This window comes from Sceloporus occidentalis, unplaced genomic scaffold (genome assembly GCF_023333645.1).
Source record: "Sceloporus occidentalis isolate IW3139 unplaced genomic scaffold, rSceOcc1.0.p SCAF_5, whole genome shotgun sequence".
NCBI lineage: Eukaryota > Metazoa > Chordata > Lepidosauria > Squamata > Phrynosomatidae > Sceloporus > Sceloporus occidentalis.
Genome location: NW_028316985.1, coordinates 72,653,215 through 72,797,393, shown reverse-complemented (window position 1 = coordinate 72,797,393; position 144,179 = coordinate 72,653,215). Strand labels below are relative to the sequence as shown.

The window sequence follows — 144,179 nt, the reverse complement described above, 5'->3', positions numbered from 1 at the left end:
AAACAACCTTGCTTTTTTAAAAAGACAAACTAAAAGTTTACAGAACTGTCCTAGGTAATTATATGACTATAAATTTCCTATTCAGCCTTGTCAGAAAAAGACTGAACTAAGTAATTAAGGACAGGTAGACTAACATTTTATCTCATCCACTTGTTTTGCAGCAGGGCAGATGTGATCTGCCTTATTTGGATCTTGGTGAGGTTTTTTTTTAACTGTAGTTAAGGAGAATATAATTACTTTTACATTGATTTAAAGGAAAGGTATTATCTCAGTCAGACTTTTAGTCCAGCTCTGATATCTCACAAGGCCCAACAGCTGTTAACATCTTTTCGCTTTCATGCCAGCTTTATAAAATATTAAAGCTTTACTATGGGGATTCTGCTTCTTAAATGATCAATACCTCTTCTTTATTGTTAATCTCTCTTTCCTTGAAGAATTTAATCATCCTAATTTATGCTTTCATTCAAGAGTGGTGGGGCTCCCCATCCTCACTTTCAGTAATGTATATCTATCTAGCGATATATACTGTCTGCATGAATCTCTCACCCACACACACCTTAAAAGATAACTCCAGTTTCATTCTGCCTCATCCATTGCAAACAGAAACCAGTTTCACTTTTTTAAAGTCAGCTACTGTTTTTAAAAGCTGCTGAGACATAGCTTTAAAAAATCTCCAGAATCTGGCATTTCTGGCAAGAGAAGGGGAAGAATAAACAATACTGTTTGGGTTAGAACTAAACCTTAAAGGACGTGAGGGGCAAGAACTTTTGCATGCAAAAGACTCTGTCTTTTGTCTTTCAGTCTTCAGCATCTCCAGCTAAAAGAGAAATTGCTGTGGTCAGAGGCCTGGAGTTCTCCAAAGCAAGAATATATATTCCTGAGATACTTAAAAGATTAAAGTTTTGTTGTTCTGTAATTCCTTACCTGTTCCAGGCCATAGGCCAAGTGCTCTAGCTTTCCCAAACACCCTGATAGAAAACCTGGAGTGGTGTCATTATACCAGGCATTGCTCACTTCATCACTGAAAGTCAATGTTGAATAGGAAACTGAACAGTACCAACATTAGGTATGTAGGGTCTGATATTATACAGCAGGCATACCGGTAATCTTTTTCATTACAATTCCAATTTTAAGCTATTATCATCATCATCATCATCATCATCATCATCATCATTAATTTCTCACCTGCATCTCCCCATGGATCAGGGCAGGGGACAACAACAATTAACAAACAAATATTTAGCATTTCCCTTCTATTTACTTGCATTCCAGGTCTTTTTGCAGGGAACTATATTGTTTCATGATCATGAAATTATATACTGTTCCAATTTGCATTAATGCAATAGGGATACATATATGCAAATCCTATTGTTATTCCTAACTAGAGTAGACTGCTGAATCTATTGGAATTACCTATGGGCTGCTGCCACACTGCAGAAATACAGCAGTTTGACACCACTTTGGAGCTTATATCTTACGAATTTGGCTCAAATTTGGAAGTTAGGCTGATTTTATCGCACTGATTTTTCTCTCAAAATGGCTTCCCATTGCCTCTAGTGCCGAAGTTGGACCCTGTAAGTTGCTTTGGCGGCCATTTTTTCCAAATTGGAAGCTTCCAATTTAGAAAAAATGGCCATCAAAGCAACCTACGGCACCTGAATTCAACATTGGAGGCAAGAGGAAGCCGTTTTGAGAGAAAAGTCCATGTGATAAAGTCAGCCTAACTTCTGAATTTGAGCCAAATTTGGAAGAAGTAAGTCGGGCACCTCAGGTGGTGCGATAAGCTCTTTTAACTGCCATAACTCAATGCTATGGAATTCTAGAATTTGTATTTTTGTGAGATATTTTGCCATCACTGTCAGAACACTCTGGTGCCTAATCAAACTGCAAATCCCAGAATTCCATAGCACTTAGTCAGATGTTAAAATTGTATCAAAGTGTTTTATTTCTGCAGTATGGCAGCACCTATGTATTAACTCCCCATTCACCAGTTGGTTCAAAGGATTTACATACTTGGGATTAACCCACAGGATTCTAAGATGTAAGATGTTCAGGTTGATGGCATATTTTTAATAGACACTCTCTCCCTTAAATTGCAGTAAGATTTTCACCACACAAAGATATAGAGTGACCCTTGATATCCACTGGGGTTTGGATTCCAGGACCTTTGTGGATACCAAAATCCATGGATGATCAACTCCCATTATATACAATGGCACAGTAAAATGGTGTCCCTTATGTCAAATGGCGAAATCAAGTAAGTTTAGAGCACAGCCCCCAGGGTCGTGATGGAGGCGTGATGAAAGGGAGTGGGATGAGAACTAGATGGGGCGAAGAATGCATTTTACTGCACTGGAGAACGCTACTGCCACCACCAGACATTCCCATTGCATTCCACATCCGTCCCAGAGGGGGCGATTTTCGAGAACTCTTCAAAAGCAATCTTGAAAATCGCTCCCTCTGGGACGGATGTGGAATGCAATGGGAACGTCCGGCGGCATCAGCAGCGTTCTCCTGTGCAGCAAAATGCGTTCTTCACCCCATCTGGTTCCCATCCCGCTCCCTTTCGTCATGCCCCCATCACTACCCTGGGGGCTGTTCAGTAAACTTAATGGTTTCCTTTATAGATTTCTTTTTGCAGGGGGGGAGGGGGGAATAATTTTCTAGTTGTGGATTGTTGACTTTGTGGATGCAGAATCTGTGGCTAGGGAGGGCCAATGTAGTTATGAGGGAGTCATCCTCTTGGTTTTTGTTTTGCCTGCTGTATAGCTCATAAGGTTAGAGAGCCCTTGCCCTAGGAAAAGGAGTCAGTTCTAATCACATCTCATCAACCTTAAGCAACACAACACACTTAGAAGCATGCAGAGTTCACACAGATGAAGCCACCAAGTCATCCGGAGTGGCCCAATGACCTGTTCTCCAAATGTACCTTTCAAGTTAATTCTGCTTTGAAGAACTCTACAACCTTTGCAGTTTCATCAGATTCCCAGCTGGCTGTTTTCAAGGACATAGCTAAAGTAAGAATGTTAAGGAATTTAGCTGAAAAGCATATTGGGTTTGACCCAGCATAGCTATTATATTTGCTGAGATAAATCTCACACCAGTGAGCACCCTTTGAGTAAGAGGACTACAGATATTTGACACTTTGGGGACAGAAAATCCATAGAGGCTGAGCCAACATATCCGATGCCAAGTTAAATCTCAGGCGAATAATCCTCTCTTACAAGAAAACACTATATATTTCTACAATAATGTGGTTCAAACCACTGCCAAAATTGAGGAAGACTGAAACATGCTAATATACTCATTTTGACTCCTTTGGGGGTTTACTGAAATGATATGACCTGCATTGGAAAGTAGGTGAAACATATTTATTCATATTGTTTTCACTCGCAAGATTATTCTTTCTTACTGACAACTTTCAGGAAACATATTTAGGGTAGCTGTGTTGGCCATATAGTAAAGTACAATAACAGTAATACTTTTATTGAAACAACCAAAATGCACAAAGTATATGTTGCACACTTTCAAAGCTACACTGTCTTCAAAAAAACAAGCCAGTGGAGTTTTAAAAGTTGGGACATATATTTTGTGTATTTTGGTTGGTCCAGTAAAGGTATCCCAGTTTTGTGGATTTTGGATGTTATTGTATTGATATTATTGCATCATGCAAGCTTTTGAAGCGCCACGGGCTTTTTCAACAGGCAAAGATGTTTAAAAAATCATACGGGAGAAGAAAGGTGATGATGTTAGAGCCTCAGGCTTACATTTTGCCTCAAATTTCACTTTGTTGTCAGTTACGTTAGTATTGAGAGATCTCTGCTTGCATTCAGATCCTTCCATACCATCTGATCTCAAGGCTGAACATCTAAAAACAATTTTACTGCATTCATTCAAAACAAACAAGTTTTCAGAAGGGTTACCTGTCAGGCATTAATTCTCAGCCCCACCCACATATGCACACTTTTCTCTCCTTGATGGAACATCATGACTGAAGAAGGGATCTGGAGGTCTTGAAAGTTTGGACAGATTTTTGTGACTTTCTGGTTTGTCCAAAAAAGGTAAACATAAAAGTGAAAATTAAAGGCAGTTCACTACAAGAACTCTCTTCCTCTCCAAAAAAGGGAAATCAATGCTACTGAGAACAATATTAGGTAGTGCTTTGTGTTCCATATGTAGATAATATGGAATAACTTAGAAAATATAATTGGATCCCCATGACCCATTTTTCAAAGTTCAGCTAAAACCATATTTCATTTCCATCTAACCCATTCTCAGTATGAAAATTAGCTTCTTTTGCTGAAGCTTCTAAAGGCACATGAATCATTCACAAGATGAGGTTGCATTCTATAAGGGCCTAGATAAATAAGACTAAAGAATGGATATCATCTACGGAAAAGTCAAATACAGCCACAGATATGTATTTTTTTAATCTAGAACCATCCACAGTAAATTCCCCATCACTTTATAATGTCTCTTATCTCATGTCAAGGAATAAAAAGATGTTAGGTCACCTAGCGGGTTAATGATGCTTCTATTGGTTGCATTGATGCATGCTCAAATTGTAAATGAGGTAGCAATAACAAGTATTGCTAGAATTATAACTGCCAAGGGCATGCACACATCACTTAGGGCTAGATCAAGACAAAGATTGCATCCACACCACATAAATAATCCAATTTAACACCACTTTAACTGCCATGACTCAATGCTATAGAATTCTGGGAAGTGTAGTTTTGTGAGACATTTAGTATTCTCCATTGGCGAGCTCTTGTGCCACAACAAACTACAGTTCCCAGAATTCTAAGCATTGAGCCACGACAGGTAAAGTGTGTCAACCTGGATTATTTCTGCAGCCCTAGTGATACCAAGCCATAAACACTAGCACTTCATTCATCATATAAATTCTAGTGCAGTAGTACCAGATTCTACACCTAGCTTCAACAACTAGATCCAGGCTTACAGAGAGCAGACTCACTATAAGTTCATGACCTGTGTGTGTGTGTGTGTGTGTGTTTGCCTTTAGGTCACCGGTTGATTCTGGTGACCCCATGAATTTCATAGGGTTTTCTTAGGCAAGGAAGACTCAGAAGTGGTTTTACCAGTTCCTTCCTGTGAAATATAGCCTACAGAATCCAGTATTTGTTAATTGTCTCCCATTTGAGTACTAAGTAGGGCTGACCCTGCTTAGCTTCCAATATAGCATCTAGTGCTTTGGATATTTAGACCCTGCAACTAATGAATACATCAGTGATTTTAATGGATCTGCTCCAGAACTGAGCAACTGCTGTGGGGCCATGATCCATTGTCAGGTGGCCCAAATACCTGGTAGCCACACTCCCCCTCCCTTTTTAAAGGTTTTTTTCCCAACTAAATGTCTAAGAACAATTTTACAATTGATTAAAAGTGTGTGTGTGTCGGGGAGAGTTATTGCTTGATCAATGGCAGCAGAAATATTAACTTCCAGCATTTAAAACTTTCATTGTGTTTTTGTGAACAAATAACAGTACTGCCAAATGCCCCACCACTCACACAATCAATTTATTTTTATTTCATGAAATATTATTCAGTTCATTACATTCATTATATCTCAGTATTAAAATATTAACTCTTCCATAAACGAATTCATATTTAATTATAATAATAAAATTTATTAGGCTTAAAAAAGTATAATCATCCTAATTATTTAAAACCTATTATCAATTAGACATAAATACCTACCTACCTACCATTTATTTATACCCACTTTTCCCCAAAGCTGAGACTCAAGACTGTTCATAATATTAAAAGAAATAGAAGTACTGTACAATGTAAATTTATTTAATTAATGTGACTTTAATTCATATGATATTCATATGACATTGACTAGGGAATATACAGTACTACTATAATGTTGAATATGCCATTGACTGCAATGCATTGTCTCACTGATTATAGTGTTGTTTATTAGTTTGGTGCCAAATTTTAGGGGCAAACCATGATATCAACTTAAACGGAGGACTTTGTGGCACAAAAGCAAACTTAGGGGATCATCATCATCATCATCCAATTTATTTGTATCTCACTCTTTTCCCAGAACTGGGACTCAGAGTGGTTTGACAATATTAAAAGAACAATGCAATTAAAAACACAGAAAAGAGGTGCATTAAAAAGGAATTAAATTATTACAGTATTAAAATAGATTGCTATTAAAATAATAAAATATATTTTCAAAAGATAAAACTGTTTAAAACACCCTAAGCTGGTCCTTTACAAACATTACGTTTTAAAAACCTGTCTGAATAGGTAGGTCTTAGCCTGCCGGCGGAAGGCCAACAAGGAGGAAGCCATTCTGGTCTCCCTAGAAAATGAGTTCCAGAATCTAGGGCAGCCACCAAGAAGACCCTTGCTTGCATTCCTACCAACTATGCTTGTGATGGGGTTGGCATCTGAGAGAATAGCCTCTCCTGAGGATCTCAGAGCTCAGGCCGGTTCATATAGGGAGATATGGTCTGCCTAATAATAATAATAATAATAATAATAATAATAATAGTTTTATTTGTATTTTCCGGCCTCTCCCAGGTGGATCGAGATGGGATTACAGTCCGTTAAAACACATACATCAATATAAAATATATTTAAAATACATCAATAAAATAATACAATTAATCTTAAAACTGGGTCCTCATTGAGTGGTAATGCAGTAAATTCATCCAATGGTCTGAAGGTGACACTTACACAAGGTCAAGTGGATAAGCTCGCTGGAAGAGATCCATCTTAAGTGCCTTCTTGAACGACTCCAAATAGCCTGGACCTGAGCCATATAGGGCTTTATAGGTCATAACCAGCACTTTGAATTGTGCCCAGAAACAAACTGGCAGCCAGTGGAGTTGTTTCAATGGGGGCATAGTGTGGTCTCTGTAACCTGCCCCACTCAGCAGCATGGCTGCAGCTCTTTGGCCCAGCTGAAGTTTCCAGACACTCTTCAAAGGCAGCCCCATGTAGTTTACAGTAAACAACTCTGGAAAAAGTGCAACTGCTAGCATAGTGCACCAGATGGTCTTTGGTCTTAGTCAATTTATAATAATATGTAACCCTAGCCTATGGTTATATTCTTTGCAGTAATGGGCTAGCATTATATATTAATATATCAGCTTCTTTCCCTTTCTTTTTCCCCCCTCCTGCTTCCTTCTCTTCTATTTGCAACTTAAAAATGAATACAAATTTAACGGGTCAGATCATGGCTTAAATCTGCTGTGGTGCCAGTGCGATGCAGCCTCCTTCGCTTCAGCTCACCCCAAGGCTCTCAGAACTGAATTAAAACAACTTCTGGAGGATTACCCCACTCTCACAGCTAGTTTCTGAAATATTCTGGGAACTGCAATGGAAAAAAGAGCCTTGCCCTGTTGCTCTGCTCATGGAAGTCTAGCATTGGATCTTACCACCAGTATCAACTTCAAGTTTAATTTGTCCTAATAATGGGATAGCAAAAACAAAACAAAACAAAACAAAACCTTCCTGAAAGCAAATGGCCAGACAGGAGACATGTTCATATTTGATCTTTCATTAAAATTCTTGTGCTACAGTTGCAAAAGTCAAATCCTAAAGTAGCTTGGCTGTCATAATTAACGGCTCTTATTTTTCTGTTCTGCTTTTCTGCACTAATTGTCAAGACACCCCTGAGGACTAACATCCTTGGAGTTAGTAAGGTTTGCATGCCTGTACTCACCTACTGCTAATTTGGATGCTTGCTCACTTCCCAGTTGTTTATCCAAACCACTGTCTTTCTGCATCACTTTAACCTGCAGCCATTTTCTCTTCCTTACTCTCCTTTATTAGACCATGCATTTGATTATGCATAAATATTATATTAGGAAAGCTACTTTTGTGTTTTACAAGGAAAATTAAGCTTGTTTCTTTCTCTGTTAGACCATATAGATGGGTGTGGGATGGTTATTATTCAGCTTCTGCTTTAACCATTTGATTACTCTGTTACATCAATGTTTCCCAAGCTATCTGAGGTGGGGGACCAGCATCCTTTTCCCTAAAGTGCCATTTGTGCCTATTGGCTACAACTATTTTCCCCCTTTCTTTGATGGAGTCTTTCTGTAGACCTACAGCTAATAGCTCCTGGACAAGCACTACTGGTCCATGGACCACCACTATGTACCATCTGCTAGAGAGATCCACTGCTATCTCCCGAGATTATCACACATGAAGCAGAACATTCTTCTCCCATCCTTAAACTCTGCTAATCGTGCGATTGGGGGCTGAAGATTATCATACCCCGTTAATGCCAAATGATAGCTCTATTACATTTTACCGACGGGAGCAGCGCGTGGGTATGGCTCCATTCCACTATACACACAGGAGAAGGATGGTAGAAGCGCATGGGGTGTGATAATCTTCATCCCTTGATTGTGCAATTAGCAGAGTTTAAGGACGGGAGAAGGATGCTATGCCTCCTATGTGATAATCTCCTACATTTCCTACAAAAGGTCCTATATAAAAGTATTTGTGGATAAATGAGGAACAAATATCACTATTCCCCCTCCCATGTCGATCACAGGTCAGACACTTTGAGGTTCCATTTATTAGAATTATAGAGCTAAGCACACATGTTTAAGATTATCCTGCTGAAATTCTTAAATATTTTTAACTTTGGCTGGATTATTTTGTCTTCCCATTTTAGACCTAACACCACTGTGAATCTGGCACTTGAAAAGAACCTTAGCTGAAAATAAAATATACAGATCTTCTCAGGCTTCACATTAGTACGTTTAGAGCAGTAATAGAACTTGTATTATGAGATATTTACATAACTCCCAATTGGAAAAAAAAGCCTGTTCTTATCCATAGGCACTTTATAAATTTGCTCATTATTCTCAAGGACTTTACTTTATGCCTCTTTAATATCTGAATGTACTTGCTAAATACCTTATGGCATAAAATCTAAAGTCTCTACTGTGGTGATACCTTTATTATGCTGACAAAAAAAAATCTTTGAACAACTTGTTCTTTGTGAAGTTCAACACTCAGCAATGGGATCCAACACTGGAGGATATGGAATTCATACAAATGTGAGATGGAACTTGATTTGGCAGGTGGGGGGAAGTTATTCCCTGCAACCAGTTAAGCTATTCAGTTTGTCTCTTGGCATGCTCTGCCTAATCCAAGATCTAAATTTTCCTCCAGCTCGAATAATAGAGAAACTTGCTGTGGTACTTGCTGATCTGGTCCTACAAAGGGGCTTGTGAGTTTCATAGTGGTTAGAGGAAGATTTGAGCGGTTAGAGAAGGTGGTTAGAAAAAGATTTCCATGTGTATAGGTATATTTAACTCATCCACAAAACAATTCAGATTTGTAAAGTCGAAGGCTTTCATGGCTGGCATCCATAGTTTTTTGTGGGTTTTTTGGGCTATGTGGCCATGTTAACATGGCCACATAGCCCAAAAAACCCACAAAAAACAATTCAGATTTAATTACAATAATGAAATTTATTAGGCTTTAAAAAGTAAAATATCTTAATTATTTAAAAATTATTAAAGATTACACATAAATATCTACTTGCCTACCTGCCATTTTATTTATACCCCACTTTCCCCCAAGACTCAAGACTGCTCATAAACTCGAAATAAATAGAGGTAAAATGTAAATTTATTTATTTAACATGATTTTAAATGGAAAACTAAATTTCATTCCTGTTCTTTTTTTCTTTTTCTTTGCCTTTGTTGTTTGCAATGAACTCACAGTTGTTTGAGATTAGGTGGATATGAATGGATGGTGGGTGGATATGCTCAGGCTACTTTGGTATTCTGAAAAGTCTTCCTTTGTGCTATCTAAAAACACATGCAGATTATGGGTGTAGATACTCCGTAGAAATAATGCAGTATGAAATCCTGGGATTTGTTCTTTTACAAGGTCTTTAGTCTTGCCTGCAAAATCATGCTGGTACCACACAAAATGACAAATCTCAGGATTCTGTAGGATAGAGCCATGATAAAGTGGTGTCAAACTGCATTATTTCTACAGTGTAGCTACACCATATATGACTCTAATACTGTCAACCCATTTTCACTGCATACTTTTCTACAATTTTTGATGTGTGTATCAAAGACTCCTGAAATGAGACTTTTCAGACCTTTGGGTTAATAAATATTGTCTTAAATGTTGGCATTTGTCTCACAGTCCAGATCTGCTATAAATGCACTATTCTTCTATACAGACATTTTAAATTTCAAATATGCTCTATAAATTGTAATTCATACATTAATAGCTTGTACATGCCAAATAGTGCTACATTTCTTCCTGAATCTGAAAGGAAAGACAGGATTTGGTATATCTAAAGTGTTTTTTCTTTCTTTCTGTTATTCTAATGAAGGGCGGGATATAAATACCTAAATAAATAAATAAATAAATAAATTATATTTGCTCAATGAGAATGGATCCAAAATGAAATGGCAGTTAGAGTTTCATTTGTGTTTGGTTTCAGTAAGAATAGACACTGCTTCATCAGTGAAGGAACCCAAACTTCTTGTCACTGTTGAAGCAGCTGAAGTTTTGCTACAAAGAGCTGTACAAAAATATCTTCAGAGCAAGAGAATATTACAACAGAATGCAGTGCAGTTATTATACTCAAAGACAGATGCAAACAAATACTAGGCTATTGTTCATTTTAGCAGAGGGCTATTGGGAGGACAAGATAAGATTAATTGAATCATTTGCAAGTTTGACAATAGGATGACACAGCTAAACTAATTAGGCAAGTACAGAGCGGCAACTAGAGGATAATTAGCAAGTGTATTAATTTAGCAAAGGAGATATCTCATTTTAAACAAAGACATTGATGCTGCTTTAGTGTACAATAAGAGAAGCATTTTCAGATTTTAAATTAATGTTTCCTAACCTTCCTGAAGGACTTGATCCCGAATCCATGGAGCTCAATAGAGAAAATGCCTCTTGATTTTGCATCCCAAAAGTTTTCAGCATAGTCCAAACCCCAAGTTAAGCAAACTCACATCCCATTGATTTCAGCAGAACACTTTGAAGCACATGATTAATATTCTGCCACTGAATTAAATGGGACTTGACTTTGCTTCAATGGTGGCCACTCTGAGCCAGTTGGTTAGAGCTACTTTGCATATGCTGCACATGTACTATAGTTAGCATATCTTGAAAATTGCTTTGGTGAACTGGGGAGATGCCAAGCTTTAATCAGGAATTATGAAGCATGTATCATATATCTTGTTTGTTTTTTTTACAGTATAGTGGATAATTGAAATACTCTGAGGAGGTATGCTACAGGACAATCTGACAGATCAAAAATGTATTTACTACCCACATCCAGTATTTACTTAACCATAACATTTTTGCAGGCAAATTGATAGTCACCCAAGTCAGTATGGATAATTGTTTGGAAGACAAAAGGCACCTTCAAATTTCGTTCAGCTACAACACACAATAGGTGGCCACAAGCAAAACATCATATTTTACTTTAACATGTCACAGACTGCTGCTGTGTCTCTTAAAAGCCTCCCTAAATGCCTGGAGCAAGAGCAAACCACAATCATAATGAACAACTTCAAATACAATGTCCTACTGCAGATGTCGCAAAGAACTCACTTGTTCCTTCAAGCAATCCTCAAACTGGAAGAAGAATTAGAGTTAAACCCAAGGCCAGCCCTGTCAATAGGTAGAATGAGGCATTGACCTCAGTACAGCTGGTAGGTGATGTGACAAGAATGTGAAGAGGAGACCCTGGTTGTGTTTTCTGTTGGAGGACAAGCTGTCCCACATGTCCTAAGGTAGTCTTACTTCCCTCAGGGGAGTGAGAAAAAGCTCTCCCATTGCAAATGTTGGACTAAGGTCCAAAACACACTGCAGAAATAATCCCATTTCAGATCACTTTAACTGCCCTGGCTCCCTACTAGGGAATCCTGAGAATTGTAGTTTATTGTGGTACCAGACCTCTCTGACAGAGAAGGCTAAATGTCTCACAAAACTAATACCCAGAATTCCCTAGCACTGAGCCAGGGCAGTTAAAACAGTCTCAGACTGGATGATTTCTGCAGTGTGTTTTGGTCCTAAGATTCAGCTCCCAGTCCATCCAATTGGTTTGCAAAGATAAAATGGGCAGAGAGGATGGTGTCTTGCAGCAAATTGTCTTGGGCTCCACTGACAAAGGACTTTATCACACGAGGACTAAAAAGTGAAATTAGAGCAGCTTAATAGCATCTGTGGCTGAACCTTATCACATGATGTTGTCTGTCCAGCAGCTGGTCTGTAGTCCATCCATTGCTGGAGTGCTCTTTCTCATTGATGGGCAAAACCTGTCAATGCCTTACAATCTCTCTGCTTTACCACTTTGGTTCATGTGTGATAAGTTCCTCCCGCCACAGTTCCAATATGCACATGTCACATGATATGGGTGGGCGTGATTATGCTCTTCTCCCCCTAAGTGTTGCTATACCCAAGCAGGCTGTTTTTCTTTTTAAATTTTTTTTTATTTTGAAAATTTTGCTTTTCTTTTCTTTTCTTACTTGATTTTTTACTTAATGGATAGACATGATTGCACAATTGAGCAAAAAATGAAAATGAAATATAAACCAAAAGGCATGCAGGGAAAATGTTAGGACAAGGAGGTGGGAGTATCGATGCTGGCATGCAAGAGACAGAGGGCAGGACAGAAGTAACACCATCACACTTTGGAATAGCTGTGTAATAATGAGTGTTCCCAACCCAGTCTGTGTTTCTTACACAAACACTATTTGGGTGCTTTACAAACATGGGGTGATAAAGTCCTGACTATTTTCCTGCAGTGGTGTAGAAATAGAAACGCTTGGCTGTTCTGTGGCCCTGGAAGTCTGTATGCCTTTGATGCAGCAAGCAGGGGAAATGGAGGTGAGATTAGCTTCTCTTTTAATTCCTGCTTGTGTGCCTGCAAACACAGGGCATCAATCAACACGTCCAACTGCAGCTTTGCAGACACACACACAAACTTTAATTTCTTTTGCTGCTGTTTACAATACAGAGGATACAATGTTTATTCTGACGGTTCAGAAGCATCCTATAATCACCAAAGCTGTCATTTATTAATTATGCATGCAGCATATTTATGGGCAACCTTATTTGTATGAGCGCATATCTGAAAAACATCTAGAAATGATTAAACACTTGCCTGCAATCATTTCCCTTTTTCTTTTGCTTATGTGAAGTGTGCTGAAGCAAATGAGCAACAGATCATATCCAATTTAGGTGAATTGATCTTCACCTTATCATAATGGGAGAAAATTGGAACACATACAGAAATTTGGAGAGCAAAATGCAGCCATGTGTAAGAGGAACTGTGTAGACAAGGTCTGGCTCTCTTTGTAAGTTGTTTGCAACTTCAACACCATTTCCCGCATTTGCTCTTGTTCTAGCCTCTCCTAATGGAATGAAATGTATTGTGTTCAAAACACAGAGTTATTTAATTATCTATTAGGAAGCATTTTAACATTTCAACCGACTTTCAAAGAAGGATTTACTCCTCATGAATGGCTCTGGGAGCCTATTTTACACAGAACCAATACAACTCTGAGAAGGTTAACAAAACTATTAGTGCTTCTGGGAGACTTCCCTGGGCTATCTCAGCTTTTATTGGAGCTACACTTGCACTTGCCTGTATGAGTGCAGCTTTGTTTTATTTTTTTTAAGAACTGGGAAAGAAAGAAAGAAAGAAAGAAAGAAAGAAAGAAAGAAAGAAAGAAAAGTTTTCGGTGAGGACCAGCAATAAAATAAAATAAAGTGGTAATAGAGTAGAGCAGAGTCATCATTTGAGGGCGGGCTACAAAGAATTCATTCTGTAAAATTTGAAAATATTTTCAAAAAATGATCAAAAATACCCCTCCAATTAATGCCAGGAATAATGAGTTATCCCCAAATTTGAAATAGGTCATCATCAATAACTTATGTCACTGTGGTGTAGTAGCTTGTTGGACTACAACTGTGGAGATCAGCATCCAATTCCAGCTTAGCCACAGAAACCCACTGGGTGACCTTGGGCAAGTCACACATTCCCAGCCCCAGAAAATCCATGAAAGATTTGCCTTAGGGTAAGTTAGAAATGACTTGAAGGCTCCTGACAATGACAATAACATTGTTAAAACCATAGTAAAGTTACTATGGGGCTGAACAGACCGCCTCAAGGGGTGGCCTGCAGCCGCCTCTTTCTTCACCAGATCGGGGCTGCAGCAACTACATGCTGTGGCCTCGATCTGGCCTTTCTGCAGCGCAAAAAAGAGCTGCAAAAAGTGGCTCCTTTCTATTTCACGGAAAGGGCACCATAGCCACTAGCGCTGTGATTTTTCAGTGCTCCTCGGGTGCTGCGTCATCTGGACGCAGAGCCAGAGGAACGCCGTGACGCCACATGCCATACAGTCGGGGGCATGGTGTGACAGCAGGGTCAGGGCAGCATCAGGGTGTGCGTTGTGTGGATGCCACATCCACACTCTGTCTTGAGGCCAGTGTTTCTCTCCAGTCTGTACAGGCTGTATGTTAGTCCAAGGAGTGTTTGGTGGATCCCCAGTTTTGGCCCCTCTGTTTCAGGCCTGGGCCTCTGCAATCCAAGAAATCAAAAGATGGCTAAGACTTGGGGAAAGAATGAAACAAGATCCTCAAGTGTAAAAAATATATAATTGAATAAAGTCAGGATTGTCCATGCTGTAGTATTTCCAAATTCTATATATGATTATGAAAACAGGACAGTGAAGAAAGGTGATATAGTAGACCCTTGTTATACGCTGGGGTTTGTTTCCAAGATCCCCTGTGGATAACAAAATCCATGTATGCTCAAGTCCCATTAAATATAATGACATAGCAAAATGGTGCCCCTTATAAAAAATGGGAAATCAAGGTTTGATATTTGAAATTTATACTTTTTTTTTAACATTTTCAAACCTTGTATGCTTGAATAAGTCTTCAGGTTTGCTATGAGGAATGCAAAAATGTTGCAACTGCTCCAAAGCTAATCAGGGATTCTAGCAAACATGGGGAAATGTCCTCTTTGGTCCTCTCCATCGAAGGCTGGGACCTTTTCATGTTACATAATTATAGTGCTATGATTTCCCTTTAACTGCCATGTCAACATCCTATGGAATCCTGGGATTTGTAGTTCAGGGGTAGAATTCCTTTAGAATTTTCTGCCAGAGTGTGTTAGTGTATTACCAAAGAACAAGCCTCAGGATTATATAGGATCCAGCCATGCCAGTTAAAGTGGAATCATTATACTGTAATTTTACTATAATGTAATATGGAACAGCCTGTTGATATGCATGACAGTTAATCCAGCCTTATAGCTGGTGAATCTGACAGAATTTTCTAATAGACTTTGGATTTGGAAGCAGAGTGTATGCATGTGTTTCTCAAACATGCCTAACCCTGTCCAGTTGTGGCTCTCTACTGGCTCTGAAAAATATGATGGAGGGCAAAATGAGTGTCGCTTCCACATAAAGGTTCCCCCATTCTCCTTCAGTCCCCAAATTTCTAGCATTGCAGTAACTTAAAACTTCAGTTGGTTATTTAGAAATACAGTTCAGCCATCCAAAGTAAAGATGCAAGCACAGTTACCAAGGGAATATGAACACAGCAAATGTAAGAGTTTTAAGTGTGAATGATTTTAGTGTCTCACTCTCTGCAGTGCAAGACATTTGGGGACTGAAGAGAAATTTCATTTTGAAAGACAGAATTCTTATTTGGAGGAATAATTCCCTAATTCCTCACACCCACCCATAGCTATATCCCTTATGTCTTGTTATGTTTAGCTGATGCCTACGTCCTAACACTTTTGGGCCTGTGTAATCAGATATCTTTTCATTAGAAGTTTTATTTATTTCCTTTGCTTGCTAAACTTTTGGAAAATAGCATAGTAGTAAGATAATGCCAATGTGGTGTAATGATTTGGGTGTTGGATTACGACTCTGGAGGCCAGAGTTCAAATCCTCTTCAGCATAAAAACTCACTAGGTAACCTTGGGCAAGTCACACTCTCTCGGTCTCAGAGGATGGCAATGGCAAACCTCCTCTGAAGAAACCTGCCAAGAAAACCCTATGATAAGTATAAGTAAAAAATGATTGGGAGGTACACAACAACAGGCAAGAGGTGCGTTTATCAGAAATGAGATCTCCTTTTCCTTCACACAGACAATTCAATGCTCCCCTGACCAATCAATTAAGAGAATGTTTAACTATAGCACTGATGGTGTCCCTGTGTGAAACATATGTATCACACATTCTAGCTACACTGGGACTCTCATAATTAAAAGGCAAAAATGTTAATATGTTGTACATTGTAACAGAAGGGTCACTGGACTGAGGGCTGGATGATCCAAAGTCCATAACCTGTGTGACACATTGTGGATGCCTCTGGATGCTTATTTCATATGTACATCATTAAGAATGACCCTAGTTTTGCCTAACCAATGGAATGTAGCAACAACATTTACCTAGGCTATGCCAGCTCAAAGTGCATTGATCAGAAATGAGATCTCCATTTCCTTCACACAGAAAATTCAATACTCACCTGACCAACTGATTAGAAATAGAACTGGTTTGGGAAGGCTGGGGTTGCCTTTTGCTCCATGAGTTCTCCAGATACAGGAGAAAGATCCAGGGAGGGCAAGCAAAACTCCTGGGACCTCTTGCACCCCCTCCCCTACTGAGGATATTGCATCCCTCCAGGTTTTCATGGACCAGAGGTTAAGAACCACTAATCTAAACAATTCCATAAGGATCCCAATAAATAAATCATTCAGAATCACCTATGACCTGCTAACAAAAATAATCTTAAGGAAAGGCAACCTATAAAAGAGACATGTTTAAGCCATTTTTTGAAAACTTCTACTACCAAACAGAATTAATTCAGAAGGGAGCTCCAGATGTGCCTCTGTCACAGAGAAAGCCCTGTCTCTTGCATCTGCCAACCCAATTGATCTACTGGGTGAACAAACAAGACCTCCTTCAGTATGAACATAAATATATGGATGATGGTGGTACTTTAGACTTATATGTTATGATATGTCTCTGCTGCCCCATTAACAAGGTTCTTTGAGTGGGAATATATAAACAGGGGTACATTGACACTACAGAATTATAGTGCTATTATTCCACTTTAACTGCTTGGGTTCCACCTTATGGAATCTTGGAGTTTGTAGTTTAGTGAATCACTCAAACCAGAACTATAAATGCTCCCCCTAAACTGAACATCCCAGGATTCCATAGGATAGAATTATGGGAGTTAAAGTCGAATATTTGTTGTTTTTCTTGTTGCTGCTGCTGTGTGCCTTTCAAGACCCTAAGGCAAACCTATCATGGAGTTTTCTTGGCAAGTTTCTTCAGAGAGGGTTTGCCATTGCCATCCTCTGAGGCTAAGAGAGTGTGACTTGCCCAAGGTCACCCAGTGGGTTTACTTAGGTGCGTTACAGACCACCCAAAATGGGCGGTCTGCCACCACTGCCATTTGCAGCACAGAGGATCCCCAGCGTCCAAACCGCGCGGCTCCTCCGTGCTGCAAAAAGAAGCCCCTAAATGGTGCTTCTTGTTGCGGTGCACTTATGACATCGCGAGGTGCCAATGGCGCACTCGCGGCATCATTTGCACCGTGCAACGTGCGCACGCAACACGTCCACTATGTCAAGATGGCGGTGCCCATGTGGAACGGGCGACATCATTTTTTGCGTGCTCCACACGTATTAGGGTTGGGGCGTCAGGAAGTGACGCCCTTTTCTAACCCTAGTACGCGCAGAGCGCGTACTATAGGCCCGTGCGGAACGGGCCCCAGTTGAGCTGGGAGGTCAAACCTTGGCCTCCAGAATCATAGTCCAATATTCAAATAGCAACTGGCTCTGTTAAAGTGGAATAACACCACTATAATTCTGTAGTATCAATGGGCCTCTAGTCCCAAATCAGGCTTTAAATTTGAAGTTCCAACAGCATTCCTTTAAATGCTAGTTATAAACATCTTGTAGGATTTGCTATAATGTTTACTGTGCTATTAGATTATTTGGATGCATCATTAAACCACAATTTAATCATTATAGGTGTGTGGAACAGGTATTCATTTAATGGCCATTTCTGCCAAGAAATAATAGCTGCAGTTCAAATTTAGATTATCTACATCAGATGCATTTATGCAACTCCCCTTTTCCCCTGCTCTCCACACGCAGATATATGCTAACTACTGGGCTTCTTTCCAGCCAACACCTTAATGAGAGACCTTGCAAGTTTTCCAGAATTTTGCAGTTTCCATCCAGGAAGCTGCTAGTAAGATAAAGATAAGATTTTTGTGCAAAAGCTTTTCATTTTCTATCAAAGCTGGAGAAGTATATCTCTCAGTTGGATAGTTTGCAGTGCAGGTGCAGCCATTTTCATATTCATATTTTGTGTGTGTTTCTCCATTGATTTTAGAGAGTTGGTGCACATTTTTGAAATATGCAGTTTTTAAAAATCATACACATTTTTGGAATGCATTTTTCGTCATGTACATTTTATCTGTGACCCACAACATGCCTTGCAATTGTATGGATTTTGTAAACAAGATGTGTTTTGTTTTGTTGTACATGGAGGTTCAAATGGACATTTCTGCATGAAAAGGTATATCTAATAGATTTGTTTTCTCTCTGTTGTTAGTTGTAACAAGAATTTTTCTCTTGAGTTTCCATCTTTCCGTCTCATAAATTGTTTTTAACACGTCTCTTTCTTTATGAACAGCACCATCTACTGTTATTTCAGAGCTGCACACTGAACATTCTGAAATGGTAAGATCCTTTATCAGCCTCATTATGACTTCTGAGTTCTGAACACAGTATATTATTTGGCATATTCTGTTTTCTTGCAAGTCTGGTTTGATAGAAAGGAGGGAAGATTTTGTTGCTTGCACTATGAGTGAAACACTGTATCATTTTGAATGCAATTTCTTTTTAGTAATGTAGTAGAGCCTGATCCTCCATTTCTATGCATGTCCACTTAATTTCCTTAGATTCAATGAAGAAATGTGTACATTACACTATAGCTTTACATAATAATCCTCTCCATGATTAAGGGCAAAGGAGTTCAGGTTTCTAGGCAGATCACCCATTAGTTGTATGTCTCCATTCGCTATGGATGAGCACAGCTCACAGCATGGAGTACAGGCTTTACGTGCCTTGTTTTCTCACAGTTACTGCTATCGTATATACTGTATATACTTATATATAAGTCTACAAATTTTACTCAAAAATTCATCCAATAAATCCGAGTCAACTTATCTATGGGTTAATGTAAGTAGGGGACAATTGGTGCTTTTTTGACAGTAAAAGAAGTGCTCCCTTACTCAGCTGTGAACACTGAAAAACATGGCAGGGGTCAGTGCTTCTTTTATGGTAAATTCTCCCTGGCCGGAGAATCTTCACTGCCCACCGCTTGCTTTCAGTTATCTGAAGCTGGCCCACTTGCCTCCCCATCCTTTTCTCCACCTTCTGTGAAGAAACAAGTAGGCCAGCTGCCGAGGGCAGGTAGGCAATGAAGAGTTCATCTGGCTTCCCTGTACTTTGGTGGGACTGAACAGTCAAAGGAAAGCCGACACCTGTTCAACCCCCACTCCGAGGAAAAATGACAGCAACATCATCTCTTCAGCATTTCCCTACCACAGCAGAGAAGTGATCTCTGCCCACTGGAGCAGGGAAACACCTTAGAGCAACCATGGATCTGAGGAGCCCCAACGTTTTACCCTTGACTTCTCCATCGGTTGTGCCAAAATCCCTAATTTGGGTCCCAAAACCTGCCCTCAACCTATATACGAGATTGATTTATATACAGTATATGCAGCATACACACACACACACACACACACATGTCCCTCCCCATTCACTGACTTGTGATCTGTAGTTTTGGTCCTTCACAGATGGCAAGTGGGGAGGAATAAAACAAGTGTGCGCTCAGCATCACACCCCATTATAACCATTGTATCTTGAATATCTGCAATATTTCCGATTCACGGGGGGGCGGAATGGATCCCCGTGAATCAGGAGGGACGTGTGTGTGTATGTGTGCGTGTATATATATATATATATATATGTAAGTAGGGAACAATTGGTGCTTCTTTGACAGTAAAAGAAGTGCTCCCTGACTCTCCCTGAGGTATATACTGTATGGTAATAGTGCAACAAATGTGTATTTTTAAAGTAATACTTGGAACAGATCTTGGAATAGTTGCTGCAAATTAACTTCCTGCATGGGTTTAGACATTCAGGCTATGGGATTCATGAAGTTACAGTTAAATAAAGTAACTTTTCCAAGTTCTGGGAAAAGTGTGCAAACACTGGACATATTGGTAGAATTCAAAGATATAGCCGTGTTAGTGTGTAGAATCGGTATGTAGAGATCTTGTAGCGTATGCATCTGAGGAAAGAGACTGAAGACTACGAAAGTTCATGCTGCAAACTTCTTTATTTCAGTTAGTCTCAAAGGTGCTACAAGATCTCTCCACATACTAGACATATTTGCCACTCTAAACAACTAGCTACAAAGACACACACACACCCCACAACAACTTGTCCAGATGGAAAGTGCTGAAATCATCAAAGATCGCCAAATGTTTGTGGATTTCCATTAATTCTTGACATTCCATAAATGGAACCCCCCCTCACAAACATACCATCTGATTCCTATTGTCAGTAGTGCCCACACACCTAAAGCCAGAAAGCATAAGGTGGAATAATATTAAAATAAAATCCTCAATTTTTTTTTGTATTGTCAAAGTCTTCCTGACCCAATGCAAATGAATTCCAATTCCCATATAAGGGGAACATTTTATGTTTCTCCAAAACAGGCCCAATCTTACCACCAGAACACAGCATTTCTGATTCATTTTATCATAGTAGCCAAAAAAACTGAAATGGGATTTTTTTGTCCCAATATGTTACAAAAAATCTGCTCAGTTACAAAAAAAAATAGGTTTGTTGGGACAAATGCATGTTCTAGCCATTTCATGTTTATAAGAAATAAGCAACATAGCACTGAAATCTGTGGGACATTATTTACAATCGTGCAGGTGACAAAATTTGGAGAACATCTACTTTGTAGATTTAGTTCCGTGTTGATTCTATATCAAAATGTGACCCTAGGGACTGAAATGCCCCATCCTGGTGAGATACAATATATGTGAACAGCACCAGTCAAAACTCTTGTCACTGCATTCTACACAAAGTAAAGCTTCCAAATTGTTTTCAGAAGCAGACCTACCTATAAGGAATTACAGCAAAAGCCAAGAAAATGAAGTAGACAAGCATCAGAAGAAAAACTGCTCTTTAAGTGTTTTGGCACGGAGCAAGATAAATTACCCTGTCTATGTGCTTAAAACTCTCCCTTCTCCAAAACTCATGAAATACAGGACTTACTAGGAGCTTATCCCATGGGTTACTAGATCGATTTACCTCTATCTGGCTTAAAATTTAATTCAGGCAGCATCCCGATGTTATCAGAAGGTTTTTGCCACTGAATTTGCCGCCCAAATACAGCCCGGGTGCAACCCCGCTTCCAGAAGCGCTCCAGCGGCCGTTTTCTTAACTGAGAAAACTCCCGGATCCTAAAAGAGCCATGAGGAAGGCAAAATCAAACGCCCCTCTGAACAAATTTTACCAAGAAAACCCCATGACAGATTCACCTTAGGTTTGTCATAAATTAGAAACGACTTGAAGGCACACAACAACAAAGCAGTGAACAGCTAATACGGATTTGTACAAATAAACATATTCTGTTCGACATTTTATAAAATAGAACAGAGGATAATGGTAATACAGTATAGCTAATGTGCCTTGCCTATAATAATCAGTTTCTGTCAGTTAGCTATAATAGTTTTGGAGCTGTTGACAAGAAAGTGTTGACATAATCATTGCCCAAAGGAAATCTAAAACTTGTGAGCTTATGCTTACTGTTTTGGAAACAGGTTCTACTGAACTCAGTTGGACTCATGGTCTGAGCATGCAAGGAGACTGCCAGATAGACTTATCACATAAAGGAGGAATGAATGAAAGAAAACCTGAAAGACAAAATGCCAAGCTGTAGGGACAGAAAAGGTAGTGAGCTCAAAAATTGTTCACACTTTGGGTTTGAATGTGTCCCAGTAGATTTTTCTCTATTAGAAACCATGCCCCATTCTAGGATTCAGGTTTTAATTTTACTCTCCCCATTGTATTTGACCTCCATGAGTTGCTTTACAAAATAACTATTTAAAACAAAACCTTGTGACAGCTCAATGAAATTGTATGATATATCCACAGCTTTCCAGAGCTAGATGTATTTACTGGTCTCTGGGGAAAGAAAATCAACCTTGATTTATTTTATAAAAAGCTTAGGTACTAAGCTCATTTGTTCAGCTATGCTCATGTCAGATTTGGCAATAATGATACACAATTGCTTTGCTGTAAAAGTTCATTGAAAAAGAATCACTTAATTTCTAACTACCAGCAATGGATAACGTGAAAATAGTGAGCTAAGGATGTGAAGAATATTGACAAATTTTGTAGCTTTGATGAAGAACATGTCTGAAAATGAACGCCTGTGAGATTTTTCACCTCTGCATGGAAATATAAAGGACCCAGCACTCTTTCCATCAAGGTCTCTGTAAGATGCATAAGAAGCTTCTGCACAAAATTATTCTCTTTAGCCCTTTGTTAAGTAAAGCACACACATGCATCAAGCACTGAAAGAGAAGATTATTGATTAAAGAAGGAACAAACCACCCAATGCTTCTACTTTTAAAAACAAATCAGGATCAATAGTATCTGGTGCAAAACCTACTTTCTATGCAGTGGTAGTTTACGTACACATTCCCTGAACATTGTCTGACCTCCAAATCCAACCTCAGCAACCTAGTGAAACTAGAAAACTGCTCCACTCCCCCCTCCAAAATCCAAGTTTTCAGGGGAAAACCACCCAGAAATTTGAGGATGAACATTAGACCCCAGCTGTGCCCTCTATATTCACTGGGGTGAAAAGTGCAGGACCCCCATGAAAGTGGGAAAACCATGAATAAAAGAACACTACTTTTTTACCTGAAACAACACCTTTTTAGGGATTTCTAGATTTTCCAGTGCAACTCTATGGTCCATATCTGCCAGACGATGATCATAGAATTGCATGACCTAAATTGCCTAGAGAAGTGTTTTCTTTAGGAATCGCTAGGTCAACTTGCAGAAGAGTCACACTGGAGAACCTAAAGATTCTAGAGAAAACTTATTAATCAAATCCACAAATAATCAAATCTGCAAGAGTGAAATCCTCAAATGTGAAGGGACGACTGTATTGGTGGCAGAAGACACTTGTTGGAGTAAGGAACGCTTTAATATGGTGGCAGGACGTTCAATATTGCTATTAAAGAAAGGTGACTACTGTAGTAGGAACAAGGAAGGCAGTGCTCCCCACTGCTCATTCAAGCAACTTGCACCAAAAATATTAATGGTTAAACTCAAGATTTTAAAATGGATTGGAAATGTCTGAGTAACCAGTGCCACTAGTGAAGTATTGGTATTGCATGGGCCAACTACTCACTCCCCACCAATATCCATGCAGCTTTATTCTTCTGGATCATTTTTACAGATAAACTCACAGGGAAAATAGTATGGTAGTCTAGCATAAATATCATTAGTACATAAACAACCAAGGCAAGATTGCTCCTCTCCAGTTTTGATTGGAATACAAACTGATAAATACTCCTGAGTCGCAAGTGATGCCACTGAAGCTCCCTTGGTTTGCATCATCCAGAAGTGTGCTCAAAAAGCATATTTGATCACTGGAGACCAAATGCATTCTTCTGTCCAAACTAGTTGATTACCCTCTTCATATGACTTTTGTCTTGTCTGGATTAATTCCCATCTACCTCAAAACTGTCTCCAAGCCTTAGTTCAAAGTTCCACCATGTTTTTAGGATCATTAGATGATAATAAGAGGTACTGCTGCTGAGTTTATATTCATCTTCAGACCTGGCTTAGATCCAAAATGGATCCAAAGAACGGTATCCTTCAACATTAGCTGGAGATGAACCATCAAAAGCTCTAATACTTTCCCCAGGAATTTGCAATAGTAAATTTACACATTTATAATGCATTTATTTAAAATAACTGTATATTGTTGCAACATAACTATTTCTGGGTCAATGTAAAAAAACAATAACAATGCCTCACTTTGGATATCTTTTTCTATTTTAATTTCTGTAAGTTTTATTGTATTCTAAAATCAACAACAACAACAACAACAACAGCAAATGGAAATACTTTACCAATTAACTGCTTACACAATTTCAGTATAGCTTCAGTGGGGCTTTCTTCCAAGTGGGTTTTTCCCCTTTGAATATGTTTAAGGTTTCCCCTTTGACTTCCACTATAAAACATGGGCTCCTGTCTGCACTGTAGAAGTAATGCAGTTTGACACCACTTTACTGCCAATGGTTCAGTGCTATGGGATTCTGGGATCTGTAGTTTTCTGAGCTATTTAGAGCTCTGCTGCCACAACAAACTACAGCTCCTAGGATCCCATAGCTTTGAACCATGGCAATTAACGTGATGTCAAAATGGATTATTTCCATAGGCAGATGGCAGCCAGAGACTCAGAACAGATCTGCACAGGAGAAATAATGCACTTCTTCTACACCTCTTTAATTACTATGGCTTCATCCTACAGAATCCTGGGATTTATAGTTTTGTGAGCAGGGTGATCAAATGCAAAAGAGGACAAGCCATCACAAAATGTGGAACATTATTATTATTATTATTAAGCTTTATTTATATAGCACTGTAAATTTACACAGTGCTGTGCATACACTATTTTTAACTGAAGAAAAATGTAGGGCAATACCAATAATAATAATGATAATAATGCCCTCAAACAGTAATATACTGCAATATAAATCCAGACTTCTTAGCCATGCTCAAAACGAAGGACATTTGGAATATCCTCCTTGACAGAAGGCTTAATGTAGGCCACGTCCTGGAAAAGGAGGACGTCTGATCATCCTCTCTCTGTGAGATACCAGCACTCTTTGGCAGAGAAGGCCAAAGGCCTTGTGAAACTACAAATCCCAGGATTCCACAGGATGGCACTACAGCACTTAAAAGAAATATTCCAGTTTGACACTATTTTAACTGCTATAGCTCAATGCTAGGGAATTCAGGGATTTGTAATTTTGTGAGACATTTAGCCATCTCAGTCATAAAGAGAGAGCTCAGGTGCCCCAACAAACTACATATCCCAGGATTCCGTAGCATGGAGCCATGGCAGTTAACATAGCCCAATGCTTGGAATTCTGAGATTTGTAGTTTTGTGAGACATTTAGCCTTCCCTGTCAGAGAGAGAGAGAGAGAGAGAGAGAGAGAGAGAGAGAGAAGGGTCTGGACGGTGCCCCAACAAACTACATATCCCAGGACTCCATAACATGGAGTGCCAAACTGCATCATTCCTACAGTACACAATGTCCAATGCACTTCCTTCCCAGTAAACATACACAGGAAAGGAATTAACTGCTACCCCAATTTCAATATAGCTTCAGTGGGGCTTTATTCAAAGTGGGTTATATCCCTTTAAATATGTTTCTGCACTGCAATTAAGCTGCTTCTTCTATTTTCAAGTTCTTTTGAAGCTGCCAAGAATAGCCCCGCCCCCTACGAGAAAGGGGCAAAAAGAACTGGCAAACAACAATCCTATAGAGCTTCACATTGGCAGACGCGCATGCGTAATGTGTCAGCGCCGCTTCCGGGTTGCGGAACCATAGAGATGGGGGAAAGGCTAGAGCGTCGCCGCCGGTGCTGAAAAGCAAATGGCGGCTCTGGCAAAAAGGAAGGAAGGGAAAAGGAGGTTTTCTCTCCGCGTTAGCCTCTCTTTGTGGGCGAATGTCCCCCAATAAGAGCTGCCTCATGAAAGAGGTTGCTCCCTTGCTGCTGATGGTGTTGTTCTTGCTTTCAGGGCTGTGGTTCTTCCAGGCATGATGGCTATGCAAGTGGTGAAGGGCTCCCTGCGGGTGCTGAAAAGGGCTCTGCCCAGGAACCTGAGGCGGGTGCAGCCCCAGGACTTGCAGCTGGGGCAGGACTACGCGGAGGCCTATTTCCAGGTAACAGATAGGAATAGCCTCAGCAACAACATCGTGGGAGTTCCTGCATGGCAGAATGGGGTTGGGCTGGGTGGCCCTTGTGGCCTCCTCCAACTCCCTGGTCCTATGAACAACAGCAGTAACAGCAGTGTTGGTTGACAGTGCCCTTTCCACCAAAGGGCCAGACAGCCAACCTGGTGGTTGTTGTTGTTATTGTTGTGTGCCTTCAAGTCATTCCGGACTTATGGCAACCCTGAGGATTTTCTTCATTGAGGCTGAGAGAGTGTGACTTCTTGTCCAAGGTGAGTTTCCATGTCTGAACAGGGATTTGAACCCTGGTCTCCAAAGTCATCCAACACACACAGTATATAATCAGAAACAGATTGTAAAACATCAACTGTAAAATGCTAAACACAACACTATAAAACAGCAGTCCCCAAACTGCGCTTAAAGGGATTTTGTACTTTGAATCCCAGACTATTGGCCAACATGGCTGAGGCTTCTGGGAGCTGAACTCCAAAATGTCTCAAAGGGCACAGCTAGGGGACCACTGTTATAAAATGCTAAAATAGTAAAATGACATGCTAAATTTTTTTTGACTTGCATGTTATAAACCAGCCAGGGAATGCTAGTTCACTTGTAAGTGGCATCAAAATATAGCTACCACACTGGTTCCCCAAACTGCCCTTTAAGCAATTTTTGACTTCAGCTCCTAGAAGCCTCAGCCATGCTGGCCAACAGTCTGGGGATCTGGGCGATGAAGTCCAAAATATTTCAAAGAGCACAGTTTAGGGATCACTGGGCTACTGCCTATAAAAAACACATCCCTCTCTCCCTTCAATTTTTGATTTAGGAAAAGTATTTGTTGTGTGCCTCCAAGTCATTTTTTAACTTACAGTGACCCTAAGGTGACTATCATATTTGGTTTTCTTGGCAAATTTCTTCAGAGGGGGTTTGCCATTGTCATTCTCTGAGGCTGAGAAAGTGTGGTTTGCCCAAGGTCACCCAGTAGGTTTTTATGCTCAAGCACAGAATCAAATCCTGATCTCTAGAGTCACTGTCCAATGCACAAAGCACTATACCACACTGGTGGTAGATTTCTACAGTCACAGTCCAATGCACAAAGCACTATACTACATAGGGGTAAAACAGATGGCCCCAAAGGAGCGGCTTGCTGCAGCCTCTGAGCACTGGATTGGGGCTGCAGCAACCGCACGATGCAGCCCCGAACTGGTGTTTTTCCGACCCAAAATGCCACTCATTTTGGAAGCAGAAAAAGGATGTCTTTGCTGCTCCTGTGGCACTTTTTAGCACTTCTTTTGCTGTGCAGCATCTGAGCACTGCATCAAAGGAGTGTTGAAATGCTGTCTGTTGTGCGGTCAAGCGGGTGGAGTGACAACGGCTTGGGGATGGAGTTGGTTGTGCGGCAGTCAGCTGCAATATCCCCACTTAACCACAACACCAGCCCTTTTGGTCAGTCTGTTTAGCCTCTTGGGGGCTGTGCAGACTGCCCCTTTTATAGCCAGATTTGAGTTGTGGCAACTGCACACCGCGGCCCTGATCTGGCATTTGCAGGCTGCAAAAAAGGAGCTGCAAAAGAGCTCCTTTTTTGTGCCTTGTAAAGGGTGCGATAGCTGCAGCCCTGTGGCTTTACAGGGCTTCTTCAGCACTACGTTGTGTGGATGCAGCGCCAGAGGAGCACCGTGACACTGCATGCTGAGTAATGCGGCGCACAGCGTCATGGCGCCTGGGGACAGCTGGGGCGTGTGTCATGTGGATGCTACACCCTGAGTGTCCCCAGGGCGCCCTTTCGTGGCAGTGTTCACAGCCCCTTAGTCTACAGAAGGGCACGCTACTAGTTTCTTTCTTTCAGTTCATCTCAAAGGTGCTACCGGATCCCTTTGTTTACTGATATTACAGACTAACACAGTGGCTAATCAATAAACATTTATACTGATATTACAGACTAACACAGCTAAGGCTTTGAATTCTAAACCAAAATACAATTCAGCACATTACAAACTAAAACGAAACAATGGAAAGCAACAAACTATACTACTGCAAAAGCTAACAAAGAATGACTTCCAATTATCCTTCGCGGTTTTATGATATTTCCTAAAATCTTACCTCACTCTTTGTAATGCAGCATCTGTCAGTTTAACTCCCTACTAATTTTCAAAACCAGTGGTTCCAGGTATACACATTTTAATTGCCTAAAATAAGCCCCCCCCCCTCCTTCAAGGTTTATCTCCTTTCCCATGCAAACATACAGGGACTAGGATATGAAAATGCCAAGCAGGCAAAGCAGCTACTCATTGTAGAATAGTCAGCCCTCATTGTTTTGCAGACATCATGCCTTTGGTATTTGCACCAATGAATTTCAAGGGTATTACTATTACTTCTGTATAGACTGCAACCTAACTGTGCATCTAACACTGTAGAAGTAATGCCGTTTGGCACCACTTTAAATGTGGCTTCATCCTGTGGAATCCTGGGATTTGTAGTTTTTACAAGGTCTTTAGCCTTCTCTGCCAAAGCATCCTGGTGTCTCACAAAACAACAAATCCCATGATTCTTTAGAATAAGTCATGATAAAGTGATGTCAAACTGCATTATTTCTACAGTGATGATGGATCCTGCTTTTGAGTTGACTATGGCTGCCACTGTTTGTATGTCTGTGACATTCAATTCATATCTCTATATATTGAGTTCAGTAGGACCTCAGTAAACAAAACCTCTCACACTGAAAATGTTTTACAGAGTCTTTTAGTGACTGTCCAGTCCCCTTTCTTCCTTGTCTTCTGACTATCTGGAGGTTTTATAGCAGTGGCTGCAGTATTGGGAGGAAGGTGAAGGAGGGCTGCAGAGACACAGACTTTAAGTCATGTTGCAACAGCATTTTTATAGAAAATAACACAATAGACCTTGAGCGGGGGAAGAATGAGATTTTGCTACAGCTGTGGGTGTCTGCCTATCACAAATGAGGTAAACAGCAGCTGCATTCAGGAAGGGGGAAAGAGATAAGCCTGCCTTACCAGCTATCCCCAGCATGTTAAAAAACAACATAAATGTAGTCGTTTGGTCACCAAAACAAAATTGTAAGATAAGTGGAGGCTTGTCAAAGAAAAAAGAAATCCCTACATTCGTTTTGGAAGAAATCTTCTAGTGTTTTATAAAGGGTGCAAAATACTTTTACATATTTATAGAAATCTCACTTGATATGTGTGAAGATTACTATACATCCATCCCTCCACATTTGTGGCTTTGACTTTTGCGGATTTGATTATTCATGGATTTTATTAGTGAGTTTTCTCTAGAACTATCTAGGTTCTCCAGTGCAACTCTATAGTCAACTTGAACCAAAAGTCACACTGAAGGACCTAGAGACTCCGAGAGAGAACACTCCATCAGGTATTTGTAGCTCCTCCGGCATAATTCTATGGTCAATGTCTGTCAGATGTTGACCACAGAGTTGCACTGGAGAATGTAGACATTCCTAGAGAGGTGTTCTCTCAGGGAAAAACATATTTTTTTTTGTTTGCAGTTTTCCACATTCACAGGGGTCCTGTGCCCCTAACCCCAGCGAAGGGACAAGTGCATATATTTGTGGCCACCTTTTCCTATGAACTCATGGAAGTCTCTTTTGCATACACTAAAGCACAAGCTGGATTTTTATTGACATAATACACCATGCCTAATTGTACACAATGTGTACAAATGTATATTACTGATAAATAAGAAAGGTTTTAATCTGTTTTCTTTATTTCTTTCCTGAAGACATAACAGCAGTTCAATCAAAACGTGATCCCAACGTGTACTTGAAAGTTAAAATCAGTTATCTTAATTAAAATAAGATCCTATTGGGTGTATCAGTCTTCTCTACGTCGGACTAGAGTGATACAATTTTTGAAGTTAAAAAACAACACAGTGTACTAGAAAACTTACTGATGGGTCCACAGCTTTTCATTTAGGTCATAAAACTTAATCAACATTGTGATAAAAGGTTCCAGTCTGGTGATTTAATAGATTTTTTTTCTTCATAAAGAATCGATTGGGTCTCCTAGATTTATGAACAGATAACTCTTTTAACTAGAGGGAACATATGATTTTCATTTTATTTCTTCAATAGACTGTTTCTAACCATAATTTTCTGTAGTCTAGTAGTGATTCCAGCACAAGGAATGCATGTTGTGTTGCTCCATCTGTGTTTAGAGTGTGTTCTCAGCTTGAGAGCTTAGTGTTAGTTACTACATTATATTAGGGGTGACATACAAACTTTCTTAATATACAGACTAGAACACAGGAGACCAATCTTTCTCAACATGTTTGCTTTATTTGATGTTGATGAACTTAATTTTGAAGTTTTTTAATCTCTACTGGCACTTGGGGATGTAAACTAAACTTTAATTTTGTTCACCGTGAAAGCAATCTCTAGAGAGCGAGCAAGCATGAAATTCAGTCTTCATTACTGTTTCTCTTATGTGTACACATGCACCATAGATTATGTATTTGTCTTCCTTGATGATCACTGAAGCAAGCATTACAAATTAAAAAATAGTTTATGTGAGCTGTAGAAAGTTTATAAGGGGAAAAAAATCTGTGTCAGCTTTGCAAAAGCTACAGAACATATTTAAATGGGCTCACAGAAAAATACTACATTGTCTAATCGACAGTAAGTCCCACTAAGGCTGCATCAGAAATAATGCAGTTTGTCACCACATTAACTACCATGGCTCAGTGCTATGGAATTCTGGGAACTATAGTTTTGTGAGATATATAGCCTTCTCTATCAGAGAACTGTGGTGCCACAGCAAACTGTTCAGTAGGGTTTCTGCCACCTCCTAGGTAACAGTATAGGATTCTACCCTAAACAGTCAACATACAGATGTACTACTCTCTGTGTTCTCCAAATTAAACAATACCATTCAGATACTAGAAAGGCATTGTTAACATGACTGGAGAAAAACACAGATGTCCAAAAAAATTGGGAGTCCCTGTTGGTTGGTTTAAATGGAGCCCAATAAGGATTGTGCATGCTCAGTTGGCAAAGACCTGACTGACTTGCAGGGCTGGGAATGAAATGACATTTCCTGAACAGGAAAAGTCCACACTGCAATGTTCTGTTGCTGCTTCTCCTTGTTCTGTCTGGTACATCACACTTTTAGGCCTATACTTGTTCTCTCTCCCCTGCCCCAAGTCATATGTTAGGCAGCAGCCCTGCCAGAGGAAGGGCCAGGTTTGTCATGAAAGTATACCTCAAACATTGAACTTTAACATGGGGTAGAATGAACATCACATTAGTGATGTCTGATGTGATACTGATCAGATTGCTTAGCTGAATTGTTTAATAAAGTTACTTGAATCTAAGAATTACTCTATTTTTCAAAGATATAGCCGTGTTAGAAAGATCTTGTAACTGTAGCACCTTTGAGCCTAACTGAAAGAAAGAAGTTGGCAGCATGATCTTTCGTAGACTTAAGTCTACTTCCACAGATGCATTTCTATTTTTCAAAACACCTTTGAATTCTGATATTTATTGTTGTTTCTCTTTTTTATTTATAAACACCCACACTTCTCCCAAAAAAGATAGTAAAAGAAAGCCAAAGGGAGAGACGAAAAAGCAAAGCCACTTTGCAGTAACATTTATAAAGAGATACTACTATAAACTAAACCTTTGCCTCATGCCTTTATTTCTGGTTTATGTTAACCCTTAGGCAAGCCTATCATACGGTTTTCTTGGCAAGATTTTTCAGAGAGGATTTGCCTTTGCTTTCCCCTGAGAGAGAGTGATGGATTTCCATCGCTGAGCAGGGATTTGAACCCTAGTCTCCTAGCATCTTAGTCCAGTGCTCAGACCACCTAAAGATTGCTATAAGCAGGCCATATGTACAAATAAGCGTTTAAGTAGAAATAATGATGATGTTAGGATACACATTCAAATATAGATAGAATGAGGTTTTGAGACCATGAATGGAAATGTTATTTATCTTGAAGCCTATGCTTCTTTACAGTTGTAAGGGTTCAGTTCTCATCTGCATTACAGAAATAATGCAGTATGACACCACCCTAATAGCTATGATTAAATGCTATGGAATTCTGGGATTTGTAGTTTTGTGAGATACTTAGCCTTTGTCAGCTCTGGTGCCACAACAAACTATAAATCCCAAGATTCCACAGGATGGAGCCATGACTGTTAAAGTGCTGTCAAACTGCATCATTTCTGCAATGCAAAGGAAGCCTCAGAGAATTCATTTCTGCTGCCTCTGAGAGGCTTAAACCCAATTGCTTGTCCTAACTAGAGTACATTCATTCAATCAATGAGATTTGTACAAAGTTTAATTAACATTCAGCACTTGAGTCTGTGGATTTGGCCAAGACTAGGAATTAGATGTAAATATTACATTACAGAATGTACTTTAGCAGTGTATGAAAACCAGCGACTACCAAAATCCTTTAAAGGCAAAATCATCTGAGATGATAATTTTTAATGAAAAGGAATTCACCAAAAGGCATAGTGACATGAACTAGCTAGCTTCTGCCAAAAATGGAGTTGTGGTGTCTGATGCCTGAAACACCCTCTTACAATCTTAATTTCCAATCTGTTTAAATGTACTGCATCTAAATTTAAGTTACAGATCCTAAGGGATCGTACAGAGAGGCCAAAATAAAGCTGCTTCGGGTCACTTTGGAGATATGCTTTATTTTGGCCTGTCTGTACAGGGCCCAAGACATCTTTCCATTGATAGTTGTGAAGGACATTATAGTTCCTTACCCCACTTAAGTCTCATCCCCAGAAAGTCAATTTTTCTGCATTTTGAAATATTTATAAATTACTGTCATGCTACTCTAGTCTTCCGCAACGAGTGTGGCAAGATATTACAAGCGATGCTTTATCCCAAGTAGTTCTCAGATTTCTTCTTAGCCCTTACTATCTAGCTGCAGTCATCAATTTGTCCTTTCCTTTGGCTCTTGTCAGCTTTAACTGTACTTCATCCTCTGTTCTGAATGTGAAAGTAAGCAGATGAAGACCTCCCTGGGGTTACAGCAACTCCAGGCAGCTAAGTGACTGTCTCTTTCGTATTCATTTCACCTTTTTTGGCATCTAAGTCCCCAAATGCAAATATGTTTCAGTAAATTGGAGAGCAATGCTAATATACATATCAGTTCCATTAAATTCAGTTAGATTATTTTGAAGTAAGTCTGAAGAGGACTATATGGTGGCAACCACCCTTGACTCCAAGTTTACAAAAAGAGACACTTTAATCCATCTTCCTCTATGTACTTGTACTGTTGAATCATCTCAGTATAAGAATTTAGTCTGCCACCAGTTAATACTAATGAATTAGATATGGCGACAGAAGGGGAAAATGTGTTTGAAGTTGGTAAAGATCACTTCCATAATCTATTCCCATACAAATAAGAGGGGTGCATGGGTTATTTATGGTGTCAGTATAAAATACACCTTCAATTTTTATTTTATTTTATTTAGAGTATTTATACCCAGCTCCTCAGCCACAAAGGCTTTCAGAGTGGTTTACAAATTGTTAATTTGACAATTGCCTGCCCTCAGGTTTACAATCTAAAAAAGACACGAGACAAAAGGAGAAGGCAATGGCAGTTGGGGAGGGGATCAGGTCCAGCAGATACTGCCGGTTCTTCTGTCCCTCCAAAGCCAAGAAGGTGGCTGTTGGAATGGAGGAAGAACCTTCTATCTGCTTCTGGGTCTATGCATATATACCTTAGGATTGTGATAGATAATTTCTTCAGGAGAAACTTGCCTCAGTGGGAGGAGAGAATTTAAAACAACCTTGAACCTGTTGCCTAAAGAAACCAACTGAGTAACTGTGGAAGTCTGGCCCAGAAGTGCTGTTAACAAGGAAACTAGCTCTTGTTAATTTGAAAGAAGCATTTACTGGGGCATCTGCTAACGTGTCAAGGATTGCTCTGGAGGATCTACATCTGTTTTCCACCTAGAAGTAGGTTTGAAATATGTTTCTATGATTGGTTGTGGTTGTGCTGTATCTTTATTGTTCTTGCGTTACTGCCGCCTCTCAGAACAGACAGAAGCCATAGCTTTTACCCTAAATATATGGCAGAAGAGAATATGTAAATTGTGTTTAGATATGGTTTAACACAAATACGTATTACTTCACCTGATATCTCCTGCTGTCCATAACATTTACATTTTTTGTACTTAAGAAATTCAGTGGGTTCAGTTTGAAAGAAGTGAACAGTATGCCAAGCACTAAACGGAGGAACAAGCATTATGTTCATATCTGGCCTTCTAAGTTCTTTATTTGTTTTCATTATTTTTCTGCTGCCTCTTAGGTCTGTTCACTCTTAGGGCTGCTCATATCTGCAATCTCATTACAGTTGCAACATTAAAAACAGCTGTCTAAAAACGTTATACAGGCCCAGAGCAGCAATTCAGATAAACTCCAATTAAAAACAAAACACGGCAGGTGAAAGTTTTAAAAACTCAGCTCAACACACAGTACATATGTATTAATTTGGATACAGGGTTGTGTTTCCTTTATTCAGAAATTTGAAATGCTCTAAAATAGTCCACATGGGTGCCTGGATAGTGACACCTTTGCTTTCTGATGGTTCAGTGTACACAAACTTAGTTTCATGCAAAAAAAAATATTTAAAATAATGTGTATAAAATTACCTTCAGGCTATGTGTATCAGATGTATATAAAATATAAGTGAATTTCTTGTTTAGACATGGGTCCCATCTCCATGGTATCTCATTATGTATATGCAAATATCCCAAAATCCAAAGAAATATGAAATCTAAAACACTCATGGTTCCAAGCATTTCGGATACAGCATACTCAAACTGTAGTTTATGTTTATATTTTGCTGCATGTTGATTATGTTTCTATGTTATACACCATTTTGATAAATGTTTAAAGTGCGATATAACTGTATTAGATACATATTTAATTGTACTCCATCTTGTATGAAAGTATTTAATGTGTTAAAATAATCAAATAAGTGAAAGAGCAGTGTCTTTTTTATGCAGAACCGAAATACATATAAGAACTGAATTAAGTGCAATTAATCATCAGAGGCCTAGCTCAATGTGTCTCTGGAGCACAAAAATGAATGCTCCAATTAATTTGGTAGTTCCTGAAAGCCATGGGGGGCTTTGTTTTCCTATAGCAAATGAATATTGTATTCTGTGGAATTCGTTACTATCTCAGAAAACAATATTGGATGTGAATGTAGGCTTCCAGAAAGTCAGCTCTTTCCTCAGTTTTTAAAAACAGGAATTGTCCACCCTTCGTGATAGCTGTCAGGCTGTCAGAAGAGAACAATAATAGATTTTCACCACTAGATTATATGCTTTTACAGTGTTTAGAAGTGCTTTCAGAATTGTTCTGCTACTAAGCTGCAAGAAATTGCAGGGCAACATAGACAATTAATGCTGGTACATTTATGCTGAGTTGACATTAAGGAAAATACATAACTGACAATTTCTGTTGTGAAGGTTTCCAATGTATTAATTAGATTTCCCTCCTCTCATTTTAGGGAACAGTGGTCATTATCTGCCAGTTAACTACACTAGGAAATGGGACACCTTTCTTCAAAATTGTACTCCAAGGTATCTAAACACAGTGTTCTTGGTTGTCTTCAGTGTACTGCACATGCATGGAGAGTCAAAGATGTGGGTGGAAATTCAAGAGATCAAAGATAGAGGAGAAAAAAGAGCTATTATATTATGTAAACCAGGAATAAGAAACTTTGAAGCTCCAAATGACTTGCACTTTGCATTCCCATAATTTCTTGTTGTACTACTTGGTTGGTCATCTCAAAGTCAAAATATCTGCAGGATCACATGGTCCCCACCCTATCATCTAAACCAGGGGTAGGCAACCTTTTTGGGCCGGGGGCCGGGTTGCTGTCCCTCAGGCGACTGGGGGGTTGACGCCGGGGGTGGAGCTTCCACCCTCCGGGGGCGGGGCCGCATGCTGGGGGTGGAGCTTTCACCCTCCGGGGCGGGGCCACGTGCCGGGGGTGGAGCTTTCACCCTCCAGGGGCCAGGCCTCCCCATCTTTGCAGGCCCCTGACAGGGCCCCAGGCCCTGTCAGAGGCCAGCAAAAAAGCCTCTAGGAGGACCCCAGTGACGGCACCGGGCCTCCTGGAGCCCTGTTGGAGGGCGCCACTGATGGCATTGGGCCTCCAGGAGGCCCGCTGCCACCGCCGGAGCCCTCAAATAGGGCTGCGACGGCGGCATTGGGCCTTCCAGAGGCCCGCTGCTGGAGCCCTGTTGGAGGGCGCCAGCAACGGCATCGGGCCTCCAGGAGGCCCGATGCCGTCGCCAGGGCCCTCGAATAGGGCTCCGACGGCCTCAGCGGGCCTTCCAGAGGCCCGATGCAGCCGTCGGAGCCCTGTTCGAGGGGGCCAGCGACTGCATTGGGCCTCCTGGAGGCCCGATGCCGTCGCCGGGGCCCTCGAATAGGGCTCCGACGGCTTCAGCGGGCCTTCCAGAGGCCCGATGTGGCCATCGTAGCCCTCTTCGAGGGCGCCAGCGATGGCATCGGACTCCAGGAGGCCCGATGCCGTCACCGGAGCCCTCTAACAGGGCTCCGCCGGCAGGATCGGGCCTCCTGGTGGCCGAAGTCTCTCGCAACCTTGTTTGAGGTCGCGCGAGACTTCGCCTCTGGGCGCCGCCATTTTGGGCGAAAAAATGGCGGCACCCAGCGCGGCTTTTTGACGCTCTGGGCGCCGTTATTTTTTCGCCCGGTGGCGGCGGCAACCGCCCCCAGGGGCTGCAACGAAGGCCTCCGGGGGCCGGATCCGGCCCACGGGCCGGAGGTTGCCAACCCCTGATCTAAACCAAGGGGCTGTGCAAACTCAGACTGCCCCTTTTTCAGCCAGCCTGCCACAGCCCCAATCTGGTCTTTCCAGGGCACGATAGCCATGGCTATATGGTGCTCCTTTGGCGCTGTATCATGTGGATGCAGCGCTGAAGGAGCATTGTGATGCCACATGCCGTGCCGTCTGCAGCGTCACAGCGCCCTGGGGGCAGAGCTGGGGCGTGCATCGTGTAGATGCATCACGTATGCCCCAACTCTGCCCCCAGGCTGACCAAAAGTGCTCGTCTGCACAGGGCCTAAATGTGATAATGGGAGAAATAATTTCTTAGATGAAATAGTATCTGACATTCTGAATTCTATCAAGTAAGCTGTCATTTCTTTGCAAAATTAATGTGCCATGTTAAATAAGAACCGCTGATGAAACTTGTCTTTCAGTTCCTTCCTCTGTGTGGGTGATGCAAACTTTCTAAATCCATTGTGCTCATGGAAACTTCATTTATAGCAAGATTGGAGACCATGGTCCAAAACACACCACAAAAATAATCCAGTTTGAGATGGCTTTAACTGTCCTGGCTCAGTGCTAGAGAACCCTGGAAACTAGCTTATTGTAGCACCAAAGAGCTCTCTCACAGAGGAAGCTAACTGTCTCACAAAACTACAGTTCCTAGAATTCTCTAGAACAGAGCCAGCACAATTAAAGCGCTCTCAAACTGGATTATTTCTATAGTTTGTTTTGGACTTATAAAGCCCTTCAGATAATCCAACTGCAGCTTCCATCAGTCCCTGCTGTACAGAAAGCTGTATAGATTTTTTTATCTGTCCAGTTAAACACAGTACTGTGTACAGTACATACATGGTTGGATCTTCATTGAAAGGTGGAAAAATAGCAGTCTGACATCTACAAAGCCACACATGTTCCATACCTATATAGCTTGCTGGCAGCAGCTTATTCCTTAGCCATTGCTATGGCCTTCTGAGAATGAAATGTATGCTTTGTAGCTGGACTGTTTGCTATCTTAAATGATATATGTGTGTGGGACAGTTTTTTTGTTTCATTGGCCATGTGCATGATTGAAATTTCTACACACTCTTATGGGAACTACTCCAGTGTCCCAGACCTCTCTGTAAGCATCACCTTTTCTTTGTTGTATTCAGTTAAATATCACAATGCAGATGTATTTAGGTGTACAAAATGGGTTAAATGAGACCATAAGGGAGGAATTGTGCTAGCCCTGCCCCCTCCACCATTGCTTTGATTTATGAAAAAATTGTGGTTCTGAAGAGGAATGGCTCTTCTGTGGTTGGGAGATCTCTGTGTGAGCCAGGAATCTGGAGGGTCCAAGTTCTGGTTCATGTGGAGACCCCACTTTAGGAAGAGTTCATTTTTCATATGATCAAAGCAGTGTCAAAGGAAGAAGAGGCCGATGTACTTCCTTCTGCTTCTGTTGATTTGCACACCTTTATTCTCTCCTGAATAGAACTTAACACTCACTAAATATGTATGACTTTTTCAGGATCAGAAGATTCATCATCCACAGCAGGTACCCTCATCAATACATTAGTGTTTGGCAAATTGGCAGAAGACTGTTCAAAACATGTACATAAAGGGGTAAATGTTTTGTTTATCTTATTTTTCAAAAAAATGTGAGTTTTTGCACTGCTCCAAAGATTTGGTATATTTGCAAAACTGTATATGGTTGTCCTTGACTAAATGATTGCTAAATAAATATCAGGTGCTATCTTGTGGGTGCTGTTCCTTCAGATGTCAGATCTGACCTTGGTGGTACATGCCCTGGTTACATCCCATTTGGACTGCTGTAATGGTATCTATGTGGGTCTGCCTTTAAAGAGTGTTTGAAACTTCAGCTGATCCAAAGAGCTTCAGCCAGGCTGTTAACTGGGGCAGGTTACAGAGACTACACTATGCCCTGTTAAAACAGTTCCATTGTCTGCCAGTTTGTTTCTGGGCACAATTCCAAGTATTGGTTATGACCTATAAAGCCCTATATGGCTCAGGTCCACGCTATTTGGCAGACCATATCTCCCAGTATGAACTGGCCCAGGCTCTGAGATCTTCTGGAGAGGTCCTTCTCTCTGTCCCATCACCATCGCAAGCACAGTTGGTGGGTACGCAAGAGAGGGCCTTCTCTCTGGCTGCTCCTAGACTCTGGAATTCTCTTTCCAGGAAGGTCAGAATGGCTCCCTCCTTGTTTGCCTTCTGTCAGCAGGCTAAGACTTACCTGTTCAGACATGCTTTTAAAACAGAATGTTTGTAAAGGACTGGCTTGGGCTGTTGTTTCATTTTAAAATGTTTTGTACAGTTTTATCTTTTAAAAATGTATTTTATTCTTTTAATAGCTATCTATTTTAACATTGTAATAATTTAATTCTGGTTTAATGCACTTCTTTTCTATGTTTTGAATTGTGTTGTTCTTTTATTCTTTTAATATTGTGAAGCCACTCTGAGTCCTAGTTCTGGGAAAAGCGCAGGATACAAATGATGATGATGATGATGTTGATGATGTTGATGAAGTTGATGTGTAATCTGTCTGGGTATCTGGGTCAATTTTACTGTGGTATTTTAATATTAAAGCTCTGTTTCAGTGTTTTAACCAGAATTTTATTATAATGCTTCTTGAGGAAAGAGTATTGTGGGAGCATCTTATAGAAAAAAGATACAGGCATACAAAGCCTTTTGACAGTGAAGCTCCTTTTTACAAAGTAAAAATGTTATCCTCCACCTCTTTTCATCATCTGTGTAACTGAAAGGGGTTTTTTTAGCAGCATTGATATTGGGAGGATAGTGAAGGATGGCTGGGAAGAATGCATGAGACCGCATATACCTGTTTAGTTAAAAGTTTTTCTGTAATTGTTTGTGTACGCATTCATTTCTGTATTATGCCATGATGCTAGTGTTCTCCATGAACCATTTACAAGCTTTCTGTTTTAATTGTGTTCCTTCTGTGTTCACATTTCATTAATGGATATCTGCTAGGTTATTTCCTTATGCTATCATGCAGTCCTGAGTGTCAGCATGTGTAGTGGCTTGAGCATTGAACTTTAGCACTGGGGATCAGGGTTCAGTTCCCCTCTCTGCCATGGAAACCCGCTGGGTAACGTTGGGTGAGTAATATAATCTCAGCCCCTGAAAACCCAGTGATAGTTTGATTTTAGGGTCTCTGTAAGGCAGAAATGACTTGAAGGCAAATAACAACAGTTATGTAGTCCAGCTGTGTAGTTGTTATGGGAGTTGGAATGGAATTAAATTTCTTTACATTTGTCAGAGTTTACCAGAGTTTTCATGGAACTATTTCAATCAGTCCACAATTGCAGCTAGCAAATGCTGCTTTTCTAGGAACATCACCAAATAGAGAGTGTCTTTGTTGGAGAAAACTCTTGAAGTAAGCTATTTATAAACATATGCTTGTAAATTAGCATAAACTTTCTCTATATGGACAATATCTTTTCTATGTCTTATAGCTTATGCAGACATGAGGCAAACTCTAATTTGTTGGGACAGTAAAACACTTGAGAAAGAATCCAGGATTTGTTTTAGTTCAGTTGACAACAATAAAGAAACCTGGAAGTGAAGCGCCTTAGTAGGAATTTTAATGTTTGACTATTTCATTCTTTCAAACTGGAGGACCAAGTTATACCGTTTTTGCCCCACTCTGGAAATAAATATTTCTGTGCATTTCTTGACCAGTATTCACACATGCTGAAGAGTTTCTTGAAATGGCTCTGCACAGAAATGCACATTTTTGGTATAGGAATTGTGAGGTTTTGCACAAAAAGCCACTGTTTCAAGACATTCACATATGTTTTTGTACAAGATTGCTATTTTCTATACATAATAGCAGTCTTGTACAAGAACAATACAGCATATCTTAGGTATCTGCTGGGGTTTGGTTCTAGGATCCCCCCCTCCCCCATGGATAGCAATATCTATGATGCTCAAGTCCCATTAAATACAATGACAGAGTAAAATGGTGTCCCTTATAAAATGGCAAAATAAGGTTTGCTTTTTGAAATTTATATGTTTTAAATACTTTGAAGCTGTTGATGGTTGAATCCATGGATGAGGCATCTGTGGCTACGGAGAGCCAACTGTATTGCCCAAAAAATCTTGCATAACAAAAATCTTGAACAGAAAACAGCACCCTTGCAGAACAAAACTGCATCCTTTTTGTGCAATATTTCTGTGTTTTCCACAAGATTTTTGCGTGCAAGATAGCTCTTATTGGTGTAAAATACTTGTGTAAAGTTTTATTGTACAAGATTGCTGTCTTTTATTTAAAAATCCTAAAATCTTGCATGAACAACCCATGTGGATCTCTGGAAGCAATGCTTTTTTTGCAGAAAACCCAATTTTCACCTATATTTCAGCATAGAATAATTTACCAAAATAATTTGGGTTGTTGTTGTTGTTGTTGTGTGCCTTCAAGTAATTTCTGACCTACAGCGACCCTAAGGCAAACTCATTACAAGGTTTTTTGTTTGTTTGTTCTTAAAATGTTTAGAGGAGGTTTGACACTGCCTTCCTTGGAGTCTGAAAGAGTGTGACATGCCTAACGTCACCAAGTGAATTTCCGTGGCTGAGCAGGGATATATACTGGGCCAAGCAAGCGACTAGACAAAAAGTGTGCAGAATTCTCTGCATTGTATTATTTTTCTTGATTGGTTTTCTCAAGTGTGGGGATGCTAAGGTTCCAGCTAGGATAATGGCTCAAATTTTTTCCATATCTATTAGTTGCTACTTTTGCAAGTGGAAATGATCAGGCAGTACACACTCAGTACACACTAACTTAATCAAGCTAAACTCAAAAGTTCCTAGGCTTAAAATGTTATGCCTGCAGGCTGTACAGTCTTAGCTCTTGGAATTTTCTTTTGCAACCCCCCCCCCCCCAAAAAAAAAAAAAACCTTTGAGTTGGTTTGCACATTCTGAATGTTCTCCACATAATGCTCCCCTCCTTTGGGGTTTGGTTGCTTATTATAGAATCAGCGTGAACCATTGTGTGTTTTAGTGTGTTTGGCAAATAGTTGATGAAAATCAGCTACAGTTTGATTTCCTGTAGATGCCAAGTTTCTATTAAAATAAATACGTTATGAAAATGTCAGTGATTATGTTGCTTTGTATGAGTAAATGTGGGCTAGACAAGACAACTGTTACATGGATTTGTAATTGGTTGACTGGCTGAACCCAAAGGGTGCTCAACAATGACTCCTTTTCATCCTGGAGAGAAGTGACTAGTGGGGTCCCACAGGGGTCTGTCCTGGGCCCAGTGCTATTCAACATCTTTATCAATGACTTGGAGGACAAAATTGGGGGCATACTTATCAAATTTGCAGATGACACAAAATTAGACGGAGTAGCAAATACCCCAGAGGACAGGATCAAAATTCAAAAAGTCCTGAATAGACTAGAAAGCTGGGCCAAAGCTAACAAAATGAAATTCAAAATGGAGAAATGTAAGGTACTGCACTTCGGGCAGAAAAATGAAATGCACAGATACAGGATGGGTGACACCTGGCTGAACGAGACCTCAGGAGGTGGCCACCCTACATTCTGTCAGCAGCTACAGAGCCACATCTAATCTGGCTGTCCCAACACTTCAGGATCAGTAGAGTATCACCTCTCAGCAACCCTATAACTCACTATTACCTATCACCTTTGCTTCATTAGTTCTTGTGTATATGTGTATTTTTGCATACTCCCTTGTTTTAATAAAACTACATTAATTTAGAAACTGTCTCTGGAGTTCTCTGGGTTCAGAGCTATTAAACATAGGTGAGGTCCCTGCTTCCTGTTACCAAAAGCCTTTTCATTACTCCCTATTGAGCTAAACTAATTTCCCCATTGAATACAATTAGTGGGTGCCTCTTCAGGACCCTCTTCAATTTCACTATCAGTTTGCACATGGTATACCACCTTCTGCATCCCATTCTGACTAGTAGGGGAGTTAAAAACTCTATCTGCTGTCACCATATGCCTCCTTAAATGGTGGTCTGCAGCTAAGTAAATTTATCAGGTGTCCTACTATAAATACTGTAGCTCTTTATGTTATTTCTATGAAGACTAATATAAAGTAAGTTTTTAAATGTTCTTGATCAATAAACATCTTGAGGTTACAGTTATCTGTGCAGTTTCAGCATATGGTAACTGCCTAATGTGTTGTCACTGTAAAAGCTTAATGCAAGTATCATTCTTTTGAGGCAGATCAAACCCACTTGTTGTCTTTGCCAGCACAACAGGAGGTGAGCAAAAAGCCACATGCTGTTCTGCATGCCAGCATTATAATATAGATTGAGCACTGGGAGGTTACTGGAGTTATTGAATCAGCTCTTCTGCCACCACTTCCTATAAAGTGGCTGAAATTTAATTAAGGGGCTATGCCTTTCTTGATAAAAGGGAAAATGTTAAAACAAGGCCCAAAGCACCAATTAGGAAATCACAGAGATCAGTACTGAGGAAACTGAGCTGCAGACCATAGCCCTTGAGCTGGAAACTTCAAACAATCAGATAAGTTAGCACTGAAGTGTTTGAATCTCCCTTGTAGTCTGGGTCTCTGTTATCCTTTCTGTGCTTCTGAAATGTGTAAGGTTTTTTTTTTAAAGCTATAAATATGAGAACTGGGGACAATCTCAACCACTATACTTCTGTGACTTTGCAATTTTAGGGAACAAAATTAGCAAACTGTTAGTGTTTTAAGTTAACAAAATTTGTCAATAGTGCACAGTGGTGTAAGGAGGAAAGGATTTGTGAAAAGAAGATGAAACAGTAACCAAAAAGGGGGGTATTTTCATACCATTGCAGCTTCCGCTCCATTATATTTCATATATTCATTATATACAGCACAAGATGGGCTTTACCATGTTAAACATAGGTGTAAGTGATACCTTTGTTATCTGTTTTATAATGTTTTTCTAAGAATATTAACTTTCTGCTTAAATTATAAACTCAGACTATAGGAGTCACATTGGCTTCATGAAAGGAGACAGATAGAATGGGAAATGTTATATTCTAGATCTAGCATATGGTGGTGGCAGTGGTGATGAGAATGATGACCAAAGTGCAATATAATACTAATGTAACTAAATGTCTTCCAGCATACATATGCTGGATCCTGGGCTTGTGGATGACTATGGAGGGATCTGGAAGTAGCCAGTGCAATAATGTGCTATTCTGGCACCCAAAGAGCTGAATGAGAGCTTTCAGGGTCCTCTCTGGGGAAAGCAGTGTTTGTGTTGTTTTGCAGGGAGTAGAGCTGTAAAACAGAGAACAGAGTTTTTGTGCAAGGAGGGATTGGATACCTCCTGAATTAACTTGGAGAAGTGTAACTGCTATTGCCATTGCTGAGTGAATATAATGACCCAGTTGAATGCTATTCTTTAATGTTATGTGTAAGAAAAGTAAACATTAATACAGTGTTGTTCAAAATAAAACTTAAAATTCCATCTTAGACTATTATTTTAACACTGTGATTCTACACAAGATTAAAAGTTCTTCTTGGACAGCTGGACGATTAGGATGTGTTTGAAAGTGTTAACCTGAGTCAGCAATGAAGTTCCAGAATCACTTCTGCATCCAATAAGATCTTAAAATGCTGAAGTAAGAATAAAATATTTTGATGCAGAGATAGCTCTTTGGTTTGTACCTGTTTTCATCATTTTTAAAAGGGAAAAAAAATTAATCTGCTGTTGGTAGGATCACTATTAAATGAAGACTTAATAGAGCAGTCTTTTCAGATTCGCTTGACTAGTCATTTAAGTTTGTTGTTATTTTAGGAACCAAATTGAAAACCGTTAACAAATTCTGGAATTCCCCTTTCCCTTGTGTTTCATGGGTAAGAAATACAACCTATCCCATTTTAGTTTTATTTTAAGTATACTTTTATTGAGAGAAATTTGATAGAACAGTAGCATAAATAGGATGTATATTTTTCCCCATTTATGGTGCAGAATGCAATTTTCTCTTCATTAAGCTTTATTTGTATTTGTTTTCACACTCTTTGAAAACAGTTCAATCTGTCTGTATCACTTAGGTTAGAAGTCTTTGCTATCAAACATTAAGGCTTAGGATTTTAAATCATTTACAGAAGTATTGTTGGAGAGTGCTGATGTAGCAAAAAGAACATTGATAGTGCAGTGTTGTTGTTTTTTTTTTTACTAAAACTGCCAGCTTTAATCCAAAAGCTCTTTCATTTATTTTAATCAAATAAACACATGAACAACAGCATGGACATGAAAAGCAAAGGGGAGTGCTGTTCTTACAAGAGTGATTGCAAAGAAATAAGCTCAGAGGCTGAGAATGCATCTCAGGATGAGTACATCCATCTCTTGATACTTAAAGTGGTTCGAATGAAATTGAGACTGCACCTTAAAACTAAGGCAATGCCAGAATGAACTAAAGTAAAGTAGCCTTTAAGTTACATTGCAATTCCCTGTACTCCATTTCATCTTCTCAGACATCTCACTTAGTTTTCCTGCCTATCATTAATGCAGTATGTCCAGAATTTTCTTGTTTTCTCCTCCCATGCCTTGATGGGAGTGAGTAGTGTAGTAAGGTTAAGGATACAAAGCAGTTTGCATAGATATGCTTTATACCTCTGTGACTGCTGCCAAACTGCATCATTAATGCAGTTTGACACCACTTTAACTGTCTTGGTTCCATGCTATGGAATCCTGGAATTTGTAGTCTGGGAGAGAAGGCTAAATGTGTCAAAAAAGTACAAAACCCAGAATATATTTATTGTTTTATGTACGGCGCTGTGCAAATCTACAGCACTATATAAATAAATAAATCCATGGCATGGAGCTATGATAGTTAAAGTGCTATCACACTGGATTATTTCTGCAGTGTGGATGCAGCCATACTCATATCCCAGTCACAAGCCACCAAGAAGTCTGAAAAAGAAAAGCTTTCGTGTAGTTTTCAAATCATTGACATTTAAAAATTGATTTTAGAAATCCTACAATGGAAACTGCCATTTCAAAAGCCAGTCTCCATAAAATGACATTCTTTCGTTTTATGCCAGCTTGGTTGCTGAGCAAAGGCTCTGTTGATATGGAAGCAAGAAACTTCTCTGGTATTTATTTTTTCCTTCCTCGACATTTTTATAACTTACCGTTTCAATCATCTCGTAACTTTCTTCCTGGTGGTGAACACTGATTTCTACACATTTAGAGTTCTAGTGGTCTTAGGTTTGTTTGGTCTTTCTTTTCTTTTTTAAAATTCAGTTCACCAATTTTCTTTGTTAGGATATTTTCTCCAGCCTAATTTTTACAGTACCAAAAAGGTTATTTTGTTCATCATAGCAGATTCTAGCAAATCTGTTTGAAAAAATAATATACAGTGCTACCTCGGGTTACGAAATTAATTCGTTCCGCGGCGCCGTTCGTAACCCGATACATTTCGCAACCCGAAAAGGCTTTCCGTTAGCGCTGGAAAGCCGCTAGCCGCGCTTCGGATTTGAATTTCGCGCCGAAATGAATTTCGTAACCCGAAAAATCTTTCGTAACCCGGAACAGTTTTTTTCAATCTAACTTTTTCGTACCCCGGAAATTTCGTAACGCGATCAATTCGTATCCCGGGGTACCACTGTACTTAATACAGTTACAATGTGCTTCATAGATTGGATATGGGTTTTTGATTTGTCTCAGCTAAAGTAATTAATTACTCTTTTATGTAAAGGTAAAGGGTATCATTAGGACTGATTTCTTTGTACTACTGCCTTGAAATACATTTTGTCGGTTGCCCCAGTGTAACATTTACTACTCATGTAGTATCTTCCACCAGCACTCAATCTGTTGCTGACCGGCATAGCTTTGGGTTAGAACTTGTGTACATTAAGATTTTGATAGCACTGAGAAGTATTATTAATCTTAAAATAATTAGTTGGTTTGACAGTGGAATTCATGATTTCAAGTATTTGTGACACAGCACTTATGGGGCTTTGCTCTTCCCAGGCATGATGCAGCCAAAGATCACTTTCAGTGAATTACTTGATTCGCTCTGATTTTATACCATTTATACATTATTCTGAAATTTGAGCTCCAATTTTTTGGGAAAGATGTGGTATAAATAGAGGGGGAAGAATAATAACACACCTGAAAAGATTCATAGAGTAGCTTATTTGTTCTTGTGTGTTTTCAAGTAGTTTCTGACTTATGGTGAACATATCACAGGTATTTCTTGGCAAGATTTAGAATCAGAATCATAGAGTTGAAAGAAACCACAAGGGCCATCTAGTCCAATCCCCTGCCACGCAGGAACTCAAAGCATCCAGCCTCTGTTTAAAAATCTCTAAAGAAGGAGACTCCACCACACTATGAGCTCGCATTGTCTGGAAGTTCTGCCTAAAGTTTAGGTGGAATCTCTTTTCCTGTAGCTTGCATCCATTGTTCCAGCTCCTATATTCTAGCAGCAGAAAACAAGCTAGTACCATCCTCAATATGACACCCCTGCAAATACTTGTACAGGGCTGTCATAGCACTTCTTAGCCAAGGCTAAATATACTCAGTTCCCTAAGTCTCTCCTCATAGGGCATGGTTTCCAGACCCTTCACAATTTTGGTTGCCTTCCTCAGGACATGCTCCAGTTTGTCAACATCGCTTTTGAATTGTGGTGCCCAAAACTGGACACAGTATTCTAGGTGAAGCCTGACCAAAGCAGAATACAGTAGCACTATTACCTCCCTTGATGTAGACATTATACTTCTATGGATGCAGCCTAGAATCATATTGGCCTTTTTAGCTGCCACATCACACTGCTCACTCATGTTCAATTTGTGGTCTACCAGGACTCATAGATCCCTTTCACATGTAGTCTTGTTAAGCCAGGTGTCACTCATCCTATATCTATGCATTTCATTTTTATTTTTTATTTTTTTGCCCTTACATTTCTCTGTGTTGAAATTAATTTTGTTAGCTTTGGCCCAGCTTTCTAACCTATTTAGGTCATTTTGAATTTTGATCTTGTCATCTGGGGTATTAGCTATTCCTGCTAATTTGGTGTCATCTGTAAATTTGATAACTATGCTCCCTATTCTTTCATCTAAGTCATTGATAAAGATGTTGAATAGGCCTGGGCCCAGGACAGAACCCTGTAGCCCCATTGATCACTTCTCTCCAGGATGAATAGGAGCCATTGCTGAGCACCCTTTGGGTTTGACTGGTCAGCCAATTACAAATCCACTTAACAAAAAACAAAACAAAACAAATCCACATAACAACTGCATTGTTTAACTCATATTTTATAGCTTGTTTGCAAGAATGTCATGGGGAACCTTGTCAAAGGCCTTACTGAAATCAAGATATACTATATCCACAGCATTCCTTTCATCTAACAAGCTGGTAATTTTATGAAAGAAAGAGATAACATTTGTCTGGCATGACTTCTTTGATTGTGCCATGCATCTTTTCCTTTTAAAACAAAACTTGGAATATACGTGAGAATTTCACATAGTTCCCTAGCACCTCAGGAAATATCCCCAGGTGAAATCATCCCCATTGGAGAAGTGAAATATATTTATTTTTTGAAAAATTATTGTGTTTTTCTCCTCACCAAGAAGGAAATAAAATTCTGCAAAGGAAAGTGAAAAAGTACTGACATGTGGATTGATAATGAATTTTTGTTTCCAACAGGACACTGTTGTGGTAGCTGGTTTTGGCTTGGCAAAATCCATCAATGATGATGGTAGACATGGCTGCCATCTAGAAGTATCTGATGAAGCTGGGTCAACTATTTATGTAAGTTTGTTTTTTCTTCTCCCCTTTCCCTGACCATCAATTTGGGATTTAAGCATACTCTTGTTAGATAATAGTAAGTCCAATACACAATATATTATAATAAATCCATTAAAGAGATGTAAAGATTGCAAACCTGCAAGGAATATTTAAATGACACAGCAGCTTGACTCTTTACATTAATAATTGTGTTTCAGCCAGGATCCAAAGGAACAATGCAATTGATGCTGCTTGATCAAGGAGAATTTGCAGGGACATGGGAATCAGAAAACAGCCGCTATTCCATTTTTTTCCAATCTTTGGTCCTACAGATGTTTTGAAGTTCAGCTCCCATAATTCTTGATGGTTGGCCAGGTTGGCTGGGGCTTCTGAGATCTGAAGTCCAAAACAAATGGAGGGCCAAAGGCTGGGAACCATTGCACTATGTCATTTTAAAAGTTATTTTTCTGTGGAGCAATTCTTCAGAGCAATTTAAAGCAGGTTTGGGCTACTGCTAGGAGGTGGGGGAAATCAGTATGGCAGGGACAAGATCTATACAATGCGCCCACGTTATATGTGGCTTTCAGCATACGCTGAAAGCCGTGCGGGGAGGAAGGGGCGGTGCATTCCATAGGGACGAATGGAGCGTGTGCGGTGGGTGGGGCGGCTGCCACGACGCCGCATGCACGAGCCCCATTCATTTAAATGGGGCCTGAGTGTAGACGTTTTTTGTTTTACGCGGGGGAGTCCAGAACTGTGCTGCTTACAGTCTTTTTTATTCTTCTCCCTAGATTTGTAATAGGCCATCAAGCACACGGAATGCTTCAGAAACAGTAGCCATGGTAAGGTTTTATTTTTCTGTTTGGAAAATAAGCGGGGCCTTCCAGAGTCAGCGTCTAAAATAACTGACAAAACATTCAGGAGGAGAAAAGAAATTACACGTGCATATCATCATACTCCATTTAACATCTCAGGCAGGGAACTCCCACTGTAAAAAAAAAAAAGAAGTAAGGCAAGGCAGAAATCAGGCATTCAGAAATTTTCAGCATGTGTAAACATGTTAGATTTTTTCACAAGAGGCCCAGAATTATTTTTAATAATAAGCATTCCATCTTTTTTTTTAAATATATCTTTTAATAGGAGAACCTTCACCCAGACAGCATCATGAAACAGATCTAAACCCAACATTGGAGGCTCAGAAACACTGGCAAATCCGCTAATTCCCCGATCTTGCTAAATTGTTAGGGATGCTCTGCAAGTATTACAGCTGTTACCAGGCTAGCCAGCAGAACAAGGTGATGACAGGAATAAATAGAATGCTTCTGGTACCTTCTGCTTATTGCTGGAAAAGGTACAAATGTTCATTTGTCTCTGCAGCCTTTCCAAAATGTTCTTGAAACAAATCTGCTGTATCAGGAAAGGGAAACTGTGCACCTTTCTTGATTGCCTTCAAGCAGTTGGCAGGATTCTCTCCCACTAAAGGTTCTGGACCAGACTAAAATCCCCATGTGCCAACAGCAACAATAGCAAAAAATAAAAAATAAAAAAATAAAAAAAAATCAAATGGTTCGGGGTTTCTTTCTCGTTGCATATGTTGGAACTATATCCCTTTTCTGCCCATGCAAGCAGCTTTAACCATAGCAGGTTCTGTGAAATCGTTTGTGTTCCCAGAGCAGTTGTATATTACCTAGCAATAACATTTGTAGCTAATGAACAAAATGAATTCATATTCTCCTTGTCAGGAAATAACAGCAGTTATTCTAATGAAAATAATGTTTTAGAGCCAAGGTTTCTTTTTTTTTCAAAAGAGAAGTTGGTCTTCTTAGGTGGAAGCAAATCTTTGTGTCAGTCTCAATTCTTACTCCGGAAAGAAAGAAAATCATTACTTGCAGTCTCATAATGGGTCAAATGGAGAAAGAGAGACCAATTTTATCAAAGAGAATTTTTAAAAAGTTAAATTTCCAAAGATGTTCCCCTTCATGTGTTCACTTCCTCTTATATCTTTGTAGCCTGTTGTCCCCAAGTATACATATACTCCTCTGAATAACCTGAAAGATGGCACTGTTGTCAACTTGTATGGTGCTGTGAAATTCTTCAAGCCTCCATATGCATGTAAAGGAACTGGTATGTACAAATGCAAATAGAGAATTCTGAGTTCTTGATCTTTTTTTCTGTTGATCTGTGTGGGAAGTAGGATGTGGGACATTTTGTAGCAATGTCTTTTAATGTTTCTTTTTATTGATACAATATAAACATTCATTAATAAAACCAAACATTAAATAACATTGCAAGCTTTGTTAGGCATCATTGTAAAACATATATTAAATATCTTCATATAAGTTATCTTGTCGTAATGTCATATATCTGCTTACTCTAAACAATAAACTTTTAAACTCATTCTCTCTCTCTCTCTGACATTCCATCTATATATATTTGAACTTCTTTGTGCTTTTTGTTCGATTTTTCTTTTTGTTCTCCTTGTTTCCCTGTTAACCATACTGTTATTTAAGTACTATTTCAATGGTTTATTCAGCCTGCATTTTGCAGCAATTTTAAGGTTTTTTAAACTGAGGGTCTTTTTAAAAACAAAAACTGGTAAGTCTGGTGTCTTGTGGGAGTGTCCTGTAAGGTGCCAAGGGCCACAAAGAGGTATTAAGATTGCATGTAGCCTGTGTGTCCATAAGATACATGAACCAAAGGTTTCATGATAGATGTCGGCTTCTTGTGTCATTTAGAGAACCTGAATATTCCTGTAGGGGTTCCTGGGATGCAAATGTAGTGGTGGAATAAAATATACAATATGGAATTTGCTTTTCTTCAAGCATGATACTAGAACCCAGTTCTAAATATGTTTACTTGGAAATGTCAAATTTATTTCAGTTGACAACAGTTCTGTGATGGCACAGTTAAGATTATAGCTTTAATGTATGACAATTAATAAAAATGATTTGTTCCAAACCACAGTTTATAGCTTTTATTTATTTTATTTGTTTTGGGGATTTATATCCTGACTTTCTTCCAAATGGGATTCAATTTCATTTTCAAAATAGATCATAGTTAGTCTTTGTGGTTTGTGTGTTGGACTTTGACTCTGGAGACAGAGGTCTATACAAGTGGCTTGTAAACTTTATCTTGGTTAATGAATTAGATCTGTAAATGTAAAGCTTGTTGTTTTTCTTGTGTGCTGTCAAATCGTTTCTGACTTATGGTGACCCTAAAAGAAACGTATCACAAGGTTTTCTGTTCAGAGGGGGCTTGCCTTTGCCTCCTTCTGGGGCTGAGAGAGTGTGACTTGTGCCAGATCATCTAATGGGTTTCCATAGCTGAGTGGGAATTTGAAACCTCATCTCCAGAGTCATAGTCCAGCATGTGAATCATGAAGACTAACTATGGTTAATTTTGAAGTTGAAAGAAATGGGTTGGTATGAAGCAAGGAAAATAGAAATAGCCTTAGGAAAAGGAATAGCATAGTGTCTTCATGCAGTTGTAAAGCAACAATTAAAAGGCACTTTCTGTGCGTACTGGTCAATGCATTAATGAGAGATTTGGGTTTTTTGGACTTATGGAGGGACACAGTGATAATTATCATGGTTCTACCTTAGACATAGGCCTAGATATAATTGATTATCCCAACTAGATTAGATCCATAGAATAAATTGCTAAATCATAAGTTCATACTTCTGTGAATACCACTGAATCAATAATTTCTATTTTAGTTGGAGCTAGCAATTGGATTTAGGTCTTAGTTATCCATAGTTCCATTGAAATCAGTTGGTCATGAAGAATTGCTCAAAGTATGATTGTCTGCATTTAAACTGTGGTTTTAAAATGTAACTGCATCCTTCAGGTTTAAAACTGCCAATGATTTTAGTTAAAATATGAATACCCACACTCAAGATTGTCTGTAGTAAACATAAAACTGTTGAGGTACTCAGTGATTAAAGTATTTACAAAATCTTATGATTAAAGCACCATGAGGTACAATAATTTATGTGTCAGATCTTTAAAAATGGATATTATAATTAAATTTGGTATCAAGTGCTAGTAATGGTCCATCTGTTTTTGCCAATATTATACCATATGCTTTGTCCTTTTTTCTGCAAAATGAAATTAAAATAAATAGCATTAGTTTCATCTTAGTTTCACTTTCAAACTCAAATTATTGTAGGCATGTAGTCTTTTTTGTAGTAAATCCTTTGTCAGTTTTCAATCCTGGATGAAGCAGGCTTGCTTTTTGGTTATCAGTTTTTGCAGAAATTTAGTGCTGGCTGATAGACCATTTATTAAAGATTTGCTCTCACGAGATTTCCTGCAATAGTCTATCTTTATTTGGTAATACCATAAAATGATTATCTCCTATCTAGACAGACAGACTGTAACAGTAATGAAAATTAATTTAATCTGCAATTTGCAAAAAGCATGAACATGGTTTTACTTTGTTTATAAACCGTTCTAGGGTAAAAATGTAGTGTGTGTCTGTACAGAAAAGTGGGCATCTGTGTCTGAATCCATGAGATAAAGCGACAGAAGAAAGAAAGATAAATAATATTTTACCCAAGGTCTGATAACATTGCTAGATTAAGAGTCTGATCTTGTACAGATTTTTGAAAATTAAAATATATACCTTGCTAGTTAGACTGTAAAGGGCATGTAGCCCCAAGAAATCTCTAGATAAAAGGCCCATTCCCAAAGCGTATGAACCCCCTAAATCACATTTGTGGAAATGGCATCCTCCTAGTATCCTATTCAAGAGATCCAAGGAGGGTAGGAAATATAAGAAAGAGACCTCTTGCCATATATTGCTAAAAGAAATGAATATTGTTCTATAAATGTTAATAGAACAGAAAACCCTGGGCTAGTACATATATTTAAGTAAATAGAGAAAGGGGCCATATAGAAAGGTAAAGTAAATCACTGACTGGGTTGCAAAAATAAAAAAGGTAAGTGGTCATGACACAATCAGCTGAGAAGAAATGTAGATTGTGAAGGTTTAGAAAGGATATGTTAATATATGGAACAGAGCTATGGCCCAGTTCCCAGGTCTGTGTATTCTTTGCAGCTTCTGCATGTATACAGTTCTATATGTGCAAGCTCCCATGCTATCGGAAGCCCAGAATGTTCTTAGTTTGAAGCCAATATGCAAAAGTTCCTTTCTGTAGGGGTGTGATGGTCAGTTGAGCCAGACATAGAATAGGGTGGTTAACTGTGGCCCTTCACATGTTTTTGGTCTATAGCTCCCATAATCCACCATCAGTCACCATGCTGAAGAGACTCCAAAGGTAGGATAAATTACTTTTAACCAAGCAATCCTATGCCTCTCATCACATTCAACTAAAACAGCTTTCAGAGCAAATGAGCACTGAAGAAAATGCATGGTTATTTCTGCTACCTTAAGTAATAGATAACATTACCATTATTCAGTAGCCTTCAGTAGAATATAACTGATTGTTACACTGTCATGAAGGCCACAGCCTTCTGACTGTTTGGAAGTCAGGCTCCTGTAGTCTTGTCAGAAGCCTCTGGTGGAATATGTAGATGTTGTAAAAGAATTTTGTGAATATATCTGAACACTATTACACATTGTGATATACCAATTCTACTCAGCTATCCATTATTCATTACAGTCTGGAACACAATGACATTGTAAGTCAAATGCTGTGCAGGCCTGGTGTAGATTTTCTTAATAGTTTTTCCCAGTAGAATATGATTGGTTAAACCAAGCAATTGGTAGAACTTGACCTGCTTTCTGTTCTTTGTCATTGATCACTCTTTTAAGCCGCTGGCCACTTACTGCAGATAAATCATATTCTTTTTATCAAGAGTGTATGTAACTGAACTGTTAAGATCAACAATAAAGTCTGAAGATCATAATGGACATAATGGACACCAGCATTTCGGCATTCTTCGGTTCATCTAATCAGACTCTTCTCCCATTTAGTCCCTTGCACTTGTTAACAGATATATCACCAAGCTGTCCAGAAAAGTTTTTGAGGATGTGGGGAGGCTGCAGGGGGAAACTCCATACTGTCAGTGGCACTGGCAGAATCCACCTGCAAATTAACCAAAGTCTGCCCAATATTTTTCACTATGGTACAGTGCGCCCGCGTCATACACGGGCGCGCTTTACACATCTTTCAACATATGCTGAAAGCCACGCAGAGAGAAGGGGTGTCACGTCCCATAGGGACTAATGGGGCGTGTGCCCCTGGTGCGTGTGCACCGCCGCACCACCCTTTGCACGAGCCCCATTCATTTAAATGGGGGTCAAGCATAGGCAGTATTTGCTTTACGCGGGGGAGTCCAGAATGGATCCCCCACATAAAGCAAGGGCGCACTGTACATGATGTTGAATTTTTAGAAATGGAGATATTTTAAAATTGAAGGGCTGGAAGGAACTGGTCCCCCTATATTTTGAGGTAATCCCCTTAGTATAGTTTAGGTTGGGATCCCCCCCCCCAAAAAAAAATGGTTGCAGGTAAAGTGATATGACTAAAACAGGTGACCTGTCTGAAATTTGAGGTGTGGATTTGATGAAAGTTATCATTCATTCTCTCCACAGTTTCAGTATTTATTAATCAAATGCCATAGCTGCTGTTACCTATGCCCTTTAAAAGACATTAACAGTGTGATCCTGAGACATTTTGCTTGCTAAAATGGGCATCAGGTTGCAATGTTGAGGACAAAAATAGATTGAAATGTTTGAATAATAGTTTTATTATTAGCAGACACAACATGTCTTACATAATTTCTCTGGTATTATCTACTTGCATGGATCACTAGACTTTACAGAATACTTAACAGGTGAAAAAATAAAACAATGCTGAAAGCTTCTGAATAGAAAATCAAAATATAAATTCATTTTCATATTGATTAATGTTTTCTAGTCCTGTGTGTGGTATGTACAGTTATCCACCCACAGCTATTGTGTGTCTTCAAGTCTTTACCCACTTACGGTGACTATGTCATGAGGTTTTCTTGGCAAAATTTGTTTAGAGGGTTTACCCCATTGCGTTTCTCTGAGGCTGAGAGAGTGTGACTTTTTCAAAGTCACCCAGCGGGCTTCCATGGCCAAGTGGGGATCCCCAGATTTCTAATCCAGCACTCAAGTCACTATACCATGCTGGCTCTCTACCCATAGCTAAGACAAAACTTATGATTCATTACAATGTTTACTGATTCTAATCTATGCTGGTTTTGTAAAAATTGAGACAACTGTTCACTGAGAATCTCAGCCCTTAATGTTAACAGGGAACTTCCCCTGCCCTTCCTTATGGAAAAGTGCAAAAAGTTGAAAATATGATTTTCTATTTTTTAGGATATTGAAGAAATGTTACCAATTTTTAAATTGTTGTTAGTTCTGGACAGGGTTATCTTCTTATTTCTCCTTTCATAGTACTTTCAGCCTTTTCTTTTCCATTGGTCAAATTTCAAAAGATCATGTAAACAATGAGGCATTTGGAAAAAGGGCCCATCTAATCTGAATATATGAAAGGAAAATTTAATGCTGGTAAACTCTTTTATAAGATAGCAGAAGACTCCACAGCTGTAACCCATCAAATGACAGTTGGGCCCAAGTTAGGTTTTCTAGCAGCAGTAGGACTCCGTCTTATCCTCCGTGCTCTTCAATATGTTTATATTCAAGTTCATTAGGAATTAAAGAGTTGGGTGCCACCAGTATACTGATGACACTCAGCTCTGTTTCTCATTATCATTGGATGTAGAAGCAAAGGAAAATGCCAAAGAACTTACAGAATTCCAGGAAGCACAACTGTTTTTGTTCACCCTAAAGGCTGTCTGGATGAGGCGATAACTACAGTAAATGGTGACTGTGCAATGTGTGGAGGAGGTGACCAGGCACAGATGGGTCTAAAGAAATGCATGTGTCAAAAAGGATGTAAAGGCAAAACAAACAAAGTGGTGACTGCATTAGTGATTATAGCCTTTAACTTGAATGTGATAACTTTGCCTGATTTAAACCCAGAAAAGCTGACAAACTTGCTTTAAATGTCTTATTCAAATCCTTCAAAGCCCAGTTCTTCTTGGCACTCCTTTGAGAAGAAGCACCAAAAAGCTGCCACACTACCCAGAATGGTCAGAAGTGGTGTTGCAGTGGAGAGTAGAGGGAGTTGGTGTTTCTTTTAGGTTCTCCCAGGACAGACTAAGCTCTCGCCTTTCTCCACTACTCAGAGAAAGGAATGATTCCCTTTTTGATAAGAGTTAAAGCACAATACTTCCATTAACTCATGGATAAGTCGGTTCAGGGTTTTTTAAGAAAAAATTCTAGACCAATACATGCGTAATATACAGTGAGTTATTAACAATATTAAAACAGTTTGAAGCATGCAGTCACAAATTTGAAGGGCAATTTATTTGTTTTTGGATTTGTGAGTTATACAGGTGTTTTATTCTTGAGTTTCTATTTGCAGTCCCATGGGATACATGTTTAATAGTGAGATTATTTGAGTGCAACAAAAAGTCATGTTGGAGATGCATGCTACTCAACATGTTATAAAAGAACATGGTACATCATTTCCCCCCCTAAGCATTAGTTGGATTTTTACGCCAGATTCTAGTATTTCTTGACAGTGTGTTAGCTTTGCACTACTGAACTGTCAAGAATTTCTATCCTCAAATCATGTGAGGTCCCTTTTTAGTGGAAATATTTTACACTGCATGTTCTGAATTACTTGGATGAACTGAGATAACCCCATGGTGATGCAGAGTTGTAAATTTAAGAAACCAGTGTGTTTGACTGTGTTTGAAAAGGAGATTAAATTTCAATTTAAGTTACCTTAGAACTTGTATATCTTACCAACATGATATATCTTGACCTTAGCCATTAAAGTTAGGTATGTAATACTGTATGTGGATTTAAAACTGGGTGTCAGTTTTTGATAATGCCGGTATAATTTATTTTCTTATCTATTCTCTATCCCTCTCCAAAGATACATACCTTGCATTGTGATGTCGCTTGTTGAAGATACTTTGCAAAGTTAAACTGTTGACTAATTCAGTTTTTTTCTTATTTGTTAGATAATGATTTCAGGACTATTCCTTTGAAAGCAATACTTTCAAAGTGATTTCAGTCAATGAAAAATAGGCTCTTTATGGTATTATCCTTACTTTAAATTTTTACCCTGTTCTGGTAGTTGCAGGCATGTTTTAATTCTTAGTGACTTCATTTTTTGTTTTTGTTTTTTAATTATTTTTCTTTCTTTTGATGTTTATGCAGAGATTTGAACTGATAAGGATAATGATAATGATAAACAATTTTATTTATTTTATTTATTTACATTAATGTTTTTTCCTCTAATGGGCAAAATAAATTATTTTATTAGCGAAACTACCTGCACTTCATTAGAAAAGTAATGTAGCTGTATTATATATGTAAATCTAGACACGTGAAATCACATGTTGAGTGAATGTGAGAATGCTGAGGATTAATGCAGTAAGGAAAAACTGACTGAAAGAAAGAAGTTGGCAGCATGAGCTTTTGTAGTCTTCAGTCTACATTCTCAGATGTATTTAATACATCTAAATGTATCTGAAGAAGTAGACTTAAGTCTATGAAAGTTCATGTTGCCAACTTCTTTCTTTGAATTTGTCTCAAAAGTGCTACAAGATTTCTCTACATACTGATTCTACAGACTAACATGGCTGTATCTTTAAAAAACTTGAACATTGTCCTTATCCCAGTGACCCTGCCAAAGAATACTGTAGTGGAAGTTTCCTCATATTCACAAGGGAACCTGCTGTGTCCCATGCCCAGTAGCCCCAGATCAGTGTGCTAGTATCTGTAGTGATGAAATAAGTGATTGTGTCTGAGTTAGGATTGCTATTTTATTTTGTTTAAGTATTGGTCAGAGGATTGGGAAGGGATTATTTGTATTTTATTGTATTTTCTGCATTGTATTTTCTTACTGCTGTTAGCTGCCTGGATTCCCTGTGATTGGGCGGGATACAAATAAATCTATATTATTATTATTATTTAAAGTGGATGTCTGTGGGCTGGTTGGTGGCGGCTCTCAAGTGATTGGCTTTTGAGCCACAGAGAGTTTCCAGGAAAGGAGGAAACACACGTAGCCAATTTTTTTTTTTTTGGGGGGGGGGGAGTATTGTAGCAGTCTCTGGCACATTTGTTAGTCCGTTATATCAGACTGAGAAGCACTGGTTTAAAAGTTAACTAATGTAAAGTCTACTCTAGAAGTGTGTTATGCAATACTGGCAGAGAATGTTACATAAGTCTGAATAATGGATCATATAGATTATTATATTTGTGGGGGGTTTGATTAAAGACTTGGCTTGGAAGTACCGTCCGGCCTTACGATAAAACTCCAAGGCAATTTGCACTTAATCATACAGAGGAAATTAGGTGAATTGCTCAAGATTGTTTTTAATACCTAACAGGGACTTTAATTTTTTATCTGCTGTACTTTAAGATCTGCACCAAAATTGCTCTATTTAATCTACAGTTGTAAATGATTTCTGCTTTGTAATATAACAAACTATATTGAAACATTATCACATTTTATATCAAGCAATAAGTTATTTCTTCCATTTACAAAATACAGTGGACCCTTGTTACTCATTGGGTTTGATTTCAGGACCTCTCATGGACTCCAAATTCCATGGCTGCTTAAGTCCCATTGTATACAATTGTGTAATAAAATGATGTCCCCCAGATAAAATGGCAAAATGTATTTTCAAGACATGAATGGCTGAATTTATGGATGCCGAACCTGTGGATACAAAGGACCAGCCCTGTCTATTTTATTTTTTTAGAAAAGTAGTGCCTATAGGAACAATAGACTCTGTTCTTTGCATTACCTTTGCATTAGTAATTTAGGGAAATCTAACCTGACACAGATTTTTTAATCAAAAAGAAATCACAGAAATTGGCATTTGACATTTCATTGTTTCCTCAGCCCCAAAATACTTTATTTTAAGAAAGTGGCTCTTTTCATACATTTGAAAATCACTTATAGAAATAATGTAATAAGAAATAATTATTCATGTGTTATTTGGAAAAGAAAGGACTGCATCAATCAAATTAATTATGTACATATAATGCATTCATTATAGCATTAGCCTGTGTTTTTTGAAAATGATTTTCTCCTAGAGCAAATCACCATGCTACTGGACATACGTGAAACTAAAAACGTATTTCTTGCTTGCAGGAGATGAATTAGAAGGTGGAAAACACAAAGAAAATGAGTTAAGGGGAGAGCTGGATGTAACTATTCATTTGACAATGGCCAAAACCAAGAAGTTAATTATAAACAGTCATTTTCAACCAGCTGAAGTTATGCTGTTCTTCCAGGTAGCTCACTACTCAAAGTACCAAAAGTAACTAAGTGGCAGCAGCCCCAGGAAGATTACCAAGGGCCTGCTCATTGGCCTACAAACAAGAAACTCTAGAGAAATTATCTCTCCCCATTCTGAAATGAAGTAATTTTCTTATCAGAACAGAGGCAAGAATCTGTCACTATAAGACTGCAGGCTATGGAATATTTGCACCACCTTTATACTGGCCAGTGAAAAGAACCTTGTTGATCTTCTTTGGGGTACAGCCAATTACTAGTGACCTTCCATAGAAAACAAGATGTTGAGCGGATGGAAGTCAGATTTGTCTGCTGCTCATTGCCTTGTTTAGTATTGAGAGATCTGTGTTGTTTCAAAAATGTTAACTGAATTCCAATTCTCATCAGATCTAGACTGCTTAGGCAGTGGTGAGGCAGAGCAGGAACAGCTTATAAATATCTGGAGAGGTGAAATTTTCCAAGCCCAACATAGGCGGGGTACAGACCGCCGCTTTGCGGCGGTCTGCCGCCGCCGCCAGTAGCTCCGCGGGGGAGCCAGAGCCTTCAGACGGCCCGACTCCCGCGCGGACCGAAAAAGAAGCTCCAAAATGGAGCTTCTTTTACCGTCGCGTTTGTGACGTAGCGAGGCGCCAGGGGCGCGCTCGCTACGTCACAAGCGGCGCGACGCGTACGGACGCTCAGCGTCCGATACGCAAAGATGGCGGCGCCCATGTGGAAGGGGCGCCGCCATCTTGTACGTATAGGATACGTACTAGGGTTAGGGGGGTGCGGAAGCACCGCCCCTTCCTAACCCTAGTATGTATTCTATATGTACTAAATGGCGGTATGTATCCCGCCATAGATTCTGCTACATATCATATGAAGATGGTAAAATATAATATGCCTTACTGTTGCATGATATAATCCCACTGTGTGAAGAAGATGGTGAAATGCTAACAGGGGACAGTAAAAAAGCAGAACTACTCAACACAACCTTTGCCTCAGTCTTTTCACTAAAGGAAAACAGTACTCAGCCTGAGGAAAATGGAACAGATGACACAGTAGGGGAAATGCAGCATAGGAAAAGAGGCAGTACAGGAAAACCAGGCCAATCAAAATTCACTGAATTCAAGTCTCCAGAGCCAGATGAACTCCATCCAAGGGCATTAAAAGAACTGAAAAATGTAATCTTAGAGCCATCTTTGAGAATTCCTGGAGAACAGAAGAAATCCCAGCAGACTAGAGGAGAGCAAATGTTCCCATTTTCAAAAAGGGGGGGGGGGGGGAGGACCCACACAGTTACTGCCCAGTCAGCCTGACATCGATACCAGGAAAGATTCTAGAGCAGGTCATTAAACAGACAGTCTGTAAGCATTTAGAAAGGAATGCCATAATCACTAGAAGTCAGCTGGGGTTTTCTCAAAAACAAGTCATGCCAAACTAATCTCGTTTTCTGATAAATTTACCAGCTTGGTGGATGAAGGGAATGCTGTGGATGTAGCATATCTTGATTTCAGTAACCTTTGATAAGGTTCCCCCATGGTATTCTTGTGAACAAGCTAGTAAAATGTGGGCTAGACAAAGGAACTGTTAAATGGATCTGTAATTGGTTGACCAACAGAACCAAAAGGGTGCTCATCAAAAACTCCTCTTCATCCTGGAGAGAAGTGACCAGGGGTTGCCACAATCTTTTGCCCTCAGCTCAGTGCTATTCAACATCTTTATCAGTGACTTGGATGAAGGAATAGAGGGCATGATTATCAAATTTGCAGATTGACTAACTAGTACTCCAGAGAACAGGATCAGAATTCAAAATGACTGTAATAGATTAGAAAGCTGGGCCAAAACTAAGAAAATTTCACCAGGGAAAAATGTATGGTACTACGCTTAGGCATAAAAAATGAAATACACAGATTCTAGGATGGTCTGAAGCCAGGGACATAATAAAAGAAGAATGCAGACAGACACTTTCAATAAACAAATAGAAAAAAAAATGGATGACAAAAGAAAACACTACAAGCAATAAAGAAAAGAAGAGGAGAAAAGCAAAAGGGAGATAGGAACAATCTAAGAATTATGAATGCAACAGTATAACGACTTGTGCAGAAAGATAAAGAAAATTACTGTCCACCCTTGCTTTATGCGGGGGATCCGTTCCGGACTCCCCCGCATAAAGCAAATACTGTGCATGCTCAAGCCCCATTTAACTGAATGGGGCTCGTGCCTGTGGCAGTGCCACGGGCACATGCCCCATTAGTCACAATGGGATGCGCTGCCGCTTACACTCCATGCACTCCCACGCGGCTTTCACCGTTTGCTGAAAGCCTTGTATAGCGTGCCCGCGTATGACACGGGCGCACTGTACTACAATGACCAATACAGAGAAATAGTGCTAATCAACATATGTCAACAGAGCACTGATCTCCCATTCAAGCAAAACCATACTCAACATTCTGCAACATAGACTCCAACCATACATGGAGAGAGAAATCCCAGAGGTCCAAGTGGGATTCAACAAAGGAAAAGGCACTAGGAACCACATTGCAAACATAAGATGGCTAATGGAGAGCACCAGGGAATTCCAAAAGAAAATCAGCATGTGCTATATAGACTATAGCAAAGCCTTTGATTTCATAGATTATGAAATGCCCTTAAAGACATGGGAGTGCCAATACATCTGATAGTCCTAATGAGGACAAGAGACTACCATCAGAACAGAATACGGAGAAACAGAATGATTCCCAGTTGGCAAAGGGGTCAGACAAGAGTGCATCCTTTCACCCTATCTTTTCAACTTGTATACAGAACATTTTAAACAAAAAGCAGGCTTGGACACAGAAGAAGGAGGAGTGAAAATAGAAGGGAGGAATATTAACAATGTAACATATGAAGATAACACTATAGTACTAGCAGAAAACCTCACAGTCCTGGAACACCTATTAAGGAAGATCAAAAAAGAAAGTGCAAGGGCAGGCTTAATGTTAAACATAAAAAAAACAAAAATAATGACCACCAAGGGCCTTCACAAGTTCAACCTAGAAAATGAAGAAATAGAAAGAGTAAAAGAATTCCCTTATCTGGGGTCAAACATTGATAGAAACAGGGACTGCAGTCAGGAAAACAGAAAAAGATTAAGAATGGGGAGGATGGCTATGAAAGAACTAGAAAAGATTCTGAAATGCAAAGATACACAACTGAGCACAAAAGTTAGAATCATGCAAGCCATTTTATTCCATATTGCCTTGTACGGATGTGAGAGCTGGACAGTTAAGAAAGAAGATAGGCAGAAAATCAATTAATTTGAGATGTGGTGCTGGAGAAGAGTGCTGAGGATTCCATTGATACCCAAAAGGACAAACAAATGGCTCCTAGAACAGATCAAGCCGGAAACCTCCCTGGAAGCCAAAATGACCAAACTGAAACTGTCATACTTTGGACACATCATGAGAAGGAAGGACCCATTGGAAAAGCCAATAATGCTGGGAAAGGTAGAGGGAAGTAGGAAAAGAGGAAGGCCACATGCTAGATGGAAGGACTCTATTAAGGACATCATGGGTATGAGGTTGCAGGAATTAAGCAGAGCAGTGGAGGACAGAGGATCTTGGAGATGTCTCATCCATAGCATAGCCATGAGTCGAGATTGACTCAGGGGCAGTTAATAACAACAAAAGGATGGGAGACACACCTGGCTTGACAACAGTACACATGAAAGGGATTTAGGAGTTTGTAGACCACAAGCTGAACATGAGACAACAGTGTGATGTGGCAGCTAAAAAAGCCAATACAGTTCTAGGCTGCATCAGTAGAGGTATAGTGTCATCAAGGGGAGTAATAGTGCCACTGTATTCTGCTTTGGTCAGGCCTCACCTGGAATATTATGTCCAGTTCTGGGCATCACAATTCAAAAAGGATGTTGACAAGCTGGAGCATCTCCAGAGGAAGGTGACTAAAATTGTGAAAGGTCTGGAAACCATGTCCTATGAGGAGAGGCTTAGCAAGCTAGATATGTTTATCCTGAATGAAAGATGGTTAAGAGGTGATATAATGGTCCTGTTCAAATATTTGACAGGATGACATACTGAAGATGGAGCAAACTTGTTTTCTGCAGCTTCAGAGAATAGGATCTGGAGCAATAGATGCAAACTGCAGGAAAAGATATTCCACCTCAAAATTAGTGAAAACTTCCTGACAGTAAGAGCTATTTGACAGTGGAATATGCTGGCTTGGAGTGTGGCTGAGTCTCCTTCTTTAGAGATTTTTAAACAGAGGCTGGGTGGTCATCTGTTGTGGGTGCTTTGATTGTATATTCCTGCATGGCAGGGGATTGGACTTGATGGCCTTTGAGGTCTCTTCCAACTCTGTGATTCTATGACTCCACTATGGCACCAGTGGTAATAATGATAATATACAGTAGAGTCTCAATTATCCGATATAAGCGGGCGGGCTTTTCAGATAGCTGAAAATGTCAGATAATCCAGAGGGTCCAAGGGAAGCCATGAAAGCACTATGAATTGCAAACATATTGAAGTTTTATTGCAGCAACAGTAAAAGTAATGTTGCAGTAACGTTACAGTAACAACATTGTAATGTATAATGTTTTGGAGCCTGGAAGTACTTGCCCTTCTTGCTGCCACCGCCGCCACACTTGGGGCCATGTTTTGAGGTGAGGCTTCACTTGCCCTTCTCTCCTTGCCTGTCGTGGCCACCATGTTTGGGGGCATGTCTGGGGGTATGGAAATGCCTACAGCCACGCCCCCCAAAGCAGCTGCGACGTCAGATAATCTCGAATGTTGGATGACCAAAGGACGGATAATCGAGACTCTACTGTAATAAATGATAAAAAAAGTATTTTTCCCACCTCTCAATTGGATCAAGGTGGCTTACAACATTAAACAGCATTAAAATACATTAAAATACCAAATAATGATTAATATCATAAAAACCTTATAACCTAAAAACCCACCCAGTTTATTGTATTGCTACCTGAACTAAGGGACATGAAAGGAATGGGGGGGGGGGTGATGTAATATTAGACTTCCTGTTGCCCTCCTTATTGCTTTGCCATCCTCTATCTAGGCCAGTAGTAGAAACTGTGGTCCACAAGCTGTATGTCTTAATCTTCATCAAAACCCAGCATTTTTTCAAGACAGAAAAAAAAATGTGGTGTTGTTTTTTTTCCAAAAAAAAAAAAAAAAATCAAGACAAAATTCCTGGGCTTTATGGTTTTTGTGTATAGACCTCTTCCAGAGAGACACACTGTGGTTGGAAATAATGCCCTGGTCACTTCCAATCACAGAAAATAATACTTGTGCAAAGATCGAAGGTACCAAAAATGGCATCCGAACTCCCAGCCCATAAAACCCATGGCTTATTCTCTAATGTGTATTAGGAGATAACATTGTTGAGATTTTTGGGTATGGGGAAGGAGCAGGGTTTGGCTTACTGAGGTCTTAATGGGAAATGATACAACAGGGAATGCTGACTGATGTTAGCTTCATTTTTGCCAATCACGTTGACAACCAATTGCTGTTGGCTTTCATGCGCTTTTCACATGTTCTGAGTAATGTCTGTTACATCTTGCTCATCTTTAGTTTGCATTACTGGAAGATCATTCTAGGAGTTTTTTTAAAAACCTATTGTTCATAAAAGAGGAGCAACACTAAACAAAAACTCACACCTACCATCACTGCAGACCTTCTAGTAGGCTAACAGTTAACATAAATTTGAAATCCTCTATAAAAGGAAAAATACTGAATTACAGACTGAATGTTTGCTTGCTATACCATCATTCTCTCTGTCTCTTGTCACAAACTGGAGTGACGATGGCTAGTAATAGGATTAATAGGATTGGTTGACCCAATGTACCGGCTATCTTATCTCTCTTTAGTTCAAGTTGTTTTAAACTCTTTGTTCTTCAGTGCAAAGGCTCATGTAATTTCATAGCTGTTTCACCTGAGTTCATGTCTGTCTACATGTCACAGTCAGAGATGAGATAACCAAGAACTCATGAATTTTGTAATAGAGGTTGATATAGAACTCCAGAATATCTGATTTGTAGCTCTTCTCAGGAAATTGTATTACCTTCCCAAAGGTATTTGGAAACCTATAATCTAGTGCATATGTTTATCCTAATATAAGCCATTTCAAGGGAAGTAAGATCACAAATATCAGGCTTTTGAATAATAATTTGTTTCCTGTTACCTTCTTCACACCTGGTCTTTTTCTCTTTCTTTCCAGATTATTGTTCAGTAGTAACCCTTGTGGACCAATCCAACACCAAATTGATATGCACACTTTTTAATACAAACAAAGATGCTCTTCCACAAATCTACAGAAATGGTGACATAGTTCGATTTCACAGAATAAAGGTAATTTTGGGGCATATTTTTTGATAGTGGAGGGGATACTTATAGCACATGCCACATCCATTTTAGTAAGATGAAATTCCATTTATACATGGGGCTGCAATTGCTGGTTATGGGAGGAGAAGATACTTTAGTCCACATCTCTCTTTTCCACACCATCATTAAAAATCAGCCCTTCTCCTCATAGGTTATGTTAAACACTCCTGTATACCCTGTACAGTATTTTGGGGTCCTCATATTTTGACATCTCATATCTGGAGATAGCATGTTTTTGAGAGATTGCTGAGCTTTAAGGAACACTATGTTAGGTTCCTGGGGGAAAAGGATCATATTCCCCTTGGCATGTGGGCATCCAGGTAAACTAGACCATCAAATCTCAAGTGGTTCTTCCTTCCTCCAAGCAATTTGCATATCCCCCAGAACCTGAGACAAAGGATCTATTCACACCTAAAGCAATAAGCCAGTCTCTCTCTACCTACCCCCAGTTGTATTCCTAGCCAAACTTCTCTATCCAGCCATCTCAGGGATATCTCAGTCCAATCACTGTTTTTGTTAAAACCATCAATCAGTTTGGAATCCTGTTGTCAATTCCTGGGACAAGTCATTCAGCCTTTGTTACCTGGCTAGATAGCCCAGCCCTAGGACTAGTTTAAAGGGCTAGTTTTGAGATATAAATATGGTTTCAAAACATAAGCCCTGTGCACACAGCCCATACTCTGGATGGTATGTATTGCATTCAGACCTCCCAGTCTGAGCCGCTCCAGCTTTCCATGGTCGTTCCTTTGGACAGGTAATTATAACTCCACTGCAACTCTTAAAAACTGCTATCCCCTTTCCATATTTCCATTTCGGTTAGCTCTCTATACTATGTTTGTTTGGATCACTAACTTGCGTGTGTGATTGCACTCTGCAAATATTTCTATATAAAACCTTAATTCATCCCAAAACCTCAAGTCTTCCAGTTATAACAGGTAGATATTGGTGCACACAATCCACAGGTTACTCAAGCCGCTCGCTAAGCTAATTTTCCCAACATTTGAAGTATTGCTTACATGTTCTTTAGATAACAGCTAGGCTTTGAAAAGGTTACTTTGTTGGACTATAATGCCCAGAGTGTTGTAGTCAGCATGGCCATTGATAAGAAATCTCCTAAGATTTGGACTCCTTGGACTGTTAGTTGTTGTCTGTCTTTCTATAAATGTATGTGGCTTTGAGACGACAACAGTCCTAGGAGTCCACTTTCACCAAGTGGAAGTGCACCGCTATAAAGTCTGAGACTTGAGAAAATAATTCCACAACTAAATAGCAATTCTTACTAGGAAGGGGAAAATTAGGGATTTGGCCTAAATAAATAAATAACCTTAATTGTTATACAAGAATTTTTGGACTTCAGTATTTTCACCTAGTGGAAGGAAGTGTGTGAAACTTGCACTGAGACTGAACCTATTGGGGATTGTTACAGCTCTCTGTTACTGATGAATATGTTTGAAGGCACAGTTTAATGGTTAAGTCTCTGCAGATGCTGCACCAATTTATTTTGTTATGTTTAAATTTCCACTAGGCAAGGGTATTTAGCAAGGTGCTTCTTTTTTCTGTTTCATTGCTATTCACATATGTATTTTGTTTGTACAAACCCTGCTTGAAGCAAAATAGTAGCAAAATTAATAGACACTTTATCTCAAGATATCTATTTGTTCCATTAGGAAAAAAGAAAAGTATATGCCAGCTCTCCACGATGTTTCAAATTGTGTAGGCTTGGTCACTTTCAGGCACTTAACAATGGAGTGATTTATCTGGGAATCCAATTTAGTTGTGGTCAAGGTTCAACTGGCAGGCAAATTTTGCATAGTAAAAGTTTAATTAAAGCTACTTAAACATTATAGTTTTAAACTACCTGGATAAATTATAACTTTCCTGATTATTGGTGCCTAAATGTTGCACATGAAATGTTCATCCCTTGTTTCAATTAATTCATGTATTTCCAATTCAAAACTATTTATGCAATAGGATATCATCTTATTCTATTATCTCACATTGTGTTGCCCATTTAAAAGAAATATCTAAAAAAATTAAAGATGTAGGCTTTTATTCTTGGATCATCATAATTTGACTGGGTTATAAATCATGATTGGAGCTCAGTATGAAGTTTCTAAAATGGTATACATTGAGAATTTTAAAAATGCAAGTTTAAATCCATTAAATCCAATATAAAGGAAAAGTTATGCTGCCTTTTATTTAGAATATTTTGGGGGGTGAAATGTGATAAATGTGCATTAATCCAATTAATCCAATTTTATTAAAAGTCTTGTTTATAGTGCTCAGACATCTTGCTGGTGCACACCTTTATTTGTTTCACTTTTTCAGCTGCTTTTAAAATGTCCCAGTTTCTCTCCTTATCCCTCAGTTTACTTCTGATGCTACAAACTGAGTTCAAAGTCCAAAAGTAGTTGCAATTAGTTAACTCAGCAGAGCAGAGGAGGAGGAGGTGGAATCATGCACTTCCTAGTAGGTTCAGATAAAATCAAACTGTTATAGCCTCTGTGTTTCTTCTTCCTTAATGATAACTTTTGATTATTTTGACCACACTCTGATATTGCCTGGCCACCTGTGTCCCAAGTTTTCAACTGTGAAACGTCAGAGAGATGCTGAACCAGGGATGCTGTTTCTTACTCTTTCATTAAGCCACACTCATAAAACCATAGGTTGTGACTGTTTCGTTTGAGGAGATGGACCAGCTTCCAGTTCATAAGTAATTATGAACAAACCAAAGACAGAAAGTAATACTAATTGGATGGTTTAATATTACTATTTATACTAATGTTTTATTGAAAATATTCAGTGTGTATGTGAATGACACAATTGGTAAGACCATCAGCATGGTAGAGGTGCCAATTCTGCATACATCTACTGAATCTACCTAGTCTACTGATATAGGCCATTTAGTATCATTCAGTATTGTTCATGTGTCAACTGCAGCATGTTTGACACATGAACAAAAGACTTTTTTATTTTACTGGGTGTATTTAGTTAAGCACAGTGGTTCCCAAACTTTGATCCTCCATATGTTTTGGACTTCAGCTCATAGAATTCCTGACTGTGCCAAGCTGGCTGGGGTTTATGAGAGTTGAAGTCCAAAGCACCTGGAGGACCAAAGTTTGGGAACGACCATATTATGGTTTTATATGTTCATGTTTAAGGTTGTAACTAAATTTTGGATTGAATGGATTGGATTCCACTTGATGTTCCACTTGACAAAAGGTTTAATGGAGCGGTGTTTGTCAGTCTCATATGTTGAAAGTCAAGGGTCATTTTTTAAAATTCAGGAATGTTGTAAAACCTTTAGTTCAGTTTACAATAATGTACTGTATTTGGACAAACCATCATATGTGTTAGTCCATTTTGTAATTCACCTCAGATTTGTACAATAGTCTGATTATACATTGGCTTTTTAGATTATTAGAAAAAACAAAATGTACTGATTTTCCCTAGTAAGTATTGTTTTATTTCATTGTCACCCAGGTCAGAGAGTTCAGTGGCCAGATGCAAGGGATTACTAGTATTGGATTTGCAGCACTTACATTTGATGGCACCGTAGGGACACCTGTGGTTCCTCGAACATCTAGCAAAGGGTTCACGTTTACAGATGAAGACAGAAAAACAGTGGAAGATATGCGCATTTGGGTGGCAAGTAATTTTCCCAGCGATGTTCCATCAGCAAAATTGTGTGCCATCCAGCCCCCAATGTTTTTTGAATTCACTTGCCAGCTAGTAGGAAAAGCAAAAGTGGATGGATATTCCTATCTTCTCAAGGTTTGTTGCTTCTTTTTCGCCAAATGGTGTAATTGAAGAGCTTTTACCTGTTACAACTGATAGCATGTCACATTTATTCTGTGATGTGTTTGTTCCCTTTTTCCCATTGCTGCTGCTAAGAGCAAACTAAAATTTCTTTTCTCCTGCTAGAGATGCCCTAAAAAGAACATGTGAAGTTAAGAATAAAATATGCAAAAGTTACATTACCGACTGAATCATATGGTTCAAATTTGAAGTTTAGAATAATCATGAAAATTGAACCTTGTGGTTCAGTTGGCAATACAGTTTTTGCATATTTTATTCTGAATTTCAAGTACTCTTTTTTTTAAATATATAATATTTCCATTGATACTGCTTCAGGTTTCCCAAGTCATTTATTTCTTGCACCTAACCTTACAATCAGACTGTGCATCAGCAAATGTTTTTCATTCTTCCTGTTTTTACATATAGAATGTCTTTATGACTAGCAGATAGTTGGTGAAGTTTAGTATAAGAATACAGAAACCTATATACTGACAGTACTGCTCCTTTCATCTTCAACATCACTCTCCCCTCACCCATCACTACCCTCACAGAAATAAAATAGCCAACAAAATGGAATAGCTATGATTAGTAACTAGATGTAAGAACAGTACAAATATTAACATCTCAAAACTGAGAAAAGCTCACAATTCTAACTGTTAGTCAAGGGCCAACTGAGCCAGTACTAGACCAGCTGAAGCTGTACTGAATACAAACCACTCCCCCTCTAAGAGTGTTGGAAATACTGAGGACCACATCATTCTGGCCTGACTTTGTCTTGGCATATTGGCTACATGTCTCTGCCGAAGAAGATTTTGATCTGATGTAACCTCAGTGTCAAGAGATCTCAAAGATAAGATGGCATAATAGGGATCTCCTGGCAGAGAGGCATTTCTATTTGCAGAAGAGTCTTGTGCCTACTTCCAAGCCCTCTGCAGTTGATGTGCCTTTGAGATAAAATTGCAGTATTACATTGGAAAAATTATTTCAACTGTATGTGTCTGATAGAAATCAGAGAGTCAGATCAATTACTTTTAGGACTAACCTACTTATATTTATGTTTCTTAATATTAACCAAGTATTTTTTTTTAAAAGAACAATATAATATTTTTGTTATTTATGTTCACAGAGGTTTTATATTCTCTTGTACAGAAATTACCATTCAAAGGTGTTTGCTAACTGTTGGGGTTTATTTATTTTTAAAAAATTACATGCACAGGAAGAAACAGCAGTAATAAATAAATTCTATTATTATCTGAAAGAAGTAGAATCAAGAAATGGAGAAGGAAGCTCATGAAATCTGATTAATTTTTGGCTTGAAAAAAACAATTGGAAGGAAATGGGATTAAAAGCTTGTTTTTTCAGAGCCTCAGCCCAGTCACAGTGCTGAATAGTGCTATCATACTTTGTTTGAACTGGAAAATTGAAATATTGTACTGCTCAGGCAGATGATAACCTTTAATCTCCTTTTGAAATGGAACATACTGTGAACTAGCCTTATCAGTAAGAAGACAAGATGAAAGTTTTCCAAAAGTTATGTATTTTGTGTATGTATGTTAAGTATATTCTACACATTCTTACTAGGTAGGCTTATTTTGTAGGGAGTGATCCAAAAGGCCATATGTTTTCTACTATTTGTGCTCTAGGCATTCTCCCGCAGAAATATCTTACAATCTAGAAATAAGGTTTTCTATAAGGTCACAGGAACCAGCAGTCAAGTGTGTGTATGAGCAACTCCTGTTTGTATGAGCAACTTTAGATATTTGTGCATTGATATTTTTTGACTATGGGTCCACAGTTCAAATGGGCCATGGGAGAGATTATTCCCTTTCTTTGTGAGACTTGGAGGCTCGACAGATGGGCAGCTCCGCATCACCTGTCTTTGCCCCAAGTTGGTGCTGCAGCAGGCACTCACTGCAGCACCGACGCACTGTCAAAGAGAAGCTGCCTAGAGCGGCTTCTTTTTCGTGGCGCCACAAACAGGAAAGGGTGCTGCCATGACTCCACTTCCTGCCAGCAATGTCTGGATGCTGCATGGCGCTTGCGTCATCATGGCAGCCCCCATGTGCACAGGAGGCCGCCGTGATGGTGCCACCGTTCCATATTAGGGTTCAGGAGTGTGCGGCTGCTGCGCACTCCAGAACCCTAATTTTGGCCCAAGGACGGCAATTTCCACCCATCTGTACCGAGCCTTGATCAGTCATTATAATCCTAGAGATCCTGAAGTCCCATAGTTTACTACAATGGAATTGGCAGTAATGTCAGTTCCATTGCTTTTTTCCAGTATTATTATTCAACAAGCCTTGATTATGAAAGTAGTAGCCAAGAAAATTAATATCTAAATAGCTTGATGTGTTTAGATAGGTAAAGAAATTTGAATAATTAATATTTGTAATTAATTAAAACCATTTACAGTTGGCCTTCCTTATCCACTGATTTTTTATCCACAAACATCCATTTTGAAAATATTTTGAAAAAGTATACATTCCAAATAGCAAACCTTGATTTTGCCATTTTTTAATAAGGGACACCATTTTGCTATGCCATTGTATTTAATGGCACTTGAGCATCCACAGATTTTATTATCCATGGGGTGTCCTGGAACCAAACCCCAGCAGAAAGGTCAGTGTTATAGATGCATCATTTTGGGCTAGTCCTACATACAGCCTTGAGTAGACAAATACCCGTAGTCCTCTTTCATTTTTACCACCATATTATGACTGTTTTATTGGACTATATGACTAGTAGACAGTTGAGGGAAAGATCTAGAAAACCCAGCATACATTGTGATCAGGAGGATGAATAAAACAAATTCCTCTTCCTACCTCCTACAATATCATGGCAGATCTATCATAAGCAGTTTGTATTGGTCTTCCAAGTACTGTAGGTAGATTTGTTCTTAAGATTATGGAATTGATCCACAAAGTTTTATTCTCAGAAAGATTATAGATCATGTGGTTAGAAGAAAAGTATGGTTTATGATAACAGCTATCCTGCTTACACACACATTCGTCACTGCAGCTAGAATAGGACAATCTTCTTAAAAGATATTCAAAGAATATTTATTTGTTCTTATTAAAGTAATAGCTGTGTACATAAATTCATGAGTCAAAATTATTTTGCTGCTGTGTGCATGAATTTAAGTTTAATTCTTTATTCTAACTACATCTTCTTGCAAGTAAGTGTCAGTTAAAAATTACAGACGAGAGTACAGTGGGCCCTCAGTATCCACAGGGATCTGTTCTTACCCCCCCCCCCCACAGATACCTAAATCCGTAGATGCTCAAGTCCCATATTACTCAATTGTGGCAAAGCTATGTGGCCACACCACCATTGAGGACAATGGCACATTGCTCCCTGCCCCCCGATGCCAGCCTCTCTGCTCTCACCGGAGTGGGCAGAAGGGGTGTACCTCTTCTTCCTCCCCTCCTCCTCCTCCTCCTCTTTCCCCATCACCACTGCTGCTGCTCTTTCTCCTCCTCCTTCTTCTTGCCTTCTCCTTCCTCTTCATCTTCCTCCTCCTCTTCTCAGCTTTCTCCTCCTCTTCCCCCTTCATCACCCTGCTGCCGCTCGTCCTCCTTTTCCTTCCTCCTTCTCTTACCCTGCCTCCTCCTCCTTCCCCTCTTCTCCACTCTTCCTCCTCCTTTTCCTTCTTCCTGTTCTTCTTCCCCGCCTCCTTCCCCATTCTCCTCCTCCTCTTCCCCCCCTCCATCGCCCTGCTGCTGCTTGGCCTCCTTTTCCTTCCTCCTCCTCTTTTCTCCTCTTCCTTGTCCTCCTCATCCCCGCCTCTTCCTCCGCTGCCCTCCCCCGCAGATGGCAAGTCTGCGCATACAGACAGCAGATTGTATTACAATCTGACATCTATAATAATAAGAGAGACTGTGTTTCTGCTTCTGGCAGCCATACCTATTGGAACATGACGCTAGATGTCTCAAAATTTGAGATAATGTTTTTATTTTTTGCCCAAATTACAGTGCTGAGTTTCATGTCAAAATTTTACACAGGACCCCCTCTAGAAGCAAAACAGTGAGGCATTACCATTTTATTACAACAATGTATATAATGGAACTTGAGCATCCACAGATTTTTGTAACCATGGGGGAATGGAGGGTGGAAACTGGAATCAAACCACAATGGATACCAAGGGCCCACTATAATTTGGAATATTACATGTGTACCAACATTGTTTTGGGGAGATGATTTTTTTTAGAGATAATGAATTTTGTTTCATGATAGGTATGGGATGGCACAAAATGCCCCTTCCCATCCTGGAAGGTGTTGGTTAAAGAAGATGATATTGAAGGAGATGGCATTCTTATTCATCGACTAAGAAATCTGACAGTGGACATTGTAGTGTACGATAATCATGTGAAATTGGCAAAATCACTGAAGGTAATGGAACTCCAAGTAATTCTTTCTTGGGGTTTTTGGGTGTGTGTGTGTGTTTTGTTTTTTTTTTGTTTGTTTTTTTTTTTTTGGTTAGCTTTATTTCATATTTGTGATCTTACCATAGCTATATGTAATGTACCAACATTTATTTAAATTGTGTGCTTTTCTGTGACTATTCTGTTTAAATCTACCCACAAGCTAAACATTTGGGTAGGGGGAATGAAAAAGGCTAATTGCTTTAAATTGCTGTAAAAACGGGCAGATTTAATCCCCATATTGTGGTATGATGCAGTTCTGAGCATATGCAAAATGAATTGTGCCCCTTCTGTCTTTAAATTCTTTCCTGTAAATGAGAGAAACTGTAGTTTAATTTGTAATCCCTATTATAGGCAATATTTTTATACTGTGTAAATAGTCTATTGCCTATGAAAGCTACCATTAGTGATTGCTTCATTGTGCAAATCCATACTAGTGGCTCTGCAGTCTTCATTCTTTAGGGGAGTGAGAACAGTCTAATTAATCTTTAATCTTAGATTATGAATGCTGTTGGGCTTCTTAAATTAGGATCATTGTAATCAAGGAAAATTAATCAAATAGTTCTTAAAGGAATATGCCTAGCAGTATTACAACCTAAAGCTCACTGTAAAAACAATTTTTACTGATAAATGAATGGTAGATGGAAATAGGTAATGGTTTCTAGGTCTTATGAACAGGCAACAGGGAAACTGCCCTGTACCAGTTTTAAATCATTCGTAAGTACAGAGGATTAAATTCTGTTTTACAATATGGTACAATTAGATAGTATTATACCAAAACCTTCCATATTAAACCTAAGGTGGTGTAGGGGTTTGCCTATTGGATTAGGGCTCTGGGAGGCCAGGGTTCAAATCCATGCTCAGACATGGAAACCCACTGGGTGATCTTGGCAAGTCACGCTCTCTTAGAGGAAGGCAGTGACAAACCTCCCCTGAACAAATCTTGCCAAGAAAACCCCATGATAGGTTTTGCTTTGGGTGACTCTTAAGTCAGAAATGACTTGAAGGTATGTATCAGCTCCCACATAATGTTAAAATAGCTATTGGCTGCATACAAAGAATACTGCTGACTTTCTTCAGTGCTGCTGTGAAATTTAGCATCACATTTGAAACAGGAAAAATTTAAAGTCAGGAAACACTCGGAAGCAGGTACTGTATTCTCAGGATAACAAAGATTTATTGCGAGCAGACACAGTCCGGGATAGCTCCTAAACAGACTGCGCAGCAACATCCTGTCAAGCTTCATTTTTATATCTTGTGATACCAAGTCAGAAACCTATTCCCCAATTTCCCCCTCCCCTCAATTAGTTGCTTAATATCCATTTCAGCAGAAACAAGTTGTTTGTGTTTTAGGAGACAGATGTCTGCAAAAACAAGAAGGGGCTTGTTGTTATGCCAGACTTTCACAGTACACCACAAAAGTACAAAAGTTGCAAAAGTTATTTAGAGAGAGAACAGAAAACATTATTTTGGGTCTTGTTTGGTTTTTAGTCTGACCCAAAGTTCACTCATAGGCATTACTTTATATTCTATAGAAAACTTATCTATGCCTATTACCTTAATTGCCTATTATCCAAAATGATTATATCTAGCAAGCTGCATGGCTAAGCAATATAAATCTTCAATTTTCCCCTATCACATTGGCACCTTTTTTAGATTGTCAGTCTTGACCTCTAGGGATCCATTCACCATGGCTGATTTCAAGCCAGTTGAAACAATTCATTACTCTGGCTTGTTGACGAAAATCCATGCTTCTGTTTAGTGTCCCCTGTTACAAGATGGAGAGCTTGGAAAAATTACTGTTCGGTACTACAAATTCCAAAATCCCCTAACCAGCTTGGCTAGTGACCATGCTGGCTTGAGGATTCTGGGAATTGTTGTCCAAAACTAACATTTCTCAGCTATGTAATTATGTGACTCCATGTAAATATTTTCTGTGTACTGTATAGGCGGGTTCTCCCTCTGTTCTTGTAAGATTATAGTCCTTGTTGAGGAATTCTTCTGAATCTGATTATGCATATACTCAGATGGTAACAGCTGCATTAAGAATGGTCACCCACAGGCAGAGAACAGCAGAAAGGATAAAAAAAAGTGTGTGTGTGTGTGTGTACATATACACACTCACAGCATGAGAAGAATCACAGACTACTTTTCTCAATCTGTTGCATCTCCTCTTAGCTATTTCCTTAGCCATTCATTTTCCATATAGTTGGGAGACATGATTTCTATGAAAGGCTTTTTGTCCTCTACAGTTTTCTCTGTTTGAGGGCACTCCAGTTTTTCTCTCTGGTAATGGGGCATGCTTTTCAAATGATGGGATTGCTTTGTAACCAGTCTGGCAGGCTTTTGCAGTTCATCACCCTCTAAAGTGAAGTCAGTTGTAGTGAATTTACCAACTGAAATAAACACATTAAACTGTTCTCTGAATGATGGCCAGAGTTATAGGAATGGTTTTAACCATTAAGTATTTGGATGAAGTCAAGTGCTGCATTTTTCACAGAGAGCTCTCTTCTGCTTTTGAATTATTATTTTTTTCAGGATTGTGGGCTATATAAATTGCTAATCCAATGGTAGGTTACTCTTTTCAATAGCATCATGTTCCCTCTTAACAGTAGCAGCTGGAGTTTGGAAATTGTGGTTTAATGTACAAATCTCCTTTATACACAACGTCAATAGCAGAGGCTGTATGAAAACTGGATGTTTAATTTTGTTTTTTAAATTATATATAATTGAAAATATGCCAGTGAGCATGAAAGCATGCAATAGGAGGAAAATACAGAGAAAAAATGGGTGGCAGAGGTACTTATGTTTCATTTTTAAACTAAGAGCACAGTGTGAACTTATTTTGCAGTACTTTTGCCAATAGCAGCTTATATAAAGTAGTATGTTTTTCCCTTAATCTTTTCTTTTCAATGCAATACAAAACTTGAATTTCAATTCATTTGAAGACTTATATTCTACTTGAATAGGAAATTATGATGGTATCTTTTATTTCACATTCATAAAAATAGGCTTTGTCGTCTAGTGTGTGATGGTATTGATTATTTTTACAGGTCATATTGTATGTTTTCTGAGCACATGTTGTGTTCCATGTAATTTAGTCACAATGGCTCCTGTATGTGCTATTGACCAGAATATTTATTTATAGATAGCGTCACCTTAGGGTTGCTATAAGTTGAAAATGACCTGAGGGCACACAATTGTGAACTTTTATACTGAACCAGAGTGAAGCCATTTTGTGTCTTTTCTTCATGACTTTGGCTGATTGTTGAGGGGCGGGTGCGTGGCTGAACTGTGGCTAGTTTTGGCTGGTTCGTGAAACAGTGCGCAAAAGCATTCAGCCAGGATGTGGGAGATGGTAAGTTGAGCAACAGTGAAACATATGAGTTCGTGTTTGCGGAATGATCAAAAATCTCACTTTGTGTGTGTGTGTGTGCATGTTTATGTGTCTGTATGTTTGCTTTTCTGATCAGATAAGTTTCATTTACAGCTCAGTGCCTAATTGAATGTGAAAAGGTAGGACAGAGAGTTTGCTAATGCAACAACTTCTAGCCTCTTCTTCATCATGGGCTTAGAATCATAGAGTTGGAAGGGACCTCAAGGATAATCAAGTCCAACCCCCTGCCATGCAGGAATTTACAATCAAAGCACCCTCGACAGATGGCCATCTAGCCTTTGTTTCAAAGCCCCCAAAGACAGAGACTCCACCATTTCTTGAACTTCGCCCAAGTAGCTGTTTTCCACATTAAACACAGAAGTGCTTGTGCATATCTCCTCTGCCCAAAATTCTCTTGATCCATAACAAGTGCAAGATGTTCATCCTCAAATTATTAGGGATATGCAACAGGCATCAATTATTTGAATACTTTCTACCATAGTGTTAAAGGGATTTTACTTAGGGGAGCGCAACTGTGGCAAGTGCACCATGTTTTAGTGATACCTACCAACCAGTATTTAACAAGCAGATAGATACAACAAAATGCTGCAGTATGGATGTCATTGTTTCCAATAGTCAGTTCGTATTGTGAGTATTTTGTTCTTACTAAAGCATGCCCACTCTTTATTGGGTGGAAGTGTGTATGCAGGGAGGAATTCCCCTTTAAGTATTTGTCTTGTTTTGTTACCAAGTCTCTGGATGTCTTCATCTTATGCAGAGGTAATGTCATTTGGCAGCATGAGGACTGATACTTTGAAAATGAATTTGCTATTATTCTTTACATCTAGAAACCAAAGTACAGATTGAGTCTCCCTTATCCAGAATTCTGAAAGCCAAAATGTTCCAAAAACAACAACTTTTTTTCATGACTGGCTGATGTAGTGACACCTTTGCCTTCCGATGATTCAGTGTGCACAAACTTTGTTTCATGCACAAAATTATTTAAAATGTTGTATAAGGTGTATATGAAACATAAATGAATTTCTTGTTTAGACATGGGTCCCATCTCCAAGGTATCTCATTATGTACCTATATGCAAATAAAATCCCAAACACCTCTATTACTAAGCATTTCAATGAAGGGAGACTCACGCTATAAACCATTGCAGCGTATACAGTACTTGATATGTGCTGAACAACTGTAAAGAAAAGCTAGTAGACCACTTCCTTGGGTTCTCTGAATCCAATAATAAATGAACAACATAAACACAATCACAAGTTTGCTAATTTAAACCAAATTTTTGCATTAAACAGCAGTAATACAACATATTTTATACTGAATCTAACACATACGTATACAGGCTCTCAAAATTCACTGCATCTCACAAAATGCCAGTATTAGACTGGTTTGCAGATATCTTGTTGCTCAGCAATTGTAGGCAATCTCAAAGACCAAAACAAAGTTACAAAATAGATACACAAATAGTACAAAATCCACTAATAGGAATTTACTCTTCCGTTCCTTTCTAAATCCGTGCATTAAAAGTATATTTTATATTAATATATTATATTATATTATATTAGTATATACTAATATAAAAGTATATTAGAATTATAAATTAGACAAATTATAGGTCAGACTAATAAGGGTTTTATTCTTATACCTTGCAAACATAGCACCTCTCTTCCTCTCTCTGTGGTGATACCTTTACGGGGCCAGCTAAAAGATGCTAAATATATTCCTCACAGGATCTACATTTTGGACAGTGAGAAAAGTATTAGTAGATGAAAGGGGCCCCAATGACCGTAGCTGAGTGGGAATAAAAGCAAAGCAAAACAGAGGCAGTTTACAAAGTTTACCACTTTCTAATAAGTGTTTTTTCATACTAGTATGAAGCCTCAGATCCTTGTGATGGTACAGATTTAATCTCCCTTATCTGCAATGCTTGGGACCAGAGGTGTTTTTGCATTTTGGATTTTTGTTTTGTTTTTTTGGAATACCCATATTTGCAAATGCATACTGAATGAGATATCTTAGATTAGATATGAGACCCAAGTCTAAACATGAAATTCATTCATTTTTTTGTATATACTTTATACACATAGCTTGAAAGTATTTTTTATACACAATATTTTTAAATGTTGTGCATGAAACAACATTTGTGTACATTCAAACACCAGAAAGCAAAAGTGTCACAACCATAGCCACCCATGGACAGAAAATAGTTTTTGAACTATTTCAGATTTTGGATAAGGGAGACTCAACCTGCAGAATGTATATAGTCTGTATATGGAGGAAGCAATTGAATGGAGTATCCTGGAGGAGGGCATGGCTGACTAGCTGGCTGGAACAGAAAGCAGGAGCCCTACCTGCTACTGTTTTGATGTTGTCAGTCACTAATAGCATGCATTTCTGCCTGGTGCTTGTAGAAATATTTCCCAAATAATGCTGCTTTTTATTTTCTTTCTGCTCTTTATTCCTTGAACCCAACCCAACTTTTAGATATTTTGGAAGTGCTTTAATGTTGTATTCTTAGAAGATGCTTTGCACAGAATAGCAAGATAATTATGTACAATGCTGCCCTCTGAAGGAAAATATTAGGATTGCAGATCATTATATGGCTACAGTCACTGCTCATCTTCTTGCTGTTGATAGATAAGGTTGGAGCATTAATTTTATAAGATTGTACTATTAAAAATCTTTGCTGATTTCCTTAATTTATTGTAATGATTACTTAGGCATAACTATAATCATGGCATACCATTTACATTTGTCTTTGCAAAACTGTTGTGGTTATTATTATTGTATTATTGACTTCTCTATATTTTTGTTTCCCACTTTTTGACATCTAAATGTACGCAGGATGATAAAGATTAGTTACACTGCTTCTGTCATACAGTCACCTCAACAAGTGATCAGGACAACCAGTGATCTTGGTAGTCAGATAGACTCACAGGATGGAAATATATGAAATACTCTGTGATCAGTCACCAGTTTACAGACAGTTCAGTGATAGCTCCACTTATTACCCAGAGATTCATAGAGGCCACAAGCTAATGTGAACAATGCCAGTTAGAACATTTTAGCATGTATGTTAGACTTTGTCTTGCTGATTTTATAATCAGACTTTAATTCTGTGTTTTAAACTATTTGGCCTGTGTGTGTATGAATGAGACTGTCTAGACTGGAGCAACAAGGGGAATGGATTCCCCAGGGGTTACACCCAAAAGTCTAGGTCCTACCTGATTGGAGCGAACAGGGGTAACCAACCCTCATGAAGGATGGCTCCGCCTTCACCACTGGAAAATGTCATGTTTCTCAAACATTTTACCTTCATATATATATTTTTGACTACACTGGAGTTATTGCATAAATAAGGTATTTTAAAGAACTAATGGCCTGTTACAGACAGCCAAAATAAAGCTGCTTCGAGTCACAGTGGAGGTATGGTGTTTCAATGATGCAAGAGTCCAGAAGCCACACCAAAGCCACACTCCAGTCCTTAGGGCTGGAGCGTGGCTTTGGTGCGATTTCTGGACTCTTAGGACGCATGCATCATTGAAACACCATACCTCCACTGTGACTCGAAGCAGCTTTATTTTGGCTGTCTGTAACAGGCCAATATATTGGCAGCTTATCATGCAAAACTGGTTATGAAGACAATTGAATCCAGACCAATCTCTCTGTTGTGTCATTCTGGGAGTGTGGGAATCTTTAACATAAAATGTACTTTATTAACATTATTGTAAATTTAACATTTCAGAGCATGTCAGTATGTAAAGATGATATTGTATTTCTTTTCTGTTGTTTTCTGGAGGAGTTTTCTAACGAGTAGTATTTTGAAATGATAAAATCAGTTATTTAAAAGATAGAAGTGCTACTCTTTAGGTTTAGCTTGTTCAAGTATGGGTTTATAGTCTGTAAAATGAAAGGCTTGTGATACATTAACACCATCTAATGGATATTGAAGGAAGCAAAAATTGCTTTTTCAGAGATACATTTGAAATCTCTTGTCTAGTTGTTAGGCTGCCCTCCTAGTTACATTTCAAATAGCGTAATAACAATTGGCATGTGTTTTAGCACAAGAATTTGTTGCAAGAAATTTCCAGACAATACAATACCTCGTGGAACAATTGTTCATTATTGCAGCAACAGAAAGAAGGAATATTGAAACACCTCTTAAAAACGTTTGTTGGGTATTATAAAACAGAGAGAGAGATATATATATAAAGAAATTAAAAGCAGTAAAATACAGTGGGCCCTTGTTATCTGCTGGGATTTGGTTCCATGATCACCAACCCCCGTGGATAACAAAATCCGTGGTTACTCAACTCCCATTAAATACAGCGGCATACCAAAATGGTGTCCCTTATATAAAATGGAAAAAATCAAGGTTTGCTATTTGGAATTTATACCTTTATGCAATATTTTCAAGCTGTGAATGCTTGACTCCGTGGATAAAAACATCCTTTGATAAGGAGGGCCAACTGTAATTGTGAGATGTCTAGTGACTAACTGTACATTGGTAACACTGTTGTGATGTATAGGGAAATGTCTATGTTAATGGCTGAGATAATGACATTTTTGCTTTCTGATAGTTCAGTGTACAAACTTTATTTTATGCACAAAATTGTTAAAAAATATTGTGTGTAAAATTACCTTCAGGCTGTGTATAATGTGTATATGAAATATAAATGAATTTCATGTTTACACTTACCGTATATACTCAACTATAAGTTGAGAAATTTGTGCCCCAAAATTGCCCCTAAACCAATTACTTCCTCCCTGCAGTCCATTTTCAAAGCCTTGGCTTCCTAGCGGAAAAACTCCCCGTTTAAAAGCATTTGCATCTCTCTAATCCGTTCTCCAAGCTTTGGCTTCCTAGCGGAAAATTCCCCATTTAAAAACACTTACTTCTCTTTTGATCCGTTTTGCAAGCCTTGGTTTCCCAAGGAAAAAATGTCTCCCATTTAAATCCAATTGCTTCTTTTTTGCAAGCCTTGGTTTCCTAAGGAAAAAACCTCTCCCATTTAAATCCAATTGCTTCTCTTTTGCAAGCCTTGGCTTCCCAAGGAAAAACCTCTCCCATTTAAATCTAATTGCTTCTCTTTTGCTCCCTTTTGCAAGACCTGGCTTCCCATGGAAAAACCTCTCCATTTAAATCCACTTGCTTCCTTTCTCAATCCGATGCTAAAACCTCTCCTCCAAGACCTGGGAATCAGTTGGGAGAGGTCCAGAGAAGGAGGGGTGGAATTTCCCCCTTTCCATCCTTTCTTATAGCCCCCTAAGTTTTACCCAGACTTATCCACGGGTCATATCAAAACCCAGGATTTTGACCCTGAAACCTTCCCTCGACTTATACACGAGTATATAAGGTAGGTCCCATCTCCAAGACATCTCATTATATTTAAATATTCCAAATACACACACACATAAACACACACACACAACCTGCAAAACACTTCTGGTCCCAAGTATTAATGTATACATGAATTTAATGGACAGTGGAGAGATTGTTTGATGCTTGAAACATCCATATGACCTGGATGTACTGCACCAACTTTCTTGCCTCCCTGTTTTATAGATGAAAACAATAGTCCTGTTTAGCTGTGCTTTCTAAAATCCTGTTTTGTATGTATTTTAAGGTTGGCAACATCATTAAAATGTACAATTTGCATGTAAAAACCCATATTCCAGAAGACAAGCCTGAAGTTTCGTATGTACAGTTTCATCTTCATGGGGGCACTGGCTATGGCCGTGGGATTATAGTCTTGCAAGAAAGCGAAACAGATGTCAAGGAATTTAAGGCGTGAGTAAATAATATTTAAGGCAACTGTTGTCTAGAAACAATAATGAAAAATGATGCTGCAATCATGGTGCTGTATTCAAACTTCAAACTCCTCACCCTGCTCCAGCATTGTACTGATAGCAGTTACTTTTAGGAATCGTTTGCATGTAATTTTGACTCAATTCCTAAATTCAAGAACTGGCATCTCTGCAGAGCTGTACTCTGCCCTCTGAAATCACTCTCCAACTTTGGTCTGACACAAATGTTACAGTGTTGTAAAGATTATGAATTAGAAATTAATACAGTAATGCAGACCTTGAATCAATATATACAAGTTAAATATATACTTAGCACATGCTAAGTCGAATTCTAGTAAACTAGTGTTCCTTAGAGCCACTAAAAATGCTGGGGGTGGGAAGGGGGATGCAAGACAGTATTAGAACCTCCCTGAACAAGAATGTCTTCAGTGATTGATGTGTTAGGCACAAGTATTTCATATGAACACTATAGAAACATTGGTTCCCCAGAATGTGCATTTTAAATTTCAAGAGCTTGTGTTCCATAGTTGTATGGGCAGAAGACTCTGCTAGTGGAGATAGTGTTTTCAATATCCAGGACGGCACCTTCATTCTCTGGAGTGTATTTTCCAGGAAGTATTGGGGGGGGGGGGGGGATGTGGAAGAGAGAGCTGGGTTGCACAAACTGCCTGCTCCTCATGCTATGCTGGATATAAGCTGGTGTGCCTCCTAGAGTAGGATTTATTTATTTATATGCCGCCCAGTCACTGGGAATACGGGCGGTTTACAACAGAGGGGATAATAGACGGTTCCCTGCCCTCATGCTTACAATCTAAAAAGACACGACACAAAAGGAGAAGGGAATGGTGAGTGGGGAGGGGATCAGGTCCAGCATTCTTCTCTCCCTCTGAGGCCTGGACCAAGGCAGATGGACTGGAGGGAGGGCTCTTCTTCTTCAGGCTAGCCCTGATGGACCTGGGCCTGCCTGGTCAACTCGCTCATAGGCAGGAAGATGACAGTTATGGAGGGAGGAGTCTCTTCTTCCAGGCTAGCCATGGTGGAGCTGGGCCTGCCTGGTCAACTCCCTCGCAGGCCAGAAGATGACAGTTATGGAGGGAGGAGTCTCTTCTTCCAGGCTAGCCCTGATGGAGCTGGGCCTGCCTGGTCAACTCCCTCGCAGGCCGGAAGATGACAGTTATGGAGGGAGGAGTCTCTTCTTCCAGGCTAGCCCTGATGGAGCTGTGCCTGCCTGGTCAACTCCCTCGCAGGCTGGAAGATGACAGTTATGGAGGGAGGAGTCTCTTCTTCCAGGCTAGCCCTGATGGAGCTGGGCCTGCCTGGTCAACTCCCTCATAGGCCAGAAGATGACAGTTATGGAGGGAGGAGTCTCTTCTTCCAGGCTAGCTCTGATGGAACTGGGCCTGCTTGGTAAACTCCCTCGTGGGCTGGAAGATGACAGTTATGGAGGGAGGTAAAGTCTGTTAAGCATACATAGGATAGTTCTTTTTACCATTTCTTTAAGCTTAATATCCAGAAAGGTTGTTATGGCTATATTTATAGTTGCAAGTCCAACTAAAGCACTATTTCTTGCCCTACTGTAGTATAATGGAGATGAATGTTGACTCAAAGGATGCCATGACTGTCCATTGTAGTAAACAAGATGTATTTTTCAGTATACCTAAACCCTTTCATGCTATTCCAAATAGTTTGGATTTTTAAATCTTACATTTTTACACCCCACATTATATTGCAATATTAGCGGTGAATTTAGAGTGGAGAGAGGTAGTAATTGCAGCATTGTAAAAGTATTCCTCTTGGAATAATGCGCCATTACCAGTGTGCGCAAAGAAGACTGGAACACACAAGCAGTATCTTTGCCAAGAGTTTTCTGAAATCTGGTATGCTCTTATGATAATCTGCAAAGCCATTTAATTATTCATTTTCAGATTCCTGGATTCTGTAGACTTGACAGAAAGTGAGCATTCAGAAAGACCAGCTTTTCCAGAACTTGAGACCACTTATAGCCAATGTAAGATATACAGTATTAGTTTTTTCTTAAAATCACCCAATTTTCATTGTGTTGGAGTAGCTTTCAAAAGATCCCATGAATATAAACTATGGCCTTGTTTGGTCTTAAAGCAGGTGAGATTTTTGTCAGAGCAGCCAAATTGGGCAAGCAGAGTTTGCATTTTTAATGTATGTGTGGAATATTGCCTTCCTTGACATTTTTTGTATGAGAGAATCCTAAGAATATATGTAGGTAATATGAAAATCAAGCCAAATGATTATATTAAAAGTAGTAGCAGATTGTTTGAAACAGCATTTAAGAATAACAAAAATCCTTGTTTTAAGGACTGTTTTGATCTCTTTTGTGTTGTTTTGGGAGCCCTTGTGGACTGAGAGGTGACAAAGAAAGACATTTATTAAATCATAATAATCTAAATATGGAAACATGGCCAATCTACTCTAAAAGAGACCAGAAGAAATATCAAAGATAGTCAAAGCTCATAGATGTGGATGTGGTTGCATGTCCATGCAATTTCTTGTCATCTTTATTCTGAAACTTTTGATGGCATTTTTAAAAATTGTTTTATTGATAATCTGGAAATGTGATAAATTAAAAAGAAATGAATATCCCTTTTCTTTTTTTTCAAAGTAGGATACAGTTTGGACAGATGCCAACAGTTATCTATTACAGGTAAGAAGCTCATGTTCAGTTTGTCACAAATTCGAACTACTTCTGCCCAAACAACTGCACTTCCTGTCATCCCCTCTCCATTTTGTTACCAGGAAGCTGTCATTTCCGCACGCAGAACACCTTCTAGATTGGTGTGGAATTTGCTATGGGCAGAGTGTAGTAGGGTAGAGCATCAGCCAAAATGGGAGGTCACTTTCTGACAGGAGTTGAAATTCCTTTCTGTTTACTTAGACATCCTGGCTAGTAAGGTTGCTGAGAAATGTGATCTTTGCCAGTTCTAATATGTGCTGATGTGGTCTGTATTTCATATGCTGATGTATGACTTGGAAGTTAGTCCTCCAGTGGTTTTCTGGTTGAGCACCTGGCTTGAGGGCAGTACACACGAAAAAGGATGTAGGAGTCTTAGGCCTGAAACAGACAAGCCAAAAGTGACAGCTTCAGGCCGATCCGGGGGCTTGGCATTCAGATGACACCACCACACCCTTGGAGTGTGGTGGCGTCTCCTTCTTTAGAGGTTTTTAAAGAGAGGCTGGATCTGTCGTGGGTGCTTTGATTGTGAGTTCCTGCATGGCAGGGGGTTGGGTGGCCCTTGAGATGTCTCCCAACTCTATGATTCTATGATTCCTTGTTGCTTGGCAAAAGCTACCATGGAGGCCTCTCTCATTGGTCATGTTGAAGAGGAGAAGAGACACAGAGAGAGAGAGAGAGAGCGCGCAGTGGAGGAAGGGGGCTTAGATTTAAAACGGGTGCAGGTTAACTTCTCCCCAAGTTCAAATAATTATTGTTATCTCACAAATTTGGGATCTACATTGCAGTTCTCTCTCCTCATGGATGCCCTGTTTCTGTCCACCTCCCTGGTTCATATCAGGACAGAGGAGATGCTCGGATATATGCTCGGAGAGGATAGCCTTAAAAGTCACATGAAGCCTCTTCCTCTCTCCCCAAGGGCATCCATTGCTGCCTCCATTATAGTCAGAACCCCTCTGTTAATAATAATAATAATATTTATTTGTATACTGCCCTATGGGAAACCAATCCGGGCGATTGACAACAGTAAAATATAAAATACAACAATTAAAAACACTTTATCCCTCCCCCCTTAAGACAGTATTAAACAGTATAACATATTAAAAACACAATATCAAAGCATAAAAACAACAATTAAAAACTAAAACCCCTGATATCCCTCTGTTGATCCTCAACCATCACTAACATGGGGCCACGGGAGGAATGAGGGAATCAGGGAACCTGGGCCGGGATGGTTAATCTGGAAAGGCATGCCGGAAGAGATCCGTCTTGACAGCTTTTTTAAAGCTGTCTAATGATGTCAACTGACGGATCTCATCTGGCAGGTCGTTCCAGAGTTTGGGGGTGACAGCAGAGAATGCCCTCTGGGAGGTCGCCGCAAGCCTAGATTTTAAAGGCTGCAGTAAATTCCTCCCAGAGGACCGGAGAGCGCGGGGAGGATTGTACGGGAGGAGGCGGTCCCTGAGATTAGCTATGTTAGCTATGCCAGTCTGAGACACAGGATGAACTCCCCTCTTGCGACTGGTGTCAGCCTTAGTACCTCTCACTTTCAGTAGTAGAGATTGTGTGTATGTATGCCCTCAAGTCATTTCAGACTTGTGGTGAACCTACCGTTGGGTTTTCTTGACAAGATTTGTTCAGAGGAGGTTTGCAGGCCACAGCAAATCAGGTTTGTTTAAAGCCTAATGAGTGAGGAAACTCAGGTTGAACTCAAGCAAGGAGAGGAATATTCCCCTTCCCCCAGTCATGGCTTAGTGGATCTGCAATGCTTCTATACATTTGGGGACCGCTGAGGAAACCATCTCAAACTGAGTGACAGTTTTACATCTGTGCATAAGAGATGAATGGTACCAGCCCAGTCCTTCCTGAAGAACAGATGAGCACCCAAGTTTTCTGGTAGGAAAGATGGAATCCCAGCTGATTGGGCCTCAGGAAACAGCTACCTCCTCTTCCCTTGCTTCAGAGGAGAATGGCCCTGCTAGGGGAGGAAGACTACAGAGTCTGCTCAGGAAAGCTTCTCATCAGAAATAGAAGTGGATATGAAATTTCGAATCATAGACAAAAGCATGGTTAGTGTACACTAATGTTAAACTAACCTAATAGTTAGTGTAACCATTTTAAGGTGGGAGGTAGCATAGCTCAGATTGGATCATGTTTGATTTTGATTGATTACAGAATTCACCAGAGCACATTTTAGACAAATTAAATTCAGTGGGGCTTAGCTGGAACTCTTCTTCTCCCTTTTAGAATCTCTAGCATCTGCAGTCCCTAAACTGAAAGGAAAGGGGTGAAATGGGACTGATAACAAAAAAAGGAAGGGTACCCATGCCTATTGTGGTTCCCAATCTCAGAGTTCCATGGGACCCAACATAGTTTTCTGTCTAGTGAGCCAGATACCTCTCTAAATCTCTATACCAGTGTTAGTTGAAATAGCAATCTCTCGACCAGGCCTGCTACTCCCCGGTGAGCTCCCAGGATGGAAGAGGATAAGATAAGAAGATAAGAAATGTTTATTGATTAGCCCTTAGGCCATTTCAAAATAACACAAAATAACGCTAAAACAAGTAAAACACACTATAAAATCCTATAGAAATTCTAAAGCAAATAGAAAAGAACTAAAATGTAATAACATGGACTCTGAAATCTGTATAGAGTACTGTATGGCTGTAAAACAATATAAGTACATTAGAAGTACAGTACCTAAAATGAGACATAGTTATAAAACTGATCATAAAAATCTACATCACAGGTTCAAGATACAAAAATGGGTAAAAATAAAATAAAAAGGAATGTATTACAGCATTAAGATGATAATACATAAGGTAATAAAATTGAACATGAAGCATCATACATCAGAATTCTTCATCACCTCTGCAATTTATCCCAATTGACCCCACATATCTAATTCTTGACTCTTTACATAAAAACCGAGCTGTGATAATAGATATTTTTGAATCTTGGCCACTCATGAAGTAAGAGATTCTGACATGGGTATCCCAAAACATTGTTCTTTTGATATAGGGACCAAGATACTGATCTCTTGATGGAAGAGGAACAATTTCTGATTCCTCAGATGAGACAGCCTGGGAAGCATTGGTCTATATCACATTAGACAACATGGGCGACCTTTCAGATCCCTGAGACTTTCAGTCACCTCCTTACTGGAATTCTCCCAGGAGGGCATTGGTTGGCACCTTAGACCAACACAATCATGGACAAATTGCGGCTATCACTTCACTGTTGCCACGTGTGCAAGGGGCCAGAATGGCATCCCATCTACGCATGTGAAGACTCTTCAAATGACCCCTTGTACTGCCTGCAGTATCCTACATATGGTCCTGAGGATACTGACTGACCCAACCTCTGAGCTCTTACGGAAGGCCTCTATAAAGCATGTGCCCTGAAAGGGCTCCTCCTGACCGCCACCACTTTGACATGAGGGCATGAAAGCCAGGGGCTCTGTCAGCCAACAAGTAGCCATATATCATTAGAAATGATTATTCAACTGCACCCAACCTTCACCCCTAGCATTAGAGTGCAGGATGTGCTCCTTCTGTTTTTCTCTTTCATCTGTCCAAGGAATTGGAGAGAATTTAGAACACGTGCTCTGTCTGGAGAGCCATCCACATTTGCCTAAAGAGGACAAGCAATTTGCATCCATCTGACACCTCATTTGCTCCTTTCAGCCCATTCCAAGGGCAGGAAGGCACCTTAGCAGGTGGATGGGGACTTGCATTACTACCTGCTATAAGACCTTGGGGGTGATGCTACCAGGAACATAGTTGCCCACAGCAAGGGGTGCAGCCATATCAGTGCCTCTGTCAATTAATGGTCCTCCTAGTTGAGACTAGCAGGGTGGCCACATGGAGGTCGCCACATATGCTTGCTAGGCATTACAAGTTTGATAGCTTGACTCAGCTGAAGCTGCAGTGGGCTGCAGTCTTGCAGCAGGTGGTCAATCCTAGGTTGTTGAAAGGCCAGCACCACCCACCTTAATCAGGGTAGCTCTGGCAAATCCCAAACTAAAGAATGTTGGGACCTTATCTACTGGGAAAAAGAACATTGGTTCTTACCTGAAATATGTCCATTTCCAGTAGATAAGGGACTACAATCCTGACTCCACTCTAAGGGGTGCTGGCATAAAGATGAGTTATAATGTACATGGTTCTGCTGTATGGGGAACAAGTTAGATCATTGTCTTTTGTATGTTCTGAAATGCTAATAACTCGTTTTACATTTTTCTGGAGCATCCATCTCTTCAGCTATTGTAGCACTTGCCTTCTGGGGTTAGCTCCACCCATGTGGGGATACTGGAAGGTCTTTCCCCCCCTGTCTATCTGAAGCAAGTGGGAGGAGCATAATCCAAATTACAGAATGATGTCCCTTATCTACTAGAAACTGACATATCTCAGGTAAGAACCAATGTTTCTTTTTTTTACAGTTCTAACAGATCACCAGCACCTGGATGTGACAGCATTGAATACTATTATAAACAGCAGGAGTCCACAACAATATCGTGTCAGAGCTAAGCTGCGAAGATTTGAACCTGTGAAGCTCCATCAGTCTGTTAAGCTCCATTGTCCCATGTGTAATAGTTTGTAAGTGCCCTAATACATCTTTGTCATAATCTGGTTGAATTTAATTTTGTAGATTCTGGTTCCAGTACATAGCAGGAATTTCTGATCATTTACATTCCAAAATGTACAGTAAGGGTGAAGCACCTATTATTATAGCCTTGTCACCCTATCACACATCCTAAACACTAACTGATGGCCTTTCAAAATTCACTGTCATTAAAATGTGGCAAGTACTAAAAAAAGCTTGATCGTTATTAATCTATACTTTACTGTTCCCTTAAAAAAATAAGTGGTGTTACTGTTTCTACTTGGAAGAATTGGTACTGGATACATCTATAAAACTAGGCAAAAAAATAAGGCCTGAAACAGACGGGCAGATGGGGGTAGCTTCCAGCTGCTCCAGAGATATGTCATTTACACAACACACACCCCCTAGAGCACCTGAAAGCCACCCTGGGGCTTCCTGTGGTGGCCCAAATCCAGCCCTCAAGGAGTGGATCTTTTCTGTTCCTGTTCAAGGCCGCAGGAGGAGGTGCCCTCAGAGTGATGGCATGTAGTTGCCACAGCCCTGGGGCAGTCGGGCTCCACCCTTAAGTTACAACAATTTGTTCTTAGTACGAGAAGTGAGATAACTTTCACTTACAAAATTATATTGTGGTTTGGGAATACTTGAGGACCACAGAATTGCTGAATTCAAGGAAAAACTGGTCTGTTTTGTACCTCCTCTTCCTAAGTATAGACTGATCTGGCCTAACATTTTGCTGCTTGAGATGAAGAGCAACACATTACCCCCAAAGCTGGCTAACAGAGTAATTATCTTCAAAATGAGCAATGGGACTGTGTCTTCCACTCCACCACATAGCAGCAGACTACCTTCAGAGGTGCAGGGCAGATGGTGTGGCACACGATTTTCTTCTATTTGCTTGTGCCTTCCAGCATCTTGTCACCTGAGACAGCTGCCTCATTCTCTGAACTTCATTCTGCCAACAAATTATTTCCTTTGGAAATATATAAACTCTGCTAAAATTTCAAGGGGGTTGGTCATGTTAGCCTATTGCACCAAGGCTGACACTTTTGTGGCCCCTGTAAAAGCTAAATCCTAAATCTGATTGCTAGTCCTAATTATAATTGAGCAGTGGGGATTTGGTAAATCATCACTTATATATCCGCCATTGAGTCAGTGGGTCTGCCCTAGTTCAAACTAAAAACTGAATTTTGGGCTAACATGTTTTATTTTGTTTAAGCTTTTGTGAACGGTAGGTCACTTTCTAAGATAAAGCTGCTAATCCACTGGGTGAGGACAACTTGGGGAGTTACTAGCAGCTGCAATGCTTTTGAGGACCCAAAATGGCAGCAGCAATGGCAAGGCAAGGCCCATGACAACAGCAGGACTGGTTAGGAGTTAGTGTGAATCCTGTTGAGGGCTGACCCCAGTCCTAGCAAGCATGACCTGATTCCAGGCCTGATGAACAGGAAACTGAGACACCCTCCCCTAATATGGGGATGACCATCTGATATGTTTTATAGAAAGGTAGCCTTAATTGATCTTAATAGGTGCAGACTACTTTTGCCATTATATGCCAAACATGCATTTGGAAATATTTAACTTATTTCCAATATCTGTTGTGGTGGTGGTGGTTACTTTTCTTAATGTGTCTCATTTCAGTCCACCTGGTTGTTCTGAACAGACTTCTCTTATTCATTTTGTGTTATTATTGTTTTCAGGCAAGAAGTTCCAGATGGGCCTGAGCTTGATTTAATCATTCAAGAAGCTTCAGCTTCACGTTCAAATCTAGGATTACAAAGTACATCCTTCTGTGAATCTGTTCTGTGGGATACTGAGAACCAGGGACAATGTCCTGTAGCTGTTCATTTTGTAGAACATGCTGAACTACTTCAGAATCCAGAAGACAGTTTGATTCTTCTGGAAGGTTAGCTAATTCTATTCTTTATTATATATTTGATAATGTATTATTGAAAATAAGCCTTAATCCAAAAGGCATTTATTCATTTCCAACTGTTGTTATCACATTGTTGTAGTCAGTCAATAAAAGTTGACAAGAGAAAATGTTTGAAACCTAAATTCATTCCTTATTTTTTTCAAATTTATTTGTGCCCAAGCAGACTTTTAAAATGTTGTTTTGTAGTTAAATGTACCCCATGCACAGTAGAACAGTAAAATATTCTTTACTCCCATATGTGAAGAAATCCGTGCAGCTTCAGATCATATCTATGGGTTCCAGTTTTTTAAAATAGGAAAGCGGGGGAGAGCTTTAAATTATAAGGACATATTTAATGTAGTGTCTTACATAACCAAATCTTCCTGAAAAATGTTTAGTGCTGTTAACAAAGATAAAATAAAAGCAATAAAAAGAAATTGGAAATGTAGAATGGGGAAACTCAGATGTAATCTAATTGAGTTGAATGTGTGAAATATATTTAAATAAGGTAAGTTTTAGATACATAAATGTGGTAAGAGAAATCCTATCATGAATGTGAATAAAAATGCTAAAAAGTAAATAAGAAGCTCTAATTTTTGCTGATAGTTTTAATACAATTAAACGTTGATTCTATTTTTATTTGAACCCATGTCTTTTCCTGTAAAACCTATCCTTTTTTCTCTCTGAGTAAAGTACAAGCCAAAATGTTTCCCCCATTATGTTTGGGTTTTAACGTAACCATCCTCTGGATGTCAGTATTTTCACATCTATAAACACTGTATTAGAATGAGAAGGCAGTAGAGTAGCTGTGGTTTTTAAATCTTTATAGAGCCACATAAGTTTTTCAGAAAAGAGTGACAGCTACCCAAGAAGATGTGTTGTCTAGCCCTGATTCTTTTTTTGCATTCATGCAAGAGAGCTGCCTTTTGCATGATAACTTCCTTGTGATTTGTGCCCATCTTTCTACTATGGCTTTTTAAACAATTAAAGTTCCGAAGGGAGAAGCGGGAGATATAAATAAAATTTATTATTATTATTATTATTATTATTATTATTATTATTATTATTTCAGAAGCTGTTGACAACTACTGTCATGATTTAAATAGACTGAATAATAATATTTTAATGTATGCTAGATGCTGAATTTAGGAAGCATGCCACTGTAGATTCAGCTGGATCCCTCAGTTTCTTTCAGTAATAGCAATGATGGAATCACTTGGGGATACCTGAAAGGAGACTTAGGCGGAGTACAGACCTCCAGAAAGAGGCGGCCAGGAGCCGCCTCTTTTTTTCACGTAACCGCGCCTCAGCAACCAAATTGCATGGTGCAGCTACGCGGAAAGAAAAGGACCACTAATAAGCCACTCCTTTTAGCACCAATGCAAACTGCCTGCGGCGGCACGAGCACATCGCTGCCAAGCGCGCCCATCTGGAAGGCGCGCAGCAGTGATGTCACAGCTGTGTGTGCCGTCTATACAGTGCCGCATAGCTGTGACGTCCTGGTGACATCCTAGGGTTGTGGGGCACCTGGAAACAGCGTCCGGAGGCAACCCTAGCACGTCGCCAGGACCTGCTAAAGGGCCCGTTTGTACAGGGCCATAGTTCCACAATAGTCCTGATGGTTTCTAGCAGGCAAGTCTTACAGTAGGGGACCATGACATTGTTTAGTTGCATGATCATTGGTCCTCTGAGTCCAATGAGTCTTCATTGTTCATTCTCAAAAACTGGGAGAGGTCAACTGAAATTTAAGAGAGCAACAGGTGGGTGTATAATAGTTCCTTCCCTGTCCTGAGTCCAGGGAAGCGATGAAATCTCTGTGACACTGTCTCAGATCAGTTAAGCCTGGCTATAGTCTAGAGCAGATGGATATAATGATAGCAAAATAGAAAGCAAATGTTGATATTGGTGTTTCATCTGTTGATATAGTTGTACTTGTGGTGGAACAAATGTACATCTTACATGTGCTCTTGGATAGAGGATGGCAGTGACTAGAAGAGTTGCCTCCATTTAGCTTCATCTGGCATGCCAGCTTCAGATTTTTCTAAAACAAGTTGTCCCTAGCCCAGCTAGATAAGTTATCACTCAGATAAGTGAGTCTACAATTCAAAACACACTGCAGAAATAATCCAATTTGATACCACCTTAACTGGCCTGGCTCAGTGCTAGGGAATCCTAGGAATTGTACTTTATTGTGGCACCAAAGCTCTCTGGCAGAGAAGGCTAAATATCTCATAAAACTACAGTTCCCAGAATTCCTAGTATTGAGCCAGCGCAGTTAAAGCGGTCTGAAACTCTATTATTTCTGCAGTGTCTTTTGGACCTAAAAGTTTCCTTGCTTTTAAGCCTTGGGATGGTTAAAACTGGTTTTTAACAAACATTTTTTTCCTAGAATTGTTTTTTGTGACCTAATTTTATTTGTTCTTCAAGCTTTGCTGCTTCACAATATCTGTCTGGTAATGTTGAGGATGAATTTGTTTTCTTGCTTTAGTAATATATGCTTCGATGGCTTCTTTGCTGACCCTTTTTAGACACTCAAGTCATCATATAGATAAACAAATGATAATGTCTTTTAGAAACTGTTTTTGAAAAATTTGTTGTGCTGTGTTTATTACTATTCTTTTTTATCCCCAAAAGTCGTAGTGCTCCCTTCTACATTGTTGAGAGATTGAGATTGTTACCTCAGTGTTGACTTAGTGTTCAGTTTGACAAACGCATGCTTATATGCTGAAATGAAATCATTTCCCTTAACTTTTCTCTTTGGGAAATTTCCCTTTTCCCTAGCAGCCCCCCTTTCCCCCTCGCCATTGTTCATGAGGGCTTCTGACCTTCCAGGGAGGGTTGTAGGTTTTTGTGGTTTTTTTCAGGCTATGAGGCCGCCTTCTAGAAGAATTTATTCCTGACGTTTCACTGGCAGCTGTGGCTGGCATCTTCAGAGAATGCTGGCATGGAGGAGAGTGGGGTATATATACTGTTGGTTGAGGGGGAGTGATTTGCAGGTTAATCTGTGTATTGTTCTGTTGTTGAATGGCAAGGCCTCGGGGTGTCTGTTTAATTAATGATCCATTGTCTGCTGGGAAACCCCCTTACCTTGGGTGTTTTTCATTTGCATTTGCTGGGTCTTGATTTTGGTGTTTTTCAGGACTGGTATCTAAACTTTGTTTACTTTAAGGGTTTCTCCTTTCCTGTTGAAGTTGACCAGGTGTTTATGGATTTCAATGGATTCCTTGTTCATTCTGACCTAATAGTTGTTAGCATGGTCCAAAATGTCAGTGTTTTCAAACAGCATCTTATGCCCAGGATGGTTTATAAAGTTTTCTTCTACTGCTGATTTTTCTGGCTGACCTAGTCTGCAGTGTCTCTCATGTTCATGTTGATTCGTGTTTGAACACTACGTTTGGTGTTTGTTGTAGAGGAGAGGGGAATTACCATAAAGTGTGTTATGATAGTAGAGCTATCTGCAATTGTAGCACTGCTTTGGATCAAAGCCAGTCTTCTCAAGTGATTTGATCATATCTGAGAAAATAGTTTTCCAGATGCAAGCATACATATACTTCAATAATTCTAACCAGTCTAGTTGATGAAATGCCACTTGGTGTTGGCTTTTATATCTGCGTGGGAGGACCAGGGCCCAATTTCTCTTTAGCCTAGAAGGTGTCTAGATAGCCTTGGGGTAATCATTATAGAAACAGTTCATAAGCTGCTTGAAAACAGCAGACCAACAGTCCAGGTCATTTTTATTCTGATGCGACATTTATATCTTGCCACTGCATTTCATAACCATAATGAAGTTAACTGTAAACAACTTTTTTCACCAACAGGTGGGAAGCTAAAGGAAATCTTGAAGCTGTCAAAAAGATTTAAAGGAATTATACCTGTGAGATCCACAGAAGACAGCCTTGTGTTACTGGATCTTTCTGTTCCATTTTTTTGGCAAGGAAATCTTCAGTACTATGGGTAGGTCTTTAAAAGACGAAAAAAAGAGTAGATTGCATCAGTTATGCACATGTAAATCTGCCCTTTTTCATTGCAGATGCTAATACCTTGGAATAGTACAGGTGAGTCTCCCTTATCCAAAATGTTTGGGACCAGAAGTTTTTTTTTTTTTTTTTAAGTTTTATGGAATTTGGAATATTTGCATATACACAATGAGATATCTTGGAAATGGGACCCAAGTCTAAACATTAAATTCATTTCTGTTTCACATATACCTTATAGACATAATCTTAAGGTAATTTTATACTCAATATTTTAAATAATTTTGTGCATGAAACAAAGTTTGTATACATTGTACCATCAAAAAGAAAAGGGGTCGCTATCTCAGCCACCCTTGTGGACAGTTTTGGATTTTGGAATATTTTGGATTTCTGGCTAAGGGAGATTCCACCTGTACTTAGATTTTGGGGAAATTACATTATCTGTCCCAGTAATGAATTAAAAATGGCAGGATAGGGAAATTATAGTATGAATAGGAATGAAGTACACTATAACATTTAGGATTCTTTTGTGTTTCTTTATATTGTATGTTCCACTGACTTAGTCTATCATCAAATAAATTATCTACAGAAAAGATCAAATATAATGGAGAAAAATACCTTATTCATTATTATGGAAGCAGTTTTTCTTCCATGTGTTGTACGTGAGCATTGATTCGGCATTAGCCCCATAACCCAGGAAGGAATGAAGATCTTATAGACAGTAATTGATCTGTTATCACTTGGGAGATTCATGCCAATCAACCTCCTTACCCAAATTCCCGTTCATCCCTCTACATGTGGTCATTCCATGTACACTGTTTATCCTAAAAAGAGTTGCTTACCATGAACAGAGATCTTTTGTGATGTGTTGATGATACTGCTACACATAATGCATGAGAAGGATTATTGAACGGGAAAAAAATTAAGCACACAAATTGCAAAGCTCTTGTTTTAGGCACTGGAGTCGTATGTGTGTATGTTGTTGTTTGTTTCAGAAATGTAGAGTATCCCAGGATTTAGTATGGCTGTATTGACTCCATGTCAGTGAAAAAGGTCAATGTAGGTCCAGGCCACATAAAAAGTATCAGCTTCCAAGTCATGAAAATGTGAATTCCTATTGAGGATATTCTGACTCAGAATTGAAATCAGTTCTTTATGTGGTGATTCTGATTATACCTCCCTTTCCCCTGCTGAAAGTATTAATTAAGATTCTGATTGGGAAGCTGAAAGATCCTGGAAAACTAAAGAAGAGCAGTCTCTCTGATGCTGGTTGGATAGGCTCTAGTTGAACTGTTCTTGTTGAAAATTTGATTTTGGTTCAAATTGGTTCTTCATGGTTCTTTTCTTGGATAGCAGGATGAGAAGTAGCAAAAGAATGTTGTGGAAACAGGGTACATCTTCATATCTTGGCTAGGACAATGACCCACCATTGACACATGTGGTATTTTGATATGATTTCATCTAACATCAGAAAAGTATAGACTATAAGGAGTCTCATTAAGTAATTCGTGTAAATCAAACAGTCACATAAACCCCTGATAATGTTGCAGAATAATTTATTATCAATAAAAGTAAATAAAACGTATCCAGTGTCCTTCCCTCAAAATGAAATTATTTGAGTGTTCTAATTCTGGATAACGTCCTAGCTAGTCAACCCATATGATTTTATGTTGTTTTAATAGGACTTTTTCACTCTTTCAGTGTCTGATTCCATATGTTGCATGGCTTACATTCAAACTCTTAGATGTGTTTGATTTGCATTCTGCTTATACAGAAACAAGCAATAACTTCATCTGTTCTGTTGGTTTAGTGTAAGATCCCATTTATAGCTGTGTATTATGAGAATCAATAGAGCTAATGAAAATGTGTTTCAGAACACAATCTTAAATTTCTTGATTTATGACCAATTTTATTAAACAACATTAATCATTTCCCCTATGTTATAAATGTATTTGTTGACTTTATGTAGTTGTAAAAACCTTCTTTAGATTTGAGACATGATACACAAATATTTACATGTTTTTAACAAGAAACATCATTCTCTGTTGAGACCTACAACTTTATGTTAATGATATGCATGACTACAGAAGTGTTTTCCAACTAAGAGAGCAGGCCTAAGAACAACAAGCCTGATAAGCAGAATTTTTCAACCTTGGAGGCTCTGTTCCCTCCAAGCAAGCCAAGAATATTTCAGGAGTCAATTTGGCTCCTGTTCTGAGATTGTTTTCCTTTAACCATTAAATAAATAAATCTCTTCTGTTGTAGGCCGTGAGAGGTAATACTAAACATTTCTTTCCATGCTGAGGTTATACACTTGTCCCTCCATATAGGGGCACAAGACCCCTGTGAATATGGAAAAACCACAAATAACAAAAACACAATGTTTTTAACCTAAGAGGATATCTCTCTAGGTCCTCTAGTGCAACTCTGTGGTCGATGTCTGACAGACACTGACCATAGAACTGCGCTGGAGGAGGTACAAAATGCCTAGTAGAATATTCTCTCTAGGAATCTCTAGGTCTTTTAGAGTTGCACTGGAGGACCTAGAGATTTCTAAAGAGAACATATTAATAAAATCTGTGAATAATCAAATCTGCAAGTATCAAAGCCGCAAATATGGAGGGATGAGTGTACTCCGGAAATGAAAGGGCTGTTGCTTTTTGTTGACAACAGGCAGAAACATATCCAATGATAATTTTGAGAACTGCTAAATTAGGCTTTCCCAACTTGAGGTGCTCGCACCCCAGAAAGTGTAAGATGGAATTCAAGGGGGTGCAACAAAGAGTGGCTTGAGTGACGAGTCAACACTTAATTTTTTACTTTAAAAAATTGCATCTAATTGCTCATTTTAAATTTGCACTGAGTTAAAAGCTTATTTTTTTTAAATTCAGTTTGTATACCTGTAGTATTGTATTTAGTTCAATTTGTGGTTCAAAATGTAGAAATTAGACTTCTTAATTTTCAAATATGATATTATTTTATAAGGGGTGTGAACATTAATTAAACATTTCCTAGGAGTGTACGGCATACAATAGATTGGTCATAAGAGTTCGTACTAATCTTTTATTCTAAATCTTAGGTGCAAGCACTGTTCGAATCCAAAGGCCATGTCAAACCTGGGTGCGGTTGCTGCACAGGAAGATCCATCGTGGGATCCCACAACAATAGCACAAGGTATGCTTAGCCTCTTTTGCCATCTAGCCATGTTGTTCTTGTCATGTGCCTTCAAGTCATTTCCAACTTACAGCAACCCTAAGGTGAAACAATCATGGGATTTTTGTGGCAAGATTTGTTCAGAGTGGGTTTGCCATTGCCTTCCCCTGAGGCTGAAAGCATATGACCTGCCCATGGTCACCCAGTGGGCTTCTTGGCTGAGCTTCTTTTAAAAAAGGGGGGGAGGTCTTGTTAAAAGGTTGAGGTGGCTACAATTTTAAATGTTTAAATTAAAAAATTAAATTAAAAACATTCAAAATATTATTGAAGCATGAATTGTTGCTTCTGAGAGTTCAGTGACAGAGAGGAAGGCTTGAGGAGTGCAAAAACAAGCCTTGGGATTACATGTGGTTCCAGGGTCATACTTGGACCACCCCAATCTATACACAAGTGTATTGTCTCATAAATGCAATGCAAAGAAGTACTGCAGTATCATTTGAAATGATGTTGTGTGAATGTAGGACATTAAATAGAACTTGTGATAATTGGTGAGGAGTTACATAAACCAACAAACCAGATTACATCAAAGCCATTTCCCCTTGTGCTTTGTATCCATAACAAAAGTGATGAAACTTTACTTTCAGAAATTAAGGAGCTCACATAACACAACCCCAGTAGAGTTCTGTGATATGCACAGGAAACAACGGACAGTGCCAATTCCAGCTAAAACCTAGTTCTTGTCCTACAGCAGGACTAGGGAGCCTAGGGAAAACCAACATTGCTGGGTTCCAATTTCTATATGCCTTTTCCAGTCTTGTTGATGGCAAGGCATGATGGGAATCAGAGTTAAGCAGCTTCCAAAAGTCTGAAGATGCTACATACGGATGCAATGCAGAGCTTGCTGGAAAACCTTGTTACATCACACATAGAGAAAACTACCTCTGTTTTACAGCATTCACACCTTTTTAACATTCTCACACAGCTTTGCATATGATAAGATTAAAAAAAGCCCATCCTCCACCAGTTCATTTGAATGAAGTGAGCACTAGCAGAGGACTTATCAGAGATACACATCCAGCAGTTTTATGACCAGGATCCTATGTACCTATGCACAATTCACATTAGCGACCATTACTTAGTGTTTTTACTGTTTCTACAGGTGAGCAAGGTAAGGGAGGCAGTGGTGATAGAATATGCCACCTCCCTACCCCAATTTAAGACGGGGTTGAAAACTTATTTATTCAAACAAGCCTACCCCTGAATACCTCCTCCTGAATATGTACTCTCCTCCCCCCCCCCTTCCCTCTGCCAGTATTGACCGGCACGAGGTTGTAATACTTTTAATATGTTAGATTTTGTTGTGATAGGGTTTTTTAATATATTGTATTGTTTGGATGTTTATTGTATTGTATTGTTGACCTTGCTGTACACCGCCCTGGTTGAAGAAGGGCGGTATAAAAATAAAACTTTTATTTATTATTTATTATTATATCCAAGTACTTGAGTGTTTGGCTTCCTGGGAGTCCCCTGAGCCCTGATAGTATAGAAGAGATGGCTTGGACAATTGTCTGTCCTGTACCACAGGTGATTGTTCAACCCACCTCTGCCATACTAACTTGATTTCAGGATTTCCTTGGAAAAATGCATTTGAGAAAGAAGTGGTTTGGACCTGGTAGCCTCTATCTTCTTGCTATTGCTGTCACCACTGATTTCTTATTTTTCTCACCACTGCAGACAACTTTGTTTTCAATGGTTTTGCCTTCCCCATTGATGTAACTACAACATAATTTCCTATGTTCCACTTTTGCAAGCTCTATAAATGACAACAACAAAACAAAAACTAGAAGTGTATACAAAAATGTGTTTCTCCTTGTTTCCACAAGATCATTGGTTCTATGAAAATCTGTGGAATATCCAACAGCTTTTGAGAGGTGGAGGTGCAAGGAAATTTTAAATATTTGTCTCATGTTCACATAAGAGATGGCTGAACATTTATTTTCCTTTCTTCTAATACTTTACAAGGGAAAATAAAAAGACTCGACATTAGTTTAAGCCATGGATAGGCTGTGTTGGACAAAAATGTACCTGAGAATGAGTACGACTGATAGTGCCATTTCCAAGAATATTCTATCTAGAAAATAGGCTAAGGAAATAAATTTATTTCTTTATTGAATCCCACCTTTCTCCCGAGTTGAGTTTCAGGACAACTTACAATAATTTAAAATGATCAAGCTAAAATATTAATTTAGAAAAAATGTTAAAAGAATTAAACCACAATATGATTAAAATAGTTAAAAGTATCTAAAACATATTTAAAACATCTTTTCTAATAAAGATTAAAAACACACACACAGTGGTTTCTATAGGCCTGTAAAGGGGGCATTCACTGCTCACCAGGTGATACCCTGGAGGTGTACCTGGTCCAGCTACTGAGTGAGTGAGAAAGGGTGCTTTCCCACTCACCCAGCAGCCATACCAGATCCTAACAGGCTCTCTAGAGGCCACAGTGCTGCTCCCCTCAATAGTGGCTGCTGCTGAATGGTGGTGCTTTTAGAGTCTGCTGCTGCAGTCTTTCCAATGGGAAAGGGGTACAGTTGCCAAGGCCTTCAAAGTGGCATGGGTGCAACTGTGCCAGAGCTGAAGGCATTTTTGGTGGGGGGGCATGGTTCAGAAGCCACAGTGCACCCCCCTCAGTGGTGGTCTGCATGGTCAGGCAAGCGTCTAGGGCAGGGAGCACAAGGCAGTCCCCCCCCCCTCACATCGAGGGACACCAATCTTAGCAACATCACTGCACATGCACACACACTACTGTACCATAATTAAAGTTCAAAGACCTGCCTGAATTTTTTAAAAAAAGACCTCTCTTCATCCACTGGCAGAAAGATAGCAAGCCAGACCTCCCATAGAAGGGAGTTCCACAACCTAGGAGCAGCCCTGGAGAAGGCTCTTTCCAGAGTCCTGACTAGTCATGCCTGTGAAGGTGGTGGGATTGAGGGAAAGTCCTCCTCTGCAGAACATAAAGCTCTGGCTGGTTAGTATAAAGAGATATAGGCCTGTTGCAGACAGCCAAAATAAAGCTGCTTCGGGTCACAGTGGAGATATGATGTTTCAATGATGCATGCGTCCTAAGAGTCCAGAAGCCACACCAAAGCCATGCTCCAGTCCTTAGGGCTGGAGCATGGCTTTGGTGTGAGTTCTGGACTCTTAGGACGCATGCATCATTGAAACACCATATCTGCACTGTGACTCGAAGCAGCTTTATTTTGGCTGTCTGTAACAGGCCATAGTGTTTCAGATAGTCTGGACTCAAGGAATGTAGGGCTTTAAATGTCAAAATCAGAACTTTGAATTTGAAAACAGAAGGCCTGCTTGAAGCAGTGCTAAAGGAGTTTTGTTTTGAAACAGAGGGATCAAGGAATTAAGAATGAGAAAGAAACACTGTCTTCTGGACAGGTTTTTTCATCAGACTGTAGGACTGTGTACAGAAAATCCATTTGGAATCTGACACTTCATAAGAACCTGTGCCATCATTGAGCAATATTTTTAAGAATTTAACCTATGCAAAGTAAAGGTAAAGGTAGTCCCTTGACATGAATGTCTAGTCATAACCGACTGTAGGGGACAGTGCTCATCTCCATTACTAAGCCGAAGAGACGGTGTTGTCCAAAAACTGCTCTGATGGTTATGTGGCCAGCATGACTTCACCTAACACTGTTACCTTCCCAACGAAGTGGTACCTATTTATCTACTTGCATTGCATGCTTTCGAACTACTAGGTTCGCAGAAGCTGGGACTAGTGGCAGGAGTTCATCCCATTATGCTGCACTTGTGCCTCAAACTGCCAATCTTCCAATCTTCCAATCATCAGAATTGGCATCTTAACCACTAAGCCATCACATCCTATGCAAAGTGTGTATGCATATAAATGTGTGTGCATATGCATGCATGTGTTTAAGAGGACATATGCTGCAGTGATTCTCTGGGGAATCATTCTTTTACCCAAAAAAAGGAGTATTTTCCCCACTGACTTTGTTAGAACATGGGCTACAAGAAAATGAATCCATAGTAATAGTGGTAGTCTTTCAACTGCATAATAAATAGTTGCTGAGAACTGTTCATTTGAATCCTATAGTTAATTGAGATAAATTAGGATCCTGTCATATATGCTTTGATGCATCTTCCACTGCAGGTGTTGGTCATGGTTGAAAAAGGTGTTGTGGAATAACTCTGTGCAAGCAAACAAACAAAAGTTTAATTTACAGAAGGGACTGTGTTTACTTATATAACTTTACCTATGGTATTATCTCTACACAGATCTTTTGCCTTGTCCTTTTCAGTTTGATTGAGAACTCTTCCCTTGCATTGGATTTGTAGGATGAGAAACTTTGGTGGCTCTGAAGGCCAAATTTTGCCCTCCTTTCAAAAAAAGAAAAGAAAATCACACCATAGTCTATGCTCCTTACTGAAGCAGCTGCATACCACCAAAGTTTGGCAGTTCATGCCAGCTAGAAAATCCATGTATGACTTTGTCAATTTTAGCATTATTAACAAAGTATCCAATTAATCCCTCGATTGTTTTAAAGTGGTGCCACACTTCCTGGAACTTTTAGCAAGCACAGTTCTGCCCTTAGAATGGGGAAAGGCATGTTCTGGGTGCCTTGTTGTAGCATGGAAAGGCAGTTTGTTTTGCTCCCATGATATCACATTTAGTGGTGGTCCAGGAGGTGCATGTCGTCCACAGAGCACACATCATCTCTTCCCAACAGGAAGTGTGAGAATCCTGCAATCATAGGCCTGGTCAGTCTACCTTAAAAAAAAAAACAACTTCTGGAAATGATCACTAGAAGACATTTGGCCAAAGAGATCTGTTCCTTCCCCCATCAGCCCCCTGGAAAGAGAGGGAAAGTATGATGGAATGGGTAGACAAAGGTTAAAAAAAAAAGTGGGGGGAATCCATCCCCCACTGTCTTTGGGATGCAGTTCCTGACCAATTAATCTTAAACACATACTGTCCACATCAGAAGAATCATAGAAGAAATGTTGACTCCTCTTCCATCCTACAGCATTAGTGTTTATCTTGTCTGTATCTAAAAGTGTATTCTGGTGTGTTTTTTTAAAGGAACTTTTAACTTGCATTTAGTATTGAGTATTTTCTAAAGATAACCACTGTTTTCCTTTTGCTTAGCTTTAGGAGTTGTGCCCCTCCAATATGTCTTTGTAATGAAGTTTACACTGGATGATGGAACTGGATTACTGGATGCATATCTCATGGACTGTGTAAGAGACTAGATTATGCTACTCTTGAAATATTTAGCTTGAATATAAATGTGTGCGTGTGAAAGCTATCAGGCAAAGTAAAGCATATATTAAGAACTTATTAAAAATACATAAGTTAACTGCATTTAAAATTGGCTGAGAATAGACATATTCCAACTTTGACTTTTTGAATGAAAATACAGAAAGAATTATTAAAGAAATCTTACCTAAAGTTAGAGAGATGAAGAAAGTAGGTGGAAGGCTAGAGGAAACTGTAATAAACAACTCTGAAGCTAGTCAAACAAAGCCTGGGGCTATCTGGCTTTTTCACACCTTCACATACCTTTAGACCTTTTACATCTCTGAGTTGTCTTTTTTTCCTTATGAACAGCAACTTGGGTCTCAGATTTGCACACAATTTGACATTTTAAGACAACTTAATATAGTGCTACCAGCATTACAAATTAATTTAGGTCTCTTGGGGGTTTGGAAGAATGCTAGTTGTTTGTGCCTTCATTCCAGCTTTGGGCATTTGCCTATTTCTAATGAAAACTATAGCAACACAGAGTTATAAAGCAGAAGTACATAGATTTATTCTTGATTATCACTATATCACAGGGTACATCTGCACTGTAGAAATAATATAGTTTGACACCAATTTAAGTTCTGCGGCTCCATCCTGTGGAATACTGGAGTTTGTAGTTTTATGAAGTCTTGAGCCTTCTCTGGCAAAGCATGCTATGCCTTGCAAAACTAGCAACACCAAGATTCTGTCAGATGGAGCCATGGCAGTTAAAGTGGTATCAAACTGTATTATTTCTACAGTGTAGATGCACCCACAGTGACAATTCTAAGCTAAGATCAAGACAAGATAGCCAAACCCACCCCAATCTCTTACATAAGTGAGCAACCATAATATTCAAGTAGTAATAATAATAATAATAATAATAATTTGTTTTATTTATATACCGCTATTCCAAAGTAAATTTTAATCATTCCTGCATTTAAAAATAAATAAATAAATAAATGTAATAATTAAAAGTCTGGGCAGTAAAAAAATAATGCTTCTTGCTCACTAGCTCACATCATATTTTTACATAATGAAATGTAACACAGGATACAGTAATACAGGGATAGATATGAATGTAGTAATGCTTAAACCCATAGAAAATAGCTGAAATGAAGTTATTCATGACTAATGTGTGCCATTAATTTCAGTGGGTCTACTGCTAAGACAGCTAGCTTTAGATGCAGAACATTTTTAAAACCAGAGGTCTTCAATTATGTAGAACCTGTGAAATGGAGAAATTATTATCTCTTCTTATACTGAGTTGCATTAACTGGCACATGTACTGCAACTCAATATGAAAGTAGGGAACCATTATCTGTGTTTTTCAGGTGCTAGGTAATCAAGTCTTTGATTTTAAAAATCTTCTACATATGAAGCTGTGGTTAGATCCAGATTAATTAGTTTTAAGAGTAGACTTACTGAAATCAATGGGACATATTACTTATGCTTCACTTAATTTCAGTTGTTTTTAGTGGAACTGTTCTAAGCATTGAGCAGTTTTTTCTACCAATATTTCCCAAAATACTCTAGGGTAGCATACTATGCTATGAGCCAGTGATTAGTCTAAAAACATTCACTTTTACATTACGTTTTAAACTCCAGAGTGATGATTTTAAGACTAATGAACTGAATCATAGTGCAGTATGCTACCCTAGGGAGTATTTTGTGAGATAACTGCATATCAGTAGTAGAAATTGCTCAGTCTGAGGCTTACATTACGATTCTGTTGTGATCTTGTCTGTACAAAGATGGTACATTATTTCAAATATATTGCAAGTTTTTACCCTCCAAGAAAAGCTTAATTTATTTACTTTAGGTTCATTTATGCACCTGACTGAAGTGAAGTTAGCTTTCAACACCTTTCATCTGGGTTTTATGTCAGATTCTTTAAAAATGGGTGTAAAATCTAAATTTCTGCTTTAAACATTTCTTCTGTGAATAAACAGCACTTTATTTTCCATCACTTGCATTAGTTTAAAAATGAGACAGAAAAAACTGTCTTATCTTAAATTTCCAGACTCAAAATGAAATCTTTAGAAAATGTTTATTGCCCAGTTCAATTATAATGCTATATTATTTTTCCTGTCTCCTCCAGGAAAAATTCTTCCAAATGCCAGCTTCGGAAGTCCTAATCAATAATATTTTTCAAGAGAATATGGAAAAGATCATGGAGAAACTTTGCCCTGCAGGCAAAAATCTGGGTAAGGCACTTGTTTTAAGACAAAAAAATTGGTGCATTCACATAGAGCAGAAGTCCCTAATATTGCCTTTTGATATCACCTGGCCAAATAACAGCCGAACCACCATACAGCATTGTGACTAAGTCCCAACTAGGCAGTCCAAAGTCAGGTGTTAATCCCGAACATTTAGTCACTTGAGCTTACCTAAGTCTTGATTTGCCAAAATCACATTGTTTCAGTGGTTGATCTATTTGAGGTAACATCTGGATTTAGGCCTTTGGTCTAGAACACACTACATAAATAATCCAGTGTGAGGCTGCTTTAACTGCCCTGGCTCAATGCTAGGGCATTCTGGGAACTGTGCTCTGGTGCCACAATAAACTGCAGCTCCCAGGATTCCCTAGCACTGAGCCAGGGTAGTTGAAGTGTTCTCAAACTGGATTATTTCTGCAGTGTATTTTGGATCTGAGACAAAACATCAAAAACTTAAAAAAAAAAAAAACTCCTCATTGTCTACCCTATTGTAGATCACCTGCTAGGGCTATCAGTTTCTGTGCCAAACCAAGGGCTCAGTCCAGACTGATAAATAGGCTGATAATCCATACTCTATATTTTGGGCCTGAATCACATTCTCATTTACCTTTATCCAAAGATGGAAGATCAGAAAGAGGTCTGCTGTTTTCCTCCGATACATTGGAATGTGTTGATTTTTCACCCTGAAGTGTCTTGCCTTTACTGCTGTTCAATCAATAGTTGCAAGTTAAATTCTTTTAATATCATTTCCTTTAGCTACAAGAAGAACATTAAACAAAAACTAAGCAAAAGCTGTGCTTTCACTGTTGATTTGCCTTTAGGCATGTTCATTTCAGTAGTAACTAGTGAAAATGCTTGTGGCTTACCAGAATGATTAAATTTCCTGCAGAGATTCAGAGAGATTGCAAATAAGGAAATAGTCCTATGGCATCTTCAGTTTATTTAACCATAAGTTTTCATTGATGCTTGTCTACAAAAGCTTATGCTGAAATAAATGATTACAGGTGCCTTATGGTTTCTACTATCTTTTTCCTAGAAAGAGCTGTTTTTAGACTGAGAATGTGAAGTGCTTGAAGAAGAATAATGTTGTCATCATTCTGAGCTTTGGGTGGTAGGAGTGGGAGGAATGCACCCCTTCCCCCAGAAGTATGATGATAGCCAGGGCACTTCAGGGTTCCCCCCCCCCCCATCAAAACCTTCTCCACTAGCATATCAGAGTTCCACTTCACATTGCCTCCCCCCTTTCCACCCCCTTCCCTGAAGTTTTGAGTTTTATAGACTGTGCACTTTATTATACTATACACTTTAAATAACATTAATATTATTAATGTTACTACACACTAGGGGTGAAAAGAATATTCGGAAATTATCAAAAACATGTGTCTTCTTCGTGGTCTCTTTGAAATCACACAGTTGGGTTATCCTGCACGTGCACAGGGTATCTTCAGAATCTTCTAGAGTTATTACATAAGCACTTTGGCAGTAGCCATGCCCACTCTCCAAGCAACTTATCAGCTCACTTCCTACCTATGCCTTCAGTCCTTTTTGTCTGCTTCAGCATCAACATCTCAGGAGTTTAATTTTCTTGTCAAATTTTGATTTCTGTGTTAATGGTCTGTCTTTCGTTTGGTGATTATTTTTTCATTCTTCATTTACCTTGCTTATTTTAAAAGGAATATTGTCATTTCTGGTGGAATACCAGAGTTAAATCGCCTCTCGCCTTGCCTTTTGTGCTTGGCATATTCTGATTGTAATACAGAGGTGAGGTTAATAGCTCTACTGTATGAGGCTTCTGGGGTGGTTGGCCCACTGGCTTCTTGTTTCCTGCCCCATCTTGATTCTCTTCAGTCCTGGCCCCACAGACTTATCAGAATGATTGGCAACTACTCCTACACTGACTAAGAAGAGTCAAGTAGAAACCAGGTTGGCTGCAGACTGGCCTGATACTCCTGTCAGAGTAGATAGACATATTAAAGACTCATATTTGATACCATCCCTTCTCTCCATACAGAGGATTCAGATGAAATTGGTCTCCCCATATCAAGGACCGATTGCTGGTACCATCTTCTTGCTTCCTGTGGAGAAAACAGGGCGTGGTTTTTCCCTCAATACTGAGGGCCATTACCATCTTCACACTCCATACAGAGGAAACACAAAAAGTGGTTGTTCCCCTCATACTAAGGGCCTACCCTCTTGCTCCACACAGAGCAATAAACCAAGTTTTTTTCCTCCATACCAAGGGTTGATGGTTGGTACCGTCTTCTCACTTCATATGAAGGTAACAAGAGATAGGATTCGTCCCTCTATACTGAGTGCCTAACATTAGTACCTTCCTCTTGCTCCTTACGGAGGAAATGTAACAGGTTGGTCCCTCTACACTGAGAGCGGATTGTCAGTACCAACTTCTCCATACGGAGAAAACAGAAGAAGTGGTTCAGCCTACTATATCGCGGGCTGATTGCTGGTACCATCTTCTCACTTCATACAGAGGAACAGAAGAGGTTGTTGGTCCCTCTATATACCAAGAGTAGATCATGTCAAGATGGATGCATCCAGAAGGAAAATGCCCTAGATGCTGCAATATATGACATGGGTGAAAGGTAACCTGAGTTCAACAGGAAGCCTTGATGAGTAAGTATATTGAAGGATACTGAGTCATAGGAAGATGATAACACAAAGGCAGGACTTGATGTTATCAAGCTTCAATACTGCATAGTCGTGGCACATGTGAGACAGGCAACTGTGTAGCACACCAGTTGGGAGTTGAACTAAAATCCCTGCTAGAGATTATGTATACAAGGGAGGAGTTCCAATGCTCTGTGTGGTGTGTGGTGTATAATAGATGGTGACGGAGCATTATGTCAATTGGTGTAAGTACTTGTATATATTGCAATGAAGATTAAAAGCCACTCAAAGAGAACTCAGCCGTCATGTCTGCAGCTTCTGTGTGGGAGAAGAGTTTCTCCAACTTGCACGAACTGTGCAGCAGAGCTTTCTGTGGCGTTTCTTCTTGGCACAAAACTTCTGCGTGTGTACTACACATGAACCAACAGATCATTGGTATAAACTTCTCACTCCATATGGAGGAAGCTTAACAGGTTTGTCCCTCCGTACTGAGGGCCAGCTGTTTGATACTTTCTCCACTCTCCATACAAAGGAAGCAATTGGCCCCTCTATACTGAGGGCTGCCGTTAGCACCATTCCTCTCACTCCATACAGAGGAGACACAACAGATTTGTCTCTCTGCACTGAGAGATGATTGTCAATGTCATATTTTCTCTATATATTAAGGAAATAGAAGAAGTGATTTGTCCCTCCACACTGAAGGCCTGCTGTTTATATCACCCTCTCATGCTATACAGAGGAGACACAACAGGTTGGTCTCTCCATGCTGAGGGCCAATCATTCTATACCTTATTTTCTTTACATACAAAGAAGATATGCTTCATTCCTCTATACTGTGGGCATTTAAATGGTACCATCTTCTTACTCCATATGGAGGCAACACAACAGGTTGGTTCTGTTGTACCAAGGGCCATTTAATGCTACCATCTTTCAATCTCTGCAGAGGACCCCCCCCCCCCCAAAAAAAAACCCAGCCTCTCCATACTGAGGGCTGATTGCACTATTTTTCCTACTGGACAACATGTGCAGCACTCTTTTAACAGCTACTCTTCACTGTACATGCATTACAGAATTGTCTATAGGAAGATATGCAGCTGGCACTGTTTCTTACAGCTTTCACCATACTGCTCACACCCTTTGCCAGGCTTTGAAGGTGGCCTTTTCAGGCCTTCTCCCTGTCATACTTCAATCCTTGGGTTGACTTTCACCATAAAGGACTTCCAATATCACTTGTTGTGTTGTTGGGATAACATTTTCACTTCCCTAACCTGCAGTGACAGTCATTAACACCATGCTACTACAATGTGGTTATTGACTGATTTGATGGAACAGGACCAGGTACATTTTGGAATGGCCAGATTATTGCAATTATCTCTGCTGATAATTCCAGAAGTCATTATTGAGACCCCTTCCAAATTCAAGCCTATTTGTGCTCAGGCCAAGCTAGCTAGACCTCTAACAAATCAAATCCACTGTGTGGAAGCTCCCTCTCTCTGATTTCTTTTTCCAGTGTCTGTCGCTGATCTCAGAGGCTGTTCACTAAGTGCTGTTATGCCAATAAGTGGATTGGGGTCTCAGAATGCTTTTGGCTTTAGATGATTTCTCCAACAGTACCACAGTCACTCATGTATTGGACCTACTGGTAACCTTATCCAGTTATTTCTGTCTTAAGCATCTCTTTGCAGCCATATCATGGCATTTCCAGTGACTTCTTTTTTATCAAATCCATGAATTAGGCAGTTTTTGAATTGTTGCAGGGTTTTATCCCGTCTTGGATTTGTTGTATTTGTTTTAACGGTCTAAGAAACGCTTGAAGGCAATAACTTCTACATTCATATTTCATTTAGTGGTCCAAGAAATACTGGAAAGCAATAGTTTCTTCTGCCTTCATATCATGCACCCGGTAGACAGCCTTTCAGTTGGTGATTATCATTGCCAGCGGAGCTGCAAAGTTATACATTTTGCAAGGAGATCAACCTCACATTCTCCAGGCCAGATATTTCCTTATTTTTGATTATCCTGTCTCTCATCCCTCTCAAACAGGACTATTTCTCTTCCAGTATTCTTCTATAACTGCCTGGATGTTTGTAGAGTGCTAATCTCCAGAGTTATTGCTGCCACTCGCCTACAAAGTAGGAATGGCCTCTGTCTACACAACATCTCTATAAGCGGATTGCAACACACTATCCATAGGGCATATGAGCTAGTAGGCAAGCTACCTCCTGCCCAAGTGAGAAGTGAGATATGGGGCCGGGTGTTATCAATATGCTGATGGCACCCAAATATATTTCTCCATGTCCCGGTCATCAGCGACAACGACAGATGGCATCTCTCCCCTCAGCCAGTGTCTTCAGGCAGTAATGGATTGGATGAGGGAAAACAGGCTCAAGATGAATCCAGACAAAACGGAGGTACTTATGGTAGGGGCCCCCAAACCAGGGATTGGGCTGCAACCTCCAGTCCTAGAGGGGCTCACGCTCCCCTCAAAGGACTGTGTTCACAGTCTAGGGGTGCTTCTTGACCCGTCGCTTCAGATGAGGAATCAGGTGAAAGCGACGGTCAAGAGCGCCTGCTATCAGCTTCAGCTGATACGCCAGCTGCGCCCTTTCCTGGAACAGGGTGACCTCGAAACTGTAGTACATGCAACGGTAACCTCAAGACTTGATTTTTGCAATGCTCTCTACATGGGGCTACCCTTGTGCCTAGTCCGTAAACTCCAGTTGGTACAGAATATGGCAGCCAGGTTGGTCACAGGAACAGCAAGGAGTGACCATATAACACCAATATTGAAGTCACTCCACTGGCTGCCTATCAGTTTCCAGGCACAGTACAAGGTGTTGGTTATCACCTTTAAAGCCCTACATGGCTTGAGCCCAACCTATCTAAGGGATCGCCTGCTTCCATATAATCTGCCCCGTACACTCAGGTCCTCTGGGAGGAATTACAGCCCTTAAAGACCAGGTTGACGGCGACCTCCCAGAGGACATTCTCTTCAGCCGCTCCCAACTTATGGAATGGCCTGCCGGACGAGATCCGTCAAATTACCAATCTAGAGAGCTTTAAAAAGGCCATTAAGACTGATCTCTTCCGGCAAGCCTTCCCGGAATAAAATGCTCGGCCACAAATAAGATTTCCCATCTAGCGAACTTTGCCCATGATGATTTTTATTTAGCTTAGTCGGTTTTAATATGTAGTTTTTAATCTGACATTGTTTAATCTTGTTTTAAGGGGGGCATTATGTATATATGGATGTATTTTAACGTGTTGTACGCCGCTTTGATTGCCTGGCAAAAAGCGGGATAGAAATAAAAATTGTATTTATTTTATTATTAGAAGTCTTTCAACTAGAGTGAGTGCAGTCTTGACTACATTCCTAAATGGGATTTCTCTGCATAACATCTGCAGAGTTGTTCCATGATCCAGACTGCTCGCTCACTACCCCCTGGATTCAGTGTCACAAGTGGAGGTGCTGGTGATGACCTACATAAAGACCTATATGGCTCAGATCCAGGCTATTTAGCAAACCGTATCTCGCTATATGAGCTAGCCCAGGCTCTGAGATCCTCAGGGGAGGCCCTACTCTCCATCCCACCACCATCATAACTACAGTTGGTGGGGACACGACAGAGGGCCTTTTCCATGGCTGCCCCTACACTCTGGAACTACTTGCCCAGGGAGGCCAAGATGGCCCCTTCTTAGTTAACCTTCCGCTGGCAGGCTAAGACCTACTTGTTTAGACAGGCTTTTAAAGCAGAAAGTTTTTAAGGTAAGTGACGGGGTTATATTGTTATATTGTTTTAATGTATTTTAAGCATTTTAATCTTTTAAATTGGATTTTAGTATTGAATTTGTTTTAATTATTGTAGCAATTTAATTCTATTTTAATATATTATTTTTGTATGTTTTTAACTGTATGGTGTTTTTTAATGTTGTAAGCCGCCCTGAGTCCCAGCCTTGGGAAAAGGGAGGGATATAATAATAATAATAATAATAATAATAATAATAATAATAATAATATAATTTAGGACTTCTTCTGTACAAACTTTCTGCACAAAAAAATACTGTTGACTATGCAAAAAGTATGTGTGAGTTTTGTCGACAATAAGTCCCAAACTGAGAGTAGTCTTCAGGAACTGTAGTTTTTGAAGGCAGTATCACAGTAGAAGAAAATTGATAAAATAACTCATGGGTTCCTTTAAAAGTGCAATTAACCCTACTGCATACTGTAGTATGTGAATCAGGACACAGACTACCAGCTGCTGTTCTAGAGTCATGACAAAGACTGATAAATGTGACAGTGAATTCTGGTGGCTGTATTCCCTGCAGACTGACCACTCTGCATAACATTAATATAACTGAAACCTCTTTTGTTACACCAGGTGAAGAAATGGAAATGCAGCACTAGTTAGGAGGTTTTCTTCCAATTAGGCCTTATGCAGTTAGTAAACAAGTGGGAAGTCTCTGAATCTTGAAGTGCATGATTACCTTCTGCCAGGAATGTCTTAAGTCTGATGAACTGGAGAGGAATAGCCATGCTAATATAGTCCATCAGTGGCGCAGTTTGTTTGTTTACACCACACTTCTGCCACTTTGTTCAGTCTGAGAGCTTCCAGAGAGAGGCGTTGGACATGAAGCCAACATTTTAGCAGCTCTAAAAGGTTGCCTTCAAATGAAGTCACAGATGGCATCACTTGCTAGCCCATCAATCACAGATGGCATCACTTGCAGTCCTGTCTAATCTCTTATCATTGCTAACCTTTCTGTAACCTCACAGAAAGATCTACAAAGCCTGAGTAGGTTTGTCCAGTCACTAGAGAAAATGGGTTCAATTTTCTGCCAAAGTAGTTTAAAGTGCCCTTTAACTACTGCATTGGTGTGCATGTATTTCTGATTTAAACGTGTGTTTTCCCCAACAGCAAAAGTTAATTTCTCTGTGTATTGTTGATTTTCTTTGTGAGAAAGCAGGGAGCAGTTGAGTACTTGACTCACTAGCGGAACTGTAAGAAATAGGTTTTGCCCTTCAGAAGTGTAAATGTCTGCTAGAATCAGTGACAACTACTAAGATTTATGGATTTTATGCTGAATTTTTAAAAAAACAGAGAGAAAAGTAGTATCTCCAATGCTAGTATACAGCGGGACATTGATTCCATTTGGCAGTCATTCCTGTGTGAGCAGCGCTTTTAGATGTGTAGTGCTTAAGACAGAAGCCAAACTGAATTGTTTAAAACATATAAAGACAGTTTTGTTTTTTGTTTTTTTGCTTTGAGTAATGTGAGGTGTGGGCTTTATTTAAAACGTCAAAGATGTATGTATTTTGTGCTAAGCTTGCACTGAATACAAAAAGAGAAGATTCATTTGCACAGCTGCTGGCAAAATGTTAAAAATAAACTCTTCTTGAACATGGCCTCATAGCCCGAAAAACCCACTAAAAGCTAGTGATTCATTTGCTTTGCTACATGGGTTAGTCATGAGCAGGAGCTGAGGTAAATCTACACTTCTAAAATCTGCCATTCCCCTCATCGAAATAACACTAGAGGCAACAGTGGTATGGTCTAAAGGTATTGCAACAACAGGATTTGATAGTAGGCCATGTGAAAAAGCAAGAGATTGGGGGCTTAGCTGAGTGACCATCCTGCAGTTTTGGTTGCTGACTAGAACTAGCCTACGGCAACTAAAGTTCATTTACTGAATCTTGCATTTCGATTCCATGACTTAGGGTTTCCTTCCCCTGTTAGAATAACTACTAGAGTTCAAGCTGCTTCAGCTAAAACATAATTGAACCCTGGGAAGTGTAGTACTCTGTTCCTCGATACCCACCTCTTTTTCCAAGTACAGGATTGTGTCATTTTTTTTTCATGACTACTGTCCATTTCATTATTTCCCTACAGACCGAGTCTTCCTTAAATGGAATTCCAAAATGCAAAATATTCCAAAGTCCAAAATTTCCCACATGTGTGGCTGAGATAGTGACACCTTTGCTTTCTGATGGTTCAGTGTACACAAAGTTTGTTTCATGCGCATTTAAAAAAAATGTATACCAAACATAAATGAATTTCACATTTAGACTTGGGTTCCAATTCCAAAATCTCTCATTATGTATGAAAATCTCCGAAATCCAAAACATTTCTAATCCTGAGTATTTTGGATGAAGAAGACTCAACCTATATTTCCATTGTGCACCAGGGAGGGCATGTTTTGGGTGCCTAAGGGCCATTTTAACTGGTAGGATTCAAGTGTCTCCTTGCAGGAAAATTTGCATGGTTTCCAACTTAGTCTAGGCTGATTGGAATAAATGTCCACCAGAGGACCTAAGTGTACAGGGCAGAATATATGGGAGGAGGCAATCCTTTAGGTAACCTGGACCCAAACCTTTTAGGGCTTTAAAGGTAATAATCACCACTTTTTATACTTAGTGATTCTTTTCCTGTGAAAGAGTTTTTCTTGACACAGTTAACTGTAAAGTACAGGAATTTACATATATACTGATAATGTGTTTTTAATTCATAGATGAATTGCCATGGCTGGAATGTTTCATCAAATCTTATTACGTCAGAGATGAAACAGAGGAACGACTTTGCTATCGGATTTTTGACACTATGATCGCTGAAGATGTCTGACATATATCGGACTACTTAGAAGATTCAGTGGTTGTAATTTTTTAAAAAGCAATAATAATTTAAATACATTAGGAATGCAGATGTTTTTATTGAATGTGTGCTTTTCTATTAGATGTGTTAATAAATACTTTGTTCTGAATTAACATAAAGCTCTCAAAGAGTCTGATATCTGTTATTTGGTCTGTGTTAATTGTAAGTTCTTGACATTTCTTAAGGATGAGGTAGTATACCATTGTTTACTGGCCAGACATCTCAGTTCATACTCCCACAAAATATTGCTGGTGAACCAAATGCATCCTGATGTGGTAACCTATCCTATGCTTATCTATACAGCAGCCTTTTGTACAGTGAACTATAAGGTGCATTGTGATGCTTGTGAATATTGGAACATTTGGTATTGCCTCTACTATAGCCTTTCCCTCTTCATAGTTGCATAGAATGCTGCTTTGACATAGTGTAGTAACTCCATGAGGTAACATACCTGAGTTGTACACTGATACAGCTAACTTAATATCTCCCTAGTAGCAGCATCCTCTCTTTCACATATGGAAGAAATATGTCAAGCAAAACTTGTGGCCTTCTGTTTGTCAAACTATTCTTTATTGTAGATATAAACACAGATACTAGAATATAGGTATTCCAGTCCAATCTGGCCATATAAAATGAGGAGATGACTAAATGACAATGTAATTAATGCTAAATGCCTTTCAATTAAGTGCTGTATGTGATAGTACTTTTAAGTATATATGTTTATCTATTATGTTGTATATGACCTAGGCAGCTAAATTTGGTCTTGTTGATCTGCTTTTCTCTTCCATGTAATCAGATTTGGCTACTAGTTTTAGAAATAGGGACTTGGAGGCCAGTATATCGGTATACTAATTGGCTCCCAGAGTGAAACTAATTACTTATTTTGTTTTATTTATTTTCAGCCCAGTGACACTTTTTTATGTGAAGGAAAATATATACAGTTTATAGCCAGAAGAGAGAACTTCATCATGTTAAAATTCATGGCGTGCTGTATTAAAAACAAAGCATTCCAGGCCACGTTAAAATGCTTAATTTTGTCTAGATACAGATTGTGTAGTTTCTGGGGAGTAATAAATGACTATTGCTGTAGTCTCTTGAAATTGGAAATAGACATATTCTATAATGCCTATTCTTCTGATCTAGAGACACCTTTAGCTGTGAACCTGGTAGTAGGTGTTGTGTCAATTGCCATGGTCAGAATCCCATCAGCAACTGTTGGTTCTGCTGCAGATAAAAAGAACTGTTTTCACAAATAAAATTGAGCCTAGTTGCTCTCCTTGGAACATGTAACTCTTGCAATAAAGTCTAAAGACAGATGCTTGTCTGCCTTCTAAGATCAGAGGAGTTTTAAAATACTGAAATTTAATCAATGGCATTAAATATTTGCAACAGAGATACTTTACAGTCCAGCCCTGCTGCAGACGTTTAATCCCTTCATTCCAATGGGATTTAGTGCTTAACTATGATTTGGATTAGTCAAGAGAAAGGCCCAAATCTGAGGCTTCATGAGAATCCAGCTGGTATTATTTACTACTGAAAGTGCCCAGTTTCACTGGGGTTCAGCACTCTCTCAGCCTTGAAGGCAAGGGCAAACCCACTGAACAAATTCTGTCAAGAAAACCACATGACAGAGCAGGGCAACTGTGTCCTTGCAGTAGTGTTTGCCAGCAGCTTCCATGATTCTTCACCACGGTCTGTGCTGGTTCAAACTAATTGCTGTTATTGTTGTTGTTTCTGTGTGCCTTCAAGTTGTTTCTGATTTATGACACACCTAAGGTATGGTAAAAGAATACATATAGAGGGCCCCACTTGCCCATCCTTCCCTAACAGAAGGATTAGTAGCAAACTGTATGGCATGCAGAGAGAAGAAAGTTAGTACTCAAGTGTTGATTAAGTTAGCTTTTACAAGTTTTTTTAAAAGAAATGTTGCATTTATGTTAGAAGCAAAAGATTGATAACTACAGGTGTACTAATGAAGTAGTTGTGTTTCTGGGCTTTACTTCTTTAACATAAACTTTGACACAAGAGGTAAAAATAACATGGAAAGAATAGAGAGAGATTCCTACATCAGAAAAATAGAAGAGCAGTTCAACATGTTTCAGAAACTTTTTTTATCTAAAACTAACATTATGCACGTATGAAATGAAGCAACCAGCTCAGGTAAGCCTTTGCATAAATAAACAAAAAAAATATTAAATCTTCTAGAGACTACATGAAAGCTTCTTCCAAAATGCATCCCAGGATCATTGCTTGCAGCAGCCTCCAATTTTCTCATGATTGCCTTTTTTTGGTCTTTGTTTTTTCAACACCCAGGGTAGCTTATGAGACGGGCTAATTTGCTTTTTCCTGCTTAGTAAGAGATTCTGGAGACAGTTGTTTCCGGAAGGCTCCCCTAGATCAGAATCCCATTCTTTCCCAGGTTAAGCTTTATTATTATTGGTATCTATTGGAGTTTGGTTCCAGGCCCCATGGATATCAAAATCTTTGGATGTTCAAGTCCCATTGTATACAATAGGGTTATAAAATGGTGTCCTTCATGTTAAAATGATAAAATCAAGGTTTGCTTTTTAATTCTGGTTCTGGATGATTGAATCCATGGATGCAGAATCCGTGGCTATGGAGGACCAACTGTACATTGATTACTACAGAAAAGAGGACTGAAGTGGGCTCCTGTAAAAAGACTTTGGAAAACGGAGCTTCTTTGTCAGAGGCTTTGTCAGTTAGGAATGCTTTTATTATGTTTATATTAAATTGCCACTTAAATGTAACTCAAATGCCTTCACCAAATGAAACTGAAAAATGTCATCCATTTTTCTCTCCATCCTCATTGTTCCTTGATCCTGGGAGAGAAGGAAACATGAATTGAAAATCCCATTTTTTATCCATCCATCCCTTTCTTCATCTTTCCCATCAAAAATTCTCTTACAAAATCTTTTAACACTGGAGTCATAGACTTGGAAGGGACCCCATGAGCTATCTAATCCAACCCACTGCCAGTACAAGAAATTATGCCTGAGAGGTGCCCAATGCCCATGGAAACTGTTTTAAAACCAACAAAGAAAAATCTATTGCCTTCTGAAGTAGTCTGACTTTTAAAAAACTTTAAAATAAAAAAGGAAGTAAGATTCCTACAGCCATTTGACTTTATTATGCTGCTTGATGGAGAGATTAATAATTAGACATACATCATTGATTTCTTAACTGGATGTAGAGTTTATTTAATCCTCATTTAAACAAAATGGACTATATTTGTGGAATGCCATTGATGAAATCCTCTTCTTTAGTGCTCTCATTTAATATCTTAATTCTAGAGAGAGCCAGTGTGGTGTAGTGATTTGAAACCTTGGGCAAGTCACAATTTCTCAGCTTCAGAGGGCTCAGAAAGCAAAGGCAAAGCTGCTTCTGAACAAATCTTGCCAAGAAAAAAACCCTGTGATAGGCTTGCCTTAAGAGTTGCCATAAGTTGGAAACGACTTGAAGGCACAGAACAACACAACTTAATTCTGGAATTAAGTTTGTCCTGAAATTTCAACTTTAGTCATTTAAGTTGCCCTTTTTGTTAGAAGATTTCCAATTTATTTTATTTCTATTGGTAATACTTATCACTACTAGAAAGAGCATAAACAAGTTTCACACCAGCCCTGACATTATTGCATCAGGTAATTCAAGATGCTACCCTAAATGAAGAAGGGAAATCCTCATACTAAAGCCAGAACAAGTCTCTTAATTCAGAACTGTGTTACTTCATTTTAAAATATCAGCATCACATTTAAGTAAGCTCATGCTATTATGACACATTATTGATTATGGCTCCATATTTTAAACACAGCCAGGGAAAATACAAAGCATTTTACTTCTGATGGGTTTCCAGGCATGGCATATTCTTCCTTTGAATAGCCGTCCATAATTTCACTTAGTGGGCACTTGGTTTTAATAGGATGTAGTCATTTTCATCAGGAAGAGAATTTAGCATTTAGGCCCATTTCCACAAATAATCCAACTGTTTTATGCAACACAGCATGAAAAAAAGAACCTGAAAACTAAATCAAAGCTCTGGAAATTAGAAAAACCTCTTAACATTATTTCTAAGTGACACTTCTGAGATGGGAGAAGATGTTGTCTATCCTTAGGGGTTCATCTTTGTCCTCTCACTGCCATTGTAAAAAGCTTATCAGGGATTTATTACAAAGGGGATTCTTTATTTCCCTGCCAATGGTTGGCAGCAGAGTTATCATGACTACATTGCCTGGTAATATTTCTGTAAATGCAATTGTGTAATTCCCAACTGGGGGAAAAAAGAACAAGAAGATCCTATTGGTTCTCCATTTCCAAAGCTGCTTCTTTCTCTGCACTCACAACCCTAGCTAATTGAAACTGAATAGGAAGTTTGCTCAAATGAAAACTTTTCATATATGTATGTAGAGAGCAGGTATGGTATAGTGGTTTAAATATTGGACTATAACTCGGCAAATCAGGGTTCGAATCCCCTCTCAGCCATGGAAACCCACTAAGTGACCTTGAGCATCAACACTTATCCTCTGAGGAAGCCAAGAGCAACCCCCTCTAAGCAATTTCTGCCAAGAAAACCCATGATAGGGTTAGAACAAGTAGGAAAGAAATTGAAGTCATACAATAGCACATGCATGTGTGTTATTTCTAGCTTTTATTCATTTAATTTCTATACTTCCCTTTCTCCCAGAAAGTGACCCAGGCTGGCTCACAATATAGACTGAAAGAAAAGAGATACAGATACACACACACACACACACCGTTGTATTAAATTAGAAATAGCTTTAAAAGCCTTTAATGAATAAAAGGCATAGAACAAACCATAAAAAATTTAACATCAACCAGGCCAAAAAGCCAGTCTAATGTGCCCAACGTACTGAGTCTCACCTATTAATTGTTTAGTGCTCAGGCTTAGGTAGCATGATATGTTTTGCCCTCTTGCTGTCAGTTGTTGCATAGATCTAACTTGGTAGGAGAGGGCAAGCAAATTGGTAAGTATAGTAATGGCAAGGAAATGGGTAGATTCAGAGAAAATGGTCCATTGAGGGTGTATTGCCCAATGTCCAGTCAACAGCTATAGTTGACAGGTTCTTGAAAAACAATAGTGAGCTGGTATAAACCCTGAGGTACAGTACTTGCATGTAATGCATGCTGTAGACTGCTAAGAGTTCTTGCAAGTAGATTAATGTCATTATTTCAGAGAGCGAACATGATAGTGGCTTGACCTTTGGACTATGACTCTGGAGAACAGGGTTTGAATGCCCACTCAGCCATGGAAACCTACTGGGTGACTTTGGCAAGACACACACACTTCGCCTCAGGGGAAGCCAGTAGCAAACCTCTGAACAAATCTTGCCAAGAAAACCCTGTAATAGGATTGCCATAACTTGGAAATGACATGAAGGCACACAACAACAACAAATCAAATGGCTAAGTGGCCTAAATACAGTCGGCCCTTCTTATACACTGATTTTTTATACACGGATTCAAGCATACACGGTTTGAAAATGTCCCAAAAAAGTATACATTTACCTTGATTTTTCATTTTTTATTAGGGACACCATTTTGCTATGTCATTATATTTAATGGGACTTGAGCATACACGGATTTTGTTATACACGGGGGATCTTGGAACCAAACCCCAGCATATAACAAGGGTCCACTGTACCACAAAGGCACCAGATCCTGAACTTGGAAGCTAAGCAGGATCAGTTCTGGTTAGTACTTGGATGGGAGACCACCAACAAATACCAGGTTTGGTAGGCTGTATTACAGAGGATGAAGCCAGCAAAACCACCTCTTGAGTTTTCCTTGCCTAACAAAACCCTATGAAATTCATAGAGTCATTGGAAATTGACAGGCTATGGAGTAATGAAGTTGAACTATTGCTTGGCTACCAGAATACAGAAAACTGACCTATACTGGTCTTTTTAGCCCAGCCTGGCAGCAGCTCCAAAATTTCAGGCAGAGTTACAGTATTTCCTTTCCCTATCTGGTGTTTGCCAGCATTCCTTAGCAGTCTTCGATCCAAGTACTAACTAAGCCTGACCTTACCTTGCTTCCAAAACTGGTACAACGATAAATGTACTAGAAGGGACCCTTGTACTGATCCTGCATGAGATGTCTTCTATTTATGTAAATAAAGAAAATGTTTATTGACTTCCAAAGAATTTGCTTCTACATAATGCACTTAGGTGGCATGTAGTCAGGAAAACCATCTGACTGTATAACCACAAGAGTGCTTTAGAAAAAAGGAAAAGTAAGCTAAATATGATAATTCTGTCAGCCAAGTTTCTGTTTTCCCCTTAGCAATTTGTATCAAATACGTTCAGGCCAGAAAAGCTACAGCGGCAAATATGGTGATGAAAGATGGAAGTTGCATGTTCATGCCAATAGGGATTTTAGAAAATGTGCAAGTCCAAAGGCTTAAAACTGTTCAGCTGGCATGGAATTCAGATTTTTTTTTAGATAGATAGATAGATAAACTGGTAAATAGACAGATGATAGATCAGAAGCAGACTCTCAAATATGAATGTTCATAAGATCATGGCAACAAATACATTATGAGAGTGAATGGGCTTATCTGAATTTGAACAATGCCTGATGTTCAGCAGTTATGCTGTCCTGCACATCTTCAGATAATCTCCATTAATGAAATGGTGCTCCCACTGAAAAGTTTATTAGCAAACCACAGATGTCTGCAAATCATGGCAAGCAGAGAGGATAGCTGTCAGTTGTCAGACTCTAATTTTGTGATTTAAAATGCTGAAATGAGCCTTCACAGAAGTATTCCAAACTGCTCACTGATTTTCACAATTTATAATGCTGTGATGCTTAGCAGGGCATGGATTCTTAAACTGAAAATAAATAAAATATAATGAGGCTAATCTAACCAGACATCCCGTGCGGAGACCTGTGTGCATTCACATACTAAACATGTGCATAAAGCTTCACTTTCAAAAATGAGTCTCTTAAAAGGGAAATGTAAGAGTGCTGCTTTTATTTAAATACACAGGATTCCCACATATTTTGTAAGGAAGGGGTTTGCTCCCAAGGTCAAAATGCAATGAAGGCATATTTTAAATATAAGATTGTTACTCTGGTTCTGGCAACAGACTGCCTGGGGAATTGCAAGAAAGGAGAAGGACACAGAACTCTGATGGACATCTCACTCTTCGTTGGTTGCAGAGGTCTTTCACCAAAGTTGTCTGTAGATGTTGGTTTGAACCTTTGGTTTGTATGAGCTTTTCCAAAGGTAGTAGTCAAGTGTTTTCTTTCACATCTTTGTTCTCTTGTCCACAAGCTGATAGTTCATGCTATCCTGGGAAAAGTGTGGAAAGAGCGGAGCAGACAGCTTCAGTTTATTAACCTTCATTGATTTAATGAAACTGTCTTCCTTGCCATGCCCCAAAATATGGACCAAAACTTTTAGAAGACAGAATTGTATAGTGTTCCTGTCTGGAAAATGGAGTTAAGCAAGTGTCATGGTTATTTGGTGCAATTTTTAACTTGTTTCTTATATGTTGTATTGGATCATATTTGAAATTTGGTACAGTGGTAAACTTCATCAGTATTGATCATTGTGCAGTACATTCAGAGATAATAACCCAATAGGTATTATTTTTGTAAGTAGCAGAAAAAAGAGACTTACAATACCACAAGCTTTCTTTGCAATTCACTTTAACTAGCAGTGCCCTACTGTGCTCCATAAGTAAGATCAAGTGTTTCAAACAATATAGAACTCTGTTAGTGAATAGCATCATGTTACTTCCAGAATTCTCTTCAACTTCTGTTGTTTGTATCGCTGGAATACCTGGACAGAATCCTGCAATTTAATTTCAGCCAGCTTCCAGTTTTCTCTTGTTAGTGGTGGATTCAAACAGGGTGCCAGGCTTTTGATATTTTGCAAAAACTGTCTTTGAGAAACAGCAGTCTTCTGATGTGGAGGATATCCAACTGACAGGGTACCACAGTGCCTGTTCTTCTATATCTCTCACTAATTTTAAACAGGCTTTATAGCAAACCATCAGTACCAATCAAAAAGGAAACCATACCTTTAATTCCTTTTGAAATGGCTGCAAGGGACTTTAAGTTGTAAAAACTTAGTATACAGGGATTTCTGCTCCCATGTATATAAATATGGTTTGGCGCAAAACATAGGTGTTTTATTGGTAGAGTCATCACATTTACATTGCAACATTCTGCCTGTTGTTGTTGTGTGCCTTTCTTTCCGACTTATGGTGACTCTAAGATGAACCTATCATGGAGTTTTGTTCAGGGGAGGTTTGCTATTGTTTTTCAGTGAGCCTGAGAGAGTGTGATTCGCTCAAGGCCACCCAATGGGTTTCATGACCAAACTGAGATTTGAACTTTGATCTCCACGTTTGTAATCCAACACCCAAGCCACTTTGTTAATAAATGTGTGGATCTGGCTGAACTGACTTACCCCATGGTTCAAGATCTTATGAGTTGACATGAGTGTTTCCGGAATGCTTAAATCTCAGTCCATCAGTATTTTCACATGGCTAAGAGCCCACAAAGTTTTCTATACAATCAGGAACTCCCAGTATTGCAAGTTCTTATGTCTCAGTGTAGCCTATGTACAGATAGCTCTGTAAAACAAAAATCTGCCCTTTGCAAAGCAAAGCAAGTCCTATGTGTCAGGGCTGGTGTGGCCATATTATTATGTTGATATTGGAGTTGGCCAGTCCAGACTCACTTGTGGACTGATTAAATTCCTGAATTGCAAGTTGTGGAAATGGCTTTTGATGACTTCTGAACCTTGTCCCCTAACTCAGAATACACACAGACTTTACTGACAGTTTTATTAACAGGGGTTCTTAGGCAAAGTTCCTAATAAAGGTTTATAGCAAAGTTTCTCTTATTCCATAGGAAAAGAAGGGAAAGGAAAGTCCGGTTGTGATTCAGGGGGAAGGCAGCCTGTGGTTTAATTTACTGTGCTTGTTTACAAGACACATCTCTTCTGAGACACTGAGGAAAAGATGTTTTGGTAGAATTCAGTTTCAGCTGGCATATCCTGTATTAGAACTGGGAATTTTGGTGAATGTATCTGCAAACCACCTCTGGGTGAATCTGAGGAAACCTAACAAGAGTATTCCAGTGGCTGGCTACTCAAGTATTCAGGAGTTGAATCATAGTGTGTAAAATCCAAACTTGTACACAGAATAAATATCCTGTGGGCCTCCCTCCTCTTCCGTGGCCAAGAGGTTGGGCTATGGGACTTTTTTGCTTGTTGGCTGATTTTAATTATGTATTTGTGTATTTTTTATGGAATGTATTTTAATTTGTTGTAAGCCGCCCTGATCGTAGGAAGGGCGGCATATAAATAAAAATTTTATTATTTATTTTATAACATCTTGTGTAGCTTGATAAATGTGCAAAGCAACAGGGAATTCATCATAATATAGAATCTATTTCTTTGTTTATTTATTTTAAGGATTTATACCCCACTTTTCTCCCACAGTGGGATTCAAGATGGGTATCTAAGGAAGAATCTAAGGAAGCCCTACTGAGAACTGGAGTGATAGTTAGCCTCCCCTTAGAGGACAGTTGTTACTAGCACTGGTGTCACTGCAGTACAAAATAAAAATATGACTTTTTTACTGACTTATTTGATTTTACCCAAATCAGCAAAAGTGCATAGTTTTAAACTGTTTAAACTGGTTTCCAGTTGTTGTGTTTCAGCTTCTCAATTCAACACACACACAAACACATTTAAATTAACAGAGTGGATTTATTTCCATGTGCACCACCATGAAACCCCTTGATATAGAGTGGAGCAGATAAATTTTAATAAATACATACATAAAATAATCCTTACAGAATTAGGCCTAGCTTGATTTCTTGCAATAGTTCTGCACCACTTTGGTATTCAGCTGCCTGTATTGCCATTATGAATTTATAACCCAGAGTTATAGATCCATACCTGCCTCCATATCCAGTAACACTATGTATTTATTCACAGGCATGGCACTATTGCCATAACTGTGAATGCTCCCCCCACCCCACCCCTCCCCAAAAGAACCTACTTTACCAGACAGCAACTGCACTGAACATTGGAGGTCTGTTCAGCTGGTGGCCAGGACACAGGAGGAGGACATTTCGAGTCCACCCCCATCAAGAAGCGAGGCTGTAACAAGAAATTGCAACATGGATCCTTCTAATTTCACAGCTTCACTTGCTGGTGGGAGGGGGCTGGAAACATGTTCTTCCTGCATCCTAAAGAGCTCCATTTTTTGAAGAAGCTTCTGGCTGTGAAGGTTGTGGGGAGGACATTTATGATCATGGCAATAGTGCCAAAATTGTGGTATGTAGTATTACTGAATAGGTAAACCGGAAAGGGGGGGGGGGTCAGGATGGGAGGCATGACTTACACATTCATAACTAAGTAGACAATGTAAGATTATCAGTGATTCTGTTTTCAGCAATATACTGTGAAGGAATGGACAGATGAAGGCTAGAATTGGTGTTTCAGTGGTACAGGAATACTTTTTTAGTCCCAATAGGGCAGATGACATGGGAATAATTGGATCGTACTTCATGAAACAAGACATCAGGGTGTCACTTGAGTACAGTAGTTCACCAGTGTTCATGAAACCTGTACGTCTGTATTCTTTTATGCAGAAATTTACAAATTGGTTTTTATAAAACCATGGCTACATTTCAAAGAGCTACCAAGCCTCCACAAGGATATTACTCTCACCTTGTTGGGGTTATTTCAGTTCAAAAATTGAACCACTGCTGCCTATTGCAACAAACTGCTTATGAAATTCTCTGAAATCCCTAAGCCCAAAGCCCTCCCCGACCCACCTTGGCTAGTGGGGATATTGGCATTGTAGCCCCCCCCCCCCCCCCCAATAAAGTAATTTTTCCAAGCTCTGGCTATGAGAATATTTTGTTCAAAGGTGGGGGGAATAATTTAAATTGCTTTTCTGCTCATGTAACTAGTTTCATTGGGTTTGGATTGTGGCAGCTGATGGTGGACGGAAAAGGTCTTATAGTTGTTGAAATCCTCAGAGAAGTGTGAAAAAATTACCAAAGCCTGCCTATACTTCATGAGGTTTAATCCACTAGGCAGCCCTGGAATTGAAGAGTCACTAAAACTTGCATACTGATGCACACATGAGTGAATGAGAATTCAGGGCTAATGTAATATTTACATAAGCAATCAGCGGAAATGCAAATTAACACGAAGAAATTGCTATCATAAATGAGTGTTCAGAAATTGTGTAATGGTTCTTTCTTTCATTCCCATGCTGAAATAATGTGTGTGCCCAGTCAGACACATGGATAGGTATATATTCCAACTCACAGATTTTCTTTGTGTGTGTTTGTTGGCAGAGGGTCCCATATCCACCAGTATGTATGATTCATCCTGACATGCATAAAAAAAATTGCCAGCAATAAACCAGCATGAACCAGGGAAAATAGAGTAATTTCAATAAGGACCCCATAGGTCATGTTCATGTTATCTGGTGGTTGTTAGGGGCAACAGCAATACAAATGATGACAGTAAGTAACTTTGATAGGTGATTGCTCAATGTGGTGTGTGCATGTGTGTTACAGACAGAGGATACCTTTACTAGACTATTGTACAAACTGATGTAAACAGATAAGGTTTTTCATGGCAATCTCTTGTTTCCTGTTATATGGCCTAAACACTGGTATATATTGTCTTCAAAACTCAATTTTGATGCTCAATTGGCTTCTCTACTGAGCATATTCAACAATTGTGAGAAAACATCAAAAATGTGTCAGTGCTAAAAGGTTTTTAAAGGCAGAAATATGACTCGGTGACACTCCTGCCTCATCCCAATGTTATATGTTATATGCAGGCAAACACTATTTATTATCTACATATAAATAATTTTGATATTGCTTTTCATTTTAAAGTCTTTGCTTATGGCCTTGTAGAATAGATTCATATCCAATATATACAGTAAACTGTGTTATTCCTGTCATGTTTTTCCCCCTGCAAGTATTGCTGTAATTCATTTGAGTTTTATGAGAAATGTACTTTAACAGTGTTTAGACCCTTTCCATTCCAATCTGACTGACTGACTGACTTATTTATTTATTTATTTATTTATTTATTTATTTATTTATTTATTTATTTTTAAAAAGCTTTAATGTCAGACCAGTATATGTTGACCTACTGTGGTAAAACTACTGAGAAAGGTACACTGAAAAAGTGATGAAACCTTCTCTATTAATAGTATTGCCTATTGAAGTCTGTCCATCCAGAATTCAAGATAATGCATTTTTCCCCTCTCTTTTTGATGCATTTCTATTGGGGAGTGTAGAGGACAAAGTAGCCTGTTATACTTAATAATTTTTACAACATTAAATTGTCACTCAGACTGCTGAAAAATGACACATGGAGTTATAATATGAAACAATTCTTCAGGTATGGGAACAAGACAGAGACATATGTTGCACAGAATGAGGTAATAGACTTTGCAATCCTATGCATATATATCCTTAAGGAACAGCAAAGTTCAGGAGGAACGTAACCCCAAGTAAGTGCACGGGGCTGAAGCCTCAGGTATTATAATTCTGCACCTCCTTATTTTAGCTTTCAGTAGATCCATTTTTCATGCATAAAACATCCTTCTCCATACAGCTGACCCTCTCATTTGGCAGAGAGAAACAAGAACCATTGATATGCAGTTATGATCTGATCTTTTTTGGTGTGCATGCTTCACAATCTTCCCTGGACAATCTAACTTTGCTTGTTGCTTCAGGTGTACTGGAGGACACTATCCCATATCCAGCTGCAGTATGTTTCAGCTGCCAGTCCTATCAACTTCTGCTGTATGCCATCTTGTTATTTGTGGCAGGCAACAAAATTTCTTGGGTTGGAGTATTAAAAGTGGGGAAACTGGGACGGAAGAAAGAGAAGGAAAATGCAGGGGTTCAGAGAGAGAAAAGGAGGAAGGAAGAAAAGGTGTACCACTCCCATTTGGGCTTTGCCTTAGCTGCTCCAACATGTACTCCCTGACATTATCTGACAGAAAATGTTCCCCACCTCTGCCTGAATGCCATGGAGAAGTAGAAGAACTCAAGCAAATCTTCTGTGATTCTGAATTTATATCTGTTCATTCTATAGCTAGTTGGCGTCTTCCCTTTTAGCTGTTGTCATAAATAGAGCACCTAATCCAAAATGCTGTGACAGTTGAGAAATGGTCAGGTCACTCCTTTGAGGCATTTATTTCATAGGAAGCAGTTCACTAGAAATATTGTGGGTATACCATTGCTTCCATGTCCTCCTGGGGCATTTATCTGGGAGCCATCGTGTGAGGGGCTGGGGTGGTACAAATTTAGTGTTCCAGATGACAGAAGATCTATAGCATTACAGCAGCATGGAATAAGATGTCATTCTCTTTTTTAGACATGTTGTTTCATTTTGTGATACTCCAACCATGAGTTGAACTGCACAAAATTTTGATTGAAAGCAGTTAACCATTACTACCTCCTCCATCATTCTGTTGTCATCATCTCTGCCACAAGGCCTCTATTCAAGATCAAGGTACATGGAAAGACATAGTTAATCCTTTTCCCACCTTATAATCCTGATGAATATCCACCCTTACTTGCACATGTATACACACAGATGCACAAAGATCCATGGGTGGGATCCCTATGACAGAAGAAGCTAAGAGAAAAAGTAAAGGGGTGGGTTTGACGAAAAGTTCACTTATTTATCCATGTGCATAGCCCTGGGCAAGCAAGATCGTAAAGGGTTTAGTGTAGCTCACCCCCCCCAATGCTATACCATAATTGCATAATATACAATAGAAACCAGTCCAGAATCTCATCAATAGAGGAGAAGAAGGGTGAGTTGTTTTGTTTTTTCCCCAAAACCTTAAAGTGGTATCCAGAAAGGAACCTGGCTGTTTGAGGACACTGGTCTGTTTCTAGGCAAACAAAACACTTCCCCACCCAAATTCCATTCTAAGACTCACTTTTTTCCTCCAATCCATAATCCATCTTTTTGTCTCCTCCATAAACCCAGGTCTTCTGCCCTCACCCAGTCTCCAGAAAGCTCTTTCTCAGTCTCACTCAGGGGCTAAACAGATGGTGGCTAAGGAGCAGCTTGCTGCTGCCCCTTTGCTCACCAGGTTGGGGTCATGGGAACCGCACACTGCACACCACTCCCCCAACCCTGCTGGTTCCTGGTACAAAAAGCAGCAGAAAGCCACTCCTTTTAGTGGTGGGAAAAGGGCACCCTTGTTGCCACAGCAGTGGTTTTTGGTGTTTCTTTGGTGCAGCATGTGCAAATGCTGCACCGCAGAAATACCACAACACTGCCCACCATGCAGTCAGGTGGGCAGCGTGACGCCGCTTTGGGGATGGAGTTGGGGCATGTGGCATGCAGTCACCATGTCCCCACGCTAACCCAGCGCTGACTCATAGTGCTAGTCTGTAGAGCCTCTATGGAGCGAAACAGCCCACCCCAAAGGAGTGGCCTGCTACCATCCCTTTCCTCGCTGGATTGGGGCCACAGCAACCACATGCCACAGCCCTGATCTGGTGTGTTGGTTTTTTTTGTACCAAAAAGAAGCAGCAAAATGCCACTTCTTTTTGGCCTGGAAAAAGGGTGCATGGCTCTTGGCCAGTTCTTCGGCGCAGCGTATCTAAACACTGTATTGAAGAAACATTGTGATGCCACCTGCCATCTGCTCAGGCAGGTGGCATGATGCCCCTTTGGGGTGGAGTAGGGCGTGTGGTGTGCACTTGCCATGCCACCGCTCCACCCTGACGCCAGCCCTTTTGGCAGGTCTATACAGCCCCCACCTTCCAGTCTCTCTCCTGCCTCACTGTTGTCTTCCCAAACAAATCACAAGATTATCCTGCCTAACAACAGGGCCACATGATGCAGTTCCTCCAATTCTAATATTTCTTCTCCTGAGCTCAGGCCTTCTTGTTGTCCTGAATGTGATAAACTGAGAGGTACCTAGGTTAATAAATTATAAAGATGCAAGTCATTATTGTGTAATCAAATTTTAACTTCAGCATTAATTAGGAAATCTAATTGGTGTGTGTGTGTGTGTTTAAAAACATGGGCGGGATACAAACCGCCGCTTTGTGGCGCTTCCCCGCCGCCGCCGTTTGCTCCGCGCGGGAGCTGCAGCAGCCAAACCGCGCGGCTCCCGCGCGGAGCAAAAAAGAAGCTCCAAAATGGAGCTTCTTTTGGAGTCGCGTTTGCGACGTAGCGAGGCGCCAGGGGCGCACTCACTACGTCACAAAGGACGCGACACGTCTGGACGCTATGTGTCCAGTACGTAAAGATGGCGGCGCCCATGTGGAAGGGGCGCCGCCATCTTGTACGTATAGGATACGTACTAGGGTTAGGGGGGTGCGGAAGCACCGCCCCTTCCTAACCCTAGTACGTATCCTATACGTACTATATGGCGGTTTGTATCCCGCCCTAGTTAACTCCCACTTGATGCTAACAGCAATATTGTTTGTTGTTGTGTGCCTTCAGGTTGTTTTTGACTTATGATGACCCTAAAGCAAATCTATCATGGGGTTTTCTTGGCAAGTTTTGTTTAGAGGTGGTCTGCTATTGCCTTTGGGAAGGACAATATGCATCCAGACCATGAGAAGAGATAGGTGAAATCTCCTCTGCTTTTGTATTGTGGCCATCTTATTGCAGCTATTTTTAAACAACACACATGCTGTTTACAAGCATTTAATATTCTATCTTTTATGACAGTGTGGTTTTATGTCTAATTCATTGGAAAGTGAATCCAAATCTCCAATGTCCTTTCCAATAACTACAAAGGGAAGGAAAAGCTGTGCAATCAACCATTTTAGATAATGTTGATTGCAGGTCCTATATCAGCACTGAACATAAATAAGTAGGCATGTTTGTTCCAACAGGTTGTTCATACCTCTCTCATCCAAGGAGAAAATTAATACATGCACATATGTTTCATAATCTTTGCCCATTATCTTCTTTTGCCTCCCACACTTTAGTGTTCAACTGGTTACATAATCTACCTGTTGTCTCTTGTCTGAAGATCCTAATCACTGAGTCAGGGATTACTTTTCACCACAAGTATTTGCTTTCAGCACAGTAAAGGCCAAGATCTAATGGAAGGTTCTGCTATCTCTCACTGCAGGCTTAATAGAAACCCATGTAAGTTATCCCTTCCTCAGATGTGAGTTACAACTCTCACCTACATTGCCATTTTTCCATTTCCATGGGTATCCTCAATTTCTTTATAATTTAGTGGTGCTTTAACTGGATGAGGTTATGGCTAACACTGAAGAGCAAATTGGTCATATATCTGAAGTTTTTGAGGCCTTACTGTAGCCAACACTGTTTTGTCACAATGTCCAGAGGCCACATTTGATGGCCTATATTTTAACCATAGTGAATGTGTAGTAAGTATAGGTTTTAAACAGGAAAGTTCATACATATTGGAATGGATCAATCTGTCAGTTTTGCTTTTTCTCAGTTTTTTTAAACTTCACATTCTTTATGTCTTGTCTCTGACAATATATACAAGTTGTCATCAAAATGAACTGAATAAATTTTTCATCAATCCCAATCAGCAGGCAAATTCCTGTTGGACTAGGACAACAGGAGTCCAGGCTTTGAATCCCTGCTCAGCCATGAAGCCTCTCAGCCTCAGAGGAAGACAATGAGAAAGGACTGGAGCGCAGCTTTGATGAAACTTCTGGCCTCTTAAGATGAGTGTGTCATTTAAACAGCATACCTCCAAAGTGACTCAAAGCAGCTTTATTTTGGCCTGTCTGTACTAGCCCATAGCTTTTCAAATAGTCTGGACCCAAGCAGTGTAGGTTTCTCATTTTGTTCATTGGGTATGGGTCCTATATCTCATCATATAAACCAGAGTTTTAAGATCATCAGGGGAAGGCTTTCTCTTAGCACTGCCACCATCACACGCTGGTGGAGACACAAGAGAGTGCCTTCTTGGTGACTATTCTCACCCTCTGCAGCTCCCTTCCATGGGAGGCTAGGCTGGGCCTCTCCCTGCTTTTTTTTCATCGGTAAGCAAAAACATTCTTATTTAAACAAGCTTTTTAATCCTTAAGCAAGAAATTTTTTAATGTAATGTATATTTTTATCTGATTTTAAATTTTGTATATTTTAAATCAGTTTTATAGTGTTTTAATGTGATGTTTGTTAAATTTGTCTTGAACTTTTAGTAAATGTTTTTAATGTTTATGGAAGCTGCCTTGGGTCCTGGCCTAAGAGAAGTAAGTAAATAAATATTTTTTTAATTAAAAAGTGTATCGTCTGATAGACCTACAGATACATCGTCATCGTCCAGCCTGGAGGGAGTGAGAGGGCGGGTCCAATGCCATCGGGACTGCCCTGAAGGGACAGAGCCCTCCCTCCACGGCCAACTGTCATCGTCCAGCCTGGAGGGAGTGAGGGGGGTGGGTAGGGGCTAATTTTGTATTGCAATTTTTATTGTACACCGCTATGATACTTGAGGAATAGCGGTCTATAAATAAAACATATTATTATTATTATTATTATTATTATTATTATTATTATTATTATTATTACAGGTTGCCTTGTGCTAAGTAGGACAGATGGTCACCTTGATTGCTGCAGATATTCATGTTCCTGTCTCCTTCTCTATACCTCCAAATCATTACTATTTAAGCTGTTTTTAAAAAGCAAGGCCAAAATCTCATTGCATGACAGCCAATTTAATTTATTAAGCTGTTACACCAGGAGGGAAGCTTGCTTGCTTATACATCTATTTGTCTATTCCTTTTAATAATAATTTTTCCACTATATAATATAAGAAAGTTTTAGACAATGGATGGGAAGAAGAATCAGTTCTTCATGGGGAGGATATAGAATCAGAGAATCATAGAGTTGGAAGAGCCCACAAAGGCCATCCAGTCCAACCCTCTGCCATGCAGGAAACCTCAATCAAAGCATCCCTGACAGATGGCTATCCAGCCTCTGTTTAAAGACCTATAAGGAAGGAGACTCCACTACACTCCAAGGGAGTGTGTTCCACTGTCGAACAGCCCTTACTGTCAGGAAGTTCTTCCTAATGTTGAGGTGGAATCGCTTTTGCTATAGCTTGCATCCATTGTTCCGGGTCCTAGTCTCTGGAGCAGCAGAAAAAAAGCTTGCTCCCTCCTCACTATGACATCTCTTCAAATATTTAAACAGGGCTATCATATCACCTCTTAACCTTCTCTTCTCCAGGCTAAACATCCCCAGCTCCCTAAGTCGTTCCTCGTAGGGCATGGCTTCCAGACCCTTCACCATTTTAGCCGCTCTCCTTTGGACATGCTCCAGTTTCTCCACATCCTTTTTAAATTGTGGTGCCCAGAACTTGACACAATATTCCAGGTGAGGCCTGACCAAAGCAGAATAGAGTGGCACTATTACTTCCCTTGATCTAGACACTATACTTTTATTGACGCAGCCTAAAATTGCATTGGCCTTTTTCCTGCCGCATCGCACTGTTGACTCATGTTCAACTTGTGGTCTATTTGGACTCCCAGATCCCTTTCACACGATATCTCCATTGATATACGTTCTGAGGAATACTATTAATATGTAGATACTATAAATCCCAATCTCTTTTCTAAAAAAGATTAAATTATCAAACAGCCTAAGCTTCAATTTGATTTTTTAAAAATTCCTTTTGAATGATCTGAAAATTATTAGAAAGTATGTCTCTTTTTTTCATTCATGCTTTATTAGTAATGCCATGCATATTTCACTTCTGTGAAACTTTTTTCTATGCAGATCATTAATGAAGAAATCACTTTATCCCATCCACTGCTTTTAAGAATGAATTCAATAAAGTCTTAGCCCTTTTTTGCATTTGTTCAGAATGTTTTTTTATTATTATTCGTAATGTGTTGCAGAAACATAGATTCACAATCCATTTTACAGGAAACTGGAAGGTTTCAGGGTCCCCCCCCCCCCTTTTCTCCTTTTTCTTTTTAGACTAGGCCTTGAAGTCATGAAAAGTATTGGCAAAGCTTTCATTCTTTTTGTAGATCAATAATCCCTGGTGACTAGAGAGGAGCAAGGAGCCACATTTGAACTCTTCAGAAAGCTGATTAATTCCCCAAGAGGGGAAAGCTTGCGGGGAGAGACGGGAAGCATTGTGCCATGAGATACAATCTGTTTTAAAAAATTATTTTTGTGTAAGTTTTATTTGAACAACCAGCTTCTCTGGTGTAATGGGGTGACTGACACAGTTTGTAAGCTATGGTGAAAACTGTCTTGGTGTTCATTGTCAAAAATTTGCTACTAGGGCTATGAAACTTGAGCATTAAAGACATTCTTCAGCAAGCAAATACTTGTTTACAATAGGATGTTCATCTGAGAGAACTGGAATGGGTATGGAAGGTGGATCTGGGGTCACAAACGCACATACTGCCAGCTGCACATTTGTGCACTAAAAGAACACCAGCCTTGTGCTGATTCAAGTGTATATAGCTCGTCCGATATACTTTTGACTTTCATTTGAACCAAGATATTGTCTTGGGATAACCTGTCTCATTCTGAATCAAAAATTGAATTTTACTCAGAAAAAAAGCTCCTTCTTCATGGTGTCTGTGACTCACACAAATGGGTTATCTGCATCTGTGCAATGATTAATTTGGCAATTTTTAAAGATAGATTTGGCCCTGGCCCTGCCCACCCCCAGGCAGTCTTAAACTTTGGTTTTTGCCTAGAGACCTCAGTTGTGTAGACACTGCATGTGACACCTATGAAATCAAGGAAGGAGGACAAGCAGGACAGGGTTATGTGAGTTCACAGATGACCACTTGAAGAACCAAAGTTCCAGGTAGGCAACCTTTTTTATTCATGGTCTCTGTGACTCAGACAAATGGGAGAGTAGCAAGCTACTCATCAGTGGAAGTGAGAGATGGCAGAGGAATACCATTTTGAAAAAAGCTGGGTCGAAACCAGTAGTTCTTTCCCATGAGGAAAGTAGCAGATGAATAGAAAGGAGAAGTCTGGAGTGGAGCCATGTGGTCTACATAAAAGGCAAGAGCCCACCTGATATCAAGAGAGTCTGAGGATGGATTCTGCATCAAAGTCAGAAGGATAATAGCTTGGTTCAAGTGAAAGTCCCAAAGCACCTTGAATAGAAAGGAAATGTCAGGGCGAAGGACAATCTTATGCTGGTGAAATTGTAAATAAGGTGGGTTAGCCCCAAGTGCACACAATTCACACAGTTCTTTATCTAGCTCAAAAAGGTTCCAAATGAAGCACTGCGCAGGCACGGGATAAACCATTTGTGTGAGTTCAGATTACCTCTTGAAGAACCACAGTTACAGATAGGCAACTTATCCATTTCCACTTTGGTCATATTTGTAGCATGAAATTTGCTACCTTCTGTTACCTTCAAGAACTGGACCTTTGTCTCCGTGGACAATGCCTGTTTGGCTGAGTTGCTGGCGCAAAGCTATCATTGTTATTGGCAAAGATACTGACTCATTCATATTTAGTTGCATAGTTAATGACCTAAGGAACAGGCCCCTGGAGCCCCCCTAAAATTTAAAGGAGCCACTTAGTGCAACAGAGATCTGTATCATGGATGAGTGGAGTGCTTCAGAATCATGCTGCTAGTCATCTTCTGCCCCCAAGCCATAGAGACAAGCCCCCTCCTGCCCCCAAGCTGCAAAGCAAGCTTCTACTTGTTGTGTGGCTTAAGATGGCAGGAAGCTAGTCACATCATTCCAAAGTGCCCACTCAACTGCACCCCAAACCTCCACCACAAGAGCAATTCCTTAGAGTTGAAGGTGGGTTCTGGTGGTCAATTACACTTGTGTCAATAGTGCTGCAATCGTGAATACATGGCACAAGTGAATGCAGAGCATTTACAGACCTGGTTAGTACTTGGATGAGAGACCTCTAGCAAATATTAGGTGCTGTAGGCTGCATTTCAGAGGAAGTAACTGGCAAAACCACTTCTGAGTATTTCTTGCCTAAGAAAGCCCTAGGAAAATAATGGGATCACCATTAGGCAATGACTTGAAGGCATACGTACACACACACACAACTCTAGATGACAAATCAGTAACTGCAGTGCAGAATGACAGCCATCATCATCATCATTATCATCCTCCTTTTTCAGCTGATACTTGTTGGAAATTCCATTTTGGTGATTTCAGGATATAAATTTGGGGGCTGAATCAACTATTAGTGTAAAACATAGGAGTAAATCCTCAACTATTTCATCCTCACATGCAGCAATGAACAATTATAGCAGTCTTCTCCCTGCTGTAAAAAAAATAAAGAAAATAAATAAAGAAAACATTTTCCTCTGTATTCAGACATCCCAAAATGTTGTGAAGGAATTCTGTGTAGAAAAAAGAAGCAGGGGAAAATATTTTCTGCACAGAACGGTTTTGTGCACAGAAAACACAGAAAGGTGTGTGTCTATATAGAATAATTTATTTGCAACACAAAGGGAGAAAAATTGCACAAGATTCTTGCTAATCTATTATTCTTCCTGACAGTTGGGATCCCCCCCCCCTTTTTTTTTTTGATCTGAGAATGAATAATAATGAATATTCTTTCCATTCCTAGCATTTAATCCCTATGTGACATTTTAAAAGGAACAGCCCTCATTTTAGTCTTTCATCTTGTGACAGACTCCTGCAGTCCTCCCAAATGATAATTATGCAACCTGATTTAAGGCATGTAGATTAAATAAATATATTCCAACAGACATAATTTCTATAATACTGCATTATTCCTCACCTCTTCCTGATGATGATGACTGCTTGGTTGCTTGATTACAATATTAATGATATCTTTTATCATTTAGCACCAACCACACATCCTTTTCCAAGGCACAGCTACACACTGAGTAATAATTCTAAATCTTCCAATAATCTGGGAATATGTTTTTCTAGAGCCAATATATATTAGAACACAGCAGGACTTTCATTATGATTTTGCTTTCCCACACAAGCAGATCTCTCTGTAGCCACCAAGACCTGCTGTGTTCACAGAACATACTCCCAGAACTTGAAAATACATTTCAAATGCAAAACCACCCACAGTCTAAAGTCTGCCTGGTTTAATAGTCCTGATTAATAGATAACATTGTAACTACTGATGAATATACAACAGCAGCCCAAACAATTATATTCCCATAGAGCAGAACTGGCCCACGATATTTTGCTACCTGAGGTAGAGCAGCAAATGTTCCCATTCCCACACCAAAGTGCATATTACCCAAAGCCTGCTATGTTACTTCTGGTCTAGGACTTTATCACATGTGAAGAATTTCTCTTAATTTTGAATGAAAAGAAAGTGGGGCCAGAACGCATTCACGTGAATTCACTATTTCAGCAAATTTACGTGAATGTGAATTGTGTTTGAACTGGCTTCCCATTACCCAAAAATAGCATGTCATTGCCCGAATTTGTGTGTGGCAGTCTATCATGCAATAACATTAAACCCCATGATTGCGTTCGGATTGCCATTGGATTATACTTCAAATTTCCCTTGTCTGATAACGTCCCTAGAGAAAATCCCAAAATCCCTGGGAAAAAATTGTAATAATAATCTTGGAAAAGTTATTTTTGCAACATAAAAGCAATGTGTGCCTTATGTATCTCTAAGGGTAGTTTTTTGTGGGAGAGGTGGTAGCTGAAGGCTGGGAAGAAGCCATAAAAGGCCTGTGCAGTTGCAGGTTCCTTTGTCTGTAGGGTGGTGTATCTGCTCGAGGTTTAAAATTGTAGCTCAAGAGGGCTAGCTAAGGTGCTGACTCTCTGGCTGAGATCCTGCTTTGGAAGACATATTATAAAGTTCCACCATGGCAGTTCTATGAACTATCTCTTTCTTCCCCTCCTACAGGACTCATCTTGCTCCACTACCCTGCTCTTCCACAGGGTGGAAGGGGTTTGAGTGCTGCACTTTGTTCAGCCAGATGTAGCAAATCCATGTCTGGCTAGATGAACTTTGATCGGAAATATCCGTGAAAGAGTGAGCTGGATGGCTGGAGAATTCTTTTACAGGCTGCCACCAAGAAGTAAGGCTTGCTTGCAATATACCCAGCCTACAGCAACTGGTTTCCTTCCCATTTTGTCCAGGTATATTGCGGACTGCTTCTCTGTGGTATGTCTCTAGAAAAAGAGAGTGGAAAAGGCTGAAGGTGTCACTCTCTCACACATACACACATACACACTTCATTCATTTAAACTTCCTGAGGAATAATCCATGTCTTTTATGAGTCAGTGCTGTCTGAAGGCAGAAGAAGAAATGCTGCGTAAGTGAGAGTTATGCACCTACAAATTACTTTCTTGAAACTGACTTACAGATCTTTTGTGAGAAAGACAAAGATGCCATGCAAGGTCCATTCCTGCCTTAGCACCAGGCAGACTCAAAAGAAACCAAACACTCCTACTTCTGAGTTTCAGAAGGCATTTCTTTTGTAGTGACAGGTCACTTTTTTCTGAACTGTTATTGCAACTAGAGTGATTATAACCATAGGAAAGAGATGAGAAATCCCATCTGCAGCCAGAGTGTTAACTGGTGCAGGATATAGGGACTATACTACTCTCTTGTTACAACAGCTCCATTAGTTGCCACTGTGTTTCCAGGCACAATTCAAAGTGCTAATTATAAAGCACTACAAGGGTCCCTTCACATCCACTGGGGTTAGGGGTGTAGGACCCTGTGAATGTGGAAAAACTGTAAATAAAAAAACACTATTCTTTTTAGATGAGAGGACATCTGTCTAGGAATCTCCAGGTCCTCCATGGTCAGCATCTGTAGAAATTGATCATAGAATCATGCTGGATGACCTACCAATGCCTAGAGTTGTGTTTTCTCTAGGAACTTCTAGGTTCTCCAGCACAACTCTATGTTCAACTTCTGGCAAGTTGCGCTGGAGGACCTAGAGATTCCTACAAGGAACATATTAATCAAATCAGCAAAAGTCAAAACCACAAATGTGGAGCTATATAATCCAGTTCCAGGCTGTCTGGCAGACCGTATTGCCCTGTATGAAGTTGCTCAGGCCCTGAAATCAGAAGAAGCCCTTCCCTAAGATCCATCACCATCACAAGCGTGGTTGGTGGTTGGGACATGAATGAGGGCTTTCTCAGTGGCTGCCTATGGATTTTGGAACTCCCTTTCAATGGAGGTAAAACCCCTTTTTATTCCAACAGGATTCTAAAACAAAGTTTTTAAAGAATGACCTAAAGGATGCTGTTTTAAACAGCGGTTGCAATACCTTTTTATCTTTTTAATTGCATTTTAATCTTTTCAGGGTAGGTTGGAGTTGTTTGAATCCTGGTAATAGTTTAATTCTATTTTAATGTTGATTTGTATGCTTTTAGCTTAATTCTTTTTTTTTTTAATTGTAAGCTTCCTTGAGTCCCAGTTTTGGAAGAAAGGCAGGACCATCATCATCATCATCATCATCATCATCATCATCATCAAATACAGAAATCCTGTGACAGTCAAGAAATGGGAATGCTATTTTTCCTGAATGGGGACACTGTCCTGGGACATAGGAGATTATCACACAGAGAAAAACTGATGGGAGAAACGCGGGATCTAAAATGGGTCTTATCATAGTTACCTCTGTAGGCACCCTGTATCCACCCGAGGAGCCTGTCTACAGCCTGGACTTCTCCCATTGCTTTTTCAAGAAATCCCGTTCTTGGAAAAGTGATGGGAAAAGCCCACCAAAGCTGTATTGTTCTGTATGCCCTTTCATTTTAAAAAACTGTTTTGTAAATTTTGTTTTTTATAGAATATAATATATAGATATGTGTGTGTATATATATATATATATATATATATATATACACACACACACACATACATTTTTATTAATTTGGGCCCTAGTGGGAAGACAATGAATTACTGTAAGTACTTTTAATAAATACATTAATATATACATAAATCCTAGAAGTACAAAGATTTTGGAAACATTGATGCAATGGTTTATGTGGAAAAATAGTCCTCAAATTTAGCCAGGGTAATTTGCTTTCTCTCCCACCAGCAATGTTTTTGAGATAATTTGCAGGGCAAAAGCCATATAGAGGTATTCCCAGGCAAGAAGACGCAAAGTCACAAAAGAATAGATGCAAGGGCTAAGAAATTATGTTTCTTTTTTAAACAACAACAGGTTAAGGCTTTTAAAATTGTGAAATATGGTTGTGTTAGAAAAATGGTCACCTCACAGTTCCATTCTTGTTCCATCTCAAATCGCATCAACTGAAGAAGCCCCTTCAAAATGTGCCCTAGGATTAGAAGGCAGCTTTGTTATTCATTTATCCCGACCCATTCTCCATGCCCTTTGCTGCTCTAGACATTTTTACAGAAATGAAACCTAAAATATCATTGAAGGGGCCCCCATGCCATCCTGAATTTTGAAAAGCTTTGACTCAAGTTCCTCTTCAGTTCTGGTAGCTGACGTTAGGAAAGACGATTTCTAGTCCAGGTTCAGGTCTTGTGCAAAGTGGATGCCTATCTGTAGCACAGTCCTACAGGTGTCTAATCTCAAACTATCCCCTTTGACAACAGTGGTAAGTGGTTTACTTTCTTAATCCTAGGTAAACAAGCACAGGATTATGCCAAGGAAGAAAGCAGATAGTGATAAATGCTAACACTGGAGAACTACCCTCAAATACAGCACAGCTGTTCCTGGTCCTATAGCCAGCCATTTGAATTTGAAACACATGCTGAAAAACTTTGTCTAACTGTACTGTACTGTGACAATACAGTGCACTGTGATAGGATCTTTGTCCTATAAATAAGAAAAAAAAGTGATCTAGGCACCAATGGCACATTTGAAGAGTAGGGAAAATAAGTGCCTGGAAAGGAGAAAATAGAAGAAAATTGTTATTGGAGCAGTAAAAAGCTCTCATGATTTTTTATATAATACCAATATTGTAAATATAAGACTGTGTGTCAGACATTGGGACTTGAATGTATGGTTTTTTGACTGTGCTCCTCATGTTAGTAAAATCTTTTCTTCATTGAAATTCTATACACCAGAGAATACTGTCAGAGTCTGAGATTCATCAGTCCTAAACATACATCATATACTAATGCCTTAGTGTTTCTATAGCACTTTTCATAATCTGAAAGCACTGCATATATATTATCTTAGTATGTCTTGCAGCAATACTATGTCAAGCTGCTATTAGCATCCAGACGTTGTAGATACATAGATGCAGCAGTCCCACTTGAGAATAACTATTTTTATTTGTCTGCTTAAGAATATTTTTATACCACTTTCCATTTTTCTTTTTAAAAATCTCAATGTAAACACAAGCACACTAATTGCTAATAACAATAAAACAGTAAAAAAAACCCATAAATTAATTCAAAACAATTCAGGAGGGGGAAAACGGGTAACTGACAGCATTAACAAGGGGGGGAAGAATCAGGAAAATGCTGGGCAGACAATGAAGTCTGTAATTGACTGTTGTATAGAAGAGAGGATACATATATTCAAAAGTTATCTCATCCATAAATGGACATGAGCATTAGATTAGCTTCCTTTTTTTCCTGCAAGGGAGAAAGGTTTATTTATTTGTATAATACCTTTCTTTTATTAACTACAGAGAGTCTTTGGCCCATTACAGACGGGCAAAATGTGGCGTTGTGGCAGCAGTACTAGGGTTAGGGAGCACACACCATGCAGACACTCCCTAACCCTAGTAAGTACTCCGTACGTCAAAATGGTGGTGCCCTGTACACACGAGCGCTGCTATTTTGATGTGACAGATGCTTAGTGTCCACACGTTGTGACGCACTTGTGAAGTCATGAGTGTGCCATTTGCGCACTCGGGCATCGCAAGCGCGACGGAAAAAGAACCCGCTTTTTGCAGGTTCTTTTTCCGCTATTGGGAAACCACACGGTTTATCCACTGCGGCTTCCTGCTGGCAGAAAAGGAGGCAGCAGCAGACCACCCTTTTTGGGAGGACTGTATCCCACCTATGTTAGCTTTTAAGGTGTCACTGGATTTGTTGCACTTTTTGCTGCTACCATTTTGGAAATTATTTCTTCTGAAGTAAAATGCAGGTGCCCTACATAAGGTTCCTAGAGCGGGATGTAGCAATTGCTGGGGCAAAATGAGCCACTACAAATAAGAATTTGGTCCTTCCTTTGGAATTTTTCCTTCAGTCACAATTTTCCAGCATTGCAGAGACTGAAACACTGACAATTGTTTACACCTAGAATTCTCATATTTTCGGTTTTTGTCCTCCCTTAGTAACTTTGCTTTCACCTTTACTTTGGAT

General features: G+C 39.4%; 1 protein-coding gene across 2 annotated transcripts; it reads left to right on the top strand.

The window, feature by feature from the left end:
• The first annotated feature begins 25,831 nt into the window (after positions 1-25,831).
• Positions 25,832-118,073, top strand: LOC149312323 (protection of telomeres protein 1-like). Of its 2 annotated transcripts, XM_089524398.1 has the most exons (20): positions 25,832-26,091; positions 35,608-35,680; positions 38,411-38,505; positions 48,541-48,645; positions 49,413-49,463; positions 50,631-50,745; positions 66,159-66,289; positions 69,806-70,096; positions 74,354-74,509; positions 83,563-83,726; positions 85,669-85,751; positions 86,379-86,420; positions 90,889-91,045; positions 92,750-92,955; positions 96,783-96,918; positions 100,018-100,112; positions 105,277-105,368; positions 107,513-107,618; positions 116,763-116,902; positions 117,805-118,073. In XM_089524398.1, exons 1-19 carry the CDS (start codon positions 25,966-25,968, stop codon positions 116,870-116,872), a joined length of 2,334 nt encoding a protein of 777 aa, XP_089380524.1. In that variant the 5' UTR covers positions 25,832-25,965; the 3' UTR covers positions 116,873-116,902; positions 117,805-118,073. The 2 variants fall into 2 exon arrangements, with proteins under 2 accessions (XP_089380524.1, XP_089380523.1); XM_089524397.1 differs by lacking the exon at positions 117,805-118,073 and having other exon boundaries at positions 116,763-117,021.
• The last annotated feature ends 26,106 nt before the right edge of the window (positions 118,074-144,179 follow it).

Excerpts from the sequence above, each read along its gene's own strand:
- LOC149312323 (XM_089524398.1), top strand. The coding sequence starts at position 25,966 with ATGATGGCTATGCAAGTGGTGAAGGGCTCCCTGCGGGTGCTGAAAAGG. Across the intron at positions 35,681-38,410 it reads CTTCAAAATTGTACTCCAAG|GATCAGAAGATTCATCATCC; the intron begins GTATCTAAACAC and ends TGACTTTTTCAG. Across the intron at positions 38,506-48,540 it reads CAAAACATGTACATAAAGGG|GACACTGTTGTGGTAGCTGG; the intron begins GTAAATGTTTTG and ends TGTTTCCAACAG.